This window comes from Pongo abelii, chromosome 16 (genome assembly GCF_028885655.2).
Source record: "Pongo abelii isolate AG06213 chromosome 16, NHGRI_mPonAbe1-v2.0_pri, whole genome shotgun sequence".
Taxonomy (NCBI): Eukaryota; Metazoa; Chordata; class Mammalia; order Primates; family Hominidae; genus Pongo; species Pongo abelii.
The window spans coordinates 14,008,771-14,151,096 of record NC_072001.2 but is presented as its reverse complement, the minus strand read 5'-3'; the positions used below and the strand labels follow the sequence as shown (position 1 = coordinate 14,151,096).

Here is a 142,326-nt window from a genome sequence, read left to right as displayed (position 1 = left end):
AAATTCATTCATTCATCATGCATAGGCACAATCACATAAATACTGCACAAAATATGTCCCTAACTGAAACCAAGAGGTACAAAAACATATTTCGCTCTTCGTAGTTTGTGAAGAAATATAACTCTGTGATTGTGTGGACGCATTTCCTAATACACTGACATTCACAAATAGTAGATTGCACTGCAGTTTGTAAACGTTTTAAATTGCATAAACTTCTCCTTGATTTTCAAATATAGAATAATACTGTTTACTAAAACTCCTTTTTGTTTCAACTAAGTACTCTCACATATATTAGTTTGTAATAATGTTTATTATTATTTTTTAAAGTGTTTTCCATTCCTTCTTTCTTATATCCATTAAGTCCAAATGAGCTCTCATTTTATTTCAATGGAAAAGAGAATGGAAAAGAGGGGAAGGTAACTTGGATAAAGTATGAGCACTTACTACCATATGTATTCTAGTTCTGTAGTTTTCAAACTTCAGGGAGAATCTCAAGGATTATTAAAGCACAGATAGCTGTCCCTCTTTTGCACTTTCTGATTCAGGAGGTGTGGGGCTGGCCCAGGAATTTGCATGTCTAACAAGTTCCCACGTGTTGCTGATGCTGAGGGTCTAAGGACTACGATGTGAGCATCAGTGGTTTAGTGGATATCTACCTAATGAATACATGTTTTATTTCCTTTAGCACCTGTGATTATAGAGGAAACATCTTTCAACTGGAAGATGTCATTAAACAGAGGATAAGAGATCAGGTCAGTAAGAATTAAATTTAAATTAATTGAAATGTCACTGAAATGTTTAGAAATAATATGACAGGCCAGGCACAGTGGCTCATGCCTGTAACCCCAGCATTTTGGGAGGTCAAGGCAGATGGATCAGTTGAGGTCAGGAGTTCAAGACAAGCCTGTCCAAGATGGTAAAACTCCCTCTCTACTAAAAATAAAAAAATTAGCTGGGCATGGTGGTGCACACCTGTAGCCCCAGCTACTCGGGAGGCTGAGGCAGGGGAATTGCTTGAACTCGGGAGATGGAGGTTGCAGTGAGCTGAGATGCACCACTGCACTCCAGCCTGGGCAACAGAGCGAGACTCCATCTCAACATAAATAAGTAAATCAGTAAAGTAAAAATAAAAAATAAAGGGAAGATGGGACAGCTTTTTGTACTTCACGTCCTGAAAATGGGCTGATTTCCCTCAAGAGGCAGCAATTTAAGCTCTCTAGCCTACATGGGATACATACAGGAGAAAAAAGAAGAAAAAGAAAAGAAATATAAATATAAATAAATGAAAATAACACTTCTCGCTGATTATAAAGGAAATCACATTTTTTTCTAATAATTTGGAGGACAAAATATAAAGAAAAATCTTTAATTTTGCCACTCAAAACATTCCAGTTCATTGCTTTTTACACTTTTTATGCATATAAACATTTTAAAAAGTAGAATCATAACATATGGTCTTTTGTCAATTCCTATATTTTAAGCATGTTTCTATGGCAGAAATATATCTTGGCATCACCATTTTTAATAGTTGGATGTATTTTTTTTTTTTTTTGACACAGAGTCTAACTGTGTCACCCATGCTGAAGTGCAGTGGTGCCATCTTGGCTCACTGGAAGCTCCTCCTCCCAGGTTCATGCCATTCTCCTGCCTCAGCCTCCCGAGTAGCTGGGACTACAGGTGCCCATCACCACGCCTGGCTAATTTTTTGTCTTTTATTAGTAGAGACGGGGTTTCACCTGTTAGCCAGGATGGTCTCGATCTCCTGACCTCGTGATCTGCCCGCCTTGACCTCCCAAAGTGCTGGGATTACAGGCGTGAGGCCCCACACCCAGCCTGTAGCTGGATGTATGTTAAGAGAATAGTTGCCACCCTAGCGGTGAATTTCCTGGTATATACATTTTAATGGACTCGAGTGAGGATTTTTGCACTGAATTCATAGAAGTAGAATTCCTAGAGGAAAATAATATAAAACTGTTTTAGGATTTTTAAAAGAAATGTTCCAATTATCCTGTAGAAAAATTAGTTCAGTTTACACTCCCACCAGCAGGGACAGAGCTCCAGGTTCCCCCTTCCATTTGTCATCTTTGCAGATCTTTAAGCAGAAAATCTCATTGTTTTCATTACATTTCTTTGATTTCTAGTGCTTTTGAATCCTTTTCATTTGCTCATTGGCCATCTTTATTCTTGTGGGAAGTGCTGGTTTCTCCATTGCCCATTTTCTGCTGGAAATCATTTTTTTTTCTGAGTAATTTTAAAGATTTCCTTATAGGCTAAGGATACAAACCTTTTATCTGTCAATGAGGTTACAAAGACCTTCTCCCAGTAAGTAATTTGTCATTTCACTTTATTTATTTATTTTTTGCTAGCAAAGCACCAAAATCAAATTTCACTTATTTTCTATCCTGCTGAATGAACATATTTTAACAGTGATTTTAGTGGAAACAGGAGCAGGACAGAATGCAATACCTAGATCACACTCTGTCACCCCAACTGGAATACAGTGGCATGATCATAGCTACTGCAGCCTCAAACTCCTGGGCTCAAGCGATTTTCCCACCTCAGCCTCCCAAGTAGCTCTAGGCCTACAGGTGCGTGCCGCCATGCCCAGCTAATTTTTAAATTTTTTTGTAGAGAAGTGAATTTGCTATGCTGCCCAGGCTGGTCTTGAACTCCTGACTTACCCCACCTTGGCTTGCCAATATGCTGGGAGTAGAGGCGTGAACTACTGCTCCCGGCCAAGAGCTTACTTGTGTTTGCTAGCGAGGTTCTTGGTATCTTTTTATATTTGAGGCTTTCGTGCTAGTGCTGAAGTATTACACTCACCATCTGAGGTTTACAGGACTTTTGTTTTAATATTCAATAGAGGGAACTGTTTAGTTTTGCACCTTTGCAAGTATACAAAATGTGCCTACCAGGACTTTGCTTTATATCCATTGAAAAGCAAGAAGTAACACAGTAAAAGTATGCCTGGCTACAGGCTGTGGAAGAATGGAGTATTCTGGTTTAATTCTATTAACTTGGAAGGATGAAGGTGAAAAAAATTCAAAACTTTAATTTCCTGTTGAATGCAATTTGAAAATATAGCCAATGACTCCACTTTTCTTCTCTAGTAAGTTTGGACATTCGGATGTACGTTGTCTTTTATCATAGAATTCCTAGTGTGCCTGAGTCTTATAATGTGAAGATCCTTTTCTAAAACTTTAGATGTAAGAGGCTAGAAATGATATTGGATGAGATCAGGCTGGATGAGAACTGATACCTGTAAATATATTTTTTAGATGAAATCTCTGATTGCCACGCGTTTTCTTATTGAACTCATAAAAATAAAACACACTGGCTGGAGGGTGGAAATAGGAAGGAGATTTATGTCTTTTAATTGCATGTCATTGTTTCATATTGAGACAGAACATATAGTATCCCTGGCTTTGGACCTATAGAAGGAAACACATTTTTCTACCTGCTGTATGGCAGAGGTTCCTGAACACCTGGACAGCTTATTGCAGCACGGATTGCTGGGCCCTACTCCAGAGTTTCTGATTCATCAGGTCTAGGGTGGGGCCTGAGAATTTACATTTATAAGAAGTTCCCAGGTGCTCCTGGTCCAGAGACTATATGTTTGAGAGCCACTCTTACATACTAACTGTAAATTGTAGAACTCTATAAAAAAGCTTAGTTTGGTCTGAGATAAGAAGCACACAGGTAATGGAGCAAATCATGAAAAAGTCAACCCTTGATCCCAGGTAACAATCAATACACAGTGACATGACACAATTCTTGGTTTTCATGATTGCAAGTCATAGCCAAGTATCCAGTGAGAAATTCAGTTTCATTTTCAGGGCTTAGAGGCCAGGTGATTGTAGAAAAATAGGATTTAGTGATTAACCTCATGAGAGTGGGAGTTATTTATGTCCTTTTTCTCTCCCCCATCACTTAGGATTTAGCCCTACTTTAGAAGGGTCCTGTATTTGCTTTAACCTTGTAAAGAACTTTGAGTGCTTATTAAATGGAAAGCTTTGTGTGTGTGTGTGTGTGTGTGTGTGTGTGTGTGTGTACGTATATATTTAGAGACAGAGTCTCATTCTGTAACCCAGGCTGAAGTGCAGTGGCATGATTTTGGCTCACTGCAACCTCTGCCTCAGAGGTTCAAGGGATTCTCCTGCCTCAGCCTCCCAAGTAGCTGGCATTACAGGCACCTGCCACCATGCCCAGCTACTTTTGTATTTTTAGTAGAGACAGGGTTTCATCATGTTGGCCAGTCTGGTCTTGAACTCCTGAATTCGTGTGATCCACCCACCCCAGCCTCCCAAAGTGCTGGGATTACAGGCATGAGCCATCACGCCGGGCTCAAAAGCTTTGTGTTTTTAAAGATATTAGACATGTTTCTTGTTTTTTGTTTTTTTTTTTAACTTAACACTAATGTAGGAGAATAAGAGAAAGTTTTTCCAAAAAAGAGAAAACATTGTGATTACTTTATCTTATTGGAATGTTGGATACTAAAGTCTGCTTTATCAATCATCAAGCACACTATAAAATTTCCATTTTAATAGGATTTGTACCTCAACTGAGGTAATAAAGTTTTAAAGTTTTTCAAGTGAAAGCCAGCCCCGCCCCTCTCCTGGAGTGGATGGGGACAGCAGTTGCATGGGCAGCTTTCCTTGTGACCACACAGGTCCTTCATGACACGCTGCTGTCTGGCCACACCTCCTTTTCCTTTCATCTTTCTCATTGGCCAATGGGCTTCAAGCATTAAGGCCACGCCCCTATTCTGCATTCTAGTGCAGCCCTGGTTACGCCTCCTCTGGCTCAGTCACACAGCGACGTAGAGGTGACTGGAGGTGTATAGTTGTCCTCACCTGGATCATGCTGATGTGGCCCCAACCCCACCTCCCTGACCATCCCCACCTCCCTACCCATCCCCACCTCCCTACACACCCCCACCTCCCTACCCACCCCCACCTCCCTACCCACCCCCACCTCCCTACCCACCCCCACCTCCCTACACACCCCCACCTCCCTACCCACCCCCACCTCCCTACACACCCCCACCCCCCTACCCACCCCCACCTCCCTACCCATCCCCACCTCCCTACCCACCCCCACCTCCCTACACATCCCCACCTCCCTACCCATCCCCACCTCCCTACCCACCCCCACCTCCCTACCCATCCCCACCTCCCTACCCACCCCCACCTCCCTACACATCCCCACCTCCCTACCCATCCCCACCTCCCTACCCACCCCCACCTCCCTACACATCCCCACCTCCCTACCCACCCCCACCTCCCTACACACCCCCACCTCCCTACACACCCCCACCTCCCTACACACCCCCACCTCCCTACACACCCCCACCTCCCTACACACCCCCACCTCCCTACCCACCCCCACCTCCCTACACACCCCCACCTCCCTACCCACCCCCACCTCCCTACCCACCCCCACCTCCCTACACACCCCCACCTCCCTACCCACCCCGACCTCCCTACACACCCCCACCTCCCTACACACCCCCACCTCCCTACCCACCCCCACCTCCCTACACACCCCCACCTCCCTACACACCCCCACCTCCCTACACACCCCCACCTCCCTACACACCCCCACCTCCCTACACACCCCCACCTCCCTACCCACCCCCACCCCCCTACCCACCCCCACCTCCCTACACACCCCCACCTCCCTACCCATCCCCACCTCCCTACACACCCCCACCTCCCTACCCATCCCCACCTCCCTACACACCCCCACCTCCCTACCCACCCCCACCTCCCTACACACCCCCACCTCCCTACACACCCCCACCTCCCTACACACCCCCACCTCCCTACCCACCCCCACCCCCCTACCCATCCCCACCCCCCTACCCACCCCCACCCCCCTACACACCCCCACCTCCCTACCCACCCCCACCTCCCTACCCACCCCCACCCCCCTACCCACCCCCACCTCCCTACACACCCCCACCTCCCTACACACCCCCACCTCCCTACACACCCCCACTCATCTACCCATCCCCACCCCCCTACCCACCCCCACCTCCCTACCCAACCCACGATGTCCAAAGAAACCCGACAGAACAAATTGGCCGAGGCTAAGGAAAAGGTAAACGCACAAGCACCCTAACCCAAGCTGAGGCCCCCTCTGACAGCTGAGCTGATGCCAGTCTGTGCCACTCCCGAGGCACACCGGGCTGGGCCCCCCCAGTACCTCTGGGATCCCCACACCAAAATCTTGTCAGTCAGCCCAACCCCCACATGAGTCCTGCCCCTGCCCTGCCTGGCACCCCAGGGTGACTTTGAGCAGGTGACTCCCGGGGCTTCCAACTCCATACTCTGCCCTTACCCCCTGCTACCCCAAACCTGACCTCCCTGGGCTCTTTGGGCTCACATCTCCAAGGACCTGGGTGCCCCAGAACCTGCCCTCACCAGTTGCCACAGGGTGACTTTGGGGATGTGACTCCTGGGGCTCCTTGCTCCTTACTTGGCCCTCACCTCCTGCCGCCCCAAGCCTGACCTCCCGGGGCTCTTTGGGGTCATGTCTCCAAGGACATGGGTCCCAATTTTGTGACCCCCCCTCCCCAGTCTCAATGCGGCCACTTGGGCATTGCACTCATGTGTCCCCCCCACCCCCGCCACTCCACCGAGGAGTGGAATGTAGTGATGTCACAGTCCCTCTACAAACTGTCATTACTACCACAAGACTGCCCTTTGGTCTTAGGACCCAGTCCCCTAAGTGTTCTTGCCCACTTCTGTTTCCTCTGGTTGCAGCACAGGTTTCCAGCTGGAAGGGGAATGGGGACCGTGGGACCTAGAAGAGAGAGGTTTCAGGCTGCCTGACTTCCTTACCACAGACGTTGACAGTGTGAAAAGCCTACACCTCCCCCATGAGCTCCACATGTTGACAGTGTCTCTGGGTGGCAATGGGAGAACGGGTTGGGTTGGGTTTTCTCCCAGGCTTCTACTCTCCAGAGACACTTTAACATTTTTTCTGAGTTCTGCACCTCAGATTTGAATTCTCCATTGTTCTGGGACCAGAGTGCCCCTCAGTCACTGGTTTCTGGAGTGAGATCTGCTTATCTTCTGTGGAACAGATCTTGGGAAACTGGACTTGACAGCTTGAGTCTTCCTCATCTCATCTCAACCTGGGGTACTTTGAGTGCCACAGGATAAATATGGGGCATCTTTCTGAAGCATCAGTTTCCCTTGATTCTATTGAGAGATGAAACATTAATGTACTTAGGGATGAAAGTCACATAGATTTATAAGAGTATACAAGACTTCTCTCTGAAATGAGGCTTGGGTTGTCCTCTTTCTGCTAAATTCCCGGATTTAACAGAAAGGCTGCCTTCTGCCATGAGGATACATTGATGTAAAGATTTGAGAGGTACTGGTGTACTTCTTAACACTGACAGACGTGTGAGGGTGAATAACTCTAAACCACAGAGTGTACAGTTCCTGCCTGCTTAATATTTGCTTTTCTACCTCTGCCTCTGGTTTTGGTCCCTGGCAGCTGCTGATTTGTGGCAAAATCCCAGAGCTCAGAGTCAGAAAACTGAGTTTAAGTTCCATTACTGCCTTTTTTTTCAGCCATGGTATCAATCTCTCTCAGTCACTAAGTGATTGTGACAACATTTCCTACAGTTGGTGGCATTAAATCAGATGGTCTATAAGAGTATTTAGTATAAACTGTAAAGCAAGATGTGACTGTAGGATCTTGTAGTTCTCATGAGTATCATTGCTCTTCCTTTCCACAGTTGAGAGACCATCATGCCCAGACCAGCCCTAGTGTTGGTGCAGGAGCAAGCGACGCCAAAAAGAAGAAAATAAATAATGGCACTAACCCTGAGACAACCACTTCTGATGGTTGCCACTCACCTGAGGAAGTGAGTCTTGGTTGGCCAGGCTCCTTGGGGACAGAGGGCCCAAGGGGTGGTGGAGGGTAATTGTTAAGATTGTGGAAGAACTGCCAGGTACTGGTTAAGAGTTCTGGGTTTGAATCCTACCTCTCCATCTCCTAGGGATATGATTTAGGGCAAATAGCTTGATCTCTTTGGGCCTCTCTTTTCACATCTGTAAAACAGGAGTGGTATTGTTTTACTTGTATTTGTGAAGTTTAAATGAGATTTATCATTGTGTTTTTATGTTAATCCCTAGTCCAGGGCCTGCTGTAAACTCTCCTTCTTGGGCTTGCATTTCCTGAGGTAGAGTTAGAGAGTATCAGAGGTTTCTGTTAGCTCTGAGAGCCCGACAGTTAAAGGCCCACTAGAATGGAAACCTCGGGGCCAAGGGCTCCTCTCTGCCTTTTCTGACCTCTATCCCTGCTGTGAGGAGCTGTCCCTGGCCCGTATGTGCTCAACGTTTGCTGAATGAATGCACCTTTCTAAATCACAAGCTGGCAGAAGGGTGGGCTTTTCTCACACTCCATCTCCGAAGGTTTCTGTTACTGTCTTTTCAAGAGAATCTAGTTTCAGACTTTGAGTTCCGCGGCTGTGGGCAAAAACCAACAAAGACCCAAATCCTTCTTCTTTGGGAGTTGAGGAGAGTTGACCAGTTCATGTTCCTATTGGGTCTGAGAACTTTGCCCTTAAAATCCATTCCTGACCCCTGCCGACTGCTTCCTGGCCTGAGGAATAGAGTCGAGGGGGCCACCCTCAGTCACCTTCCTTTGACTCTCCCCACAGAAACAACAGAACCGAGCTCAGCTGAAAGAAGTAACATGGTTTCTTTCTTTGCTCATGACATGACTGCTGGGTTTGGGGGGCACTCAGATGTAGAGGCCCCAGTCTCATCTTGCCTACTCCCAGCCTGGGGAGGAAGGCTCACCTCCCAGATTCCACCCCATCTCCACAGGGTCCCTGATAACCTGGTCCCATGGGTGGGCCTGTCCTGGGGCAGGGGGCCATTCTGGGGGCATGTCTCTTGCTCTGGATCTCTGCCTCCCCCTAGTAGGAGCTCTTTCTTCCTCTTCCTATAGGAAAAGAAGGCGAGCCATCAACACCAGCCAGCCCTAAGGAGGCAGCTAGAGGTGAGTGGAGGGGGTGAAGTTCCCTCCTGTCCTCTGGATGAGGTTTCTTTGCTTCTCTTTCAGCACTTGCTTGTCTTTTCTCCCAAAGGCCCAGGATCACACCATAGAAATCCTTATGTGTCAGAAAATTGAACTGGAGACAGTGCTCTACTACAGCCAGGATGCTGCCGGGAAATTTGAAGGTGGGAATCTGGGCACCCCATCATCCCTCAACCTCGCACTTTCACAGGCCTTTGGGGGAGTCCTTTGGGCCGCATCTCAACCTCTCTCATTCCAGGAGAGTCCCAGGATCTGGCAGGCCACCTGCATCATTCCTGGCACTTTGAAGGAGAGTTACAGCCGGCTCTCTCCTCTGTGTCCATACAGCACAAGAAGGCAGACAGGGTGAGTCCAATCACCTGCACGGTCCCATGGGAGCCCAGCTTTGCAGATAGAGGAATGAGCCTAAAGGTCCCTTCTGCAGGATGCAGTGTCCTGCCCAGAAGACAGCATGGGCCATTTCTTGCTGCTTTTGTGTGTGGTTGTTAGAGGCAGGTTAGGGCTGGGTCAGCTGCTGTGGGTGAGTTGTGGGGTGCTGTGGGGAGCAAGCACTGGACACAGAGCTCCGAGGCCAAGTGCCCACCCTGCCCATACTTGGCTGCACCCTTGGTCAAATCCTAGGTGGGGGTTAGGGTACTTGTACCATGAAAGTACAGAAGAGTATCTTTAGTATGTTACCATTTGTGTAGAGAGAGGGAACACACATACGTGTGTGTGTATGTATTATGGTAATATACATAAAACATGTTTGTAAGGATTCGTAAAAACTCAGGAGATAGGAACAGTGTTGGGGGGAGATATTTCCCTTCTGTACCTTCTGAGGTTTGGACTATGCCAATGTATCGTTCTTTCAAAAATCAACAAAGGATTAATTTCCTTCTCCTTATCTGTGTCCCTACCCCCAGTGAAAGAATGGGCTTAGAGAATCAGATATACCTGGGTTTTGAAATCCCAGCTCTAAGTGATCTTAGGCAGCACTTAACCTTTAATACCCCATGTTTTTCATCTACACAATAGAGATAATAATGGTAACCATCTCCTATGGAGGTTGTGAGGATTAAATGGGATTGTTAGCATCGTGCCTGGTGAAGCACTCAATAAAGGTTCCAACAGTGGTAGTAATAAGAGTAATAGGAATAGCAATATTATCTGATCTCTCTGGGCCCCTGTTAGCCAGCTATCAATTCAATCTCTTTCCGTGTCCCTTCCACCCTTACTGAGTTCTTTGAAAAACAAGTGAGAGCCAGGTGCGGTGGTGCATGCCTGTAATCCCAGCTACTTAGGAGGCTGAGGCAGAAGAATCACTTGAACCCAGGAGGCGGAGGTTGCGATGAGGTGAGATCATGCCTGTGCACTCCAGCATGGGCAACAAGAGAGAAACTCCATCTCAAAAAAAAAAAAAAAGAAAGAAAGAAAGGAAAACAAATGAGACCATGGGCTTGGAAATGTCTTGAGAACATGTCGGGTGTGATTGAGAGGGAGCAAGAGTTACTGTGGAGTAGTCACTGTAGCTGTCATTACTGGTCGGCCAGCTGCTCCTCTGCCTGCTCTATCCTGACTTGACCTTTCTCTATTTGCAGTACATCGAGGAGTTAACAAATGAGAGGGACACCATGAGTCTGGAGCTGTATAGGAACATGTAGGATGGGGGAAGTTGGGATGGGAGGTCTGGGAGCCCTTAGTGGGGGTGGTGTGCTGGGAGGTGGGGGGTACAGGTAAGCATGGTGAGTGGCTCATACAGGTTTTCATGTGTGTGCAGGGAAGCTCTAGTGCCGCCTGTGCCACTGACTCATGGGGTAGCCTCAGGCAACTCATGTCCTCTCTCTGGCCTGCCACCTGGGACTTTTAATTCCTGGGGTCCCTTCCAGTGCCATGATTCTGTGGTTGTGGGGTGAGGGTAGAGGGTCGATCACCAAAGTGGTCCTTTCTGTTCTTCATTCATTCCTTTCTCTACTGCCTCTGGCTATAGCATAACCAATGAGGAGCTGAAGGAGAAAAATGCCAAACTACAAGAAAAACTTCGACTCGTAGAATCTGAAAAGTCTGAGATCCAGCTCCACATCAAGGGGCTAAAAAGGAAGCTGGAGAAGGACAAAATCCTGCTGCCACAGGTGAGAGACTGCAGCCCTCAGGGTTGTGGGAGCCCCATCCAGCTGGGACCATGGTCTAGGGATCATGCAGGGTATGGGGAGGGTCCAGCCAAGAGTTGGAAAATTTGGGTCCTTGTTCTGGTCCCACCATAGAATCCTCTAGAGTGTGCTAAAAATCTACAAAGTGGGGACCTGTCTGGGAAATCAGAACCTCAGGGTTAGGGCTTAAAATTTATTTTTAAAGAATCATAGATGAAAACTGTTATTTTATAGATTACATTTATATAGCTAGCTTATGAGTCTATTTCCTTTTCAGGTTCAAACCAACACTTTGCAGGAGGAGAAGATGTGGAGGCAGGAGGAGAAGCTACAGGATCAGAAGGAGAAGATACGGAAGCAGGAGGAGAAGCTACAGGATCAGGAGGAGAAGATACGGAAGCAGGAGGAAAAGATGCGGAGACAGGAGAGAAGCTGTGGGCACAAGAAAAGGAGCTGTGGGAGCAGCAGGAGCAGATGTGGGAGCAGGAAAAGGAGCTGCAGGATCAGGAAAAGAAGATGAAGGAGCAGGAGCAGCAGATGAGGGAGCAGGAGGAGAAGATGTGGGAGCAGGCAGAGAAGATTTGGGAGCAGGAGGAGAAGATGTGGAGACAGGAGGAGAGGCTGTGGCAGCAGGAGAAGCAGATGTGGGAGGAGGAGGAGAAGATGTGGGAGCAGGAGAAGAAGATGTGGAGACAGGAGGAGAAGCTGCAGAAGCAGGAGAAGGAGGTGCATGAGCTGGAGGAACAGATGCGGAAGCAGGAGGTGCAGATGCGGAAGCAGGAGGAGCAGATGAGGAAGCAGGAGGAGCAGATGAGGAAGCAGGAGGAGCAGAGCGGAAGCAGGAGGAGCAGATGAGGAAGCAGGAGGTGCAGCTGTGGAAGCAGGAGAAGGAGCTGCGTGAGCTGGAGAAGCAGATGCGGAAGCAGGAGGAGCAGATGAGGAAGCAGGAGGAGCAGATGCAGAAGCAGGAGGAGCAGGCGTGGAAGCAGGAAGAGCAGAGGCCCGAGCTGGAGGAGCAGATGCGGAAGAAGGAGGAGAAGATTTGGAAGCAGGAGGAGCAGATGCAGAAGCAGGAAGAGCAGATGAGGAAGCAGGAGGAGCAGATGCGGAAGCAGGAGAAGGAGCTGCGTGAGCTGGAGAAGCAGATGTGGAAGAAGGAGAAGCAGATGGGAGAGGTGGAGGAGCAGATGTGGAAGCAGGAGGAGCAGATGCACGAGCTGGAGGAGCAGATGCGGGAGCAGGATGAGAGGCTGCGATTGAAGGAGGAGAGGCTGTGGGATCAGGATGAGAAGATGCGCGAGGAGGAGGAGAAGATGTGGATACAGTAGGAAAGGCTTCGGGAGCAGGAAAAGGAGCTGCGGGAGAAGGAAGAGGAGATGCAGAAGCAGGAGAAGATGTGGGGGCAGGAGGAGAAGATGCGGGAGGAGGAGAAGAAGATGCGGGGGCAGGAGGAGAAGATGCGGGAGAAGGAGAGGATGGGAGAGCAGGAGGAGAAGATGCGGGAGAAGGAGAGGATGGGAGAGCAGGAGGAGAAGATGCAGGAGGAGCGGTGCTCAGAGCCCTGCCTCCCTCCCTCCAAAGACCTTTCTGATAGGAGCCACCCTGGCAGCGTGAAGCCTGCACGAGAGGCCGGGAAGGGTTATTCCCATGACAACCGCACTGCACAGCAGATCATGCAGCTGCTTGGTGGAAGGAAGAATGCCCAGGAGCGCCCAGTCTTAGGCAGCACCTCCTGCATCCCATTCTTCTACCGAGGAGATAAGAAAAAGATGAAGATCATCAGTATCTAAAAGCCGGCACTGTCAACAAGGCCTACAGAAGTGTAAGCTGCCGTGGAACTTTGTGAATATAGTCTGAGAACAAACTTGAAAAAAAGAAAAAAAAAAAAGAAAATTTATTTTAAATTGTGGCAAAATACTCACCTGGCATGGTCGCCCACACTTGTAATCGCAGCACTTTGGGAGGCCTAGGTGGGTGGATCACCTTAAGTCAGGAGTTCAAGACCAGCCTGGCCAACATGATGAAACCCCGTTAAAAAAGTTAGCTGGGCATGGTTGCACATACCTGTAATCCCGGCTACATGGGAGGCTGAGGTTGTAGTGAGCCTACATCACACCACTGCACTCCAGTCTGGGTGACAGAGTGAGACTACACCTCAAAAAAAAAAAAAAGTTTCTACCTGAGGACTATAATATCTATGTACGTTTCTATTGTTTTTTTCTTGGTCTTTCTCATTTAGTCTTGTGTTGTCTTGTCTTATGGCATGCCTAGTAAACTTTTATCTGCCTCCAGAGAGTAGTGACTTTGACTTTATGGCACACAATTGGAGTAAGAGCAGACCGCCTTCATCTGGTTTGGGACTAAGCTAGTTCAAAGCAGGTTTTAGGTTTCATGACAGCTGGTCTATGTTTTATTCATTTGGACTCCTAGGGGTGGCCCTTCCAGGGTCCCCACCAAGGTCCCATCTCCTTCCTGGGACCCAAATTCTCATTAGGTCATTTCAGCCCTGTGAGAGTGCCAAACAGTCAGCTAGGCTCTCCAGCCTCTTAACTATCACTTCACACTCAGTTTCTTAGCCTCTTAGACCTCTACTGTTGAACAATCATCAAATGTGGGAAAAGCACTACAGACTGTCAGGGTCACTTCCTAGGCCTGATCACTCAAGTCCTGGCTGAGGTCTTCAATTACCTTCCAACAACTGTTTTTGATGGTGGGGGGTGGGACACATTTTTTTGTGAGAGTCTAAATAGTTTCTGTGGCATAAATGCATGGTTTAATGGTGCCTGGGTTGTAACAGAAAAGTGTATGGGCAAAAATCATAAGGGAAAAATGATTCATATTTTATGTCTGTCTACATTAGACCTGCTCAGGGAATAGAATTTGGGAATCACATAATAAATAAGAAACTGCATGCTTGATTGAACATTTGCTTTCTTCACTATCAGGACATGGGGACATATATTTTAAGGCTTTTAAAGGCATTTGGGAGAGATTTTATATAGGCCATAAAATGCATTACCCCTCAAAAATAAGAATCACTGAAGAATATAGTTGACTCACAGAAAAAAAAAATCCTCTCTAATTTTAAGCCGCTATTAGTTCTCTTTACAAAAAACTTGGGAAAGTTATTATTTTTATTTTTTTGCAAACTTTAACCATGACCTCACTTTACTTCCATGTATTTAATTTCACTGAAATGATATTTCAAAGAAAAGCCTTTCTGGAAATTGTTTTTCTTTTAATACCCAAAATTGGAACAACAGCACTCACAGGAGTGAGGCTCCAACCAGTGGATCAGCTGTTTGGCGTGGATGTAGAAGAAGGTGCATTGAAACTCAGTACAGCTGTGTTTAGCCTTAGGCAGGAAGTGTGTTTCTTCAAGTAAACCTAATATACTAAAGATACTCCTGGCAGATGTCTCGTTTCCAGCCCACGGCAAGGTAGACAATCACACAGTTTTAAAGGCAAAGCCATCTTGTCTGTCTCATGGGGACATAAGAACAATCGATTGTTGAAGGAATCCTAGGGCTTTTGGCTTCCAGTACAGACAGACAGATGTGCCTCTCTCGACCTTGCTGAAGCAGGCCCCAAATGTTCACACCTAGAACATGGAGACAAAGAGAGAAATTGAACTTTCCAATATATTCCAGTTTCTTCTAGATTCACATATAGCTCTAAAATGAAGATGAGATTGTTTGCATTGTTGCATTGTTTTGAAATTTTATTATTAAACCCCACAATTCGAAGGCACGGAAATGTTTGCCTAGCATTCAGCACACCCCAAACATTTCCAGATGGGTTGCAAGAAGTCAACCTCATCCAGATTTTGTTTCTGTTGGAGAGGTCATCCCTTGCCATATGTCCTTGCATATTTTTCCTGCCAGCTGTGGGAAGTGACAGGACATGGTTTAATTTGGGCTGCTGTTCTGTTTCTTTAAGCCTGCAGCAGACAGCCCTTTTGAAACTCACCCTTTGCCTCTCCTCCCTCCTATAATTCATTTTTTTCTCACTTTTTTTTTCTGATAGTGCATATTACTTGAGATTTTCCTGGAAAGATTATGATTATCTGGAATTGGATCTTCCGCCACCTTCAAAAGCTTGAATCCTTGTAGGCTAGCAGCTAACCTAGAGCTGGCAGACTCAAATGGAATCTTGATCTCTTCATATTTAAGGCTCAGAAAACTCAAAAGGGGTGCTTTGTAAAATACTTCTGTTTATATTATATGTATGATAATTAGCATGAGTACAAAATGGTTAGGCAAAATTTAGCTGGGCTCAGGTAGACTTTCCTGTGGATCAGATAAATGGAAATGAAAAAAAGTATGAGGACACAGATTTGCTGATTGTTCTCCATCTTTTATATTTATTTCTTAACTTGTCTTGGTTTACTGTAGAATGTTCCAGAAATATCATTGGGTATAATGTCTGATTTAGCACTGACTTATTTGTGGGTTTGCTTGGAGTGTATTTTCCTTGGGCTTTGAGTATATGACTGCCACAAATTTTAATTACACTAATTAGACGTAGGTGGATGCTTAAGCCCAGTTGGAGTCCTAGCCCTGTTCAGCTGCCTCTGTCATTAGTTTTTCTGGTGACATGGTTTGGCACCATCTTCCAACACATTTTCCGGAAATTAGTTTTAAGTTTGAAAATAACTTGTCTAATAAAGCTACTGACATTCAACTAGTGTCTTTACCTTGTTGAAGTGGACTTGAGTAAAATGCATACATTTAAACTGTAACTTGTGTACCCATTTCTTTCCTTAACTGTGGGCTTTCAGATTCGTTTGGTGGCTAGAGAAGGAGTCATGCCCGATCCTCATGAGTCCCTGTCCTCGTGTCTAGTTTAGGTGGAGCCTGACTTGGCTCAGGGCTGGGTGGCAGGTTTTAATGTGTGTGGCAATGCTAGTCAATTGGGGATGTCCACATTGCTCATAGTGTAGAGAAGGCTTCTGAGGTCTAGACCCAGCAGGTGGGAAGCCAGCCTTGATTAGTGCCATGGACCGCGGGCACAGGAGGAGTCAGTCTCAGGAGCACCTCTGCCTTGCATCTCCCTCGGAGGATATAGGGCCATGTGTGCCTGCCACTTCCCTGTTCTCACAGCTCTTTGTGATCTCAGAGAAGCCTTTGGATTTTGTTTTTGGGAGAGTATTCCAAACTATGGCCTCCACAGCATGGGGTTCAGGTTGAGTTTGCCATTCCTAGTTTCTCCCTGGAAACATATCCCTCCTCTTTAACCCTACTTAAAGGGCTTAAAACATTCTACTCTTACTTTTAAAGGATGCTTTAAAAATACAGGCCACATCTGTTTCACTTAATCTGCATTCAACAGCACCTCATGACACAAAAAGTAATGCAGTCTGTTTGCCAAGCAAGCATTTGGAAATTTCGAGGCATGGAAACTGATAGGAGCCTCTGTTTTTCCACCTTGAGGATTGTTGTGCTTTGCATCCACCCAGGTCATCTCTCAGCAGCATCCACACTCACAGGGCTGCCTCTCATCCTCTCACATATTTTCAGGCGTGTTTGTTCACTGTTCAATACACTCAGCTTTTGTCAAGTGCCCACTTGCTCTCTGCAAGGTGTTTTGAATTCATGTATGGCCAGGGGCTCTGGCACAGGAAGGAGCACACAGAACCAAAAGACATGGAGCATGGGGCTTCGAAGGTCTTCCCTTCAGGAGGCCAGATGATGAGTGCATTTCTCCTTTGTTACTTTGCTAAAGTGGCTGACAGTGGTTAGACACAGCTGAGGAGGCGGGAGGCTGGCAGCACTTCTGGGGGTCCAGCATGCTGTTTAGCTACTGATGAGGGTGGGCAGAAGAAACAAGCAGACTCCCTCCTGCTCTGGGACAGTTTCATATAGGAAACCAGGAGTCTGAGCCGCCCAGAGTATGGGCATGTTGAGGGCTGCTGGCCTTTTTGTCAGGTCTTCGGAACAGGCACGATGGGGTTATTGTCATCTCGAATCTCAGGCTAAGGGAGCTTCAGGAAAAGATTTCTGCACCATTTTTTTAGGACATTGTTTCCAAATCCTTTAAAGTGTAAGGGTCACTTGGTGCAATCATTTCACTACTTATTTGGCAAAGGGAGTTTACAGAATCAGTGTGGAACGTGGAGACGATGTGAAGATGGCGTTTTCAGTCCGCTGATGTCCTTGTTTCCTCCCTGTCTCTCTTGCAAAGTCACCAACATCCAGCAGCAGCTGGCCCAGCTTGACAATGAGTCCCGGCCAGGCATGGCCGAGGCTGACAAGGACCAGCTGCAGCTCATCAAGGAGAAGGAGGCCCTGCGGCAGGAGCTTCAGCTCATCATTGCACAGCGCCGCTCCGCGGGAGATGTGGCCCTGCTGGAGGAGGAGCGGGAGCACCTGCAGGAGGAGCTGCGATGTGCACGGGCCACCTCCGCACAAAGCGCCATGGAGAGATGGGTCAGCGGGGACAGGACCTCCAGCGGAAAGCCTGCTGGAAAAACTCCACGGGGTGGCTTGTGTGTGGCTGAAGGGTGTTCCTGATGATCGCTCAGGGCTTCTCCTGCCTGGATGTTCCCTGGTCTAGGAGGGGCATGCGGTGGGGGACACTGCCTTCTGCTCCCTGGGTCTCTGGAGCCTCTGCTCTGACGCAGGAGGTGATAAGGGGGAAGGAGTGAGGGAAGATGGGTGACCTCCACCTCCCACCATGCCCCACCCTTCCCAAAGTTTGTGCTTGGTGCTTTCACCTGCCTTTGTGGGACAGTGCCCTGAGCAGGCTGTGGTCCCACTCCGGCCCGGGCAGCTCTGTTGCATGGGGGGAAGAATTCCCTGTTCCTGACATGGTGAGCATGGTGGGTATCCACCTACTGCTTTCCTCTCCAACTTTGATTTCTAACCAGGAGAGCCTGCTATTCTCTGGCATTGGGAAGCTGGCCACCTGTCGTGCATCTGTCCCAAGGCTCCTTCACCACGCAGGACAAGCAAAGCCAGCATGGCGGCTTTGGTATTCGGTGCCACTGGGTTGTTCAGCCTTTCCTCGTGTGCTGTGTGTCCTGGTTTCCACTTGCTGTGTGAGATTGCAGATTGTGTCAAAGGCTGGGCCTGCCTTCCACACTTAACAGCAGTTTCTCTGTGGCTATCAGCTGGGCTTTGGAGAGCAGCCCCTCCCCCACGTGTTAAAGTCTCGCCCCCGGAGCTCACATGAGCAGCTCCACAGAGACTCTAATAGACGCTTGGATGATTGGATCTGTTCAGATGCTCTTACTCCTACTGTTTCACAATGGGTGTCTGTATTGTTGGCGTCCTTTATGCTTGGATGTTCATGGGTCATCTTCATAGGAGACAAGTCTGTGGCTTGGCACGAGGGGCTCACGGCAGCCTCAGGGAAGCAGTGGTGTCTGGAGAGTTGAGCTCAGAGCCCTGGGCAGGTGAATTTCATTTTGCCTGAGATGGTGGCATGCCCTGTCACTTCACCTGGAATCAACCACGAGGAGAATCTGAATGTAAAAGGGACTGTGCAGCTGAAGTTTTCTACTGTGCTCTTGCACGGCTGCATTTGTTTTCAGCTAAACATTTCCTTCTGTTCCACCCCTGATATTCTTGTATGTGTGTTCTGCATAGGAGGACCTGGGAGTTGCTGTTGCTTCTCTGTGAAGGGGGGAGGACTTGGCCCCACAAATGTCGCCTGCATCTCAGGGCCCCACACCCATGCTCCTTTGACTGTGGCTGCTGTCAACATGTGGAAATCCAGCACACACACGTGCTGTGGCCCCTGAGTACAAGTCTGCAGCCCTCCATGGAGCCAGTGTTAGCCCCGATGCCTGGGTTCAAGGGTGGGGACAGCAAAGCCAGACCAGCTTTGACACATGGGGGCCTCACATGAGACCAGCCCAGGTGCTGAGTCCTGGGACTCAGAGCCCTCGACCAGGACCTAATCGCCCCAAGCGTGTTTCCTGAATCTGCTGCTAAATGACCTTGGTGGGAGAAGCACATCCACATGTGCTAAGCACTGGCACGCACATCTCATGGGGGTGGGGCGCTTGTAGCTCTGGGCCTTCTGTGCCGGTACACACAGGGCCCATTTCTCCACGCCACCTCCCTTCAATGGAGGGGTGCTTGCAGTGTGCAAGTATGGGGCCACATGGTAGGAGGCTTCCCCCAGCACAGGCTGGCAGCATTAGGAGACTGGCGTGGGCCAGGTGCAGAGAGAGTGAGGTTGGCGCCTTAAGGCTGAGCTGTGCCAGCTGTAGAGCAGGGCCCAGTCTTCCTGTCTCACCTGCAGTGTTATCAGCAGCAAATGGGAGGCGTTTGCTGGGCTGGGGTGTCATCCGGGGGGAGAAAGAGAGAGATGCTCACCTCCTTCAAGCCTCCCGCCCTGGCAGATGATACGTGCAGCGGCCTCCCAGCTGCTCAGAGCCGGCATCTCTGGAGGGAGCTGGTGCACATCTCCTGGGCTGAGGGAGCAGGCTTGAGGTGAAGGACACATACCTAGATAATCTCTCGGAAGGCTTGTGTCAATGCTTGTGATATCCTTTGTTATTTTAGCTTGCTCATGTTAGTGTGTGGCAGGCATTTATACAAGATGCTGATGTTCAACAGAGAACCCCACGTCTCTATTGCAAGATGCCTGTCATCCTGAGAAATCCTCTTTCCAAGGATGACTGCTTTTATTATAGGGGTGATTATAAAATGAAAGATCTATCAAAAAGCAAAAATTTGGTTCTGCGGAACCTGAAGTCACGTTTTCCTTTGTCATAATTTAATGGCATCTTTACAATAAAGTACTTTATGTAAAGTAAATGAAGACAGTAAATTAGACTTTATATTTTCTTAATCTGTTAGCTTACTTTTCTACTCCTTTTCATAGCAGTGGTAAATATTCTTTGAAGTTAGTTTCCTTTGAATTGGAGACACAAGGCTATGTGCTTTAGGAGTTGGGCCCTGGCCAGTTTTCTGCCAGGAAACTGTAACCCCTTTTCTTTTTGTTGAAAATATAAGTACAGAAGTCAGGCAAATGTCTAAGACTCTTATTCTAGCAGTTTATGTTCCAGCCAGTTTTTAGATGTCTCAGTTATTGCCAGCGTGGCCCCTGTTTGGTAAGGAAGTTACATTTTTAGTCATCTGCAACTTTCAGAATAACCAGCATAAAATTAGACTGCACATGTGGCACTCATGGGCACTTGTGTGTGATCTTGTATCCAGATGCACTGTCTCTTGCACACTCCAAAATGCACCTATTTGTATAATGACAAGTGTGTTGTATTGGATAGAAGGGGGGAATTTGATCTAAAACTTTTTTCACTACAGATAAAACAATCTGAAAATAAGTCATGACTAAAGGCAGTCTAAAACCGAGCCATACATATGAGTGTATCTGTATGTCATCTGTGTGAAAACAGAGCTGGAATGTGCTGACGGATTTAGCGATGGGTTGGAAATTCTACCTGGTCACTCAAGAGTGGAGCCAGTTTTCAGTAGGAACTCAATTTAGATTCTATTAATTTGGGATTTGAGCTAATAGAATTCAGGTTGGGTTAGAATTTCTGAAAAGCATTAAGAAAAAAGTTAATAGCCTTGGACCAGGCTTGGGTAAATTCCCTACAACAAATCGCTTCCTGGGGCTGGTCACTGTTTGCCACTGGATACGCTCTGCTGGTGTCATCTCTGCCCCTGGGGTCCTCTGTGACTTAATAGTGTCCTGGTGCTTGTGAGAGTGGGTTCCAAGTTACAGCTCCAAAGCCCAATGAGGGATGTATTTTGAACTCACTTTTAAACTCCCTTTGAAAACTCTCAGCTCCCCATCTTCTGAAAAAGATGGGGTTTTTGAGGATATCGCCCTTGATAAGCATCAGATAGGATGTGAGTATCACAGAAAATTGGGGAAATGTTTTTCAGTAGTAAAGGAAATGCCTGTTTGTTGGTAATGTGCCTTGGCTTTAGGGTCAAGCCAGCCTGACCGAACTTTGAACTTGTGTAGCAGAGGCAAGCTACTTTATGTGAGTTTCTTCATCTGAAAAGCAGGGATACAACCCAAAGACCGGTAAGGAATGAGGCAGTGCATACAAAGCAGTGTGCCTTTCTGTAAGCCCCTCAGTGGAACTTCAGAATTGCTTTTTCTTTTTTTTTTTTTTTTTTTGAGATGGAGTCTCGCTCTGTCACCCAGGCTGGAGTGCAGTGGCATGATCTCGGTTCACTGCAAGCTCCGACTCCCAGGTTCATGCCTTTCTCCTGCCTCAGCCTCCCAAGTAGCTGGGACTACAGGCACCCATGACCACGTCCAGCTAATTTTTTGTATTTTTGGTAGAGACAGGTTTCACTGTGTTAACCAGGATGGTCTCGATCTCCTGACCTCGTGATCCGCCCACCTCAGCCTCCCAAAGTGTTGGGATAACAGGTGTGAGCCACCACGCCTGGCCCCAGAATTGCTTTTTAAACATTACTTTTATCTGTACAAGCTATCAAAACATTTTCCTTAAAAATTAAAATATCATAGGTAAGTGGAATCTTAGAACATTCTACTCAAGAGTTTATTACACGTGTTCTCAAATATTTTGGTCTCAGAACCTCCTTCCAATGTTAAAATGCAGTGGATTCCAAAGAGCTTTTGTTTGTGTTGGTTTTTTTAAAGTTCTTTTTTCTAACTGTTTTGTTTTGTTTTTCATTTTTCCCCACCCAGGGACCTGTCAGTGTTTACGTGGATTTTTATCTGTCAGTATTTACTAATTTAGAAGTTAGCCCTGGGGAATTTTTTAAATATTTATTTATTAAAGATAACAATAGGCCAGGCACAGTGGCTCACGCCTGTAATCCCAGCACTTTGGGAGGCCAAGGCAGGAGGATTACTTTAGTTCAGGAGTTCGAGACCAGCCTAGGCAACACGACAAAACCTCTTCTTTACAAAAAATACAAAAGTTAGCTGGGTGTGGTGGCACGTGCCTGTGGTCCCAGCTACTTGGGAGCCTGAGGTGGGAAGATGGCTTGAGCCCGGGAGGTGGAGGTTGCAGTGAGCTCTGATCACACCACTGCACTTCAGCCTGCACAACAGAGCAAGGCCCCATCTCCACAAATAAAAAAAGACAATAAAAACCCTATTATGTGTTAATATTAGTAACATTTCTATGACTGATAACTTTTTTGAAACAAAAAACTATAGTGAGAAGAGTGGTATTATTTGCCCTTGCTGTCCATCTCTTTAGCATCTGGCTTGCTAGAAGGCAGCTGCTTTGGCCCTTGGTGCATTTGGCCTGTTGAGATGGGGTCATTTTGAGTGAACACATGAAGACCATCTAGCTGCCTACTGAATGCCATTGGGAAGGAGGAGAACTCATGGGACCCTTGAAGGCGTTTTAGGGATCCGCAGGGGTCTTTGGATCACGCTTTGGAAAGCATTGGTTTCAATATATGATATTGAACTTGAAAGTGGGTTGTGTCATGGCTCCATGTAGGACGATGCTTGTACTCTCTCACCAGCTGACCTCTGCATGGCACCATTTGGAATTTTGTTTGCATCAAGAGAAACAAAGGCTCATCAGAATTTCTGGCATGTGGTTGAAACTCATAAACAAACTCAGACTGGTTTGTCTTCCTTATCCTAAGTTGGTGGCACATCTGTTTCCTTTATGGGTGATAGCAGCTCTTTGTCGATCACGTGTCATTTGCAGTACATTATTTTATCTATGCAGCATCAGTTCCCTGAGCTGGAGATTGTGGACTCCATTTTTACAGGTAATGAAACTAAGGGCTCAGAGAGGGTGAGACATTTGCCTAAGGCCACACAGCTTGTGAGTGACCGGCCAGGTGGGATTCTCTGAATCCCAGGCTGCTGTCGGACACTGTGTCTGGTTTCCTCTCACTCCCACCTAGCCAAGCTCTTCAAACCCCTTCAGCATGTTCCGTTCCCTGTTGGTGGAAAGAGGAAGGTATTAAAGGGGCCTACTGTGGCCACACGTCACAGTGTCATTTCCATTTGTAAACCAGGAGTGTTTCCTTCTAGAGGTGAACATATTTATTCATGGAGTTGTCCAACAACTGTTTATTGAGTGCCTATCCATGGTAGGCTCGATTCTAGGCGGTGGGCTTTATTGCAGTAGGAACAAATTTTATTCTAGAAAATTACTAAGTAGAAAAAAGTAGAAGGAAGGAAAACAAAAATACCTCCAACCCCGTAACCTGGAGATGGCAATGGCTGCTATTTTGTTTCATTTGCTTCTAATGTTTTAACTGTATACATTTAGAATGATATTTGTTCTTGTCTAGAAGGTGGCCTAGTATGAGGGAATCTGATTTGTTCCAAGGAATTTGAACAGATGACTGCGTGCTCTGCATTTGAGCTCATCTGCTAGTTATCTGTCCTTCTGCTCACTTACCCCTCTTCCCATCCATCCAAGCAGCCATCCCCAGACACCCGTCCAACCACCCACGAAGCCACCCACCAAGCCACCTACCCAGTCAGCCATCCACCCACCCAGCCACCCACCCACCCACCCAGCCACACATCCAGCCACCCACCCACCCAGCCACACATCCAGCCACCCATCCACCCACCCAGCTACCCATCCACCCATCCACCCACCCAGCCACCCACCCACCCAGCCACCGATCTAGCCACCCAGCCACCCATCCAGCCACCCACCCACCCATCCACCCATCTAACCACACATCCAGCCACCCACCCATCCAGCCACCCACCCACCCAGCCACCCATCCAGCCACCCAGCCACCCAGCCACCCATCCAGCCACCCACCCACCCATCCACCCATCTAGCCACCCATCCAGCCACCCACCCATCTAGCTGCCCGCCCATCTGTCCACCTGTAGCTCACCCACCCAGCCACCCACCCACACATTGACCCATCCCCGTGCCCACTCCTCTTCTCACGCATCCCCTCCCCCGTGCACTGTGCCTGGCGCTTTCACAGAGTAGCAGGCCCTGCTCAGGGTGCCAGGGATGTGTGATCTTAGCCCTTGTGACCTGGGTGCTTTGAGAATGGGGGGTCATTGCAACCTGATTCAGCTAGAGGGAATTCATAGTGGAATGTCTTGTTATGAAAATATTCTCCCTGTCTTTGAAATGTACTAATCGACTGTTTTCTTACCTACAGGATTCTGCTTCAGGAAAAAAGGAATTGTCTACTTATGCAGCTGGAAGAAGGCACCCACTTAACATCCTCCCTCCAGTCCCAGTTAAAAAGGTAGGTTACTTTCAAAGAGAAAACTGTATTTGTTCATAGCATTCCAATGACTGGTTCGTGAACTCGTTTCTTGTAGCTTGTTTTTCTCCTGCTGGAGCTCGACCTGAAATGTTGTTAACACAGAATGGATACATTATATGTGTAACATGCTACTGCTGTATGACTCAAGGAGTATGGAGAGAACCACATTTGGCTTCAGGGTAAGTAAGAGGCCTAAAGTCAAATGTATTCAAGGATTTTGTAACCTAATTAACAGTTTCAGAAGTGTACATCTATACACATGCACATTTTTCTTTTGAGTTTTTTTTAAAAAGCATATGAATTTTTTAAGCTAGTAAGATTTGGCTGCTCAAGAATGGCCCTGCGCACATTCTTCAGCCCTGACCATATGGTAGAGTGCAATGTCAAGGGCCTTACATGTGTCATTTTCTCAGATATTCCTCCTAACAATGCCCGAGGTGGGAACTATTCTCACCCCAGCCCCAGTGAGCCCGTGGGAGCCCAGAGGGGATGAATGGCTTGAGCAAGTGTACCTGGCTAGTAAGTGTTCCAGCCAGGACTGGGACCAGGACTTGGGCACGGGTCTCTGCTATTGCCCACTGCTCTCTGTCACCCTTTCCATGCTCACAGGGTGAGCAGGGCTGGCTGCCCTGCTATCTCAGATGGCCATGCTCTCTCATTCCAGCCTGTGTGCCAGCACCCTGACGGTGTCCTCAGGGAGCAGCCATGGGTCTCTGGCCTCCAGCCAGGGCTCCCTGAGCTTGGTCAGCTTCACGGACATCTATGGCCTCCCTCAGTAGGAGAAGCCCGATGCTGAGGGTGGCCAGCTTCTTCACTTCGACCTCATTCCCTTTGACTCGCTGGGGCAAGATGCCCCCTTTTCAGAGCCCCCAGGACCCTCGGGCTTCCACAAGCAGAGGCGGTCCCTGGACACACCCCAGTCCCTGGCATCACTGTCCTCCTGCTCCTCCCTGTCCTCGCTGTCACCCCCAAGCTCGCCCCTGGACACACCCTTCCTCCCTGCCTGGAGGGACTCACTGCTGGCACAGCTGGCGGACAGCTGGGAGGACCAGGCCTGGGTGCCCTGGACAGACTGTGGGCACATGCCTCGGCTTTGGGGGACGAAGACTTAACAGGCGTGGCGGCCCTTCAGCCACACGGGGTCCCCAGGGATGGGGAAGGGCTGCACGAGCGAGGACCCCCACCAGCCGGCACTCCTGTGTGTGGAAGTAAGTGCGGATGCGGCCTCCTGCGGGGCGAGGGTTATGTTCAGGGAGGAAACTGTGGGGTCCAGACTGAGGACAGCTGGCTTTCCAGGTCCATGGTGAGCTCTACATTTAGGAATATTGATGTGATCGGGAAGAGCACACACCTGCTCTTTCTGATCTGTGTTGGGGAAAGATCATTGCAATAGACAAAGATGTCTTTCCTAGGTATTTGGCTTGTTTTTAAAAAATACTTAATTGTTGAAAACTAGGGCAAGAACCACACAGTCTTCCACATTCAGAGGCTGCTAGAGATGGATCAGGGCGTTCGTGACCTTTACAGCGTGCATGCGGAGATGGAACCGTCAGTGTGTGCCCATCTGAGACCATTATGCCAACAGGTGTCTGCTTGTAGCTAGTGGAAATCTCGACTTCTTTTGTTGCTTTGACATCTCTTTATCTTTTATAGTTTTCAAGAACATAATTCTATCAAATGTGGAAGTGAAAATAATTGTGTAATTTCAAAAGACATGCCTGTAAGTATCAGTCATTTCTACTGAATTGGTTTCTCTGGTGGTTCTTCAAATGGAAAAACATGGAGCTCTGTGGAGCCTCATCCATTCAGATGGTGTTGGTTCAGCTCCTCCTTGGAGCTGGGGTCTTTCTGCTTGTAGCCTGCTTGGAAGACCAAACTGCTATGGAAGGGAATATTGATCCCATGTGCTTTTGTGAGCCACCCATGGCAACTTTATCTTCCTTTGGTTTTAAAGAGGATCAAGAACAAGGTCTCCCGTTCCTGAAGTTCAGCCCATTTAATTGACTTTTATTTGCACAGCAAAAATGTTTTAAATGTTCCATTGAGGCAAACACTAGATAATTTGTGTAGCATAGTGGATCTCAGCCAGGGGTGTTTTTGCCTCCTGCCCCTGGGGAACACTTGGCGATGTCTGGAAACATTTTTGGTTGTCACAACTAGGGGATGGGAGATGCTCCTGGCATCTGGCGAGTGTAGGCCAGGGATGCTGCTAAGCACCCTACCATGCACAAGGCAGCACCCCCTCCCCCTCGAGAATGGTCCAGCCCCAAATGTCAAGAGGGCTGAGGCTGAGAAACCCTAGTCATGTACTATGGAGTATTTATGCGGCAAAGGGTAGAAATAAAACTAGAGAGCAGAACCAGTGTGGTGTAGTGGAAACAGCTTCAAACTAGCACCTGGGAGACCAAGCTTTTGTTCCCTGCCCTGCCCACTTCTAGCTGTGTGACGTTGAACACATTCCTGGACTGAGTCTCACCTTTTCCACCCTTGAATGCAGTCATCTCTGTGACCCCCTCCATTCACCACCGTTCTGTTACCCAAGAGATAGATGGATTGGTGGATCAATAGATAGGTTCATCACTCTATAAAATAGTAGTCTGTTGGCACTTATGTGCGTAACCAGAGGCCATCATGTCCTCAGACTGTCCCATGGCTTTTTGGCATCTCTATTTTGGTGTCTGCCCCTGTGTTTGCAAACACACTTTGGTATCCCCAGATACATTATTTCTGAAGTCCATACATGCAGGTATCCTTCATTAGCTTTGTTCCTCTTTATAACCACACGTTGATTGCTCCATGTTTATTCTGTTCAGTCAAAAAAGAAATATCCAATTAGGACTTTTTTCTTAGTCTCCCTCCTCTCTCCCACCACCTTCTCCTTAAGGGATTGAGATTCCAGAATGTCGGTCTAGTTAGGCATAAAATCTGCACAAGGCCCAGGGGCCACTTTGGGACAGAGGAGAGACAGAGTGGGAGAGAGAAGCGCTGACTTAATTTCACATCCTGATTTCTTTATTTTTTCCTTTGCTTTCCGTGGCAGGTGCTATAATGGTTGAAACTTCTTAGACTGGGAAGTATTTGCTTACGTGTGTAGACACTGCCATCTCCTGGTGGAGTCATAAGTCATTCGTGATTATTTCTTGTATGGCACTGCCATCTTGTGGCGGATTCGTATATGACATTGGTGATGAATTCTTGTATGGCACTGCCATCTGGTGGCAGATTCTTATATGACACTGCCAATAAATTCCTGAGTGACACTGCCATCTGGTGGTAGACTGGTATATGACATCGGTGGCGGTTTATTGGGTGACACCGCCGCCTAGCTGTAGCTTTTTTTTATGATACTGCCATCTGGTGGTGGTTTTATATGTTACATCTATTACATTGTTTCAAGGACACAAGAACAAAATTTATTTGTGTCCTTAGAAACTTGAAATAGTTGACCCTGCTGGGTGTCCCCAGAGGGCTGGGTTGGGTAGCCAGCTTCAGGCATGGACACAAGGGGGCTCCTCGCCTCCCCTGCCCCATCATGTATCAGCTGTGCTGGGAAAATTGCGGTCTAAGTTTGGCCCCCAGCAAGTCTTAGTAAGACAAAATTTTTGTAAGATAAAAATCAAAGCTGTCCAAACTTGCAAACCAGCCTCTGAATGATTTTTTCCTTGTGTTTTCAATCAATTGGAGGAAACAGAAGGCAGGTAAGAGGAGTGGGGCAATACACTGTGATCTTTTGTGCTATTTACGTTTTTGTTACCGTTTTGTCTTCCCTGGATTTTAAAAGTCAAATGTGTTATGATTATGAAATACTTAGCTATTTTCATCTACCCATTAGTATTTGCTAATCAAAACCCATAAAAATCTTGACTTTGCTCATATCGATGTTTTTATGATATTGATACTCCGTTTAATGTTGTTGGCTTAAATTCTGCAGTGTTTTCACTTTGTGCCTTTTTTTTTAAAATCTGTTCTCATGCGGCTCGACAGAAGTGCTCACTGTAAGTGGCCTTGGGAGTCCCTTTGCTCAGTGTTGTTGCTCAGGCCCCAGGCATACCTTTGTGCTGTGGATGGATGTGTTCAGGATGGCTGGGGTGTGGCCATTGAGGGTTATCTTATAGCTGCGCTTCAACACAACTTAGCAATTGGCCGTATCGTTATCTCATTGTTAATATTCATGGCGGCTACAAAAGCTGTTTAAGAACTTTCCTAGAAGCTTTCACTGTTCATTCCCTGTATGTGTTTTTTCTGGAACGTAATGGCGTTCATTACTGTCCTATGCCACCTGGCAGATTTGCTATGCTGTGGTTTTCACTATATTTTCTTCCTTTTTACCAAGCAGTGTTCACGTCCTTGGCTTTTAGTGTCTGTCTGTCTTGAATGATGAAAAGGGAGTAAAGAGATTTTCTCATGAACATGGGGAAGATTTGACCCTTGTCTCCCTGACACTGCTCGTGAGGGTCCACTTCTGTGCCTTGAAGCCTCAGGGCAGGCGTCCTGGGTGTGGAGCGTGGAGTCTGTGCTTTTTCTCAGCCGGGGCAGTTGCCGATGGGCCTTCCTCCTGGCAATTCCTACTTCCACCCACCCTGTGGGTCCAGTGACTCAGCCTGGGCTTCGAGGATTAGCTCCTTCATTTCTTTCCTCTCTGCATTGACTTCTATGGCGATGATGAGAGAGAAATGTGGCCAGACTTGTGCCTTGGGCTGGGGTGGTTGCAGTGCTTAGCCTCGTTACCTGGTGATGTTTCCTTGCAGGCATCTACAGCTGAGTCTAGGGACCACGCGTGTCAGGGCTGGGAATGCAAATGGTAGTGGTGGTTTCCTTTGCTGGGGGTTGATGCAGTGGATGGGGGTGCTTCCATTTGCAGTTTAGGGCCAGGTGTTTGGGTCCTTCCACGTGGCGGGGATAAAGAGAAGAGCTGGCGTCTGGAGTCCTGATCTGTCTGAGAGGCAGTGACTCCGGCCACCCCAGGATGGAGGCCAGCTTCCAGCCCTGGCTGATGGGGGAGAAGCAGCGAATTCCCCGGATGTGGCATGGCGGATCTTTGGAAGATTCACTCGGCCTCCACTTGACCTCGCGAGGCCAAAGGCCACAGCCCCATGTGCTCCGTGTGCTGTTAAACATGTTCGTATTTCATTGGCGTGGATGATAGTTTGGTTGAAAGGAGAGATGGTCGCCAGTGGAGTCAGTTTAGGAAGGCACAAAGGTCAACCCTTTCCGTTTCTAGAACTCAGCCAAAGAAAAGTGCAGAGACGGAAGTGGTAGCTGGCTTTGAGTGACAGTGGAGTGCCCAGCTGGGGCTTCCAATTTGATTCCGTGTTCCAGCTGAGTGCGCCCCTCCAGAAAGCAGACTCCTGGGCTCACAGGTGCATTTAGCGTGGGAAGATTACATACACGTTTGTATTGGTTTTGTTAAAAGGAACTTATTGCTATGAGGAAATGGGTAGAAACAGCTGATGAAATGTTAAAAGGAAATGTTTCAATGGCTATTTTTGGCTCTTGAATAAAATTGATGTGAAAGATAAAAATAAGCGTGCCAGGAATAGCAGCGTGCTAACCCAGAAGGGCGGCTGGAAGGCTCCTGCCTGCTGTCACTGAGACGACCAGGCTTGAGCCCCAGCTTCCTCCCCCCGGGGCCGCAGGCCTCCCAGGTGGTGTTTTCAGAGGATGAGTGTGGGTTCAACTGTGTCCTCTGCTTTGAAGGTTGCTAATTTTTCCAGCGTTTATTTGGATAACTAAAATGTTTTTTTCTTGAGTATAAAAGCAGTATTTGTTGTATAAAACATGGGAAATATCCGACAGCATAAAGAAGGCAGTGAAAACCATGACCTCTTGGCGAGCGCCACTGCTGTTCCCATCAGGCTAATGCTGCTTTCGTGTCTCGTGGGTGTGCGCGGCTTTCAGAAAGTGCCATTTGAGGGGCTTCTCACCATCATCTTATGTTCTGTGTGTTCATTAAGGGGGTGGAAATAGATTTATGAATCCAAGAGGTAGCCAGAAGTTCATTTCTTCAATTTTCCAATGTGAAAAACAACTAGAGCGCAGCATGTCACCGTGTGTGTGTCCCAGTGAGTCTCTGGAACACTCAGTGATGAAGTGTGTGCTCCAGCGTCAAGGACCCCGGTCCCCGGTGCTGTCATTTCCTGACCCTGTGTGTGTCCCTTACTTGCAGCAGTGACTCTTTGAGAAGACAGTGCCAAGAGGTTGGAGAGGAGGGTACGCTGCATCTCCACATGCCTGTCGGATTATTCACTAGCCAGCGACAGTGGGGTGTTTGAACCTCTAACCAAAAGGTCTGAAGCCAGTCTTACTATTTTGTTCTCCGTATGCAGAATCACCTGTGTTACTGGAAATCACAAAAAGATTCTGTACTGAACCTTTCATGCATTGACACTTTGTTCATTTTTTGAGCGGTAAGATATTTTTCTAGCTTCTTTCACCTTTGGGTGATTGGGTTTTAGAAAGAAGTCTTTCTCCCTGGCCCTGGGGGCCTAAGGCTTGAGTCTGATGGAGCTCAAAAAGGAGAATCAATGTATGCATCTTTTTATATATTTTTTATTTTTTTGAGATGGAGTCTTGCTCTGTCACCCAGGCTGGAGTGCAGTGGAGCTGCCTCGGCTCACTACAACCTCCGCCTCCTGGGTTCAAGTGATTCTCGTGCCTCAGCCTCAGTATGTTACTCTATTTTTTATTTAGGAAAAGAGTTGGTAAACTTTTCTTAAAGTGCCAGATAGTAAATATTTTAGGTTTTATGAGCCATAAGGTCTCTGTCACCTAATAGATGCACCCAGTACGGAATTTCTCACTTTAATTTCCAGTCTTTTGTGCTATCTGCTGGTTTCATTGTGAGCTGCAAGGAAATAGAGAGCTGGAGGATTGAAACCTAGTCTGAGAAGTTACTCTGTGAGAGAAGCAAACCCCAAAGGTAGAGTGGAAACAGCAATTATAAGAGGAAACGCGGCCAGTTGTGGTGGCTTAAGCCTATAATCTCAGCACTTTGGGAGGCTGAGGCGAGCAGATCACCTGAGGTCAGGAGTTTGAGACCAGCTGGGCCAACATGGTGAAACCCCGTCTCTACTAAAAATACAAAAAATTAGCCAGGTGTGGTGGCATGTGCCTGTAGTCCCAGCTACTTGGGAGACTGAGGCACAAGAATCACTTGAACCCAGGAGGTGGATGTTGCAGTGAGCCAAGATCATGCCATTACACTCCAGCCTGGGCGACAGAGCGAGACTCCGTCTCAAAAAAAAAAAAAAAAGAGAAAACGCAATAAGACACAGCCTGTGGAACCTGCCAAGAAGAAGACAAAAGAAGGAGACTGTCTAGGATTGAGATCCAATTTGTGTGAGGAGGGTAGTGATGGAGGGGGCTAAGGGGCATGATGTGACAGCATAGGGACCTGTTTTAATGAACAGTGTTCATGGGGAGTTTTGAGAGACGTTGGGATGGAATTATGACCTTGCCACCTCAATAATTAACTAATTTGTCGGGCGCGGTGGCTCACGCCTGTAATCCCAGCACTTTGGAAGGCTGAGACGGGCAGATCGCGAGGTCAGGAGATCAAGACCATCCTGGCTAACACAGTGAAACCCCGTCTCTACTAAAAATACAAAAAGATTAGCCAGGCAAAGTGGCGGGCACCTGTAGTCCCAGCTACTCGGGAGGCTGAGGCAGGAGAATGGCGTGAACCCGGGAGGCGGAGCTTGCGGTGAGCCGAGATCGCACCACTGCACTCCAGCCTGGGCGACAGAGTGAGACTCCATCTCCAAAAAAAAAAAAGAAAACTTAACTAATTTGATGGGTTTGTGTAAGTCACCACCCTGCTCCCACTTTGAGACAGGGTTTTGTTCTGTTGTCCAGGCTGGAGTGCAGTGGCACAATCCTAGCTCATTGCAGCCTCGTACTCCTGGGCTCAAGTGATCCTCCCGCCTCAGCCTCCCAAATAGCTGGGTGGGACTACAGGCGCTTCCCACCACACCTGGCTAATTTTTTAAGTTTTTGTAGGGACAGCATCTCGCCATGTTCCCCAGGCTTGTGTTGAACTCCTGGACTCAAGTAATCCTCCGGCCTGTGCCTCCGAAAGTACTTGGATTACAGGCGTGGGCCACTTTGCCTAGCTGTTTTCATCATTACTTTGAAGAAAAATATATACTTTGATATTTTGATCATAAAACATGATAAGATTTTGCTATTTTTTTTTTTGAGATGGAGGCTAAAGTTCAGTGGTGTGATCTCGAGGGGTTCAAGCAATTCTCCTACCTCACCCTCCTGAGTAGCTGGGCCTACAGGTGTGCACCACTACACAATTTTTGTATTTTTAGTAGAGATGGGGTTTTTCCATATTGGCCAGGCTGGTCTCGAACTCCTGGCCTCAGGTGATCCGCCCACCTTGGCATCCCAAAGTGCTGAGATTTCAGGCATGAGCCACTGTGCCCGACCTGTAACAAGATTTTTTAAAGGACATACCCAAAATTCCATTTTTAATCTTTCAATTTTTTTCTTTTCTTTTGATCCATAAAGCAATTGCATATATATTAAATCTTATTCTCCTGCATTTTGCCTACATGACATATACTTTTATCTTATAGAGATAATGACATATAATCAATTATATATATTATTATTATTTTGTTTTTACAGATAGGGTTTCGCTGTGTCATTCAGGCTTGAGTGCAGTGGCACTGTCTTGGCTCACTGCAGCCCCTATCTCCTGGGCTGAAGCCATCCTCCTGCTTCAGTCTCCCATGTAGCTGGGACCACAGGTGTGTGCCACCACAGGCAGCTATTTATTTATGTTCAGTAGAGGCACGGGCTCACTTTGTTGCCCAGGCTGTTCTTGAACTTCTGGGCTCAAACCATCTGCTCACCTTGGCCTCCCATGTCTGTTATATTTTTTGATAATTCTGTTTAGATGTACAGTTCTCAGTTTTTTAGCATGAGACAATAACACAACCATATGACACTAAATTGATGAAGTGCTTATAAAGTGGTTTTGAAATTCACATGGTAGTGCCAATTATATAATATTCTGTTGAAATGTCATTCTGATATTCTACATAATCCACAGAGATGTTGTTTAAAATGCAGGTTGAGCATTCCTAATCTGAAAATCCAAAATGCTCCAAAATCAAAATCTTTTTGAATATTGACATAATGCCACAAGTGGAAAATTCCACAGTTGACCTCATGCAATGGGTCAGTCAGAACACAGGAACACAGCACAGTTTATTCAACATCCCCCAGGGAAAAACTATCCTTCCAGCTCCCTTCAGCTTAGATGTATCTTTTACGTGCATGGCCAGATTTTCCCATGCAATTATAGCCATAAAAGGTGATAAAATGGCACACGTGCAGGCTGGATGCATCAACAGAAAGTTTTCCAAAATAACCCACATGGGGCAAAAGCCTCCTTGCATTATTCATTGTGTTTTGAAATTAAAAACAATTTTTTTCCTGCTTTGTGGTATAAATCTTTTGTTGAACTTTTCAGAAAGCCTGCAGATATCCCCATGGATAAGAGTAATAAGAAAAGAGGAAGAATTTATGTTTATGTATAGTGCAGAAAGTAAGTCAGGCTCTTGGAGAAACTAGACAGTGGTGTAAGTGTGAAATATCTTACAGAAGAGTATGGTGTTAGAATGACCACCGTGTATGATATGAAGAAACAGGAGGGTAACTGTTGATGTTCTGTGCTGAAGGTGATTAACAGAAGTTAATGAAATATAGAAAAACACCACATGAAGCTAATAATGAAGATCTCCATTGTGTATTGAGAGTGGCTCCATCAGCAATGCAGTGAACACATGCAACTTACTGTGCACTAATCATGAAATAAAGATATATCATGATGAACTGAAAATTGAAAGGAACTGTGAATATTCAACAGGCTGGTTGCAGAAATTTCTGAAAAATCATGATATTAACATTTTAAACATTTGTGGTGCTAGGGCCGGGCATGGTGGCCCATGCCTGCAATCCCAGCACTTTGGGACGCCAAGGCAGGCAGATCACCTGAGGTCCGGAGTTTGAGACCAGCTTGGCCAACGTGGTGAAACCCCGTCTCTACTAAAAATACAAAAATTAGCTGGGCATGGTGGCGCGTGCCCGTGATCCCAGTTACTCGGGAGGGTGAGGCAGGAGAATCAGTTGAACCCGGCAAACAGAGGTTGCAGTGAGCTGAGATCATGTCATTGTACTCTAGCCTGGGCAACAAGAGTGAAAAAATCTCTCAAAAAAAATGAAAAATAAAAAATAAAAATAAAAAAGATTTGTGGTGATAAAGCATCTCCTGATTTTTTTTTTTTTTTTTTTTTTTTTGAGACAGGCTTTCACCATATTGGCCAGGCTGGTCTCGAACTCCTGAGCCACCGCACCTGCCCCAAAGGCATGAATTTCTTACCAGTTAATTATTATGCTAACAGAAAGGCATGGATATCTAGGGACATCTTTTCTGGTTGGTTTCACAAATATTTTGTAGCAGTAGTTGGTGCTTATTTCAGGGAAGCTGGACTGGATGATGACTGTTCCTCCTTAAAACTCTTCAGCTCATCCTGCAGCTGCAATTTTCTCAAAAATAATGTTTATGCTGTGTGCTTTCCCTGAAGTGTGACTTCACTGCCATGTGACCAGGGAATCCCTAGATTGATGAAGAGTAAACATAAAAACACTTTCTTGAACAATACGCTGGCAGCTGTGAATAGATGTATGGGTGTGAAAGGGTTTCAAAAGGAGTGAAGGATGCCATATGTGCAGTTGTCAGGGCCTGCAACACAGTGACTAAAGGTACAGCTCTGCATACCTGGCACAACTTCTGACCTTCAACTGTATTCACTGATGATAATGAACAAGGTGGTGATTTTGATGGTTTCTTCAGGAAAGTGAGAAAAATATGTAACATCCTTACATATGCAAAAAATATACCTTCAGTTTGTCAGTAAGCTGGAAGAAGCGGATAACAAGAAAGCTTTTAATATCGACAGAGGCTCCGGTTTCTTCGTTCACCCATGGTGATAGAGCTGACATTGATCTGAATCAGGGTGATTGTGATAATGAAGACGACATTAACACTGCAGAAAAAATACCTATAGATGACATGGTTAATGTATGTGACGGGTTTACTGAAGGACCAGAACAGTGTTCATTCATAACAGAAAAAGAAATCATGTCAGTTTATAAAATGAGAGCCTTGGGCTGGGCACAGTGTCTCACGCCTGTAATCCCAGCACTTTGGGAGGCCAAGGCGGGCAGATCACTTGAGGTCAGGAGTTCAAGAACAGCCTGGCCAACACAGTGAAACCCTGACACTACTGAAAATACAAAATTAGCTGGGCCTGGTGGCAGGCGCCTGTAATCTCAGCTACTCGGGAGGCTGAGGCAGGAGAATCATTTGATCCTGGGAGGCGAAGGTTGCAGTGAGCCGAGATCACACCACCGCACCCCAGCCTGGGTGACAGAGCGACACCCCATCTCAGAAAATAAATAAATAAATAAAACGAGATCCTTCTAGACAATACTCATTGTTAATGAGACAGATGACTTTAGAGGAAACATTTTAAAAAGCCATCCCTCAGAATGCCTCTTTATTCCTAGAGGACTCCCTGGAATTCTTCTCAACTGCTTCTGATGATGTTTCTGCTTACTTTTTTTTTTTTTTTTTTTTGAGAAGGAGTCTCGCTCTGTCGCCCAGGCTGGAGTGCAGTGGCACGATCTCGGCTCACTGCAAGCTCCGCCTCCCGGGTTCACACCATTCTCCTGCCTCAGCCTCCTGAGTAGCTGAGACTACAGGTGCCTGCCACCATGCCCGGCTAATTTTTTGTGTTTTTAGTAGAGACGGGGTTTCACCGTGTTAGCCAGGATGGTCTCGATCTCCTGACCTCACGATCTGCCCACCTCGGCCTCCCAAAGTATTAATTTTTTTTTTTTTTTTTTTGAGATGGAGTCTTGCTGTGTCACCCAGGCTGGAGTGCAGTGGCCTGATGTCTGCTCACTGCAAGCTCCGCCTCCCAGGTTCACGCCATTCTCCTGCCTCAGCCTCCCAAGTAGCTGGGACTACAGGCACCTGCCACGATGCCCGGCTAATTTTTTGTAATTTTTTAGTAGAGATGGGGTTTCACCGTGTTAGACAGGATGGTCTTGATCTCCTGACTTTGTGATCCATCTGCCTCGGCCTCCCAAAGTGCTGAGATTACAGGGGTGAGCCACAACGCCCAGCCAAGTATTAAATTTTTTATTTGAAAAATCTCCTCTCTCCAAAGATCTCCCAGTGTTTCTGCAGAGGTCTTTACTTAGGTAAAGAGAAGAAGCAATTCTTGGCTGGGTACAGTGGCTCACGCCTGTAATGCCAGCACTTTGGAAAGCAAGGTTGGTGGATTCCTTGATCCCAGAAGTTCCAAGATCAGCCTGGCCAACATGGTGAAACCCCATCTTTGCCAAAAATACAAAAATTAGGCGTGTGTGGTGGAGTGCACCTGTAGTCCCAGCTACTCGGGAGACTGGGATAGAAGGACCGCTTGGGCCTGGGAGGTCAAGGCTGCAATGAACCAAGGTGGTGCCACTGCACTCCAGCCTGGGGAACAGAGTGAGACCCTGTTTAAAAAAAAAAAAAAAATTATTTGTGAGGGTGAAAATTAAATGCCTTTGATTGTGCATAGCTATCAGTTATTCCTTGTTTTAATATTTAGTTTATTGTGAAATATAACACATATAGAAATGTACATAAAACAAAACACAGGGCCAGGCCCGGTGGGTCAGGCCTATAATCTCAGCACTTTTGGAGGCCGAGGCGGGCGGATTACTTGAGGTCAGGAGTTTGAGACCAGCCTGGCCAACATGGTGAAACCCCATCTCTACTAAAAATACAAAAATTAGTCGGATGTGATGGTGCATGCCTGTAATCCCAGATACTTGGGAGGCTGAGGCAGGAGAATCGCTTGAACCTGAGAGGCAGAGGTTACAGTGAACCAAGATCGCGCTACTGCACTCCAGCCTGGGCAACGGAGTCAGACGCTGTCTAAAAAAAAAAAAAAAATAGTCTGGGTGTGGTGGCTCATGCCCGTAATCCCAGCACTTTGGGAGGCCGAGGCAGGCAGATCACCTGAGGTCAGGAGTTCGAGACCAGCCTGACCAACATGGAGAAACCCCGTCCCTACTCAAAGTACAAAATTAGCTGGGCGTAGTGTTGCATGACTGAAATCCCAGCTACTTGGGAGGCTGAGGCAGGAGAATCGCTTGATCTGGGAGGCGGAGGTTGTTGTGAGCTGAGATCATGCCATTGTACTCCAGCCTGGGCAGCAAGAGCGAAACTCCGTCTCAAAAAAAAAAAAAAAACAAAACAAAAACAAAAAACACAGTGTAACATGTTATTATAAAGTCACTGCTCAGGGACCAACTTGCCCACTCCTGTGCCTCTAGAGGGAAGCTCCCTCCTCCCACTGTTCTTTAGAGTTTTATATCTTAAGCACAGGAGTCAACAAACTAGGCCTATGCATCACATCTGGCACCCAGCCTTTATTTTTTTGAGATGGCATCTCACTCTGTCACCCAGGCTGCAGTGTGGTAGCACAATCTCAGTTCACTGCAATCTCCGCCTCCCAGATTCAAGCAATTCTCCTGCCTCAGCCTCCTGAGTAGCTGTGATTACAGGTACGGGCCATCATACCCGGCTAATTTTTGTATTTTTGGTAGAGACGGGGTTTCGCCATGTTGGTCAGTCTGGTCTCGAACTCCTCATGTCAGGTGATCCACCTGCATTGGCCTCTCAAAGTGCTGGGATTACAGGCATGAGCCATGATGCCTGACCCAGCCTTTTTTAAAATGAAGGTTTTGGCTGGCGTGGTGGCTCACGTCTCTAATCCCAGCACTTTGGGAGGCCAAGGCAGGTGGATCAGCTGAGGTCAGGAGTTTGAGACCAGCCTGGCCAACATGGTGAAACCCCATCTGTACCAAAATACAAAAATTAGCTGGGCGTGATGGCAGGCACATGTAATGCCAGCTACTCAGGAGCCTGAGGCACGAGAATCACTTGAACCCGGGAGGCGGAGGTTGCAGTGAGCTAAGATCACACGATTGCACTCCAGCCTGGGCAACAAGAGCAAAACTCCATCTCAAAAAAAAAAAAAAAAAAGGATGTCCTTTTTTGTCTCTCAACCCTGTGTTTTATTTTTTTTTATTTTCAGACAGGTTCTCGCTCTGTTGCCCAGGGTGGAGTGCAGGGGCCCGGTCTTAGCTCACTGCGGCCTCAACTTCTCCGGCTCACATGATCCTCCCACCTCAGCCTCCCAAATAGCTGGGACCACAGGTGGGTACCACCATGCCCGCCTAATTTTTGTATTTTTTGTAGAGATGGGATTATGCCATGTTGCTCAGGCTGATCTCTACCTTCTGGGCTCAAGTATCTCTCTGCCTCCACCTTCCAAAGTGCTGGGATTATAGGCGTGAGCTACCATGCCCAGCCCTGCTTTAATTTAAAGTGTATTACATTTGATATTAGTACAGCCCCTTCAGCTCTTTTTTGGTTACTATTTTAATTGTATCTTTGTATACTTTGACTTTCAATCCGTTTCTGTATTTAAAATATTTATCTTGTAGATAGCACATTAGTGGATCATATTTTGTTTTTTAATCCTTTCAGCCAGTCTGCTTTTCTTTCTTTCTTTCTTTTTTTTTTTTTTTTGAGACAGAGTTTTGCTTTTGTTACCCAGGCTAGAGTGCTATGGTGCGATCTCAGCTCACTGCAACCTCTGCCTCCTTGGTTCAAGCGATTCTCCAGCCTCAGCTTCCTGAGTAGCTGGGATTACAGGTGCGTGCCACCAGGCCTGGCTAATTTTGTAATTTTAGTAGAGACACGGGTTTCTTCATGTTGGTCAGGCTGGTCTTGAACTCCTGACCTCAGGTGATCCACTGCCTCGGCCTCCCAAAGTGCTGGGATTACAGGCGTAAACCACCACACCCGGCCAAAGTGGTGTATTTTTTTTCTCAGGAAATCTATTCCATTCTTTTTCCAGAAACCAAATTTGTACAAGTTAACTAAAATAAATATTTATACTCTAATTTTTTTGTTCTGAGGTCTTATTGAGTTTTTAGAATTTTATCTTTACATGTTTAGAAAAATTAGAAAATATAGATAAAACATAACCAACAAAATAATAACATCTTTCCTTCTGTGCAAAGTTCATTACTATTAGCCAAGTGCAGTGACTCACACCTGTAATCCCAGCATTTTGGGAGACTGAGGCGGGCGGATCACTTGAGCCCAGGAATTTGAGACCAGCTTCGGCAACATGGCAAAACCCTGTCTACAAAAAATACAAAATTAGCCAGGCGTGGTTGCACGTGCGTGCAGTCCCAGCTAGTGGCAAGGCTGAGGTGGAGAACCACCTGAACTCAGTAAGTCAAGGCTGCAGTGGTGCAGCCTCTGTCCCCCAGGCTGGAGTGCAGTGGTGCAATCTCGGCTCACTGCAACCTCCGTCTCCTGGGTTCAAGCGATTCTCCTGCCTCAGCCTCCCGAGTAGCTGGGATTACAGGCATGTGCCACTACACCCAGCTAATCTTTGTATTTTTAGTAGAGAAGCGGGTCTCATCACGTTGGCCAGGCTGGTTTTGAACTCCTGACCTCAAATTATCCACCTGCCGCGGCCTCCCAAAGTGCTGGGATTACAGGCATAAGAAACCACACCCGGCCGGTATTTTTCTTTCTTAGAGGCAGGATCTCACTCCCAGGCTGGAGTGCGGTGGCACGATCTCAGCTCACTGTAGCATTATTGACCTCCCAGGCTCCGGCGATTCTCCTCTCTCAGCCTCCCGAGCAGCTGGGATCACAGGTGTGTGCCACCACACCTGGCCAATTGTTAAATTTTTTTATTTTTATTTTTTAGAGATGGGGTCTTGCTATGTTGCCCAGTCTGGCAACATGGGATCCTCCAACTCCCGGCTTCGAGGGATCCTCCCTCTTCGGCCTCCCAAAGGCTGAAAATTACAGACATGAGCCAGCATGCCCAGCCTATATTGTTTTATATTTCTTCAATTTTGTTTTGTGGTCGCTGGAGGTCTGTTTCCTTCTTGGATTCCCTGCACAGTGCTTCCACAGCTGCTCCGTGTAATCTGCCCAAGACTTTTGCTGTGTTCAGTTGAACACACAGGAGGAAGCTCTGCAGGCCCAAGCGGGCCGACCGCACAAAGATCTGTTCTCATACCCAGGGCAGCTGGTCTCCCCACTCGACCCGCGCCCTGGATAGCTCCAGTTTGTGTGAGCGCAACCACCTGCCAGCGCGTGATTAAGAGCGCTCTGGGCCAAGCAGTCTCCCGTGGGAGTGCTGGCGTGCGGAAATCCCGACTTCCGGCGCCCGCTGTTGGCCTTGGCGCGGCCAGGGCGCTCCAAATAGGAAGATAAGCGGGATTGCAGGAGCGGGAGAGTCGGGAGGAGCGGCGAAGGGCTCCTCTTCCCCATTGGCTGCGCCCGCGGAGCAGCGTCGTTGCGATTGGCCGTACGCAGGGGGGCGGCAGTCCCGCGTCGGCCCGCCCCTCGGGCCGCCAGAAGCGCCGGGATCGCGGGCGCCGGCTGAGCCAGCGGCTCCTGGGAGGCTGCGTCCGCACGTCGGCGGGGCGAGGCCACTGGGCCCTGCGCGTCAGGTCCTGGCCTGGGGCACCTGGGCGGCCGGTGGCGGGGGCGGTGCGGGCGCGGGGCTGGCGGGCGGCGGAGCACGGGAGGCGGGCGTGGACGCGGCGGCCGCACCGCGGCCTGCGCTGACCGCCCGCGGCGCAGCCTCGGGCCTCTCTCCATCTCTCAAGTGGTGGCGGCTGTGGGTTTTTCTGCAGGCGATCCTTTTGAGTGATTTGTTTCACGCACGCGCCCTGCTGTGGGGTAAAGCGGCAGATTCATGCTGCTGTCATTTGTCGTTAAAACGATGGGCTTGTGTGTACCTTTTGGATTTGAGGGCAGGGAGATGACATTGTGACTTGGCTTGCTGTGACCGTCCATTCTCAAGGTCTTGTCAGCGTGGTGCAGAAACTCGGCACACCCTGCCTACCTTGGAAGGAGGCTTTCCCTTCCCCACCTCCCTCTCCCTCCATCTCTTCCCTCTTTCCCTCTCTCCCTTTCACTCCCCTCCCCAGCTCTTCTCTCCCCCCTTTCTGTTCTGTCTCTCTCTCTTTCCTTTTCTGCATTAAACCTTTCGGGAGTGTCTTTGTAAACTATTAAAAAGCGTTAGGTCTTCAACATGTATGTTTACTTTGCAGGCCTGAGACCTGGGAGGAAGCTGGAGAAAAGATGCCCTCTGAATCTTTCTGTTTGGCTGCCCAGGCTCGCCTTGACTCCAGATGGTTGAAAACAGATATACAGGTGGGGTTTGACATGTGTTTTTGTTGGTGTGTTTCTGCTTCCATGTTTAAATTTCTCGTGTAAGGCTTTTTTTAGGGTATGTAAGGGGAAGTCAGTTGTATCTTGCTATATTGAGGAGCAGGTTTGTTTCCTTTAACTTAAAATGTTAACAGTCTTTATGGCTGTTTTTGTAGATCGTGCAAGGCTGCCTTTTAATTAGTTTCTTGCAAGTGCACGAAACTTGAGATCTATTAATAGGCAAAATTTTGTTCCTATTATTACTGGTTAAGAAATCTGCCACACTCCTAACCATATCATGGTGACTGTTGTTTGTTACTGACAGTTTTTGAGCTGTTGAGTTAACTGTGGAGGGGAAAATTGGAGAAGTAAGTTGCAGTAATTATGGCTGCTAGGAACTCACTCATTATGAGGCCTTGTGTTTGTGTTTCTGGAGAGAGGAGTTAGTTCATTTGAGCTGTTTGTTTTGTATTTGTAACTCCTTATTAAGAGGAGTGCTCAGATTTTCACATCAAGAATATGAGGAAACAGTGTTGGCCTTAGGTCCTAATTTTTTGATTTAATGAGGTAATTGCAAGCTTGTCAGGACGTTATTAAATAAATAACAGTAATATTTCGATAGACAATTCTTTACACCTAATCTACTTTTATTTGGAAATAGCTTGGAAAAACTACTTTTGGAACTCCTTATCAGCAGCAAAAAGAAGTGTTTGAAATATTTTGTGTGTGTCTGTGTATTTTCCTACTCCCTAAGGTTAACCATTTTAAGTATTAAGTAATCTGCCTTGACTGTTCATCAAAAGTGGTGTAGGCTGTTAAGCAGTAGTTGATCATGGATACTTACACTGAAGTGTTATTGCCCCTTCCTAATTTTTCCTTTTGTTTTTAAACAGGTATTGAGTGTTGGTAGATATGAGAGTCCAGTGTTTAGAACTGTGTTGTGTGGCCGGGCGCAGTGGCTCACGCCTGTAATCCCAGCAGTTTGGGAGGCCAAGGTGGGTGGATCCCCTGAGGTCAGGAGTTGGAGACCAGCCTGACCAACATGGTGAAACCCCGTCTCTACTAAAAATACAAAATTAGCCAGGCACGGTGGTGTATGCCTGTAATCCCAGCTACTCGGGAGGCTGAGGCAGGAAAATCGCTTGAACCTGGGAGGCGGAGGTTGCAGTGAGTCAAGATCACGCCATTGCACTCCAGCCTGGGCAATGAGAGCAAACCTGTTTCAAAAAAAAAAAAAACTGTTGTGGATGATGGGATTGTTATTCATAGTGTAATGTTACATAAGACAGAGCACAGAGAATTGGGTCAAGAATTGGTGTAGTTACTCTTTGGGTTTGCTTCTCTTTAAACATGTCCTTTGATTTAGCTATAATGGTCTGTTTTTGTCATTTTAAGTGGATGGGAGAGGTGAGAGATGAGTACTTTCATATTTCTGAAATCCTGAGATTCAGGCAAAGTTGTTTTAATAATTGTTTTTATATTAGTGTCTATGTATTTTGAGAAACATTTTAGAGTAAAGGACTTTACCTAATAAAATTTTTTTCTTAATAATTGTAATTTAATAACTGCTAAATATGAGTTCTAGTGTCTTGACCTAAAACCAGTTTAATGCTGAATTGAGTTCCTATGATGGGTTAGGCAGATAACCCAGGGAGGCACATTTATGTCTTAGAGGGCCTGTTGTTTTGATTTATTAAGTTTAATACACAGTACTTGGTCCTTGTTACACATTTCCAATATGATTAGAAAGTCTTTTTTTTTGAGACGCAGTCTTGCTCTGTCGCCCAGGCTGGTTGCAGTGGTGCAATCTTGGCTCACTGCAAGCTCCGCCTCCCGAATTCAAGTGATTCTCTCCACCTCAGCCTTCTGAGTAGCTGGGATTACAAGTGTGAGCCACCATGCATGCCCGACTAATTTTTGTATTTTTAGTAAAGATGGGGTTTCACCGTGTTGGCCTTAGAGGGCCTGTTGTTTTGATTTATTAAGTTTAATACACAGTACTTGGCCCTTGTTACACATTTCCAATATGATTAGAAAGTCTTTTTTTTTTTTTTTTTTTTTTTGAGACGCAGTCTCGCTCCATCACCCAGGCTGGAGTGCAGTGGCATGATCTCGGCTCACTGCAAGCTCGGCCTCCCGGGTTCACACCATTCTCCTGCCTCAGCCCCCAGAGTAGCTGGGACTCCAGGTACCCGTCACCATGGCCGGCTAATTTTTTGTGTTTTTAGTAGAGATGGGGTTTCACCGTGTTAGGCAGGATGGTCTCGATCTCCTGACCTTGTGATCTGCCCACCTCGGCCTCCCAAAGTGCTGGGATTACAGGCGTGAGCCACTGCGCCCAGCCTCTGCTTACCTTATAAAATAAAACAGGATACAGTAACCTTTTAATCAAAACACAGCATCATAGATGGAGACACAAAGCCCGACGTTGTTATTACTGTTTTTTTATCAGCCGGTACAAGTATTCTAGTGATGGTACTGTGCTGCGTAGCTACCCTGAACACACTACTTTCTCACTGTGTTAAGGGTATGTCATATTTTTACTGTTAAGGACTTATGTGTGAATAAGTGTAAGGAAATGTTTGCCTATCAGTAGCATATAAATTCAGAGGCAGGAATGATGGTAATGCCAAACAACCACAGATATTCCACGTGGGTGGCTGAGATAATGACACTTTTGCTTTCTTACGGTTCACTGTACACAAACTTTGTGTAATGTAGAAAATAAATATTTTGTAAAATTACCTTCAGGCTACGTGTATAAAAGATGTATATAATACATAAATGAGTCTGGTGTTTCAACTTGGGTCCCATCCCCAAGATAACTTATTATGTAGATGCAAATATTCCAAAATATGAAAAATTCTGAATCACTTCTGATCCCAAGCATTTCAGATAAGGCATACTTAACCTGTAACTCAAGATGTATTTTACCCGTTTACCTGATCTAGATGCTATATTTTTGTTAGGTGTATATTAGCTTTATATGTACAGGCGTCAGTGACTATAAGACCTGGCTTTAAATTTAACCTTTTCCTTAATATTGGATGGGCCCCATATATTCTGTTGTATGTGTATATAAGGTAACACAAGTCCTTTTGTCTCCCCCAGTTCCTTTTGCATATGAGAAAACATAAGCCATTTTGTGCCTCTTGCATCATAAGCCATAGTCTATTTTACTATGTGGTTTCCCATCTGGTTACTTTTGGGAGTACCAGATGGTCTCATAAAAACAGTGGGTTTTCCTGAAACTTTTGGATTAATATTGAACTTGTTTATCATCTTTTAGCTGTGCAGTCAGAGAAGAAATGCCTTAGAAAGGCAAGCAAGTGGCTTTTGGAATATACAGAAGAATACGATCAGATATTTACTCCTAAGAAAAAACAAAAGAAGGTACAGGAGCAGGTGCACAAGGTGTGTTGCAAAATTTCGGCAAACTTTCACTGGTCCTTAGGAAACTGCAATTTTATCTTCAGTGTCATACTTTAGCTTCATGAAACAGTAATTTCCTTAACTGGGATCTTGTTTTTTATTCTCAGCTTCTAGCACAGTACTTAGGATTTAGTGGTTATTCAGGAAATATATAAATGAGTCTACATATTATATTTCTTTATGTATATATTTTTTCCTCTTTGTCTTCAAAGAGTATTTAATGACTTAGGAATATTGTTATGATTTTATCTTAAGTAAAAATATAGGATATAAAGTGAAATATATATAGTCTGATCCTAATTTCAAAAATAAATACATCTTATTTGTCTTATTTTTTAATTCGGTTTTTTTAAAATGAAGTATTTAGAGACATTTTGACATTCTACGCCTACATAGGTTAATATGTAGTTAAAAAATGGAACATTTTCCTTTATAATCAGTTTAACAGATTTACATCTTATATAAGATCTGTTTATCTGACATCAGCTGTCTTTCAGATTTCACCAGTTATCCCCTAACCTTTACCTTTGGATTATTCATACCAGGTCTCAGTCTAGGACTACTCATTGTAACTGGTTGTTATGGTTCTCAAATCACTTTGAATTCAGAACAATCCCTTTTTTCATGATCAGGATCATGTCTATAAGAGAGTGACATGTAAAGTTATCTACTTCTCTATATTTGTGTAATTGCTTTCTCATAGGTGTCACTTAGATTTTCTCTATCTCCTGTTCTCTGTGAAGTGGAAGATAGAACCTATCAGTTTGATAGATTGAAGTTGAACATTTTTAGCTAGACTATATCAGAGATGATAATGTGTAATACATTGCATATTGAGGGTTTAAAAAAAAAGGAATATTTTATTCCCATCAGCCATTCCCTGACAGTTTGTTTTTTCTTTTTTAAAATTGAGACAGGGTCTTGCCCAAGCTGGAGTGCAGAGATGCATGAACACAGTTCACTGCAGCCTTGACCTCCTGGGTTTAAGCAATCCTTCCATCTCAGCCTCCTGAGTAGTTGGGACCACAGGTGCACACTACCACACCTGGCTAATTTTTAACAACAAGTATTTTGTAGAGGTGATATCCCACTATGTTGCCCTTGCTAGTCTGGAATTCCTGGGCTCCAGTGATCTTTCTGCCTGAGCCTCCCAGAGTGTTGGGATTACAGGTGTGAGCTACCACGCCCAGCTTCCCTGATGGTTTTTTGAAAACCCCAGTTGAAGATCTTTACCTATATTAATAATTTTATTAGAGGTTACAAAATGAAGACTTTCAGATTTTATTGTTTTCTCTATTTTTATTAAGTGATAGTCTCTTTCATTAACTGGACTCTGTTATTGTCCTGAAATACTTGAAAGGCAGAATAAGTGCTTCTTTCTTTCCCATTAATTACCAATTGTAACATTAAGGAGTTCATTAGTAGTTGTTTTAATTGGAGACATTAGAGCAGTCTTTTTCCCCTGCCTTTGAATTATTGTTGTGGACTTATCAATATTATAGCTTCAGTGTATCTCAGTCAACTTCAGTTTTTTCTTTATTTAATTTTGGTTAAATATACACATATATAAAACATTTTATTATATTATCTTTTTTTTTTTTTTTGAGAGAGAGTCTCACTCTCGCCCAGGCTGGAGTGCAGTGGTATGATCTCGGCTCACTGCAAGCTCCATCTCCCGGATTCACACCTCCTTCTGCCTCAGCCTCCCATGTAGCTGGGACTACAGGTGCCCGCCAGCACGCCTGGCTAATTTTTTGCATTTTTAGTAGAGACGGGGTTTCACCGTGTTAGCCAGGATGGTCTCGATCTCTTGACCTCGTGATCTGCCCGCCTCGGCCTCCCAAAGTGCTCGGATTATAGGCATGAGCCACAGCGCTGGGCCTGTTTTATCCATTTGTAAGTGTCCAGTTCAGTGGCATGAAGCACAGTTACATTGTTGTGCAACCATCTCCACCATCCATCTCCATAATTTTTTTCATCTTTCCAAACTAAAAGTCAATACCCATTAACCAATAACTCCCTTTTCTGCTCAACCCCTGGCAATTGCCATTCTATGTTCTGTCTTAAGAATTTTCTTATTCTGGATACCGCATATACTTGAAATCATATGATATTTGTTCTTTGTGTCTAAGTAATTTCCCTTAGCATACATAATGTCTTCAAGGTTCATCCACTTTTTGTAGCCTTTGTCAGAATTTCATTCCTTTTAAAGTGCGTTATTCTTTTTGACACTTAAATTACAACAATTTTGGCCTGTGGACTCTAATTTTATTTTTTGTTCTTAGGTAAGTTCCCGCTGTGAAGAGGAAAGCCTTCTAGCCCGAGGTCAATCTAGTGCTCAGAACAAGCAGGTGGACGAGAATTCTTTGATTTCAACCAAGGAAGAGCTTCCAGTTCTTGAAAGGGAGGCTCTGTAGACCAGGCGCAGTGGCTCACGCCTGTAATCCCAGCACTTTGGGAGGCCGAGGCGGGTGGATCACGAGGTGAGGAGATGGAGACCATCCTGGCTAACATGGTGAAACCCTGTCTCTACTATAAATACAAAAAATTAGCCGGGCATGGTGGCGGGAGCCTGTAGTCCCTGCTACTAGGGAGGCTGAGGCAGGAGAATGGCGTGAACCCAGAAGACTGAGCGTGCAGTGAGTGGGGATCCCATGACTGCACTCCAGCCTGGGTGACACAGCAAGACTCTGTCTCAAAAAAAAAAAAGGAGGTTCCATTTTTGGAGGGCCCCTTGGCTCAGTCAGAACTTGGAGGTGGACATGCTGAGTTGCCACAGCTGACCTTGTCTGTACCTGTGGCTCCGGGAGTCTCTCCACGGCCTGCCCTTGAGTCTGAGGAATTGCTAGTTAAAACGCCAGGTAAGGTGTGGTTGGGGTCTCAGTATTTGAGCAGATATGATTAGAGGAAGCAGGAGATTTTAGTATGTTTTGATGTAAAGCCAACATTGTATCTATATACAATAAACGACCCTCTTTTGTCCTGGGAAATAGTTACAATGATGGCTAATTAGATATAGTTACTATGAATTGTAGCACGCTATCAAGGAGACGTATTTTTGATAACTATGCTCCTTGCTCCAGTGTTGCTCTTCATGATTGTTGATCAGCCACTGTGTAAATTACAACCAGGATAACAGGGCTTCAAGAGGGGCACCGCACATTAGTGGAATAAGCACTGTGCTTCAAGTGCTGGCTCCACCAGTCCTTGTGTTACTTGGGAAGTTGTTTAGTCTCTGAACTTGTTTCCTCATCTATAAAATGGAGATCATAATGTATTAATCTATGATGTTATATACCTGACCACATAGTAATTACCAGTTCATTCGAAGTTAATTGCCAGTTACTTCTCACTTGATCATTCTTTATAAATCACCTGGGGAGAGTTGGATCTAAACATATTGTCTCTAATTCACCTTGTAACTATTGAATATTATAGTCAGTCAAGGAATGGGAAGAATCCTCTTTTCTGTACCCCTTTAAATTTTGGATGTAACTTTTTTACATCATCAACAGGAGCTTTTGATGTTATTCCTTAAAGAAATGATTCCAATTGTGCTTAAACTAGTTGGGTATAATTAAAAAGATTTTTGAGAGAATAGTAAAGATAGTTGTTGTTGTTTCAGTACCTATTATGTGCCAAACTCGATTTATTAAGTCAGCTCTTTTATATAATTCTTGAGTGATCCTATGAATTATCTTTTACCTATTGAATTTTATTTTCTTAGGGGCAGAGCAGAAACTGTAATCGTGGTCCATTTATGACCATTATCCAAGCTCTATTTCACTCCTCCTTATTTTGTCCTCACCAACAATCAGTGGTCATAAAGATAGTTCTGTCCTTTTGATTTCTCCCTTAGTTATTTTGTGATTTAAAGTCAACACACACACATCCCTCACATTAGTTTGTGTTTGCATTGAGAACTGTTTACTTGTTTTGTTTACTAATATTTTATAATCAAATTACCATCCTGCCTCTTCCCATAAGATGATGGAGAAAACATCAAAAACATTGAGATTCACTTTGTGTGGTATACAGATTTTTAAAAAATTAACTTGTGCCCAGTTTCTAAATCATTTAATATAAAGATACATGCATTTCAGGACTTTATGAAAGTAAACATCAAAGAAAACCAACTAAGAAACTTCTTGAATCCAATGATTTAGACCCTGGATTTATGCCCAAGAAGGGGGACCTTGGCCTTTCTAAAAAGGTATGTTATTTTTGTAAGTTCTAAAAGAAATAAACTCAGGAAATGAGGAATTTTAAAAATGACATTTTGAGTAGTAGTTATAACATTGATGTACATACATATAGAAATTAGCGTGTGTGTCAGCAGGCATACATGATCTGAGATTTCCTACAGGAAAGGCTGTTTTGCAGTTGTGTGACCATGTATGTGTATAAACTGGTTTCAGGTGTCCTTTCCAAGTGAAAAAAATTTTAAAATGCTTTTAAGATTAAGTTTGTGTTTGTTATAATTTCTTTTCTGGGTTCAAATCCTCTTAACTGTTTTCTACTAAACTACTATCTCAAACATCACTAGTCGGCTCTATCCTATTGCCATGTCGTTGTAGCCCTTTTGTTTTTTTTTTTTTTTTTGAGACAGGGTCTGATTCTGTCACCCAGGCTGGAGTGCAGTGGCATAATTTGGGCTCACTGTAATCTCTGCCTCCCAGGCTCCCCAGATAATTTTTTGTATTTTTTTGGTAGAGACGGGGTATCAATTTTTTTGTGTGATTCATACTTTTTGTGTTTTATTCAAGAAATCTAGTGTGATGGCTTAAGCCTATCATCCGGGGACTTAGGGAACCTGAGGCGGTAGGATTGCTTAAGCTCAGGAGTTTGAGACCAGCCTGAGCAATAAAGGAGACCTTGTCTCTACAAAACAAAACACAATGCCAAAAACACCAGAAAACGGCTGTGGTGTTACGTGTCTGGTCCCAGCTACTCAGAAGGCTGAAGTGGTAGGATGTCTTGAGCCCTGGAGGTCAAGGCTGCAGTGAGCTATGATTGCACTATTGCACTCCACCCTGGGTGACAGAGCAAGACCCTGTCTCAGTCAGTCAATCAATCAGTGAAATCTTTGTGTACCCCATGGACACAAATGTGTTCTTCCTGTGTTTTCTTTTAGGAGCTTTTTGGTTCTGGTTTCACATACAGATCTTTGTTCCATCTTGAATTTTTGAGACGGAGTTTTGTTCTCCCCCATATTGATGTCCAGTTGTTTTACCACCATTTACCAAAAAATCCCTGATATTGGCTGGGTGCGGTGGCTCACACCTGTAATCCCAGCAGTTTGGGAGGCCGAGGCGGGCAGATCACTTGAGGTCAGGAGTTGGAGACCAGCCTGGCCAACATGGTGAAATCCCATCTCTACTAATAATACAAAAAAAAAAAAAAAATAGCTGGGTGTCGTGGTGTCTGCCTGTAATCCCAGCTACTCGGGAGGCTGAGACAGGAGAATTGCTGGAACCTGGGAGGCAGAGGTTGTAGTGAGCCGAGGTCGTGCCACTGCACTCCAGCCTAGGTGACAGAGCCAGACTCTCTCTCACAAAAAAAAAAAAAAAAATTCCCTGCTATTTATCCTCACCATCTCTCAGACTCCTAATCTCTTTTAAGTATTAATTATGCTTAATAACTCTTTGTCACTGTTGAATTTTTACTTTTGGGGAGAGGGAATTGCCATTAAATTTGGGATCAGAGCAAGAGAAAATCAGAATTATTGGTTATGGCTAGCACCAAACTCTGGAGAAAAGTGCCTTCTTGTCTCTTTGGGAGTGTGTCCTGCCATCTGACCTGGTCTACTTCATTGTTGAAGTCCTGGTTACCCTGAGGTATATTTTGTCATAAGGCTAAAGCCATGATTCAGTTCCATTTTAGTTTACCAGGCACACCACCACCCTGTCTGCAGGTGGAATAATCAGTAACAGAATGAGAGATGATCTGTTCTGGTAGTGCTTTAAGGGTACTCCGGCTGAATGTATATCCACACTAGACTTTATCTACACAGTAAGTCACTGGCATCTTAGTCACATCCTCTAAGAAGTTCTTTGGTCTTTTTCATTCTAAACAGAACAGTTTGATTTTTATTCATATGGTATGATTCTTGTGTGTGTGCATGGGTGGGTGGGTGTGTGTGTGTGTGTGTGTGTGTGAATTTTTATTTTAATTTATAAAATTGATCAGAATAGAAATGAGAATATTTCCTGCATTATTCTCTGACTGTAGTTTGGGGAGCATTGTAATTATTTTATTCCACAGCTTTTGGGTAACTGTTAAACAATGAACTAATTTGTTATCTAAATGAAATGATTGGTATTTAAAAAAAAATGCGGAAATGTATTTTGTGGATTTGTCTAGGAGTCTCGTTTTGTTGAATTGGATACCTAACATTTGCCCATTCATTTTACTTCACTTGGTTAGACTTCTGATATATACTGAACATGAGGAGAATTGCAGTCTTATGATTTATTAATATGATAAAATGAGCATTGAGAAATTCACAGCTGTATTTTATCTTGTTTTAGTCCCAAGCATTAGAAACTCTACAGCAAGAATGGCCTTTATTTTTTATTTATTGATTTATTTGAAATGGAGTTTTGCTCTTGTTGCCCAGGCAGGATGCAATGGCGTGATCTTGGCTCACCACAACCTCCGCCTCCCAGGTTCAAGCGATTCTCCTACCCCAGTCTCCCGAGTAGCTGGGATTACAGGGATGTGCCACCATGCCCGGCTAATTTTTTGTATTTTTAGTAGAGGCGGGGTTTCTCCATGGTAGTCAGGCTGGTCTCGAACTCCTGACCTCAGGTGATCCACCCGCCTCACCCTCCCAACATACTGGGATTACAGTCGTGAGCCACCATGCCCGGACAGAAGGGCCTTTATTGTATTGACTTTTTGTGACCACTAAATGTTGTTTTACAGTTATGATGAGGAATATTATCATTCTTGTAGGAAAAGACAGTTGCTTGGGGTGAACTAATTCATACAAGTATTAGTAGTGGGTGAATCAAATGTTTGGCCCTTGATTAGACTCCTGATGTTGAGTATTTGTTTTGAGTTTTAATGTTGCTTTAATTTGGATTAATCTGAAGTCATTTTAAGTTGGAATGCCATTCAGTATTTCAGAACTGTTTAATGTACGGTTCACCAAGTAAACAGGTCTGTGTCAAATCTAATAGCTGTGAACACAATTGTAGGAAGATGGATTATTTTTCTTTTTTTTTTTTTGAGACTTGCTCTGTCTCCAGGCTGGAGCTCAGTGGTGCGATCTTGGCTCAATGCAACCTCCACCTCCTGGGCTTAAACAATTCTGCCTCAGCCTCCCGAGTAGCTGGGATTACAGGCATGTGCTCCCGCACCTAGCTAATTTTTGTATTTTTAGTAGAAACGGGGTTTCACCATGTTGGCCATGGTTGGCCAAGCTGGATTCAAACTCCTGACCTCAGATGATCTGTCCCCCTTGGCCTCCCAAAGTGCTGAGATTACAGGCATGAGCCACCGTGCCTGGCCAGGAAGATGGATTTTAAGTACAGGGTGCAGTGCAATAACATTGAACCTGTGGGTCTCTGGGTACATACCCCTTCTCTTTCTCCACTTCAGTCACAGAAAGCATAGTGTATTCACAGAAAGCATTGTGTACCTAGTCTATATAGTCTATATGTTGGAAATCTCTGGCCAGTCTTTATTGTGGTATTCACAGGTCTGTTGGAGTTTTTTTTGTTGTTGCTCTTTTTAAATTTTTGTTTTTGTTTCTGTTTTTTTGAGATGGATTCTCTCTCCTTGCCCAGGCTGGAGTGCAATGGTGCGATCTCGGCTCACTACAACCTCCTCCCTCCGGGTTCAAGCAATTCTCCTGCCTGAGTCTCCCAAGTAGCTGGGATTACAGGCATGTGCCATCATGCCCGGTTAATTTTGCATTTTTAGTAATGACGGGGTTTCTCCATGTTGGTCAGGCTGGTCTTGAACTCCCAACCTCAGATGATCCACCCGCCTCAGCCTCCCAAAGTGCTAGGATTACAGATGTGAGCCACCGTGCCCAGTCTGTTGGAGCATTTTTAAATCTGATTCCTTTTCCCCCTGAAGTTTCTGTTTAACCCTTTACTGTGGTCATGTTGATTTTTTTAATTGCTAAAACAAGTCAAAAGTGTATATCCATAGCAGCTGACAATTTAGACTTTGGCATATAAGGTAAAGGGTTTATTTTTTTCATTCATCTGTAAATGGTGTTGTTTTCACTTATTTGTAGTGCTTAAGAAGCTGGTCACCTGGAGAATGGAATAACTGAATCTTCTGCCGCATCTTTTTCAAAAGATTTTGGTGGAGGTGAGTATTTTTGGGATTTAAAGAATGTAATACAGTAGTAAGTTTGAAGCACTTTGTCCATTAACCACAAAAAATGTTTCATGTGTAAGCCAGACCAGTGAGGTACAAGTTTTCAAACTGGTTTGCCCAAAATCTGCTTCCTGAAACAGATAAAATATTCATAAATTGAACATCTACTCTACCAGAACTTTTAGTAGGAATGCTACCTGTAATCTCTCTAAAGCATTACAGAGAGTTCGGTTATTATCTATAGTATTCCTGTTTTATAGAAGAAAAGTGAAGATGAACAAGGCAAGGTCAGGGAACTAAATCCACACCTGACCAATTTCATGGTCATACTCCTGTCTTCTTATCCACCCCAGGTTTCCTCCTTGCCACTTCTGTCTTCCACTCTTCATTTGTCTGCCAATGCCATTTATTGATTAGTGTCATTTTTGAAATATCATTCCAAATTTGAGCACACTGCAGCAGACATGATCTGCCAGCAAAGAGTGTCATGGAGGCAAGATTATATTTCATGTGACCTACGATTATTAAACTTTCTAACAAGTAAATCTAGCAATATGTTAGCTTATTTAGCCGTGTGGCAATTGTAATCCCATAGGTTGGTCAATTTTCTTGTAAGATTTAAAAATAGGCTGCTTTCAAAATAATATCAGGCCGATCATGGTGGCCCACAACTGCAATGCCAGCGCTTTGGGAGGCTGAGATAAGAGGATCACTTGAGGCCAGGTGTTCCACCCAGACCAGGCTTGGCACTTAGTGAGACCCTGTCTCTATCTACAATTTAAAAAACATTAGCTAGGGATGGTGGTGTATGTCTGTAGTCACAGATGCTTGTTAAGCTGATGTGGGAGGATCCCTTGAGTCCTAGAGGTTAAGGCTACAGTGAGCTGTTGCTCACAGCAGGCACTGTAGCCTGGGCAACAGTGAGAGACCATGTCTCTTAAAATAATAGTAGTAATAATAATAACATCAGCTCTTTTCCTATACTTTTATATTTCATTTTTAAAATAAAACCTAAAACATGAACTTTATCCATTATAAATTTTGTGTAAGTGTTCCAGCTTATGAGAATTTCAAACCTTTCTGTTATGCTCATATTAAGTTGTCTTATAGTGTTAGGCTGCGAGCAGTTTTGACGGCAGAGCTTCTCCAGCTCAAATCAGGCAGTCAAAAAAAGAGCTCACTGAGGCAGTCTTCAAAACTCCAGCTTTCATATTGTTAACTAGCAGAAATATCCTGGAATGTCTTATGAAATACCTCTTATATTCCTCTTTGTGTTTCTATAACACAGTTGAAATGTGTTTAATGGAAAGTGCAGGAGGGACTAGAAGAATTTCTTTTTTTTTTTTTTTGGTTTGAGACAGAGTCTGGCTCTGTCGACCAGGCTGCAGTACAGTGGCGCGATCTCAGCTCACTGTAGCCTCCGCCTTCTGGGTTCAAGCGATTCTCCTGCCTCAGCCCCCTCAGTAGCTGGGACTACCGGTGTACTCCACCACGCCCGGCTAATTTGTTTTGTATTTTTAGTAGAGACAGGGTTTCACCATGTTGGCCAGATGGTCTCAATCTCCTGACCTCGTGATCTGCCTGCCTCAGCCCCACAAAGTGATGGGATTACAGGCGTGAGCCACTGTGCCCGGCCTCAACTCTCCATCTTAATCCTTTTTTTCTTTTTTTTCTTCTTGAGATGGAGTTTCGCTCTTGTTACCCAGGCTGAGTGTGGTGGCGTGATCTTGGCTCACTGCAACCTCTACCTCCTGGTTTCAAGTGATTCTCCTGCCTCAGCCTCCTGAGTAGCTGGGATTACAGGCATGCACCACCATGCCTGGCTAATTTTGTATTTTTAGTAGAGATGGGGTTTCACTATGTTGGTCAGGCTGGTCTTGAATTCCTGGCCTCATGTGATCTGCTGGCCTCAGCCTCCCAAAGTGCTGGGATTACAGGCTTGAGCCACGGTGCCCAGCCCTTAATCCTTAAATCATATAGTGATTGATATTATTGTCTCCAATCTTGAAGCCTAGGGAGTGCTATCTTTTCATGACTAGTAAAATGCATTTCCCCTTCATCTATAGGATTTAATTCCTTTGAGGAACTACAAGATTTGTCATTTCAATCACATAAATTAAAATTTCTGTAATAACCTATACACTTACTATTTAATCTGTATGAGGGAGAAGTTACATATATGTAGCCATTTCCCAACTAGTTATGTCATGATGAGTTAGTCTCAATTCTTATTTCCCCCATTTTCTAATCCATAAAGCTGGAGAATTAAATGAGTTTTAAGGTTGGTTTTTATTCTAATAATAGGATAAGAGATTTTGGACATGTGTGTTATTAGCCAGCAGATAGCACCTATTTTCCTGTCATAGGCACTATCAAGATATTTGACAAACCAAGGACGCGAAAACGACAGAGGCATGCTGCAGCCAAGATGCAATGCAAAAAAGTGAAAAATGATGACTCATCAAAAGAGATTCCATGCTCAGAGGTATTACTCAGTTCCTGGTCTCTTCAACTTCTAAAGAGAAGCTACTTTTCACACCAGAGGCCACATCCCTGTTTCCCTTGAGTTTTCTTAAGAACACTATTCTACCGAAGTGGCTCATGGCCACAAGGCATCCTGGAGGAAAAGTAGAGCCTTATCCTAATAATAAGGCAAGGCACGTATTGCAACTGTCAATATGGTCTTTTTAAAAGATCATCACATCCTGTGCTGTAGGTGTCCAATCAAGTATATGTGTTTCATCGTTAAGTAAACTTGTAAAACCAGAGAGCACAATATCAACTCAACATGTGACCTGAAGGAACTTAGATACCGCCCTATAAAAGTTGAGACTGGCCAGGCACTGTGGCTCATGCCTGTAATCCCAACACTTTGGGAGGTCGAGGCGGGTAAATAACTTGAGGTTGAGAGTTTAAGACCAGCCTTGCCAACGTGGTGAAACCTCATCTCTACTAGCAATACAAAAATTAGCTGACTGGTGGTGTGCACCTGTAATTCCAGCTAATCAGGCAGAGGCACAAGAATCGCTTGAACCCATGAGGCAGAGGTTGCAGTGAGCCGAAATCATGCCACTGCACTCCAGCCTGGGTGACAGAGTGAGACTCTGTTTCAAAAGAAAAAAGTTGAGACTGCTGGCTGGGTGTTGTGGCTCATGCCACTCAGCTCTTTGGGAGGCTGAGGTGGGATGATCATTTGAGAACAGGGTTTCAAGACCAACCTGGGAAATACAATGAGACCTTGTCTCTATTTAAATAAAAAAAAAGTTGAGACTGCTGTGATCAGCGGGAAGATTTACTTGCTTATTTTTTGAGACCATCAGCTACTTAATCTTAGGACAATTTTTGTGAATATCGACCTTCAGGAAACAAAAGATTTAAAACCATTTCCTTGTAAAGCATCAGTGCAATCATGGATATGACCTTTGGGTTTCCAACTCAGGTTAAAAGAGAGTTAGAAGTCAGGTCAGCATCACACATTATGATGCAGAATGTTTCTTTCCAGGACGATTTGAATAGAATGCCCAAGAGGGGCATTATTTAGGAAACACTGACCTTGGAAGGACAAATAAGTAATCAAATAAACTTAAGAATGTTTTCTCTCCCTTAGTGAAACCTTAAAATGGAACAGCTCAGAAAGTTCCAGTGGAACAAACAGCCTCAGAGCAGTTAGTGGCAGGGCATGAGGCGCCCACTACCCGCCCAATCACAGCAGGGTTAGAACTAACGTTGCATGCAGTCCCCCGAGTGATTGGCTGAACATCTGTAAGTGCTTAATGGCTAGACAAATAGCCCAGAGGGAGGGGGTCAAATGGAAGAGACATCAATAATACAGATGTGGGACATTGTTTTTTCTTTGCAAGGGAGAACTAATGCCTCACAGGACGGCCACAAGCCCCAAGGAGACTGTTGAGGAAGGTGTAGAACACGATCCTGGGATGGCTGCCTCTAACACAATGCAGGGTGAACGTGGTGGAGGAGCTGCACTCAAGGAGAATGTTTGACAGGTAGAGAAATATTTGCCCACTTGTGTTTTCATTGCATGTTCATCTTTAAAGGGAAACCCACTCCATCTCTTTATGATGGTTTCTTGGTAGAATAACAGTGCTTTTGGATGATTCCAGTAGAGTCACTTTCTTTAAGGATTTGACCCTTTTTTCTTCCCACAAAGAAAGATACTTGGAGAAATAGTTTAGTGTTGGTGAACCACCTGCCCTTAAGGCCCATGAAGGAATATATGCTGTGAAGCAAGTCTGAGATGGAATATGTGAATCTCTGGTGGCTTATTCAAATATAATTCTCCAGTACTTCTCATGGTGTCAGAATCTTTGGGTTTGTAAGGAACTTTTCAAGGGTAATTTTAGTTTTGAGATATTTTTCCTTTAACGTGGTGACTTTAGAAAGCCTATCATCTATATTTTATTTATTTAATAAATATTTATCCAGTATTTCCTATGTATGAAGTATTGTTCCAAGCACTTTATAAATATTACATTATTTAGTCATTGTAATAATCTCATAAGTAGAGTTCTGTGATTATCCCCATTTTGCAGACGAGGAAACTAAATTACAGACAGGATAAATAGCTTGCTTATATTCATGAGAGAAGCCTGGCCGTCTGGATATGGAGTCTCCCTCTCCTTTTTTTAACCTTTAAGCTCCGTTGGACTTGGTTGGTTTAGAGTCTTAACCATTGTGCTGGATTGCCTCTCTGTGAGATAGGGGATTCCACTTTATTGTTAAAGAGGCTTTAAGTCTTTGTGAGTAGAGTCAATGACCATTTGAATTTTTTTTTTAATGGTCTTGATGTACCTATGTAATTCTTAAAATTTGGTGTATAAAAACTTGAAGATAGGCAATGCGCAGTGGCTCATACCTACAATCACAGTGCTTTTGGAAGCTGAGGCAGCAGGATTGCTTGAGGCCAGGAGTTCTAAACCAGCCTGGGCAACACAGTGAGACCCCTGTCTCTATTTTTAAAAAGTTTGTCTTTTTTTTAAAATTAGCCAGCTGCATTGGCTCATACCTGTAGCCCAAGAGGTCAAGATTACAGACTTTTAAATAAACAAAAAACTTGAGGATATTAGTTCTTTTTTAAGTTGAAACCATAGGCCGAGCACAGCACTAATCTCAGCACTTTGGGAGGCTGAGGTGGGTGGATCATTCGAGCCCAGGAATTTGAGACCAGCCTGGGCAACATGGTAAAACCCTGTCTCTGCCAAAAATATAAAAATTAGCCAGGCATTGGCTGGGGTTGGCGGGGGTCCTCTCTCCTTTCCCAGCTTCCACTCAGCCACCACAGTTGCCCCACCATGGGGTGGAGACATGGGTCACCACGGGCTTGGGAGCAAGCGCCTTCTGCAGCACAGGAAGGCGAAGCTGGGGTCAGATGAGGTTGCTACCCCTGGAGGTCTGGCATAAGGGCCCCACCCTCAGGCCTCCTACACTGGCCCCATTTTACTTTGGGGTCAAAGGACAGGATGGTCAACAGGGCAGGGTGGACAGTGTGCCAGCGTCGCGCAGGGCCACCTCCCTGGGTGGATGCATCACACTAAGGAAGCAAGTGCCAAGGGGATCTTGTGGTGTGGTTCTTTCAAAGGGAGGTCAGGGTCAATGGGAATCTGCTCGGACACTCAGCATTGGAGTGGATACACTCCTTGGAGGTGGAGGAACGTGTTAAGGGGATCGTGAGGTCTTGCACAAGCCACGTGGAGCACCTTGGCCTCCCGGCAGGAGGTGAACACCCAGCCAGAGGCCTGGCTCGAGGTGGCCTCACCTTCACCATGGGCTTCCTGAGTGCGCAGGCCCGAGCGCAGGTTGTTTTGTACATATTGGAATATGTGTTAACTTATGCCCCGCATCCCGACTCACACGGAAGCACGGGTCTTGTCTCGGTCTCTTCACTGCATTTGGAAAGCAGTCTCCTCTCGGGCCAGCACCGGGCTGAGGTGTCCAGAGGCGGCGGCAGCTGGCAGTGCCCTCAGCCCCCGAGTGTCCAGCCTGGCACTTCCCATTCAGGCCACCTGCTTTGGGTCAATGGTTCCTTTGCCAGCAGCATCTCCTAAATTGTAAGGACTCTGTCCACTCGGGGCCCTCCCAGGGCTGCAAGGATGGAAGCAGGCAGGCAGTGGAGCTAACAGCTTAGTCACCAGGACCCCCAGACCTGCAAACGTCCCCTCCTGGAGGGGGAAGCCAGGAACAGCAGAACTGCCCACAAAACAAGGCTGTGAACTTTTCGGGAACTGGAGCTGTTTAACTTGAACCCAGGATCGTTTAAAGCTTTATTTATTTATAGCTTCTTCTTAAAAAAAAGTGTTGAAGAAATTTTTTGGTTATTCATACAAAAAAAAATGAGTTGATGATGGAAAAGCAAGTCATAATTATCTAATTGTTTTTGTCTAGGTCGAGAATGAATGTTAGCCGATGAAATAAACCCTGACAAGGAAAAAAAAAAAAAAAATTAGCCAGGCATGACAGTGCATGCCTGTAGTTCCCCTACTGGGAGACTGAGGTCATTGGATCACCTGAAGCTGGGGAGGTAGAGGCTTTAGTGAGCCATGGTCATGCCACTGCACTCCCACCTGGGTGACCGAGTGAGACCCTATCTCATAAATTATAAATAGTAATAGATAAATAAGTTGAGATCTCTAAAAAAGTAAACTCAGACCAGAAAATGTTATCGTGGCCAATATAATTTCAATTGAATTTCTTTGCCTGTTATCTTCACTATTACATACTTGGACCAGATCCCAAACAACAGTGTTAATCATCAAAAACAGTTATGCCCATTATTTACTTAGTGAGACAGGTCAGAGTGTAAATACATTTTGCAAAGATCATTTAATAAAAAGATTAAAGGTAAGGTGACCCTGTGGTCCTGGCTTGTCTGGATCGGTCTTTGTGTAGGTCCCTTGTTCTGTCATAATTTATTAATAGCACTTCCTTTCACTCAAGTGTCCCAGTTTGAAAGATAAATTACATGGTTATCCCAGTTGAAGAATTAGTCTATAACATTTAGTTAATGCAAAAATGTTGTTTCTAATTCACATTGTAATGAACATTTTCCTATTTAAGTGCTGAAGGTCAGTTTTTTTTCACTATATATAAAAACTTATGTTATTGGCACTCTGAATATGCGAAGTACAATGTATAATGCTATTTTTCAATTTTTACATGTGAATAGTAGATAATGGGGAGTCAGACATTTGAGGATAGCTCAGACTATAGGTTGATAAAGTCCCTGGGGTCCCCTATCAATTCTAGCCTACCTCTCTAACCTTTCTCCCTAAAGCTGTCCTAGTTAGTTTTTTATTTAAGCTTTAATTCTTAAGTGATCAAGACCTATTCTGTTTCTATGAGTTCTTGAAGCTAAAACTTATTTAGTCACCTTTCCCCTTGTTTGCCTTTCATAGTAGTACAAGGCTTTAAAAAATATTTGGGCTGGGTGCAGTGGCTCACACCTGTAATTCCAGCACTTTTGGAGGCTGAGGTGGGTAGATCATGAGGTCAGGAGTTCGAGACCAGCCTGGCCAACATGGTGAAACCCCTCTCTACTAGAAATACAAAAATTAGCCAGGCGTGGTGGCACGTGCCTGTAATCCCAGCTACTCGGGAGGCTGAGGCAGGAGAATCACTTGAACCTGGTCAGCAGAGGTTGCAGTGAGCCGAGATTGCACCATTGCAGTCCAGCCTGGGCGATAGAGCAAGACTCTCTCAGAAAAAAAAAAAACATACATAAATCTTACAGTGTTTTATAATGACAGATGCCTGTTGTTATTTCCTAAGCCCCTGTCTTAAGTGAGGCCCTATCTTAGCTGAGATTATTTCAGAAAAGTGATCTCTCTCTGGGATGGTTCTAGATGTGTCCCAAAAGGGCTGTTCAGACCTTGGTGGGAGCTCTTTTGGAACTTTACGGCCCAAGTCTAGCTAGCCAGTGTCTGTTGCTTGAACCATTCAGTAGCTTTCTGGTTTATCTCTATGCTCTTTTCTGACCTTTCTACTCTTGAACTTGTTTTCCATGTAGCAGTCAGAACAATCTTTTTAAAAATGAATACCTGATTTTAGCTTTCCTTTGGCAAAGCTCTCCAGTGGTACACCTTTGTAACTAGAATAAAATCTACAACTACAGGCCCTTGCCTCTTTCTCACCTCATTTTCTGCCACTTTTAACCTTTGTTTATTTTAACCCACTGACACTGGTTTTACTCTTCATTCTCAAACATAGAAAAACAGATAGATGTTTTCTTTCTCTTAACAGAATTGTGAAAAATCAGGTGAGCTGCTGTTATGTGAGGCTCAGTGCTGTGGGGCTTTCCACCTGGAGTGCCTTGGATTGACTGAGATGCCAAGAGGAAAATTTATCTGCAATGAATGTCACACACAGGTAAAGTAGATATCAAATGGTCTTCCTCCAAAGAAAGTTTGAATTTTAAGTTTTCCTTTTTTTTTCTTTTTTTTTAATTATACTTTAAGTTTTAGGGTACATGTGCACAACGTGTAGGTTTGTTACATATGTATACATGTGCCATGTTGGTGTGCTGCACCCATTAACTCTTCATTTAACATTAGGTATATCTCCTAATGCTATCCCTCTCCCCTCCCCTCTGAATTTTATTGGAGACACTTTCCTGTGGCAACACTGGGCTAGTTGTTACACATATAGAAATGGTGCTGTGGGGTCACTGCTTTCAGAAAAGTTACCAAGTGAATAATAAGTGGGTGGCATAATACAGTGCAAAAAGCATTGTGTTGGTGATACATTTAGAGTGTAATGTAAGCAAAGATGAGCTAATGCCATAGAGGAAGAGATCTGTGTTTACCTTTAAGAGAGAAAGAGAAAATGGTGTCGGGAGGGGAAGGGCAGAAGGTCCAGTAAAGAAAGTGTGTAAAACATTTGGGGAATATAGAATACAGGCCAATGTGTTTAGAGTTTAGGATATTTTAGTTAAGAGGCATAGGCAGTAACTAAGAGGGCTTCTTGGTTACTGGTAATGTTTTATATTTCTTAATCTGCATAGTGATTACATGAGCATGTTTACTTCATCAACTATACTCTTAGGATGTGTGTGCTTCATGGTGTGTACATCATACATCAATAAAAATATGTACCAAAAAAGTAAAAAGATAATAGATTGGGTTAGAAAATAGGAATAGTCAGCTGAGACCTGCTGGTAAAGCCCTTCATAAAGCTGTGCTAAGTAAAATGTTCCTTTTTTTTTTTTTTTTTTTTTTTAAGAGATGAGGTCTTGTTGTCCAGGTTGGAGTGCAGTGGCGTGATCAGAGCTCATTGCAGTCTTGAGCTCCTGGGCCCAAGCAGTCCTCCTAACTCAGCTTCCCAAGTAGCTGGGACTACAGCCACTTGCCACCATGCCTGGGTAATTTTTTTTACTTTTATTGAGAAGGGGGTCTTACTATGTTGCCCAGGCTGGAAAGTGTTCTCTCTCTCTCTCTTTTTTTTTTTTAGCATGATATGTAGACATTACAGCATGTAAACTGAAGAAATCAGGGCTGAGGTATGGATCTTATGCCTGTAAGTCATTGAAGCCGCACATATGGATCATACTTCCCAAAGAAAAAGTGTCATTAGGGTAAGATAATGGTCAGTGACACTACCTGGGCATATAGGCTCTTATAATGAGTTACTGGAAGGAGAGGAGGAGCTAGTGAATATCTCTGAAGCCACAGGAGTCAGGTGTTATCTGTAGGGGCAGATGCAGCAAAGACACTAAGGAAGTTCCGGAGTGAAGAGAGGCTTTTGTATGTGGCAGTGAGAAAATGCTTCAGTTTTTGCCAGAGGATGTCTCATTACACTAGATTGAAGGGTGAGTGAATAGCCGTATACATAACTTCTTGAAGAAACTTGACTTCAACAGAAAGGAAGACAGTACCTAAAGGGAGGATATTACATGGTCAAGAGAAAAATCATTTTGAGTGTGTAAAACAGCTCTATTAAGGTAGAATTGAAGTGCAAAAAATTGCACATATTTCAGGTGCATGATTTGATAAATTTTGGTATGTATATATGCATGCACCTGTGAAATCATCACTCAGCATTATTATTTTGAGATTCAGTAAGGTTGTTGTATGTATCGATAGTTCATTTCTTTTTATCGCTGAGTAGTAGTTTGTTGTATGGATTTAATTGGTTGTTGATCCATTCATCTGTTGATAGACATTTGGGTTGTTTCCCATTTTGGTTATTATAAATAAAGCTGCTAAGAACATTCAAGTTTTTGGACACTTTGTACCCTCCCTGCCCCTCCCCTCCCCCTCCCATTTTTCTTTTTTTTTCCTTGAGACAGGGTCTCTCTCTGTCGCCTAGGCTGGAGTACGGTGGTACAACTCTGACTCACTGCTGCCTCAACCTCGCAGGCTCAAGCGATCCTTCTGGCTCAGCCTCCTTAGTAGCTGGGACTACAGGTGCCTGCCACATGCCTGGCTAATTTTTAAATTTCTTTGTAGAGACAGGGTTTTATTACTTTATTACCAGACTGGTTTTGAACTCCTGGGATGAAGCAGTCTTCCTTGTTCAGCCCCTGAAAGTGTTGGGATTATAGGTACAACACACAACTTCTGGCCACATTTTCTTTTTCCTTTTTTCTTTTTTTTTTTTTGAGATGGAGTCTCGCACTGTTGCCCAGGCTGGAGTGCAATGGCGCAATCTTGGCTCACTGCAACCTCCGCCTCCTGGGTTCAAGTGATTCTCCTGCCTCAGCCTCCCAAGTAGCTGGGATTACAGGCGCCCACCACCATGCCCAGCTAATTTTTTATTTTTAGTAGAGACAGGGTTTCACCATGTTAGCCAGGCTGGTCTCGAAGTCCTGACCTCAGGTGATCTGCCCTCCTTGGCCTCCCAAAGTGCTGGGATTACAGGTAGGAGCCACCGTGGCCGGCCTGTCATACGAGTCTTTAACAAACACTGTTTTTATATTTCTACTGGATACCATGCTTGGCATCGGGTTCCAACTGAACAAAAAGTCATGGAGGTGTTAGGTGTTGGAATTCTCTCTTCCTTATTTTATAAAGTACCTGGAAGGTGAAACTGGCCTGATGCTGTGATGGTCTAAATTTGGATATTGAATTTCCTTTGCTAATAAGAAAAAACACCAAGAAGAAGGGCATTCCTGTTTGTTCCCATCCTCCCCAGGGTCTCTGGAGGAGCCTAAGGTGATCTCCGCCTTCTCTGGAAAGCAGGCCGGGAAGCACGTGGTGCACATCGCTTGCGGGAGCACTTACAGCGCGGCCATCACTGCCAAGGGGGAGCTGTACACCTGGGGCCACGGGAACTGCGGCCGGCTGGGCCACGGTATGTCTGCTCTGCATGAGTGGGAGCGTGCAGCAGGAGGTGGCCTCTTACAGGACTTAGTAACCTCTGTCCTATCTGTTTGAAGGCTCCAGTGAAGATGAGGCCACTCCGATGCTGGTAGCTGGGCTTAAATAAGGACTGAAGGTCACCGATGTGGCGTGTGGGAGTGGGGACGCTCAAACCCTGGCTGTCACTGAGAATGGTACGTAGAGCTCTGGCCACCCTGGATAGGCCCTCAAGGACACACATGGCAGCTTCCCTGGAGGAAGAGATGAGGAGTACAGTGGGCCTCATGAGGCCGCCCACCCTGTCATCCAGTGGGTGTAGGGCTCAGTGGCATTGGGGAAGAGGCCCTGGTGGTTACTGGACTTGTTTGCCTGGGGGCTGTCAGCTGGTTAGCAGCTGCCGCCATTCCTGTGTGGGCATTTTATTTATTAAGAATGAGAGTTGAAATGGAATGATTGATACTCTGAATTGTCTCTGGTTAGTAGTATTACATTTCTTAACATTTGGCCACTCTAGATTCCCTGTGGTAAGTCTTTCTGTATTCTATAGTCTGACGTTACGGTATCTACTTGCTTTTAATTTTGGTTTTCTGTTTGTGTTCCTAACCAGACAGTGGTAACCCTGGCCAGGAGCGCGGACGTGCTGAGCATCGTGCAGTCGGCTGCCCAGGCCGTGCTGCAGAGCGGCTGTCCGTGCTGCTGCCCACCATGGAGGAGCAGGCCCGGGCACTCTCTGCTCTCCTGCCCTGCACAGGTGGGCTCGGGGAAGGAACAGGAGAGGGCATGGGTCAGGGTGCTGGGAGGGGATGGCGTTTCACTCCAATTGCCACACACTTTCTATTTCAGTTTCAGGCAATGAAGTGAACATAAGTCCAGGTCGTCAATTCATGATTGATCTTCTGGTGGGCAGCTTGATGGCTGCTGGAGGGTTGGAGTCAGCCTTACACGCAGCCATTACTGCGGAGATCCAAGTATGGCCTTGGAGGCACACGTGACCTGGTGGTGCACTGAGATCGGAAATACCACACTCACACATGTGAAGAATAACAGAACACAGTAAAACACTCAACTTTTATCATATCCAAGTATTTTTTAAATTAAAATTATTTTATGTGCTTATTTATTTATTTATTTATTTATTTTTGAGACGGAGTCTCACTCTGTCACCCAGCCTGGAGCGCAGTGGCACGATCTCGGCTCTCCGCAAGGTCCGCCTCCTGGGTTCACGCCATTCTCCTGCCTCAGCCTCCCAAGTAGCTGGGACTACAGGCGCCCATCACCACGCCTGCTTAAGTTTTTGTATTTTTAGTAGAGACGGGGTTTCACCGTGTTAGCCACGATGGTCTCGATCTCTTGACCTTGTGATTGGCCTGCCTCAACCTCCCAAAGTGCTGGGATTACAGGCGTGAGCCACTGCGACTGACCTTATGTGCTAATTTAAAATTTTTTTGAGTTATGATTTAATTGTGATGAAATACTGCAGGTTGTCTGTTTCAGTGAAGTTAACAGGTAACCTGTTCCTCATGTAGACCATTCCCGTCACCCGGAAAGATCCCTGTGCCCTTGGCACTTGCAGCCAGGATACTCCCCTGCCCTGAGATTAGATTCATTTTGCCTGCTCTGAGTGTTGCAGCAATATAACTGTATAGTATGCACTCTTTCCTGTTTTGCCTTGGAGAATGATTTTCAGATTCACTCCACACTGTTATGTGTATTGTGACTTCGTTTTTCTTATTGGGAAGTGTTCCATTTTATAGGTGTAGTACTGTTAGTTCATTCCCCTATTGAAGAGCATTTAATTGCTTTTGGTTTTTGTTTTCTTTTTTTTTTTTTGAGACAGGGACTTGCTCTGTCACCCAGGCTGGATGCAGTGACCTGATGTTGGCTCACTGCAGCCTTGTCCTCCTAGGCTCGAATGATCCTCCCATCTCAGCCTCCTGTGTTGCAGGGACCACAGACATGTTTCCATGCCCAGCTAGTTTTTTGATTTTTTTGTAGACACAAGGTTTCGCTGTATTGCAGAGGCTGGTCTCGAACTCCTGGGCTCAAGTGATCCCCCCACCTTGGCCTCCCAAAGTGTTGGGATTACAAGCGTGAGCCACCACGCCCAGGCTTTCTGGTTTTTGGCCGTGTAGAGCTGCCACGATTGTGCTATGTACAAGTACTTTAGTGGACATATGTTCTCCCTTTGGGTAAACACTTGGAGTGGAATTTGTTAGGTCCTGGGGTCAGTGTGTGTTCATAGTTTCCCCAAGTGGCTTTGCCATTTACATTTGAACCAGTGTGTGTGAGAATTCCAGCTTCTTCTTGTCCTTACAAAGCAGCTGGATGCTGCGTGTGTGGGGCAGATCACATTGGGTTTTGTGAGAGCCAGTAGCAGGGTTAAGGATTTTAGGGACTTCACAGAAGGAGGTCGGAAAGCATCAGCAGAGGCAGCCTGGACCTTGGATCTGTAAAAAGAAGACACTGTTTGGAACCGCACAACTGAGTTAGAGTTTCCAACAGGGCAGGTGGGGGCCTGTGGGTAGGTGTGTGCGTTAGCCACAGAGGCTGGGATAGCTTGGCATTGGGGTCAGGGCTCAGCCAGCCTGTGTGCCTTCACACCTGCTAATGAGATCACTTGTAAACAATTTCTGTTTATGAATTACAGGATACTGAGGCCAAAAAAGAAGCACAGAAGGAAAAAGAAATTGATGAACAGGAAGCGAATGCCTCAACATTTCATAGAAGCAGGACTCCATTGGATAAAGACCTTATTAATACGGGGATCTGTGAGCCTTCTGGCAAACAGTGTTTGCCTCTGGTTCAGCTCATACAACAGCTTCTTAGGTAAATCGTAGTAGCTGTACTGTATTGTATTTATTTACTTTTTTTGTTTTTTTGTTTGTTTTTTTGAGACAGTTTCACTCTTGTTGCCCAGGCTGGAGTGCAATGATGTGATCTTGGCTCACTGCAACCTCCACCTCCCAGGTTCAAGTGATTCTCCTGCCTCAGCCTCTCGAGCTGCTGGGATTACAGGTGTGTGCCACCACGCCTGGCTAATTTTGTAGTTTCAGTAGAGATGGGGTTTCTTCATGTTGGTCAGCTTGGTCTTGAACTGCTGATCTCAGGTCATCTGCCCACCTTGTCCTCCCAAAGTGTTGGGATTACAGGCCTGAGCCACCATGCCCAGCCTATTTATTTACGTAATAATTTTTTCTTTTTTTTTTTTTTTTTTTTTTTTTGAGACGGAGTCTTGCTGTATTGCCCAGACTGGACTGCAATGTCACGATCTTGGCTCACAGCACCCACCGTCTCCTGGGTTCAAGCAATTCTCCTTCCTCAGCCTCCCAAGTAGCTGGGACTATAGGTGTCCACAACCACACCTGGCTGATTTTTGTATTTTTAGTAGAGATGGGATTTCACCATATTGGGTCAGGATGCTCTCAAACTCCTGACCTCAGGTGATCCACCTGCCTTGGCCTCTGAAAGTATTGGGATTACAGGCGTTAGCCACTGTGCCTGGCCTGTATTGTATTTTAATGGGTGATGATTGGATTTCATATTAAGATAGTGAAATCTAGCACAAGAATCTCAAAAATGTGTTTGGTGATTGAAGGAATATTCTGAAAATTACCTAGTATAGATGTTAGGATAAAGAGCAGACCCTTTTAAATATAGGTGAGAGGAGAAGTTGGAGGGTATGATGATACTCAGAAGTTTTTCACAGGCTGCGTGCAGTGGCTCACGCCTATAATCCCAGCACTTTGGGAGGCCAAGGCAGGTGGATCACGAGATCAGGAGATCGAGAGCATCCTGGATAACACGATGAAATCCCATTTCTACTAAAAATACAAAAGTTAGCTTGGCGTGGTGATGGGCGCCTGTAGTCCCAGCTACTTGGGAGGCTGAGGCAGGAGAATGGCGGGAACCCAGAAGGCGGAGCTTGCTGTGAGCAGAGATTGTGCCACTGCACTCCAGCCTGGGTGACAGAGCCAGACTCCGTCACAAAAAAGAAAAAAAAAAACAAAAAACCTCAAGAAGAGCAAAAAAGCAGGTGATTTGTGAAAGAGATTTATTAGAAAATGAAACACGTTTGTACCTCTATTTAATAAAAATGTGCTTTTTGTAAACTTGGGCTCTTGGCTTTAGTTTCTACACTTAGAGAAAGCAAAGCACTGGCAGGTTGGATCAGGAAGCCGAGGACAGAGCAGGGAGCCCTGGGCAGTGGCTGCAGCTCTCAGCTGGCCTGTTCATGGGGCCATGGTGGGTCTCTGGCATGGGGTGGGTTTGTGGCGTGGTGTGGGCCTGCTGTCCACAGCCAGAAAAATGAACTTGGTGGACACACAGTAAAATTTTGAAACAGGAAGTTTTAGAGCAAGTTTCTCTCATAGATTTTAGCAAATGCTATTTTGAAAAACGTTTTTCTGATATTTGTTTTGTTTTTCTAATCTGATAATGCATATTTTACACATTCTGGTCTTTAACCAATGGAAATAAGAGAACTAAATAAGAGAAGTGATCTCGGCTCATAGCAAGCTCCGCCTTCCAGGTTCATGCCATTCTCCTGCTTCAGCCTCCCGAGTAGCTGGGACTACAGGCGCCCACCACCACGCCTGGCTAATTTATTGTATTTTTTAGTAGAGATGGGATTTCACCATGTTAGCCAGGTTGGTCTCGATCTCCTGACCTCATGATCCACCCGCCTCAGCCTCCCAAAGTGCTGGGATTACAGGTGTGAGCCACCGCACCCAGACTTGTGAGGTTTTAATATGAATTATTAAAGCTATGCTGGTTAGACAATTTGGAAAATGTTTCTTCTCCTGTTTCTGACAGAGTTTATGTAAGATGTGTGCTATTTCTTCCTTAAGCATTTGGAAAGAATTCACTTATTAAGCCATGTGAGACTGTATAGTTTTCTTTATAAGGTGTTTAATTACAGGTTCAATTACATATATATGAATATTCATTTTGGTAACCTGTGTTTGCTGAATCAATTTGTTCATTATCTAAAATTTCAAAGTTGTTCTATTATTTATCTTTTTAATACTTATAAGGTCTGTGGTTGGAGTTTGTGCTTTTTGTCTGTTTTCTTAATCAATCTTGCTAGGGGCCATCAGTTTTATTAGTGTTTCAAAAAAGCAGACTTTGATTTTATTCATCCCTTTAACATACTGAAAATGTTTTGCTTAATTTCCAAACTTATACTTCCACTGCGATTAAATATTTGTATAACTAAAACTCTTTGTATTTGTGTCCTCTCAATGATCGTAAATATGATTAATTGTTATAAATATTGCTTCTCCATTTGAAAAGGATATGTATTCTGCATGTTGAGTGTAGTGTACCACGTATCCCAATTAGGTCCAGCATGTTAAATGCATCCTTTAACGATTCTATTTCCTTACTGATGTTTGTCTGTTTATTTTTCAGTGGCTGAGACACAGATATTAAAGTTTCCTACAATGATCGTCAACTTATTTCTTTTTTTCGTTTGTTAAGCTTTGTTCTGCGTGTTTTAAGGTTACCAGGCATAAACAAATTTAGAATTCCTTTTTCTCCCTGCTGGTTGCAGCCTTTTATCATTAGGAAATACCCTCTATCTCTCACATAGCTCTTTCATTAGAGTTTTTTTTAATATGTAAAAGAAAATAAAGTCTTGGAACTGCCAAACCTGTTATGCTAAGGGAGACGTAAGTTTGGGAGCTGAGTCATCCAACACTACCATTCTTTCTCCCCAAAGAGAGAGCTGCCATTTCACAACCCTGTGTGATGGCATTAGACATAAGCCAGGTCCCCACTGCCACAAAAGGCCACATACCTCTCCATATGGCCCCCCTCACAAATTGCTCACAGGGATGTTCCTTGCTGGCCCCTAAACCTTTCAGGATCCATGTCCCCCTATAAAGTAAGCATATGCCCATTTTAACCCTGGCTCTGCAACCTCAGTTGAAGATGTAAAACTGAGTTCTTTTCAATCTGGTACTGACATTGTTGATTACAGGCTTACCTTCCCAGGTACAGAACAAGAACATGAGATCAATCACTCTTCCACCTACCCTGAGATGGCTGCATAATTGATCTTTCCTCCCTCTTTTCAGATGTTTACCTTATCTTATGTAAAATGAAGATTTACTGAGCACTAATTAGAGCTTCCTAAGAATGTAACCACCCCTTCACTGCCTGCTCCCCCTCCCTTTCTTCTCTCCTGCCTGCTTTCTCCCTTTACATGCTGAGTTCCCAAAACCCTCTTTGGAAAGCACAGGTCACAGGCGTTTCTGTGGCTTGTGTGTTTTTTCCGGGGGTGTCGTCAAATTGTGGCTCCACAAAGCTCTATTGATGGAGGCACTTGCCTCAGTCGGTCACTCATTTTTTGACTAACAGATATAAATACAGTTACCCCTGTTTTTATTTACTTAGTCTTTGCTTTGTCAGTCTTTGACTGTCAATTTTTCTTTTTTAAAAATGAATTTTCTTGTGTATAGTTAAGGCTTACAACATGATGTTACAGGTTATATATAGATTGTAAAAAGATTCCTATACTGAAAGAAATTAACACACCAGTCATTTCACATAGTTCTCCATTTCCTTGTTGCTTTTGTGGCAAGAGCAGTTGAAATCTACTCACTGAGCATGAATTTCACATACAGAACAATTTTGTTCCCTGCAGTCCTCATGTCATACATTACATCTCTAGACTTGTTCATCCTTCATACCTGCTACTTTGTATCCTTTGTCCTCCATGTCCCCAATTCCTCCCCTCCCCTACCTCCCCTGGTAGACAATGTTTTACTCTCTATCCCTGTAGGTTTATTTATTTACATTTTTACATCCCACATATAAATGAGTTTATACAATATTTGATTTTCTGTGTATGCTTTATTTCACTAAGCATGACGTCCTCCAGCCTCATCCATCTTGCAGCAAACGGCAAGACCTTGTTTGTTTTCCTGGCTGAATAATATTCCATTGTGTATGTGTGCCACAGACTCTTTATCCATTTATCCATTGATGGACACTTAGATTGTTTCCATATCTTGGCTATTGTGATTAAGGCTGCAGTGAACATGAGAATACAGGTATCTTTACAAAGTAATGATTTCATTTCCTTTAGCTGTATGCCCAGAAGAGGGATTGCTGAGTCATATGGTAGTTCTATTTTTAATTTCTGTAGAAATCTTCATACTCTTTTCCAGAATGGCTGTATCAATCTACATTCTCATCCATAGTATGCAAAAGTTCCGATTTCTCCGCACTCTTGCCAACATTTATCTTTTGACTTTTTGATAATGGTCATAAGGGGTGTGAGGGGGTATCTCAGTGGGTTTGATTTGCATTTCCCTAATGATCTGCAATGCGGAACACCTTTCAGATACCCACTTCCTATTTTCATGTCTTCTTTAAAGAAAGGTCTCTTCAAGTTTTTTTTTTAAACATTTTAAAAATTGGGTTGTTTTGAGTTGTATCAATTATTTATATATTTTGGATTTTTTTTGAGACAGGGTCTTGCTCTGTTATGCAGACTGGAGTACAGTGGCACAGTCACAGCTTACTTGACCTTCTGGGCTGAAACACTCTCCCATCTCAGCCTCCCAAGTAGCTGTGACTACAGACGCACACCACCATGCCTGGCTAATTTTTAAATGTTGTGTTGAGACGGTCTCACTATGTTGCCAGGCCTGGACTCAAACTCCTGGGCTCAAGTGATCCTCCCACCTCAGCTTCTGAAAGTGCTGGGATTAAGGAGTGAGCCACTGCACCTGGCTAAATGTTGGATATTTCCTCCTAATTGGCTGAGTGCAGTGGCTCACACTTGTAATCCCAGCACTTTGGGAGGCCGAGGCGCTTGGATCACTTGCAGTCAGGCGTTGGAGACAAGCCTGGCTAATATGGTGAAACCCCATAATGGAGTTTTGGTTTCTTTAACTGGGAAATGAGGATCATGACCATCCCTGCCAAGCAGGAGAGGTGATAGGCTGATGTGTATTGTGAGTCCCAAGATGGTGAAACCCGGTTTCTACTAAAAATACAAAAATTAGCCAGGCATGGTGGTGGGCATCTATAATCCCAGCTACTTGGGAGGCTGAGGCAGGAGAATTGCTTGAACCTGGGAGGTGGAGATTGCAGTGAGCCGAGATTGCACCATTGTACTCCAGCCTAGGCAACAGAGCAAGACTTCATCTCAAAAAAAAAAAAAAAATTCACTTCAATAAATGGTGAGACCAGCTTTGCAAAGATGATAACGGTGAGAGAAGTCTAGCATGGCTGACTCCATCTTTCTTCCAGTCTCACGGGCCTGCTGTCTTTGCTCATTCCTGGGCATAGGCCAAATCAACCATGGGAGAAATTTAGTTCATAGTCTAACGTTGCCATTTCCAGTCCTCGGTGGTCCCTTCTTTCCAATCTACGCTTAGTTATCAATTTTTTTACTCTGCTTTAAAATGTATGTATTTTTTTTGAATCCCAGCTACTCGGGAGACTGAGGCAGGAGAATCGCTTGAACCTGGGAGCTGGAGGTTGCAGTGAGCCAAGATCGCGCCATTGCACTCCAGCCTGGGCAACAGAATGAAACTCTGTCTCAAAATACTGTTTTTTTTTTACTATGTCTAATGATGTTCTATAGAAGAAAGAGATGTAGCATGTGGTCACGTTGCTGTCTTGACAGTGGAATTTTTGTTGTTGCTGTTTTCTGTTTTGAGACGGAGTCTTGCTTTTGTGGCCTAGGCTGGAGTGCGGTGGCGCCTTCTTGGCTCACTGCAACTTCCACCTGGGTTCAAGTGATTCTCCCACCTCAGTCTCCTGAGTACCTGGGATTACAGGTGCACGCCAGCACACCCGGCTAATTTTTGAATTTTTAGTAGAGATGAGGTTTCACCATGTTGGTCAGGCTGGTCTCGAACTCCTGACCTCGTGATCCACCCACCTCAGTCTCCCAAAGTGCTGGGATTATAGGCATGAGCCACATTTTTAGTAGAGATGGGGTATCACTGTGTTGGCCAGGCTGCTCTGGAACTCCTGACCTCAAGTGATCCTCTCACCTCGGCCTCCCAAAGTGCTAGGATTACAGATGTGAGCTACCACGCCTAGCCGTATTTTGTATTTTTAGTAGAGATGGGGTTTTGCTGTGTAGGCCAGGCTGGTCTTGATCTCCTGGGTGCAAGTGATCCTCCCACATTGGCCTCTCAAAGTGCTGGGATTACAGGCGTGAGCCACCACACCTGGCCAATGGGAGGTCTCGCTTCCCTTCTCTCCAGCATTCCATAAGCAATGTGTCTGGGCAGTATGTGTTCGATTTTCTCTGTGTCTACTTTGAAGTGTACAGTAGTGAAAGGAAGAGTGGACAACTTTGAAGCTGATGTGGTGTGGTCTTGGAGCTGGTGGTGCTAATTACTCTTGGTTGTTTTCATACCCTCCAGTGACTTCATCCTGCTTTTGCTGTTGTAAAATGTTGTAATTTATGCTCCTGAGAATAACTCTTCAGGTGTACTTAGGGTTCTTGTCTGCTTCCTGGTGACTGTCGAAGCTTTTCATCTTGAAGAAGGGAGATGAGCAGTGTTCCAGTGTACTGAGTTTAAAATTAAGAATGTTGCATTTTTTTAACGTGTAAAATTTATAGCCAGATGTAGGGTAGGGGTGGCCTACTTTCTTTAAAGGGTGAGATAGTAAATATTTTAAGGTCTCAATGGACCCTATGGTCTCTGTCATAGCCATGGGACCTTGCAGCTGTAGTGCCAAAGTAGCCACAGACAATACTGCGTCAGCGGGCAGGGGACGTTCATTCTGTAAAGTTTACTTATGGACACCAAAAGATGAAGTCCTCAGAATGTTTGCAAGTCACAAAATACTGTTTTTCTTTTGATTATTTTTCAATTATTAAAAAATATAAAATACAGTGGCCGGGCGTGGTGGCTCACACCTGTAATCCCAGCACTTTTAGAGGCCAAGGCAGGCGGATCACCTGAGGTCAGGAGTTCAAGACCAGCCCGGCCAACATGCTGAAACCCCATCTCCACTCAAAACAAAAAATTAGTCGGCCATGGTGATGCACGCCTGTAATCGCAGCTCCTCGGAGGCTGAGGCACGAGAATCACTTGAACCTGGGAGAATCGCTTGAACCTGGAAGGCACAGGTTGTGGTGAGCCAAGACTGTCTCAAAAGAACAACAAAAGTAAAATACTTTCTCTGCTTTCAGACCATACACAAAGAGGCTGTGGGCTGGGTTTGGCCCCTGGGCTGTGGTTTGTGACCACACACACACACACACACACACGTAGGGCAGAGTGTGGCATTTAGAGCCAGCACCTGTGTTCTCACCTGAGCTGTGTTTCTGGCTGGGTTCTACTCTGTATTCTGTGATCCGAGGTGTCTACCTTGGTAAACTGGAGACAACAAAGCCTGCCTCCTTCAAGGTTGTTTGTAAAGATTTAAAAGGGTAATGTATTGTTGTTAGGCCAGAGGCTTTGCATAGTACATGTTGGGTTATTTTCACTTTTTGTTTTGTTTTTTTTTTTTTTGAGATGGAGTCTTGCTCTGTTGTATAGGCTGGAGTCCAGTGGCAAGATGCCAGCTCACTGCAACCTCTGACTCCCAGGTTCAAGCAATTCTCCTGCCTCAGCCTCTCGAACTGCTGGGATTACAGGTGGCTGCCACCATGCCGGGCCAATTTTGATATTTTTAGTAGAGATCAGGTTTCACCATGTTGGCCAGGCCGGTCTCAAACTCCTGACCTCAAGTGATGCGCCCACCTCGGCCTCCCAACGTGGTGGAATTACAGGCATGAGCCACCGCATCTGGCCCATTTTCACTTTCCATTAGCTGCTTTTTTCCCCCATTTATTTCCTACCTTCCTGTGTATGATTTCTGAATTAAATGTATTTCATGTCTTAACCTTCTGAATTGTTTGTTCTCTCATTTTCCATGTTGTTAAGGAAAATAAGAGGCTAAGTGAGACTTATTAAATGTGCATGTAGTTTCTCAGATCAAGATAAATGCTCACCTGTTGCAGAACGGGACTCTGCTCTTGCTTCACCCAGGATGCGTTTCCTAGTTCCTTCCTAGAGTGGGGCCACACCCTACTCCAGCCCTCCAGACCCAGCTCCCTGCTCTGACATGATTCCACCAGACTATTCCAGCTGTCCTCCCTGGACCTAGATATTTTCCTTTTTTTTTTTTTTTTTTTCTGAAAGGCAGTCTCACTCGGTGGTCCAGGCTGGAGTGCAATGGCCTGATCTCAGCTCACTGCAACCTCCGCCTTCCAGGTTCAAGCCATTCTCATGCCTCAGCCTCCCAAGTACCTGGGATTACAGGCATGTGCCACCAAGCCTGAGTAATTTTTGTGTTTTTAGTAGAGACAGGGTTTCACCATGTTGGCCAGGCTGGTCTCGAACTCCTGACCTTGTGAATTGCCCGCCTCGGCCTCCCAAAGTGCTGGGATTACAGGTGTGAGCCACTGCACCCAGCCAACATTTTTTTAACTAAAAAACTTATATGAAATTTATTTTATTGTGGTATGTAGTTCAGTAAATTTTGACTTCTATAGATTCATGTAACCCCCATCATCATCAGGATGGAGAAGTTTCATCACCCTGAAAGCTCTCTTGTGCTGCTCCTTTTTATCACGTGTTCCCTGGCCTCGTACCCTGGCAACCACTGATCTGTTCTCCATCAGTATAGAGTATTCTTTTTGAGAATGTCATGTGAGTGGAACCATATTTTAAGTAACGTTTTGAAACCATCTTCATTTACTCCCAGTTATATGTTTGAGGTTTATCTGCTGTTCTGTGTATTGATAGTTCTTTTTATTGCTGACTAGTATCTGGTCATGTGCATGTACAACATGGTGTTTATCCATTCTGCTACTGTGGGACCTTGTGGTTGTTTCCATTTTTCTTTCCCAATTGTAATCCTGCTGTGAGCATTTGTGTACAGATTTTGTGTGAATATAGTTTCCATTTCCCTAGGATAAAGACCTAGTAGTGTGAAAGTTGGGTCATGTGCTGAACTGTTTTCCAAAGTGGCTGTTTTAGTTTGCCTTCCCACTGGCAATCTGTCACGTTTCTGTTGCTCTGTGTCTTTGTTAGCACTTGGTGTTCTCAGTGTTTTTTAGTTGAGCCATTCTAACAAGTCTAGTGGGATCTCGTTGTGGTTTTAATTGCACTTCCATAATGGCTAACGATGCTGAATATCATGTTCTTCTTTGCCACTCTTGTATCCTCTGTGAAGTTTCTGTTCAGATCTTTTGCACAGAAAAACTTGTATCATGGAACCAGTAAAATAACCAAGGAGAGGTTGATTAAAGTTCTGTTTATAACCCTAGAAGATTCCTGCCCTAGGGATATGGGATGGCTGAACATAGGACGCTGACACTGGACAGATGAAGTAGCAGTTTATTAGTCACACATGCTCACAGCCCTGGGGGTGGGGGACACCGCATGCCATTCAGTTAACGATGTGTGTTGTAACTTTTCGGGGAGGGACATTTGCAGAGACTAACGGTATGACATTCTGAAAAGCAGTTACAGATTAAAAAATCTTTAATTCTGCAGATGATAGTGTCGAACCAAGTGGAACAAAGAAAGAAGATCTGAATGACAAAAAGAAAAAAGATGAAGAAGAAACTCCTGCACCTGTATATAGGGCCAAGTCAATTCTGGACAGCTGGGTATGGGGCAAGCAACCAGGTAATCTTCTGAGTTTTGGCACTTTGAAAAGCTTGATCTGATGCTCCTTTTCTAAATGACTTGGATGGATTATTTGTATTTTTTCATAACAATTTAAAAAATGTAATTAAAAAAATTTACATATTGTGGTAAAATATACATACCATAAAACTTGCCGTTTTAATCATTTTTATGTGTACAGTTCATTGGCATTAAGTATATTCACATTATTGCCCAGCCATCACCACCATCCATCTCTACAACTTTTGCCTTTTCTCTGACTGAAACTCCGTATCCATGAAACACTAACTCCTTGTGTCCCCAAGCAACCACCATTCTACTTTTGTCTCAGAATTTGACTATTCAAGGTGTCTCCTATAAGGGGAGTCATGCGGTATTTGTCCTTTTGTGACTGGGTTATTGAACTTCTTAGGTGTTTGGGGTTCATCCACATGCATCAGAATTTTCTTTTAAAGGCTCAATACTAGTCCATTATATATGTAAGCCACATGTTATCCCTTCATCAGTGGGCAATCAGGTTGCTTTCGTCTCTTGACTGTTGTAATGCTGCTATGAACATTGGTTTACAAGTGTCTTGAGTGTCTGCTTTTCATTCTTTGTGTCTATACCTAGGAGTGGAATTGGTCAATAATGTGGAATGCTTACATGTTTATTTATTTTTTTTGAGACAGCGTCTCGCTCTGTTGCCCAGGCTTGAGTGCAGTGGCGCCATCTCAGCTCACAGCAAGCTCCGCCTCTCAGGTTCATGCCATTTTCCTGTCTCAGCCTCCAGAGTAGCTGGGACTACAGGCGCCCCCCACCATGCCTGGCTAACTTTTTTGTATTTTTAGTAGAGACGGTTTCACCGTGTTAGCCAGGATGGTCTCGATCTCCTGACCTCGTGATCCACCCACCTCAGCCTCCCAAATTGCTGGGATTACAGGTGTGAGCCACCATGCCTGGCCAATAATGTGGTAGTTTTATGTTTAACTTATTATTGTTGTTTTTGAGGTTGGGTCTCACTCTGTTGCTCAGGCTGGAATGCATTGACGTAATCATAGCTCATTGCAGCCTTGAACTCCTGGGCTCAAGTGACCTTCTTCCCTCAGCCTCTCAAGTAGCTAGGACTAGAGGTGCAGGGAATTTCTCATCTTCTCTCTACTGCCTCTGAGTTGGAGATATCAGAGGGAGCCATGGCCCACTGTAAAGTAACACAATGTCCCCACCCACAGGGTTAGAACCCCTCTTCTGGAGGCAGCTCTGAGGGGAGCAGTCACATGTGGAGAGTGCAGGGCTCTGTGTCCAGATGGGGGAAGGGGGTTACCAAGGGGGTTGACCCCCCTCTGGCCAGGTGGCTGCCTTCTGACACACCAGTCTGTCTCTCTAGCACAGTGGCCCCCACACACCCAGCCTGTCAAACCTACAGCCCTCAAGAAGACTTTGGCCAAATCCATGAGCTGCTCCCTCTGTTAAGAAGGAAGCACAGCTGAAGCATGAGGAGGGCGGTAGAGCGTGTATGCTCTGGCCCATCTCCCCACAGTCTGACCAGAAGGAAGGGTCCTTTCAGCCAGGCTTGCCCAGGCTGGGGTTGGAGTGTCAGTATCAAGCCAACGTCTTCTTGCTTAATGGGTGAGCCCAGCTGCTCCCGTGCAGCTGCCACCATAGTGAGGGTGAACCAGCAGGAGGCTCCGCAGCACTTTCAGGCTCAAGCTGCCTGGTGAGATCTACTCTGTGGGCTCTGTAGGCTGGTAGAGGCTTCCAGGAGGAGGAGGGGATGCAGCCATCAGTCCCCACTCCTGGGAGCCGTATTTCTGAAAGCTTGGGTATACAGTAAATATTAGGCTGTGGGCTGGTTTATCTATGGATTTCATGTGGGAGGGTTATAGGTACAAGCAGTTTAAAGATGGAGATTTTGAGAGAGCAGGCAGGGATTTAGTGCTGGGTAAGGCAAGCAGTCTTGTCAAAGTAGCTCTTTTGGGGAGGCCAGAATCCTGTACCAATGTCCTCAGCAGGTTCATCAGCTGCTGGGGGAGTGCCGGACAGGATGAAAGCACAGGAGAACTTTCTGGATGATAGAAATGTTCCATATCTTCAAAGGAGGTGGGTTACATGGGTAATACATTTGTTAAAAGTCATCAAAATGTAAACCAGATCTGTGCATTTCACGGAATATAAATTATACCTCAAATCAGAAACATTTTTAAAAAGACAGATGGGCTGGATGCAGTGGCACACGCCTGTAATCCCAGCACTTGGGGAGGCTGAGGTGGGTAGATCACCTGAGTCAGGAGCTCGAGACCAGCCTGGACAACATAGTGAAATCCCGTCTCTACTAAAAATATAAAAATTAGCCAGGGGTGGTGGCACATGTGCGTAATCCCAGCTACTTGGGAGGCTGAGGCAGGAGAATTGCTTGAACCCAGGAGGCGGAGGTTACAGTAAGCAGAGATTACACCACTGCACTAGAGCCTGGGCAACAGAGCGAGACCCCATCTCAAAAAAAAAAAAAAAAGGTTTTCAACATTCATTAAAGGCAGAATAGCTTGTTATAGATTAGCCTCCCCACAGGAACAGTTAGAAAAACTGGACAAAAATGTGTCCCCCCTCACCATCAAAAACAATTGTTGGAAGATAATTGGAGACCTCAGCCAGGACTTGAGTGACCAGGCCTAGGAGGTGACCCTGACAGTCTGTAGTGCTTTCCCCCATTTGGTGATTGGTCAACAGTGGAGGGCTAAGAGGCTAAGAAACTGAGTATGAAGTGATAGTTAAGAGGCTGGAGAGCCTAGCTGAATGTTTGGCACTCTCACAGGGCTGAAATGACATAATGAGAATTTGGGTCCCAGTAAGGAGATGGGACCTTGGTGGGGATCCTGGAAGGGCCACCCCTAAGAATCCAAAAGAATAAAAAATAGACCAGCTGTCACAAAAACTAAAACCTGCTTTGAGCCAGCTTAGTCCCAAACTAGATGAAGGTGATCTGCTTGAACGCCAATTGTGTGCCATAAAGTCAAAGTCAATACTCTCTGGAGGCAGATAAAAGTTTACTAGGCATGCCATAAGACAAGACAACACAAGACTAAATGAGAAAGACCAAGAAAAAAAAAATAGAAACATACATAGATATTAGAGTCCTCAAGTAGATTTTTTTTTTTTTTTTTTTTTTTTTTTGAGGTGGGAGTTTCACTCTGTCAGCCAGAGAGGAGTGCAGTGGTGTGATCTCGGCTCACTGCAACCTCAGCCTCCCACGTAGCTGGGATTGGTGATCCCCCCGCCTAGGCCTCCCAAAGTGCTGTGATTACAGGTGCAGGCCACCGTGCCCGGCCAGTATTTTGCCACAATTTAAAATAAATTTTCTTTTTTCAAGTTTGTTCTCAGACGATATTCACAAGGTCACGTGGCGGCTTACACTTCTGTAGGCCTTGTTGACAGTGCCGGCTTTTAGATACTGATGATCTTCATCTTTCTCTTGTCTCCTCGGTAGAAGAATGGGATGCAGGAGGTGCTGCCTAAGACTGGGCGCTCCTGGGCATTCTTCCTTCCACCAAGCAGCTGCATGATCTGCTCTGCAGTGCAGTTGTCATCAGGAGAACCCTCCGTGGCCTCTCGTGCAGGCTTCACGCTGCCAGGGTGGCTCGTATCATACAGATCTTCGGAGGGAGGGAGGCAGGGCTCTGAGCACCGCTCCTCCTGCATCTTCTGCTCTCCTGTCCTCTCCTTCTCCCACATCTTCTCCACCTGCCCCCGCGTCTTCTCCTCCACCTGCCCCCTCATCTTCTCCTCCTCCTCCTGCATCTTCTCATCCTGATCCCACAGCCTCTCCTCCTTAAATCGCAGCCTCTCGTCCTGCTCCCTCATCTGCTCCTCCTGCATCCGCATTTGCTCCTCCAGCTCACACATCTGCTCCTCCTGCTTCCGCATCTGCTCCTGCTTCCGCATCTGCTCCTCCTTCTCCTGCATCTGCTCCTCCTGCTTCCGCATCTGCTCCTCCTGCTCCTGCATCTGTTCCTCCTGCTTCTGCATCTGCTTATCCTGCTCCCGCATCTGCTCCTCCTGCTTCCGCATCCGCTCCTCCTGCTTCCGCATCTGCTCCTCCTGCTTCCGCATCTGCTCCTCCTGCTTCCGCATCTCCTCCTCCTGCTTCCGCATCTGCCCCTCCAGGTCGCGCATATGCTCCTCCTGCTTCATCATCTGCTCCTCCTGCTTCCGCATCTCCTCCTCCTGCTTCCGCATCTGCCCCTCCAGGTCACACATATGCTCCTCCTGCTTCATCATCTGCTTCTCCTGCTCCCACATCTGTTCCTCCTGCTTCATCATCTGCTCCTCCTTCTTCTGCATCTCCTCCACCTGCTTCCGCATCTGCCCCTCCAGGTCGCACATATGCTCCTCCTGCTTCCGCATCTGCTTATCCTGCTCCCACATCTGCTCCTCCTGCTTCCGCATCTGCTCCTTCAGCTCGCGCAGCTCCTTCTCCTGCTTCCGCAGCCTCTGCTCCTGTCTCCACATCTTCTCCTCCTGCTTCCGTAGCTTCTCCTTCTGATCCCGTAGCTCCTCCTCCTGATTCCGCATCTTCTCCTCCTGCAAAGTGTTGGTTTGAACCTCAAAAGGAAATAGACTCATAAGCTAGGTATATAAATGTAATCTATAAAATAACGGTTTTAGTCTATGATTCTTTAAAAAGAAATTTTAAGCCCTAACCCTGAGGTTTTCTGATTTCCCAGGCATGGTCCCAATTTGTAGATTTTTAGCACACTCTAGAGGATTCTATGGCGGGACCAGAACAAGGACCCAAATTTTCCAGCTCTTGGCTGGAGCCTCCCCATACCCTGCATGATCCCTAGACCATGGTCCCAGCTGGATGGGGCTCCCACACCCCCCGGGGCTGCCGCTGGTCACCTGTGGCAGCAGGATTTTGCCCGTCTCCAGTTTCCTTTTTAGCTCCTTGATGTGGAGCTGGATCTCAGACTTTTCAGTTTCTACGAGTCGAAGTTTTTCTTGTAGTTCGGCATTTTTCTCCTTCAGCTCCTCATTGGTTATGCTATGGCAGGAGGCAATAGAGAAAGGAATGAACGAAGAACAGAAAGGACCGCTTTGGTGATCGACCCTCTACCCTCACCCCACAACCACAGAACCGTGGCACTAGAAGGGACCCAGGAATTAAAAGTCCCAGGTGGCAGGCCAGAGAGAAGACATGAGTTGCCTGAGGCTACCCCATGAGTCAGTGGCACAGCCGGCACTGGAGCTTCCCTGTGCACACATGCAAACCTGTATGACCCCCTGCCATGCTCACCTGTACCCCCCACCTCCCAGCACACCACCCATGCTAAGGGCTCTCAGACCTCCCATCCCCCCTTCCCCTATCCTACGTGTTCCTGTACAGCTCCAGACTCAAAGCGTCCCTCTCCTTTGTTAACTCCTTGATATACTGCAAATAGAGAAAGGTCAAGTCAGGATACAGCAGGCAGAGGAGCAGCTGACCGACCAGTGATGACAGCTACAGTGACTACTCCACAGTAACACTTGCTCCCTCTCAATCCCACCTGACATGTTCTCAAGGCATTTCCAAGTCCATGGTATAATTTTTTTTTCTTTTTCTTTTTTTTTTTTTTTGAGATGGAGTTTCGTTCTTGTTGCCCAGGCTGGAGTGCAATGGCGCAATCTCACCGCACGGCAACCTCTGCCTCCTGGGTTCAAGTGATTCTTCTCCTCAGCCTTCTATGTAGCTGGGATTACAGGCATGTGCCACCACACCTGGCTCTCACTTGTTTTTCAAAGAACTCAGTAAGGGTGGAAGGGACAGGGAAAAAGACTGAATTGTTAGCTGGCTAACAGGGGCCCAGAGAGATGAGAAAATTTTACTATTACTGTATACAGCATTATTACAGTAATGCTGCTATTGCTATTATTACTACCACTGTTGGAAACTTTATTGAGTGCTTCACCAGGCCCTAAGCTAACAATCCCATTTAATCCTCACCACCACCATAGGAGACAGTTATCATTATCACCTCTATTGTGTAGATGAAAAACATGGGGTATTAAAGGTTAAGTGCTTGCCTAAGATCACTTAGAGCTGGGATTTCAACACCCAGGTATATCTGATTCTCTAAACCCATTCTTTTGGTGGGGGTAGGGGCACAGATAAGGAGGAGGAAATTAATCCTTTGTTGATTTTTGAAAGAACGATACATTGGCATAGTCCAAACCTCAGAAGGTACAGAAGGGAAATATCTCCCCCCAATACTGTTCCTCTCGCCTGAGTTTTTTATGAATCCTTACAAACATGTTTTATGTATATTACCATAATACGTACACACACAGAGACACACACACACATGTACATGTGTTCCCTCTCTCTACACAAATGGTAACATACTAAAGATACTCTTCTGTACCTTCATGGTACAAGTACCCTAATCCCCACCAAGGATTTGACCAAGGGCACAGCCAAGTATGGGCAGGGTGGGCACTTGGCCTCGGAGCTCTGTGTCCAGTGCTCGCTCCCCACAGTGCCCCGCAACTCACTCACAGCAGCTGACCCAGCCCCAACCTGCCTCTAACAACCACATACAAAAGCAGCAAGAAATGGCCCATGCTGTCTTCTGGGCAGGACACTGCATCCTGCAGAAGGGACCTTTAGGCTCATTCCTCCATCTGTGAAGCTGGGCTCCCAGGGGACCGGGTAGATGGTTGGACTCACACTGTCCGCCTTCTTGTGCTGTGTGGACACAGCAGAGAGAGCCCGCTGTAACTCTCTTGCAAAGTTCCAGGAATGATGCAGGCATCCTGCCAGATCCTTGGATTCTTCTGGAATGAGAGAGTTTGAGATGCAGCCCAAAGGCCTGTGAAAATGCCAGGTTGAAGGAAGATGGGGTGCCCAGATTCCCACCTTCAAATTTCCTAGCAGCATCCTGGCTGTAATAGAGCGCTGTCTCCAGTTCAGTTTTCTGACACATAAGGATTCGTATGGTATGATCCTGGGCCTTTGGGAGAAAAGACAAGCAAGTGCTGAAAGAGAAGCAAAGAAACCTTCTCCAGATGACAGGAGGGAACTTCACACCCTCCACTCACCTCTAGCTGCCTCCTTAGGGCTTGCTGATATTGGTGGCTTTCCTGCTTTTCCTATAGGAAGAGGAAGACAGAGCTCTTACTAGAGGGCGGCAGAGATGGCACAGCAAGAGACATGCCCCCAGAATGGCACCACTGCCCCAGGACAGGCCCACCCATGGGACCAGGTTATCAGGGACCCTGTGGGGATGGGGTGGAATCTGGGAGGTGAGCCTTCCTCCCCGTACTGGGAGTAGGCAAGACGAGACTGGGGCCTCTACATCTGAGTGCCCCCGAAACCCAGCAGTCATGTCGTGAGCAAAGAAAGAAACCATGTTACTTCTTTCAGCTGAGCTCGGTTCTGTTGTTTCTGTGGGGAGAGTCAAAGGAAGGTGACTGAGGGTAGCCCCTCGATTCTATTCCCCAGGCCAGGAAGCGGTAGGCAGGGGTCAGGAATGGATTTTAAGGGCAAAGTTCTTAGACCCAATGGGAACACGAACTGATCAACTCTCCTTAATGCCCAAAGAAAAAGGATTTGAGTCTTTATTGGTTTTTGCCCACAGCCACAATACTGAAAGTCTGAAACTAGATTCTCCAGAAAAGACAGTAACAGAAACCTTCAGACATGGAATGTGAGAAAAGCCCACCCTTCTGCTAGCTTGTGATTTAGAAAGATGTGTTCATTCAACAAGCATTGAGCAAGCACATAGGGGCCAGGGACAGTTCTTCCCAGCTGGGATATAGGACGGAAAAGCCAGACAGGAGCCCTTGGCCCCAAGGTTTCCATTCTAGTGAATCTTTAAATCCCAGAGTCTCAGAGCAAACAGAAACCTCTAATACTCTAACTCTACCTCCTCAGGAAATGGAAGCCCAAAGAGGAGAGGAGTTTACAGCAGGCCCTGGACTAGAGATTAACACAACAACAACAACAACAACAACAAATCTGATTTAAGCTTCACACATGTAAGTAAAACATTATCACCCCTATTTTACAGATGTGAAAAGAGAGGTCCAAAGAACTCAAGCAATTTGCCATAAATCGTGTCCCTCGCAGATGGAGAGAGAGGTAGGATTCAAACCCAGAATTCTTAACCAGTACCCAGCAGTTCTTCCTTCCACAATCTCAACAGTTACCCTCAACTTCCCCTTGTGCCCCTTGTCCTCAGGAGACCAGCCAGCCACGACTCACATCCTCAGGTGAATGGTAACCACCAGAAGTGGTTTTCTCAGGGTTAGTGCCATTATTTATTTTCTTCTGTTTGCTGTCGGTTGCTCCGGTACCAGCACCAGCACTGTTCCACTGATGATCATCTGTAAACTGTGGAAAAGAGGAGCAGTGATACTCATGAGAACTACAAGCTCCTACAGTCACTTTACAGTTTATACAAAATACTCTTATAGACTATCTGATTTAATGCCACCGACAACTGTACAAGGTGTTGTTGCAATCACTTAGTGACTGAGAGAGATTGATACCATGGCTAAAAGAAAGGCAATAATGGAACCGAAACTCATTCTTCTGCCTCCGAGCTCTGGGATTTTGCCACAAATCCGCAGCTGCCAGGGACCAAAACCAGAGGCAGAGGTAGAAAAGTAAAAGTCACGTATCCTCAGGGCAGAAGGCAGCCTTTCTGTTAAATCTGGGAATTGAACAGAAAGAGGACAACCCAAGCTTCATTTTGGAGAGAAGTCTGCTAGTCTCTTAGAAATATATGTGTGACTGTCATCCCTAAGAACATTAATGTTTTGTCTCTCTCAAGAGAATCAAGGGAAAGTGATGCTTCAGAAAGCTGCCCCATATGTATCCTGTGGCACTGAAAGTACCCCAGGTTGAGATGAGATGAGGAAGATTCAAGTTGTCAAGTTCAGTTTCCCAAGGTCTCTTCCACAGAAGATGAGCAAATCTCACTTCAAAGATCACTGACTGATGGGCACTCTGGTGCCAGAACCATGGAGAATTCAAATATGAGGTGGAGAACTTAGGAAAAACTGTTGAAGTCTCTCTGGAGAGTAGAAGCCTGGGAGAAAACCAAACCAAACCCGTCCTCCCATTGCCACCCAGAGACACTGTCAACATTTTGAGTTCACAAGGGAGGTGTAGGCTTTTCAAACAGTCAACTTCTGTGTTAAGGGAGTAAGGCAGCCTGAAACTTCTTGATCCTAGGTCACATGGTCCCCACTCCCCTTCCAGATGGAAATTTGTGCTGCAACCAGCGTAACCAGAAACGGGGTGAGAACACTTAGGGGATGGGTCCTAAGATCAAAGGCCAGTCTTGCAGCAGTAATGACAGTTCCTAGAGGGACTGTGCCATCAGTACATTCCACTCCTCCGTGGGGTGGTGGGGGACGGGTGACATCAGTGCTATGCCCAAGTTGCCTCTTTGAGATTGGGTTGGGGTTCGCAGGGTTGGGACCCAGGTACTTGGAGACATGAGCCCAAACAGCCCAAGGAGGTCAGCCATGGGGCAGCGGTAGGCAAGGGCAGAGTATGGAGCGGGGAGCCCCAGGAGTCACCTGCCCAAAGTCACCCTGGGGTGACTGGTGAGGGCAGGTGCTGGGGCATCCAGTTCCTTGGAAACATGAACCTGAAGGACCCAGGGAGGTCAGTTTTCAGGCAAGAGGAGGTGAGGGCAGAGTACAGAGCAGGGAGTCCCTTGAGTCACCCGCTCAAAGTCAGGTGAGGGCAGGGGTTGGGGCTGACACAAGATTTTGGTTGAGGGAGCCCAGAGGCATTGGGGGGGCCCAGCCTGGTGTACCTCTGGAGTGACACGGACTCTGACAGCTGTTCTGCCATCAGAGGGGGCCTGGGGTTGGGTTGGGGTTGGGGTCCCGCAATCCTATGCATTTTACCTTTTCCTTGGCCTCAGGCAATTTGCTCTGTTGGTTTTTTTCTGACATCATGGGGAGGGGAGGGAGGTGGGGTTGGGGCCACATTGGCGTGATCCAGGCAAAGGCAGTGATATGCCTCCAGTCACGTACCACGCAGCTATGTGACTGAGCCACAGGAGGCGTCACCAGGGTCACACTAGAATGCAGAATAGGGGTGTGGCCTTAATGCTCCAAGCCCATTGGTCAATGAGAAAGATGAAAGGGAAAGGAGGCGGGGTCAAGCAGCCACGTGTCACGAAGGTCCTGTGATGTCACAAGGAAAGGCGCCCATGCAACTGCTGTCCCCACCCACTCTAGGAGAGGGGTGGGGCTGGCTTTCACTTTCTGAGCTTTAAAACTTTATCACCTTAATTGAGGTACAAATCCTATTATAATGGAAAATTTACAGCATGCTTGATGATTAATAAAGCTGACTATATTATCCAACATTCCAATAAGGTAAAATAATCACAATAATTTCTCTTTTTTGGAAAAAGTTTCTCTTATTCTCCTACATTATTAAGGGTTTTTTTTTTTTTTTTTTTGAAACTAGAGACATGTCTAATATATTTAAAAACACGGTGGTGTGATCTCGGCTCGCTGCAACCTCCACCTACCAGCCTCCTGCCTTGGCCTCTTAAAGTGCTAAGATTACAGCCTCTGCCCCGCCGCCACCCTGTCTAGGAAGTGAGGAGCATCTCTGCCTGGCCGCCCATCGTCTGGGATGTGAGGAGCCCCTCTGCCCGGCCGCCCTATCTGGGAAGTGAGGAGCGCCTCTGCCCGGCCGCCCATCGTCTGGGATGTGAGGAGTGCCTCTGCCCGGCTGCCACCCCGTCTGTGAGGAAGTGAGGAGCGCCTCTGCCCGGCTGCCCCGTCTGGGAGATGAGGAGCACCTCTGCCCGGCCGCCCCGTCTGGGAGGTGAGGAGCGCCTCTGCCTGGCCGCCACCCCGTCTGGGAGGAAGTGAGGAGCGCCTCTGCCCGGTTGCCCCATCTGGGAAGTGAGAAGCGCCTCTGCCTGGCCGCCACCCCGTCTGGGAAGTGAGGAGCGCCTCTGCCCGGCTGCCACCCCATATGGGAAGTGAGGAGCGCCTCTGCCCAGCCGCCCCTTCTGGGAGGTGAGGAGCGCCTCTGCCCAGCCGCCCCGTCTGGGAGGTGAGGAGTGCCTCTGCCCGGCCGCCCCGTCTGGGAGGTGAGGAGCGCCTCTGCCTGGCCGCCGCCCCGTCTGGGAGGTGAGGAGCGCCTCTGCCTGGTCGCCATCCCGTCTGGGAGGAAGTGAGGAGCACCTCTGCCCAGCTGCCCCATCTGGGAAGTGAGGAGCGCCTCTACCCGGCTGCCACCCCGTATGGGAAGTGAGGAGCGCCTCTGCCAGGCCGCCCACTCTGGGAAGTGAGGAGCGCCTCTGCCTGGCCACCCACTCTGGGAGGTGAGGAGCGCCTCTGCCCGGCCGCCACCCCGTCTGGGAGGAAGTGAGGAGCACCTCTGCCCGGCCGCCCCGTCTGGGAAGTGAGGAGCGCCTCTGCCCGGCCGCCACCCCGTCTGGGAGGAAGTGAGGAGCGCCTCTGCCCGGCTGCCCCATCTGGGAAGTGAGGAGCGCCTCTGCCTGGCTGCCACCCCGTATGGGAAGTGAGGAGCGCCTCTGCCCGGCCGCCCCGTCTGGGAGGTGAGGAGTGCCTCTGCCCGGCCACCCTGTCTGGGAAGTGAGGAGCGCCTCTGCCCGGCCACCCCGTCTGGGAAGTGAGGAGCGCCTCTGCCTGGCCACCACCCCGTCTGGGAGGAAGTGAGGAGCGCCTCTGCCCGGCCGCCACCCCGTATGGGAAGTGAGGAGCGCCTCTGCCCGGCCGCCCCGTCTGGGAAGTGAGGAGCGCCTCTGCCCGGCTGCCACCCCGTCTGGGAGGAAGTGAGGAGCACCTATGCCCGGCTGCCCCATCTGGGAGATGAGGACCACCTCTGCCCGGCCGCCCCGTCTGGGAGGTGAGGAGTGCTTCTGCCTGGCCGCCACCCCATCTGGGAGGAAGTGAGGAGCGCCTCTGCCTGGCTGCCCCATCTGGGAAGTGAGGAGCGCCTCTGCCCGGCCGCCACCCCATATGGGAAGTGGGGAGCGCCTCTGCCTGACCACTCCGTCTGGGAGGTGAGGAGCGCCTCTGCCCGGCCGTCACCCCGTCTGGGAGGAAGTGAGGAGCACCTCTGCCCGGCTGCCCCATCTGGGAGATGAGGAGCACCTCTGCCCGGCCGCCCCGTCTGGGAGATGAGGAGCACCTCTGCCCGGCCACTCCGTCTGGGAGGTGAGGAGCGCCTCTGCCCGGCCGCCCCGTCTGGGAGGTGAGGAGTGCCTTTGCCCGGCCGTCACCCCGTCTGAGAGGAAGTGAGGAGCACCTCTGCCCGGCTGCCCCGTCTGGGAGATGAGGAGCACCTCTGCCTGGCCGCCCCGTCTGGGAGGTGAGGAGTGCCTCTGCCCGGCCGCCACCCCATCTGGGAGGAAGTGAGGAGCACCTCTGCCCGGCCGCCCCCTCTGGGAAGTGAGGAGCGCCTCTGCCTGGCCGCCACCCCGTCTGGGAGGAAGTGAGGAGCGCCTCTGCCTGGCTGCCCCATCTGGGAAGGGAGGAGCGCCTCTGCCCAGGCACCACACCGTCTGGGAAGTGAGGAGCGCCTCTGCCTGGCCACCCCGTCTAGGAGGTGAGGAGCGCCTCTGCCCGGCCGCCCAGTCTGGGAAGTGAGGAGCGCCTCTGCCCGGCCGCCCAGTCTGGGAAGTGAGGAGCGCCTCTGCCCGGCCGCCCTGTCTGGGAGGTGAGGAGCGCCTCTGCCTGGCCGCCACCCAGTCTGGGAGGAAGTGAGGAGCGTCTCTGCCCGGCCGCCCGGTCTGGGAAGTGAGGAGCGCCTCTGCCCGGCCGCCCCCTCTGGGAAGTGAGGAGCGCCTCTGCTCAGCCGCCCGGTCTGGGAAGTGAGGAGCGCCTCTGCCCGGCCGCCCCGTCTGGGAGGTGAGGAGCGCCTCTGCCCGGCTGCCACCCGGTATGGGAGGAAGTGAGGAGCGCCTCTGCCTGGGCGGCCCCGTCTGGGAAGTGAGGAGCGCCTCTGCCCGGGCGGCCCCGTCTGGGAAGCGAGGAGCGCCTCTGCCCGGCCGCCCTGTCTGGGAGGTGAGGAGCGCCTCTGCCCGGCCGCCCTGTCTGGGAGGTGTACCCAACAGCTCCGAAGAGACAGCGACCATTGGGAGCGGGCCATGAGGACGATGGCGGTTTTGTTGAAGAGAAGGGGGGGAAGTGTGGGGAAAGGAAGGAGAGATCAGATTGTTGCTGTGTCTGTGTAGAAAGAGGTGGGCATAGGAGACTCCATTTTGTTCTGACTAGGAGAAATTCTTCTGCCTTGGGATGCTGTTGATCTATGGCCTTTCCCCCAGCCCCATGCTCTCTGAAACATATGCTGTGTCAACTCAGGGTTAAATGGATTAAGGGCGGTGCAAGATGTGCTTTGTTAAACAGATGCTTGAAGGCAGCATGCTCTTTAAGAGTCATCACCACTCCCTAATCTCAAGTACCCAGGGGCAGAAACACTGCAGAAGGCCGCAGGGTCCTCTGCCTAGGAAAACCAGAGACCTTTATTCATGTGTTTATCTCCTGACCTTCTCTCCACTATTATCCTATGACCCTCCCATATCCCCCTCTCCGAGAAACACCCAAGAATGATCAATAAATACTTCATAAATTAAAAAAAAAAAAAAAAAAAAAAGTCACCACAACCACTGAACTTTCTTGCTTTAAATCAGGGCCTCTCAATAGAAAAGATGGTGTTTTATATCCACATGTCATGCAGAAACCAGCAGACTGTTATGATGTTATCATGGCATAACTGCATCTTCTCTGAACTTGGAAATGGCATTCTTCAGAGACTGCCTGTTGATTCATTTCAACTTCAAAATGAATATTTGACCTTGCTTCTTTAAGAAGGGCTCCTTCCACCTTTACTGTAATGTTTGGGATGTTTAAAGTTTCTATTACCATAAATTCCAAACTTACAGTCACACAGCAGCCATTACTCTGCTATAAGAAACACACACCACAGGCCTACAAATGAGAGGATTTTAATAGGCCTCCAGTTCTGTAACTAAATGTTTCCTGTGATCCATGCAGCAGGCAAAACCCAAAACAAAACTAACACCAAATCCTATATTGTCCTTCATATCTCTTTGCCTTCCAAATGTGCCCTCAGTTTTGTTGTTGCTTTGTTGCTATTCATGTTTATTACTATCACCAAAAAGCTAGCCACACATTTATCAATACAGTACTAAGAAAAGAATGTTTTCGACTTCATTAATGCCTGTATGTTCTTAGCATTTAGACATAAAGCACATTCTATATTTAAAAAAAATAAATAAATAAAATAAAAACACAAAGCTTTTGAGGTGGGTGTGGTGGCTCATGCCTGTAAACCCAGCACCTTGGTAGGCTGAAATGGGTGTATCACCTGAGATCAGCAGTTCAAGACCAAAATGTTAGTATTTTAGTGTGTATTTTAGTATTTATTTTAGTATTTAATACATCATTTAGGGCTACTTGTAGCTGCAGAAAGAATAAATCTGATTCAGTGACTTAAAGAAATATAGATTTCATTTTTGTCACTTAAAACGTGCAGAGGAAGGCAGTCCAGGGTTCTTTTCAGTTTCCTGATACTTCCTTAGCCATGTTTTTATTCTTGTGGTTACAATGTGGCTGCTGTTTTTCCAAGCCTTGGATTGCCTTCCAAGGAGGGAAAGAAGAAAGGTCAAAAGGCTGAGTCTGTCTCTTTTTAGCTGAAAAATGTAGATTTCTCAAAAATTTTAAGATTATACTGCAATTCAATTTTCATTCTTTTTTTTTTTTTTTTTTTTTGAAACGCAGTCTTGCTCTGTTGCCAGGCTGGAGTGCAGTGGCACAATCTCGGCTCACTGTCACAACATCTGCCTCCACGGTTCAAGCGATTCTTCTGCCTCAGCCTCCCTAATAGCTGGGAATACAGGCATGTGCCACCACGCCCAGCTCATTTTTTTTTATTTTTAGTAGAGACAGGGTTTCACCATGTTGGCCAGGCTGGTTTTGAACTCCTCCAGAACTTGTGATTTGCCCACCTCTGCCTCCCAAAGTGCTGGGATTAGAGGCGTGAGCCACCGTGCCCGGCCTGCAATTTTCATCTTTTGGCTGCAAATAAGTTATGTCACTATTCTCAGCTTGGGGAGTGTTTAGCTCACATATTGCTTCCTCTCTGTTGACAGGTTTTAAGATTTATGAATAGGTACTGAATTTTATCAACTGCTTTTTTCTTTCTTGATTGAGCAATGTTTTTTCTTATCTTTTTATGTTGATAAGGTAACTTAACAGTGATTGGCTTTTGAATGTTTAACATTGCACTTCTGGAATTAAATCAACTTTGTTGTGATATGTGATTAATACCATATTATGTGTGGTTGAGATGGGCTTGCTCATATTTCATTTGGTAATTTTGTACTTAACGTTCACAAGAGAAAGTGGAGTCTAAGATTTTCTTCTGTTTTTTTTTTTTTTTTGCCATGGAGTCTCGTCCTGTTGTCCAGGCTGGAATGCAGTGGCATGATCTTGGCTCATTGCAAGCTCCGCCTTCCGGGTTCACACCATTCTCCTGCTTCAGCCTCCTGAGCAGCTGGGACTATAGACGCCCACCACCACGCCTGGCTAATTTATTGTATTTTTTAGTAGAGACGGGGTTTCATCCTGTTAGCCAGGATGGTCTCAATCTCCTGACCTCGTGATCCACCCTCCTTGGCCTCCCAAAGTGCTGGGATTACAGGCATGAGCCACTGCGCCCAGACTTGTGAGGTTTTAATATGAAGTATTAAAGCTATGCTGTTTAGACAATTTGAGAAATGTTTCTTGTCCTATTTCTGACAGAGTTGAGTAAGATGTGTGCTATTTCTTCCTTAAGCATTTGGAAAGAATTCACTTATTAAGCCATGTGAGACTGTAGTTTTCTTTATAAGGTGTTTAATTACAGGTTCAATTGCATATATTTGAATATTCATTTTGGTAACCTGTGTTTGCCGAATCAATTTGTTCATTTTATATAAAATTTCAAAGTTGTTCTATTATTCATTTATCTTTTTTAATATTTATAAGGTCTGCAGTTAGAGTTTCTGCCTTTTGTCTGTTTTCTTAATCAGTCTTGCTGGGGACCATCAATTTTATTAGTGTTTCAGAAAAGCAAACTTTGATTTTATTCATCCCTTTACCATACTGAAAATGTTTTGCTTAATTTCCAAACTTATAGTTCCACTGTGATTAAATGTTTGTATAACTAAAACTCTTTGGAATTTGTGTCTTCTCAATGATCAAAAATATGGTTAATTTCTATAAATATTGCTTCTGCACTTGAAAAGGATATGTATTCTGCATGTTGAGTGTAGTGTACCACGTCTCTCAATTAGATCGAGTGTGTTAAATGCATCCTTTAATGATTCTATTTCCTTACTGATGTTTGTTTATTTTTCAGTGGCTGAGACACAGATATTAAAGTTTCCCACAATGATCGTCAACTTATTTCTTTTTTTCATTTGTTAAGCTTTGTTCTGTGTGTTTTAAGGTTAAGTTACCAAGCATAAACACATTTAGAATTCCTTTTTCTCCCTGCTGGTTGCACCCTTTTTTCATTGGAAATACCCTCTTTATATCTCTCACATAGCTCTTTCATTAGAGTTTTTTTAATATGTAAAAGAAAATAAAGTCTTGGAACTGCCAAACCTGTTATGCTAAGGGAGACATAAGTTTGGGATCTTAGTCATGCAACACTGCCATTCTTTCTCCCCAAAGAGATAGCTGCCATTTCACAATCCTGTGTGATGGCATTAGACATAAGCCAGGTCCCCAATACCACAAAGGCCACGTACCTCTCCATATGGCCCCCCTTACAAACTGTTCACAGGGACATTCCTTGCTAGCCCCTAAATATTTCAGGATCCATGTCCCCCTATAAAATAAGCATATGCCAGTTGTAACCCTGGCTCTGCAACCTCAGTTTAAGACGTAAAACTGAGTTCTATTCAATCTGACACTGACAATGTTGATTATAGGCTTATCTTCCCAGGTACAGAACAAGAAAATGAGATCAGTCACTCTTCAGGCTACCCTGAGATGGCTGCATAATTGACTCTTTCCTCCCTCTTTTCAAATGTTTACCTTATCTTTGTAAAAGAAGATTTACTGAGCACTAATTAGAGCTTCCTAAGAATGTAACCACCCCTTCACTGCCTGCTCCCCCTCCCTTTCTTCTCTCCTGCCTGCTTTCTCCCTTTACATGCTGAGTTCCCAAAACCCTCTTTGGAAAGCATGGTTACAGTAGTTTCTGTGGCTTGTGTTTTTTCTGGGGTTGTTGTCAAATTGTGCCTCCACAAAGCTCTATTGATGCAGGCACTTGCCTCAGTGGGTGGCTCATTTTTTGTTTTGTTTTGTTTTGTTTAACAGATATAAATACAGTTACCCCTGTTTTTATTTACTTAGTCTTTGCTTTGTCAGTCTTTGACTGTCAATTTTTCTTTTTTAAAAATAAATTTTCTTGTGTATAGTTAAGGCTTACAACATGATGTTAAAGGTTATATATAGATTGTAAAAGATTCCTATACTGAAAGAAATTAACACACCAATCATTTCACATAGTTCCCCATTTCCTTATTGCTTTTGTGGCAAGAGCAGTTGAAATCTACTCATTGAGCATGAATTTCACATACAGAACAATTTTGTTCCCTGCAGTCCTCATGTCATACATCTCTAGGCTTGTTCATCCTTCATACCTGTTACTTTGTATCCTTTGGCCTCCATGTCCCCAATTCCTCCCCTCTCCTACCTCTCCTGGTAGACAATGTTTTACTCTCTATCTCTGTAGATTTATTTATTTACATTTTTACATCCCACATATAAATGGGTTTATGCAATATTTGATTTTTTGTGTATGCTTTATTTCACTAAGCATGACGTCCTCCAGCCTCATCCATCTTGCGGCAAATGGCAAGACCTTGTTTGTTTTAGGGCTGAATAATATTCCATTGTCTATGTGTGCCACAGTCTCTTTATCCATTTATCCATTGATGGACACTTAGATTGTTTCCATATCTTGGCTATTGTGATTAAGGCTGCAATGAACATGAGAATACAGATATCTTTACAAAGTAATGATTTCATTTCCTTTGAGTGTATGCCCAGAAGAGGGATTGCCGAGTCATATGGTGGTTCTATTTTTAATTTCTCTAGAAATCTTCATACACTTTTCCAGAATGGCTGTATCAATCTGTATTCTCATCCATAGTATGCAAAAGTTCCCATTTCTCCGCACTCTTGCCAATATTTATCTTTTGACTTTTTGATAATGGTCATAAGGGGTGTGAGGGGGTATCTCAGTGGGTTTGATTTGCATTTCCCTAATGATCTATAATGCGGAACACCTTTCAGATACCCACTTGCTATTTTTATATCTTCTTTAAGGAAAGGTCTATTCAAGTTCTTTTTTTAAAACATTTAAAAAATTGGGTTATTTGTTTTGAGTTGTATCAATTATTTATATATTTTGGATTTTTTTTTTTTTTGAGACAGGGTCTTGCTCTGTTATGCAGACTGGAGTACAGTGGCACAATCACAGCTTACTTGACCTTCTGGGCTGAAACACTCTCCCATCTCAGCCTCCCAAGTAGCTGTGACTACAGGCGCACACCACCATGCCTGGCTAATTTTTAAATGTTTTGTTGAGACAGGGTCTCACTATGTTGGCCGGCCTGGACTCAAACTCCTGGGCTCAAGTGATCCTCCCACCTCAGCTTCTGAAAGTGCTGGGATTAAGGAGTGAGCCACTGCACCTGGCTAAATGTTGGATATTTCTTCCTAATTGGCTGGGTGCAGTGGCTCACACTTGTAATCCCAGCACTTTGGGAGGCCGAGGCACTTGGATCACTTGTGGTCAGGCATTTGAGACCAGCCTGGCCAATATGGTGAAACCCTATAATGGAGTTTTGGTTTCTTTAACTGGGAAATGAGGATCGTGACCATCCCTGCCAAGAAGGAGAGGAGATGGGCTGATGTGTGTTGTGAGTCCCAAGATGGTGAAACCCCATTTCTACTAAAAATACAAAAATTAGCCAGGCAGAGTGAGGCTGAGGCAGGAGAATTTCTTGAACCTGGGATGCAGAAGTTGTAGTGAGCTGAGATCGCACCATTGTTCTCCAGCCTAGGCAACAGAGCAAGACTTTGTCTCAAAAAAAGAAAAAAAAAAATTCACTTCAACAAATGGTGAGACCAGCTTTGCAAAGATGACGACGGTGAGAGAAGTCTAGCATGGCTGACTCCATCTTGCTTCCAGTCTCACAGGCCTGCTGTCTTTGCTCATTCCTGGGCATAGGCCAAATCAACCATGGGAGAAATTTAGTTCATAGTCTATTGTTGCCATTTCCAGTCCTGGGGGGTCCCCTCTTTCCACTCCATGCTTAGTTATCAATTTGTTACTCTGCTTTAAAATGTACTTTTTTTTGTAATCCCAACTACTCGGGAGACTGAGGCAGGAGAATCGGTTGAACCTGGGATGTGGAGGTTGCAGTGAGCTGAGATGGCACCATTGCTCTCCAGCCTGGGTGACAGAATGAAACTCTGTCTCATAAAACAAATATAACATGAAATGGTAATGTCTTTCTTTAAAACCAAAGAAAATATGTGCAGTGGATGTCTTCCTGTCACTTCGCACAGCCTACTGCCATAGCGCCTGAGCCCCAAACCCCAAACTCACTGTCCTGCTCGGGGACCCCAGACCACACTGGCCATTGAGGGCACCCCAAGTACTCTCCTATCCTCACCTCGCTCCTGCAGTAAATGGCTAAATGAATAAATCAGAAGTGAAGCCAAAAACAAAAATAAAATCCACATGTGGAACAGGAGAGGCGAGCAGAGGCCACAGTCTGGAGGCCTGGGCTGATACGCTTGCGAAGAGATGTCTCTGGGTGCTGCCTGCGGGGCGCAGTCTGCCATTCAGAACACACTTAGAGAAGCCCTAACCATTAAAGAGCACCCATTCCTGAGTCCCCTCCCTGCCCACAAAACTTGCCTTGAAACACCCTAACCTCAGCCTTTGGGGAGGCGGATTTCAGTGATAACTCCAGTCCTTCCATGTGGCTGGCATTGAGTTAATTCAACTCCTTACTGCAATACCATGGCCTCAGTGAACTGGTTTTGTCTGTGCAGCAAGCAGGAAGAACCCACCAGGGAATTACAATGGTATTGGGAAAACTGGATTTCCACGTGCAAAAGAATAAATGATGTTATCCCAAGTGGTTGGGGATGCAATCATAGGGGTGTGGAAATGGTCCTCATGCACTGAGTCCATGTCTGGATGAGGCCACAGGTTGAGTCCAGGTGGGGTGAGTCTGAAAAACATCCCAAAAGGCCAATCTTAGACAAGAGTGATGTTATCTACAGGAGTCATTGGGGAAGACACAAATCTTGTGACCTCTGGCCACATGACTCCTGAGCAGTAAGGGATTACAGAAACTATGCCTGTATTTTCACAGAATTCAGGATCCCCACCCCAAATCCTAATCTTGTGGCCTTTCATTCATCTTACAAAAGTGGGTTCAGCTCCTGGACAAGGACAGGATCAGTTTTAGGGAGGTTCTATTATCATCCTTGCTTCAATGTTAGCATAGCAGACAAGCGCAGAACCAGAAATTAACATGTGGGAAATTATACACCACAAAAAGACAGTACAATCCATGGAAGAACCAAGGGAATGGTGATAGCAGAATGTCAGGAAAGGACTTTATAATGTGTAGACCTTAGAGAAATTAGGAACTGAGACAAGAATCCATTTGAATTCTTGGAAATAAAAAACGTAATTACTGTGTCAGCCAGGCTGGTCTCAAACTCCTGACCTCAGGTGATCCACCTGCCTCGGCCCCCCAAACTGCTGGGATTGTAGGCATGAGCCACTGCACCCAGCCAAGAAGTGACTATTCTTTCTCCATTGTGTCCTCTTGATGCCCTTGTCAAAAGTCAGTTGACCAGATATGTTTGGATTTATTTCTGAGCTCTCTGTTGTATTACTGTCAATTTTTCCATATCCTATTTTTCTTTGTTTTTGTTTTTGTTTTTTTTTTTTTGCTTTAAAAACTTTCTTCCCCTTTGGTCCAAGGCTTGGGAGCAGGCTGGAGGGTGGTTAAAAAGCTGCCTACTGGCTGGAGGGAGAGGGTCAGGCAGAAGCCTTGATACCAGGAGGTGCAGAGGAGCCCCTCAAAGGGCTGCTGGGCTCTGGAGGCCCTGGTTGTGCTTGCGGGTAGGCTTTTGGAAAAGAGGAGACTGGTGCAGGTGGGCCTGGGGGCTGGCCAGCCAGCAAAGGTAACTGCAGTGGTTGCCCGTCATCTTGAAGAGTTTCATCTTCCCATTTAGGAAATGGCTGTCCTGAAAGTCACAGAGATGAAGGTCTGTGTGGGCAGAACCCAGGGCATGCAGATCCATAAGGGCCTGATTCAGATTCTTCTCCAGGCAATGGTGGCTTTGATGGCATCCATGGTTTTCCCCACTCATCTAGAGATGGCTTCTGTGCATGTTGGAAGATGGTGCAGCTGGTTTTGCACTTCCAAGAGACACACTGTGCCCTTGTGCTTCTATCGAACCAACTCATGGAAGAAGCAGCCAAAGCCCTCCAGAGCCACTCATTGTGGTTGAAATAGAAGCCCAGGGAATTGTAAGTTCTGGAGACCCACCGATACACATGGACCAGGCAGCTGACCACAGTTTCCTTCTTGGTGGAATCATTCTGACGAATCTGGGAGGTCGTGGTTGTTCTGCAATAAGGAGCTAACCTTATTTCTAACAACAATGGGGTTGGCTGGTCCTGGAGGCAGGAGATGGCTGAGAAGATGGTCCTGGAGGTTGTAACTGGAGAGGAGATTGGAGGTTAGGAGAGGCTGGAAGAGAGGGAGGGCTCAGGTCTGTCCTAACACTGTTGAAACAAGGGACAGATGTGTGGGACCACTGGGAGTGCTACCTGGACCTGCATTTTATTTATTTGTTTGTTTGTTTGTTTATTTATTTATTTATTATTGAGACAGTCTCACTCTGTCGCCCAGGCTGGAGTTCAGTGGTGCAATCTTGGCTCACTGCAACCTCTGCTTCCCGGGTTCAAGCAATTCTCCTGCCTTAGCCACCTGAGTAGCTGGGATTACAAGCTCCCACCACCATGCCCAGCTAATTTTCATATTTTTAGTGGAGACGAGGTTTCACCATGTTGGCCAGGGTAGTCTCCCACTCCTGACATCAGGTGATCCACCTCCCTCAGCCTCCCAAAGTGCTGGGATTACAGGCGTGAGCCCCCACGCCTGGCCTGGACCTGCAATTTTAATGTGTGTCTTTCATATGCAGAATACAGCTAAGAAATGAAAAAGAAATCTGATATATTTTCATTTTTGTGATTTTATTTTGTTGTTTGGTTTTGGGGTCTTTTTTGAAACACGGTCTCACTCTGTTGCCTAGGCTGGAGTACAGTGGCATGATCATAGCTCACTACAACCTCAAACTCCTGAGCTCAAGCGATTGTCCCACCTCAGCCTGGAGCTTCATGTACACACCACCATATTTGGCTAATTTTTTAATTTTATTTTTATTTTTTATTTTTATGTATTTTTTGAGATGGAGTCTTGCTCTGTTACCTAGGCCGGAGTGCAGTGACACCATCTCGGCTCACTGCAAGCTCCACCTCCCTGGTTCTCACCATTCTCCTGCCTCAGCCTCCTGAGTAGCTGGGAATACAGGCACTTGCCACCCTGCCCAGCTAATTTTTTTGTGTGTGTGTATTTTTAGTAGAGATGGGGTTTCACCGTGTAAGCCTCCTGACCTTGTGATCTGCCTGCCTTGGCCTCCCAAAGTGCTGGGATTACAGGCATGAGCCACCGTGCCTGGCCTAATTTTTTTATTTTTATTAGAGATGAAGTCTCACCATGTTGCCAAGGCTGGTCTTGAACTCCTGAGCTCAAGCGATAGACCTGCCTCGGCCTCCCAAAGTGCTGGCATAAGCCACTGAGACTGGCCTGATTTCCACTTTTTTATGCATCATTCATAATCTCTTCTCCTGGCCCCTTTTTTCTCTTTTTTTTTTTGTCCTTGATATTCTGAAGTTTCATTCTGTATGTGTGCGTGAGCATGTGCATACAGACACACACACACAACTCTTTACAAGTTCTGTTCAGCTCTCAGTTCAGTAATTGCTGAATTGTTAATTTCAGTCATGACATTTTTTATTTCCAAGGATTCAAATTGATTTTTGTCTCAGTTCCTTCTCTATTTCTGTAAGGTGTAAGCATTATAAAGTCCTTTCCTGACATTCTGCTTCACCATTCCCTTGGTTCTTCCACGGATTTTACTGTCTATTTGTGATGTATATCTTCCCCCACATGTGTTAATTTCTGGTTCTGCCCTTGTCTGCTATGAGAGGCTTGTCTATGTGTGTTTTGAATGGCAGACTGCTCCCCGCAGGCAGCCCCCAGAGACATGTCTTCGCAGCGTATCAGCCCAGGCCTCCAGGCTGTGGCCTCTGCTCGCCTCTCCTGTTCCCCATGTGCATTTTCTTTTTGGCTTCTCTTCTGAGTTATTCATTTAGCCATTTCCTGCATGAATGAGGTGAGGATAGGAGAGTAGGTGGTGTGCCCTCAATGTTCAGTGTGTTCTGGGGGTCCCCGAGCAGGACAGTGAGTTTGGGGTCTGGGGTGAAGCGCTATGTCAGAAGGCTGTGCGAAGTGACCAGAAGACATCCATCTTGCAGACTTTCTGTGTTTTTTTTTAAAGAAAGACGTTACCATTTCAAGTCCATGGGGGTCCCCTCTTTCATTCCATGCTTAGTTATGAATTTGTTATTCTGCTTTAAAATATATGTATTTTTTGTAATCCCAGCTACTCGGCCGACTGAGACAGGAGAATCGCTTGAACCTGTGAGGTGGAGGTTGCAGTGAGCCAAGATCGCGCCATTGCACTCCAGCCTGGAGAACAGAACGAAACTCTGTCTCAAAATACATTTTTTTTTTTTACTATGTCTAATGATGTTCTATAGAAGAAAGAGATGTAGCATGTGGTCACGCTGCTGTCTTGACAGTGGAATTTTTGTTGTTGCTGTTTTTTGTTTTGAGACGGAGTCTCGCTCTTGTGGCCTAGGCTGGAGTGCGGTGGCGCCTTCTTGACTCACTGCAACTTCCACCCGGGTTCAGGTGATTCTCCCACCTCAGCCTCCCGAGTAGCTGGGATTACAGGCACCCACCACCACGCCCAGCTAATTTTTGTATTTTTAGAGGGCCAGGATTTTGCCATATTGGATAGGCTAGTCTTGACCTCCTGACCTCAGGTGATCTGCCTGCCTCAGCCTACCAAAGTGCTGGGATTACAGGCACAAGCCACCGCGCCCGGCCAACAGTGGACTGCTTTTGTCTGTCTACTCCGAGAAATAGTAACACCTCACAGGCCAGGAGCTCAATATGGATCTAGACCAGAATGAGGATGGAAGAGGCGGAGCGGTGTTGGAGCCTGAGTCCCAGTCCTCCAGCTCACTCTGACCACACTGTGTGGGGTCTTCTCTTGTGCCTACTCAGCCCTGGATGCTGGTGTTGGCTGAGATGTCCACTCCTTCAAGGGTTCTGGATCTCTGGTGCAAGTTCCATTGTCTCAGCATCAACTTGTCCTGGGCCCAGCCCACCCAGCTGACTGTGTCCTGTCTTGCAGTGGCCAAGCCGCTCTTAAGAGGGCTGCAGGCAGTTCTGTGAGGCCACTGCCTGAAGCCACTCTGCTCAGTAGCCTCACTGTCTCTCTCTTTTTTTTCTTTTTTCTCTCTTTCTCGGATTTTATTTCTTTAAAATAATTCATACAGATGGTTACAATCACAAACATGATTTTAACCAAAATCTTGCTAGCCTACCACATCAGCAGGACGGCACTGGTGCAGGCGGGGACACTGCCACCCTCTGTGTCCCCAGGACAGAAGTCGATGGGCAGCAGGCAAGCTGGGCAGCGCCCAAGCTTTTCGTCTTGGAGCTGCTTCGTGATGCTGTCTTCATTTGGAACAAGGGGGGATTCATGCCAAAATTAAGAAAAACAGCCTTTGTTTTGTTTCTCTAAATTATTCTAAAAATAAGACAAGCAGGTAGAAAAAACAATGCACTGTGTGGCATGAAAAGAAAAACGGGAAGGATTCATTGTCCTGAGAAGTTTGCCAACTGCCTCATTCCGGGGCACGTTCCAACATAAAAAAAAAAAAAAAAAAACCCTCAAATTGACCTCTGAATGTTCCTTCAGGTTTTCTTTTTGTTGACAGCTAAGCAAACAGATCTTTGTAATGTTCTAAAAACTGTACACAGACAAGAACGTTCGTGGGAGAATAACTACTGACTTCTGCTTAATGAGGAAGGCGAAGGACACAGGGCAGAGTGCCCATAAGAGGGACGACGACAACCGACACGAGGCCCAGCACTGCCCTCACCCGCCTCCTGACAGCCCAGACCAGTCTCTGCAGTGCCAGGGCTGCCACACAGGTGCCTCCTCCACACACTCTGGTCCGAGGGTTTCCGGGCCCTCCTCCCAGGCGCCGGGGCTGGAGAGCTCCTCCGGGGCTACAACTGGTCACTGGCGTGGTCTCTATCTGCCTGGGGCTTGACGGTTTGGCCAGGAGAAGGGGCCCCTGTGGGGCGGGTGGGCCACAGGGGACAGGCCGTGGGACAGGGACGCGGAGCTGGGGACGATACCTTCCACAGCAGCTGGGATGCCAGTGGCGGCCACGCCCACCACGCCCGGAGGGTACCTGTAGATAGCCCCGTTGAGCTCAGGGTGCACGTCAGCGGGGTCCAGGCTGGCGCAGTGGCTGGCGGCCGTCAGATGGTCCCTGTTCACACAGTTCTTCAGGGTGTCTGGGATCCGGCCTGTGATGGCTCTGCGGATCTCCCGCGCTGCCTCCTCTCGCATCTCCATGGATGCCAGCTCGCCATACCGCGCAGCATGGGGGGTGCAGAAGAGATTGGGTGCATCCTTCGGGGGCCCTGGCTAAAGCTAAAGGGTTCCGACTCGTGCACGACCAGGGCCTCGCGGCGGATCCGACCCTCCTTCAGGGCCTTGGCCAACAACGCCTTCTTGTCCACCAGGCCGCCCCCGGCGGTGTTCACCAGGAAGGCCCCCTTGTCTCTTGTGCTTGACGGTGAAGTCTTTGATGAGGCTCCTTGAGGCGGCAGTGCAGGGTCACGCAGTCCCTGTGGAAGAGCAGGTCCTGCAGGGTGCTGATGGGCTGCAGCCCCAGCGCCCGCTGGACATAGGTAAGAGTCATAGAAGAGCAGGTGGAAGCCGAAGGCCTTGGCCCGCAGCGCCACCGCCTGCCTCACGCCACCGAGTCCGATGATGCCCAAGGTCTCCCGGCGGATCCTGGTGGCGCTGGACGCCACCTCACGGTTCTGCTGGACGCTCTGGACTTGCGTGCCCTCCTGCAACGCCAGGTGCAGCCAGGTGGCCCGCCGGTACAGGTTCAGGATGTGGCACAGCATCCAGTCGGCGGCTCCTCCACGGACACCGCAGGCACGTTGCAGACGGCGACGCCTAAATCCCCGGAGGACTTGTCCATATTGTCAAAAACTACTGCCGATCCGGACGGTGATGTGGAGGGCTTTGAGCTTCTCCAGGTCAGGACCTTCTCGTGGATCTCCTGCGTGGACTGCGCTTCGCAGAAGGCCACCGTGGCCACGTCCTTCAGGATGGGCATCTCCACTGTGTAGACCCGTCCGTCCAGCAGCGCCACCAGGGGCCCCTTGATGATCGGAGGTCGGACGCCTGACATCTCCTAATAGGGTCTCGGCTTCCACGGCCATGAATTCGACTTTTCAAAGCTTCTTATCTTCAGGATCCCCAGGCAGAACCGCGTCCTGTCTCGGAGCCTCACCCCACGTCCTTAATTGCCTGGAGTCAAAGCGCTCAGGCTTCTGATCCGCGCAATCACTGAAGCCTGCATCGGGGTCAAAGTCTTAGGAGCTGCAGGCCTTTGTTGAGCAAGTGCCAGCTGCCCATCAAGAGGCGCGGGCTGCCGCGGGCCCCGACCACTCCGGCGCGCTTGGCCCCCGCCATCCCGGCGCGTGGGGCGGCCTCAGCGCGGTCCGCTGCTCCGCCAGCCCGCCTAGGGCCGCCGCGGTGGGGGGCCTCTGCCGCGCCTCTGAGCCGCGCTCCGACCAGCCTCACTGTCTTTACTGCCCCCACGTGGTGGCCTGGGGATTTCTCTCAGCCCTTGGATGTCAAAATTCAGTGGTTCTAATAAGGTCGGTTGTGCATCCCAACCACCGGCAGAGTTTGTTAAATTATAGATTTCTTGGCACTGCCCCCCAGAATGTCTCATTCTGTAAGTCTGGAGTGAGGCCTGAGAATTTCCATGTCTCTCTTTCTTTCCTTCCTCCCTCCCTCCCTTTCTTTCTCTCTTTTTTCTTTCTTTCTTTCTTTCTTTTTTTTTTTTTTTTTTTGACAGGCTGTTTTCTCTGTTGCCCAGACTAGAGTGGAGTGGTACGAACATAGCTGGCTCAGCCTCAACCTCCTGGGCTCAAGAGCTCCTCCCGCCTCAGCCTCCCAAGTAGCGGGGACAACAGGAGCACAACACCACACCCCGCTAATTCAAAAACTTTTTTTTTTTTTTTTTTTTTTTTTTGAGACGGAGTCTCACTCTTTCACCCAGGCTGGAGTGCAGTGGCGCAATCTCGGATCACTGCAATCTCTGCTGCCCGGGTTCAAGCGATTCTCCTGCCTCAGCCTCCCCAGTAGCTGGGATTACAGGAGCCTGCCACCACGCCCAGCTAATTTTTGTAGTTTTAGTTGAGACAGGGTTTCACCATCTTGGCCAGCCCTGTCGTGAACTCCTGACCTCGTGATCCACCCACCTCGGCCTCCCGAAGTGCTGGGATTACAGGCATGAGCCACTGCACCCAGCCTATGTTCTTATTAAGCATTTGTGTCAGGAGTCCCCAAGACACCTCCAAGCTTTGATAATTCACTAGGAGAATCCACAGAACTCAGTCTATAGTCAGACTCACAGCTATGATTTTTTACAATGAAAGGAAACAAAATCAGCGAAGGAAAAAGGTCCGTGGGGCAAAGTCTGGAGAAAAGCAGGAGCGAGCATCCAAAAGTTCTTTCCCAATGGAGTCATATAGTATGTTCTAAATTACTCCAACAATTAGTTAAGATTACAAGTGCAAAGTGTCCTGTACCAGGGAAGCTTGCCTGAGTCTAGGAGTCCAGGGAATTTTTATCAGTGGTCAGTCACATGCTGTGGAAAGTAAAAAGGTTTCTGGTTCAAAGTTTCCCTTCTTGTTAAAGAATAAATCATAAGTATTAGAAATAATAGTTTCTTTTAAAGACTAACTTCCTTCAAGCCTCCTCTGCTCTGTGCTAATAACTCTTTGTTCAGCCCTATCCTTTGTAGCTGTTAGATATAAAGGAATGAGTACATTCTATGTCCTTGTACTTCAACCGAAGTATTTGTTCTAGATATGCTCAGGTATGTCCCAGATCACAGCTTATGCCCCTTCCTTATCTGGAAATGTTATTACTTCTCTAAGTCTTTTCATAAGCAACTTCCTCTCCTCCTTTGTTCTCCCTTGCCTTTACCTATTTAGGAAAGTTTTAAATTATTAGCCAGTTGGGTTTAGCTTAGATTGTGTGTTCAGGCTCCAGCCAATGGAGACAGGACACAGTAGCAGGGAGAAGCTGCCTAAGAGATAAAAATTGCTTCCCTCCTTTGTTTGGGTATGCTCTTGCCATTGTTCTGTCTGCGAGGAGCACACTTTCTGCGGAAAGTAGCTTGCTGAGAAATTTTTTTGTCTGAATGCTAATTTTTCCTTATGGCACTGAGGAATAAGCATTTTACTTATAACACACACCAACAATTTCAGACACTCTAAAGGAAAGCGGCAGCCAGGTGTAGTGGTTCACACCTGTAATCCCAGCACTTTGGGAGGCCAAGGCAGGCAGATCACTTGAGGTCAGGAGTTTGACATCAGCCTAGCCAACATGGTGAAACCCTGTCTCTACTAAAAATACAAAAGTTAGCTGGGTGTGGTGGTGTATGCCTGTAATCCCAGCTACTCAGGAGGCTGAGGCAGGAGAGTCACTTGAATCTGGGATGCAGAGGTTGCAGTGAGCAGAGGTCATGCCCCTGCATTCCAGCCTGGGTGACAGAAGGAGACTCTGTCTCAATAAGTAGATAAATAAATAAAATAAAGGAAAGCAACATAAACTGCGTTGTGTGTACAAACAGTTTAGGCACAGTGAGCCACTCTTATTAGGTAGGGAATGGTGACAGGCCTCTCTAAACCCAAGTTCCCAGATGCCAACTTTGCAAGCAGCCCTCTCTAAGGACAGTAGTCTCAGACCTGCTATTCTAACTCTTCTGAACAGCATCTTAGACAAAAGTCCTAATTTTTTTTTTTTTTCCAATATGGAGTCTTGCTGGAGGCTGGAGTGCAGTGGTGAGATCTCAGCTCACTGCACCTCTGCCTCCTGGGATCAAGCAAATCTCCTTTCACAGCCTTCCAAGTAGCTGGGATTACAGGCATGCACCACCACGCCCCATTAATTTTTGCATTTTTAGTAGAGAAGTGGTTTCACCATATTGGCCAGGCTGGTCTCGAACTCCTGACCTCAAGTGATCTGCCCACCTCGGCTTCCCAAAGTGCTGGCATTACAGGCATGAGTCACTGCACCCAGCCCAAAAGTCTTAATCCTTATCACGGAATTTTCTCTTATTGCTTGAGTAATATTATCTCCCATTTTCTTTCTTTCTTTTCTTTCTTTCTTTTCCTTCCTTCCTTAATTCCTTCCTTCCTTCCTCTCTCTCTCTTTTCCTACCTTCCCTCCTTCCCTCCCTTCCCTCCCGTCCCTTCCCTCCCTCTCCCCCCCTCCTCTCCTCTTCCCTCATCTCCCCTTCTCTCCCCTTCCTTCCCCTCCCCTCCTCTCCCCTCCCCTCCTCTTTCTTGCTTCCTTCATTTCTTTCTCTCTCTCTCTCTCTTTCTTTCTCTCATGTCACTCTGTCACCCAGGCTAGAATGCAGTGACACAATCCCAGCTCACTGTAATGTCTGCCTCTTGGGTTCCAGTGATTCTCCTGCCTCAGCCTCCCAAGTAGCTGGGATTATAGGCATGTACCACCATGCCCGGCTAATTTTTGTATTTTTAGTAGAGATGTGGTTTCACCATGTTGGCCCGGCTGGTCCCAAACCCCTGACCTCTATCTACCAGCCTCGGCCTTCCAAATTGCTAGGATTACAGGCATGAGCCACCACACCTGGTCTTTATTTCTTTATTTTCTATTGTTTGTTTGCAGTGATAGGATCCCCAATTCAGAAATCAAGTAAAGTAAAGGAAGTATGCCTCCAAAAGGTATTGGAGTAGATAAACTAGATATTACGAAGCCTACAGATTGCGTCTATTAATTTTTAAAAATAAATTATTATTTAAGATAATTTATTTAAACAATTTTTTGCATGTGTGTGTGATGGAGTCTCGCTCTGTCGCGAAGGATGGAGTGCAGTGGTGCAATCTCGGCTCACTGTAACCTCCGCCTACCGGGTTCAAGCGATTCCCCTGCCTCAGCCTCCCGAGTAGCTGGGATTACAGGCACCTGCCACCACGCCCGGTTAATTTTGTATTTTTAGTAGAGAGAGAGTTTCACCATATTAGCCAGGATGGTTTCAATCTCCTGACCTCGTGATTCACCCACCTCGGCCCCCCAAAGTGCTGGGATTATAGATGTGAGCCACTGTGCCCAGCCTATTTAAACAAATTTTTAAAATAAATTATTTTATTTTAACTTAGCATATTCCTTTATTCAGGGAGATTAGTTACTGAGATGTTAACTTGTTGTAGGCAAAGAGAAGAAACATGGTGAAGTCAGGTTTGTTGGTGGAGGAAAAATGGTACTAAAGACTCTGCCCAACAAATATTCAGAATCAGAAATGTTCATATGTCTCCATGGTTCAATTTCTCATGAGTCACTTTCCATTAGAAGAATTCTGGGGAGCAAATAAGACAGGATTCTTTCAGGTATCAACCCAGAGTGGTTTTTTTTTTTTTTTTTGAGACAGTCTCACTCTGTCGCCCAGGCTGGAGTGCAGTGGCACGATCTTGGCTCACTGCAACCTCTGCCTCCCGGGTTCAAAAGATTCTCCTACCTCAGCCTCCCAGCTGGGATTACAGGCCCACACCACCATGCCTTTCTAATTTTTGTATTTTTAGTAAAGACAGCATTTCACCATATTGCTCAGGCTGGTCTTGAACTCCTGACCTCAGGTGATCCATCTGCCTCGGCTTCCCAAAGTGTTGGGATTACAGGCGTGAGCCATGGTGCCCAGCCCAACCTATAGTTTTTCGGTCTTCTCTCAGCCAAGGCATCCAGTGAAAATACAATTTATTTTTCAGATTCCTCTGAAGAATTAAAAAGTCTCTTTTGCCGCCGGGCACAGTGGCTCACACCTGTAATCCCAGCACTTTGGGAGGCTGAGGCAGGCAGATCACAAGGTCAAGAAATCGAGACAATCCTGGCCATGGCCAACGTGGTGAAACCCTGTCTCTACTAAAAATACAAAAATTAGCTAGGTGTGGTGGCACACGCCTGTTGTCCCAGCTACATGGGAGGCTGAGGCAGGAGAATGGCGTGAAACTGGGAGGCGGAGCTTGCAGTGAGCGGAGATGGCGCCACTGTACTCCAGCCTGGGCGACAGAGCGAGACTCCGGCTCAAAAAAAAAAAAAAAAAAAAAAAAAAACTCCGTCTCAGAAAAAAAAGTCTCTTTTGCATCAAATTGCCATACTCTCTGCTCTTGGTCCCCTTTTCCATGTACTCATTCTTCAAGCATTTATTTTCTCATCGCCTGATCAAGATCATTGCAATGACCAAAAAATTTTCGAATGCTGTGGTTTATGTGATATTCCTTTAGCAAGTTAATCACGATGTTGCATTCTTGAGTGTGCGAGTGTGGAGGAAAGTCAGGATGCATCTTTAAGACAAGATGATGGGTCACGGCAGTGCCACACCACTCACGGCCACACCAGGAAAGCTGAAGGGGCAGTCACCAAGGAAGATGCCTGACCCAGAAGCTGGCTGCCAGGGAGCCAAGAGCCATGTCACTCCACAGGTGGCCACTGCCCGGGGGGGCCCCTCTACTGCCCAAGCTTATTATTACTAATTTTTTATTTTTTATTTTATTTTATTTATTTATTTATTTTGAGATGGAGTCTCGCTTTGTCGCCCAGGCTGGAGTACAGTGATGCAATCTCGGCTCACTGCAACCTCAGCCTTCTGGGTTCAAGCGATTCTCCTGTCTCAGCCTCCCGAATAGCTGGGACTACAGGCGCATGCCACCACACCTGGCTAATTTTTTCTATTTTTAGTAGAGACGGGTTTTCACCATGTTAGTTTGGATGGTCTCCATCTCCTGACCTCGTGATCCGCCCGCCTCGGCCTCCCAAAGTGCTGGGATTACAGGTGTGAGCCACCGCGCCCGGCCTCTTATTATTAGTATTTTTTTTTTTTTTTTTGAGACAAAGTCTGGCTCTGTCTCCCAGGCTGGAGTGCAGTGGCACGATCTCCGCTCACTGCGACCTCCGCCTCCCGAGTTCAAGAGATTCTCCTGCCTCAGCCTCCCGAGTAGCTGGGACCACAGGCACGTGCTACCTCACCTGGCTAATTTTATTTTTTGAATAGACAGGGTCTTGTCATGTTGCCCAGGCTGGTCTTGAACTCCCGGGCTCAAGCGATCCTCTCACTGCAGCCTCCTAAAGTGCTAGGACTACAGGTGTGAGCCACCACACCTGGCCAAGTTCTACTTTTTAATATTTAAAATATGAAATAGGCCGGGCACGGTGGCTCACATCTGTAATCCCAGAACTTTGGGAGGCTGAGGCAGGCAGATCACCAGAGGTGAGGAGTTCGTGACCAGCCTGGCCAACATGATGAAACCCCGTCTCTACTAAAAATACAAAAATTAGCCGGGTGTGGTGGCAGATGCCTGTAATCCCAGCTACTCGGAAGGCTGAGGCACCTAAACCCGGGAGGTGGAGGTTGCAGTGAGCAGATATCATGCCACTGCACTCCAGCCTGGGCGATGCAATGAGACTGTCTCAAAAAAAAAGATGATGTCAGTGATTTCTATTGCATCAGGTCTGGAGGCACTCTGTACCTAATTGCTCCACTTTTTGTGGTGCTAAGTTCAAATAATTCAGGCGGTGAGAAACTGACTCCCCTGGGAGTGCAGGTATGCGTGCCTGCCGCGGAAATTCCGCCTTCGGGCGCCTGCGGTTGGCCCTGGCAGCAGCCAGGGCGCTCCAAGTAGGAAGATAAACGGGATTGCTGGAAGCCGGAGAGTCGGGAGAGGCGGGGAAGGGCTCCCTCTTCCCCATTGGCTGCGCCCGCGGAGCCGCCTTGCGATTGGCCGCAAGAGGGGTCCCGCGTCGGCCCGCCCTTCCGGCCGCGAGTGACGCCGGGATCGCGAGCGATGGCTGAGCTACAGGCTGCTGGGAGGCTGTGTCCGCCGGCCGGCGGGGCGAGGCTGCCGGGCCCTACATGTCAGGTCCTGGCCAGGGACACCGGGGAGGCCGGCGGCGGGGGCGGTGCGGGCGCGGGGTTGGCGGGCGGCCGAGCGGGAGAGGCGGGCATGGGCATGGCGGCCGCACCGGGGCTTGCGCGGACCGCCGTAGGCCTAGCCTTGGGCCTCTCTCCCTCTCTTAAGTGGTGGTGGCTGTGGGTTTTTCTGCGGGCGATCCTTTAGAGTAATTTGTTCAACGCCCGCGCGCCCTGCTGTGGGGTAAAGCGGCAGATTCATGCTGCTGTCATTTGTAGTTAAAACGATGGGCTGCCTGGCTGGGCGCGGTGACTCACGCCTGTAATCCCAGCAGTTTGGGAGGCCGAGACGGGCGGATCAGGAGGTCAGGAGATCCAGATCATCCTGGCTAACACGGTGAAACCCCGTCTCTACTAAAAATAGAAAAAAAAAATTAGCCGGACGTGGTGGCGAGCGCCGGTACTCCCAGCTACGCGGGAGGCTGAGGCAGGAGAATAGCGTGAACCTGGGAGACAGAGGTTGCAGTGATCCGAGATCGCGCCACTGCACTCCAGCCTGGGCAACAGAGCGAGACTCCATCTCAAACAAAACAAAACAAACGATGAGCTTCTGTCGTGTGTGTGTGTGTGTGTACCATTTGGATTTGAAGGCAGGGGGATGACATTGTGATTTGGCCTCCTGTGACCGTCCATTCTCAAGGTCTCGCCAGCGTGGTGCAGAAACTCGGCACACCCTGCCTACCTTGGAAAAAGGCTTTCCCTTCCCCACCTCCCTCTTCCTCCATCTCTTCCCTCTTTCCCTCTCTCCACTTCACTCCCGTCCCCCAGCTCTTCTCTCCCATCTTTCTGTTCTTTGTCTCTCTCTTTTTTTTTCTGCATTAAACCTTTCAGGAGTGTCTTTGTAAACTATTAAAAAGCGTTAGGTCTTCAACATGTACGTTTACTTGCAGGCCTGAGAACTGGGAGGAAGCTGGAGAAAAGATGCCCTCTCAATCTTTCTGTTTGGTTGCCCAGGCTCGCCTTGACTCCAAATGGTTGAAAACAGATATACAGGTGGGGTTTGACATGTGTTTTTGTTGGTGTGTTTCTGCTTCCATGTTTAAATTTCTCGTGTAAGGCTTTTCTTAGGGTATGTAAGGGGAAGTCAGTTGTATTTTGCTATATTAGAGGAGCAGGTTTGTTTCCTTTAACTTAAAATGTAACAGTCTTTATGGCTGTTTTTGTAGATCGTGCACGGCTGCCTTTTAATTAGTTTCTTGCAAGTGCACGAAACTTGAGATCTATTAATAGGCAAAAATTTTTTCCTATTATTACTGGTTAAGAAATCTGCCACACTCCTAACCATATCATGGTGACTGTTGTTTGTTACTGATAGTTTTTGAGCTGTTTAGTTAGCTGTGGAGGGGAAAATTGGAGAAGTAAGTTGCTGTAATTACGATCTATAGAAACTCACTCGTTTTATGAGGTTTTGTGTTTGTGTTTATGGAGAGACAAGAGTTAGTTCAGTTGAGCTGTTTGTTTTGTATTTGTAACCAATACAAGGTCTAAGGACAATTGTGTTGAAACTGAGGTCATGATGTTGGGATCTTAAGGGCTGAAGGTTCCAAATAAATGATATGTATAGAATTCTCTCTGACTTGAAATTTTCCCTTTCTGGACCTCCAGATGCTGAGGCTAAGAGTGTCCATATGACAGTGCCTTCCATGACAGGAGTCAGCAACCCTTTTTTTTTTTTTTTTTTTGCACGTATCAGTAATTCATTCTGTATATTTTGAAAAGTTTTAACCTCTTCTTCCTAGCCCTCCGGTATTTGTTAATAAATTAAAACGTTTCCCAAAGTGTTTTTTGTGAAACAATAATTCTAAAAGATGCTCTAAGAAAAAAATCCAAAGTATTTATTTTATTTATTATATTTCATGAATTTTTTTTTGTTTTTTCCTCTCGAGAGGGAGTCTTGCTCTGTCACTCAGGCTGGAGTGCAGTGGCATGATCTTGGCTCACTGCAACCTCTGCCTCCTGGATTCAAGCAGTTATCTGCATTAGCCTCCTGAGTAGCTAGGATTACAGGCGCCCTCCACCACGGCCAGCTAATTTTTGTATTTTTGGTAGAGTCGGAGTTTCACCATATTGGCCAGGCTGGTCTTGAACTCCTGACCTCATGATCCACCCGCCATGGCCTCCCAAAGTGCTGGGACTACAGGTGTGAGCCACTGTGCCCGGACCATATTTGATGAATTTTTTTGTCCTTTGTTCTTTTAAAAATCATGGTTGGAAAGCAGAGCATAATTGTTCTTTATGTAGATCCCAACTGATTGGGGTTGTTAGGCAGATGTTTTGGTGTTCAGTAAGTGTTTTTGTTTTCCATTATTAAGACTATGAATATTTTATTCTATTTTCTGAGACAGGGTCTTGCTCTGTTGCCCAGGCTGGAGTGCAGTGGTGTGATCTTGGCTCACTGCAACCTCTGCCTCCCAGGTTCAAGCAGTTCTCCTGCCTCAGCCTCCCGAGTAGCTGGCGTTACAGGTGCCCGCCACCACTAACCTCCGCCTTTCAGGTTCAAGCGACCCTCTGCCTCAGCCTCCTGAGTAGCTGGGATTACAGGTGCATGCCAGCATGCCCGGCTAATTTTTGAATTTTTAATAGAGACCAGGTTTTCACCATGTTGGTCAGGCTGGCCTCAAACTCCTGACCTTGTGATCCACCTGCCTCGGCCTCCCAAAGTGCTGGGATTACAGGCGTGAGCCATATTTTTAGTAGAGATGGGGTATCACTATGTTGGCCAGTCTGCTGTCGAACTCCTGACCTCAAGTGATGCTTCCACATTGGCCTCTCAAAGTGCTGGGATTACAGGTGTGAGCCACTACACCTGGCCAATGGGAGGTCTTGCTTCCCTTCTCTCCAGCATTCCATAAGCAATGTGTTTGGGCAGTATGTGTTCGATTTTCTCTATGTATACTTCGAACCCTACAGTAGTGAAAGGAAGAGTAGACAACTTTGAAGCTGATGTGGTGTGGTCTTTGAGCTGGTGGTGCTAATTACTCTTGGTTGTTTTCATGGCCTCCAGTGACTTCATCCTGCTTTTGCTGTTGTAAAGTGTTGTAATTTATGCTCCTGAGAATAACACTTGAGGTGTACTTAGGGTTCTTGTCGGATTCCTGGTGACTGTCAAAGCTTTTCATCTTGAAGAAGGGAGATGAGCAGTGTTCCAGTGTACTGAGTTTAAAATTAAGAATATTGCATTTTTTTAATGTGTAAAATTTATAGCCAGATGTAGGGTAGGGGTGGCCTACTTTCTTTAAAGGGCCAGATAGTAAATATTTTAAGGTCTCTGTCATAGCCATGGGACCTTGCAGCTGTAGTGCCAAAGTAGCCACAGACAATACTGCGTCAGCGGGCAGGGGACGTTCATTCTGTAAAGTTTATTTATGGACACAAAAGATGAAGTCCTCAGAATGTTTGCAAGTCACAAAACACTGTTTTTCTTTTGATTGTTTTTCAATCATTAAAAAATATAAAATACGATGGCCAGGCGTGGTGGCTTACACCTGTAATCCCAGCACTTTTAGAGGCCGAGGCAGGCTATCACCTGAGGTCAGGAGTTTGAGACCAGCCTGGCCAACATGGTGAAACCCCATCTCTACTAAAAACAAAAAATTAGCCGGGCATGGTGATGCACGCCGGTAATCCCAGCTCCTCGGAGGCTGAGGCATGAGAATCACTTGAACCTGGGAGAATCGCTTGAACCTGGGAGGCAGAGGTTGTGGTGAGCCAAGACTCTGTCTCAAAAGAACAACAAAAGTAAAATACTTTCTCTGCTTTCAGACCATACAGGCTGTGGGCTGGGTTTGGCCCCTGGGCTGTGGTTAGTGACCACACACACACAACACACACACACACGTACGGCAGAGTCTGGCATTTAGAGCCAGCACCTGTGTTCTCACCTGAGCTGTGTTTCTGGCTGGGTTCTACTCTGTATTCTGTGATCCAAGGTGTCTACCTTGGTAAACTGGAGACAACAAAGCCTGCCTCCTTCAAGGTTGTTTGTAAAGATTTAAAAGGGTAATGTATTGTTGTTAGGCCAGATGCTTTGCATAGTACATGTTAGGTTATTTTCACTTTTTGTTTTTTGAGACAGAGTCTTGCTCTGTTGTACACGCTGGAGTCCAGTGGCAAGATTCCAGCTCACTGCAACCTCTGACTCCCAGGTTCAAGCAATTCTCCTGCCTCAGTCTCTCTAGTTGCTTGGATTACAGGTGGCTGCCAACCATGCCAGGCCAATTTTTGTATTTTTAGTAGAGATGTGGTTTGACCATGTTGGCCAGGCCGGTCTCAAACTCCTGACCTCAAGTGATCTGCCTGCCTCGGCCTCCCAACGTGCTGGGATTACAGGCGTGAGCCACCGCATCTGGCCCATTTTCACTTTCCATTAGCTGCTTTTTTCCCCCATTCATTTCCTCCCTTCCTGTGTATGATTTCTGAATTAAATGTATTTCATGTCTTAACCTTCTGAATTGTTTGTTCTCTCATTTTCCATGTTGTTCAGGAAAATAAGAGGCTGAGACATATAAATGTGCATGTAGTTCTCAGATCAGGTTAAATGCTCACCTGTTGCAGAACGGGACTCTGCTCTTGCTTCACCCAGGATGCGTTTCCTAGTTCCTTCCTAGAGTGGGGCCACACCCTACTCCAGCCCTCCAGACCCAGCTCCCTGCTCTGACATGATTCCAGCAGACTGTATTCCAGCTGTCCTCCCTGGACTTAGGTATTTTCTTTGTTTTTTTTTTTTTGTTTGTTTGTTTTTTTGTTTTGTTTTTGAGATGAAGTCTCACTTGGTGGTCCAGGCTGGAGTGCAGTGGCATGATTTTGGCTCACTGCAACCTCCATCTTCCAGGTTCAAGCGATTCTCCTGGCTCAGCCTCCCAAGTAGCTGGGATTATAGGCGCGTGCCACCAAGCCTGGCTAATTTTTGTATTTTTAGTAGAGACAGGGTTTCACCATGTTGGCCAGGCTGGTCTCGAACTCCTGACCTTGTGGTCCACCCACCTCAGCCTCTCAAAGTGCTGGGATTACAGGTGTGAACCACCGCACCCAGCCAACATTTTTTTTTTTTTAAACTTATATGAAATTTATTTTATTGTGGTATCTAGTTCAGTAAATTTTGACTTCTGTAGATTCATGTAACCCCCATCATCATCAGGATGTAGAAGTTTCATCACCCCAAAAGCTCCCTTGTGTTTCTCCTTTTTATCACATGTTCTCTGGCCTCATACCCTGGCAACCACTGATCTGTTCTCCATCAGTATAGGGTATTCTTTTTGAGAATGTCATGTAAGTGGAACCATATTTTAAGTAATGTTTTGAAACCATCTTCATTTACTCCCAGTTATATGTCTGAGATTTATCTGCTGTTCTGTGTATTAATAGTTGTTTTTATTGCTGATTAGTATTTCATCATTTGGATGTACCACACTGTGTTTATCCATTCTGCTATTGTAGGACCTGGTGGTTGTTTCCATTTTTCTTTCACAATTGTAATCCTGCTGTGAACATTTCTGTACAGATTTTGTGTGAATATAGTTTCCATTTCCCTAGGTAAAGACCTAGTGGTGTGAAAGTTGGGTCATGTGCTGAACTGTTTTCCTAAGTGGCTGTTTTAGTTTGCATTCCCGCTGGCAATCTGTCACGTTTCTGTTGCTCTGTGTCTTTGTTAGCACTTGGTGTTCTCAGTGTTTTTTAGTTGAGCCATTCTAACAAGTCTAGTGGGATCTCATTGCGGTTTTAATTGCACTTCCGTAATGGCTAACGATGCTGAATATCATGTTCTTGTTTGCCACTCTTGTATCCTCTGTGAAGTTTCTGTTCAGATCTTTTGCACAGAAAAAGCTGTATCATGGAACCAGTAAAATAACCAAGGAGAGGTTGATTAAAGTTCTGTTTATAACCCTAGAAAATTCCTGCCCTAAGGATATGGGATGGCTGAACATAGGACACCGACACTGCACAGATGAAATAGCAGTTTATTAGTCACACATGCTCACAGCCCTGGGGGTGGGGGACACTGCATGCCACACGGGGTCTGCACTTGGGAACAGAGTGAACCACCAGGGGCTGTGGGAGGCACATTTTGTAGTAAGAAGAGGGTGAGGTGACCTTGCTTCCATGGGAAGTTGTGATTGGCTTGTTTGAATAACTCTGGGCTGGCAGGGATGAGCAGGCTGGGGTCGGGTCTCTGCGATAAGGAGAGTTGTTTGGCTTTGGGATCTTATCCGTGGGAGCAGAGCTCGGGGGAGACCTTGTGGTTAGGCTATTTGAGGCTTTCTTGATTTTACCAACGTAAAAGGAGCACGTAATATTTAGCCTTAATTTCAGGCCACACAAGACATTCTTCTATATCTACTTTCTGTGGCACTTTTCAAAAGGTTTTGTCCTTAGTGTTTAGCAGTTGATTATGATGTGCCTCGTCATGGCTTCCTTTGGATTTATCTTGTGTGGGCTTTATGCAGATTCTTCAGTCTGGCTAAGTTTATGTCATTTGCTGAACCTAGGAAGTTTTCAGCCACTAGTTCTTTAGATATTTTTTTCAGCATTGTACCTTTTCTCTCCTGTTATTAACCTGTGGGGTCTGTGCTAATTCTAGGTAGTTAGTTTCAGAATTGAATTGCACTGTAGGACACACAGCTGAGTGTCGCAGAGAACTGGAGAATTGCTTGGTGCAAAAGTCCATGCATTTGGTGTCAGAAGTGTTGTAAACAGAGGAACTGTTTCCTTCGAGATTTTTAGATACTCATTATTTGTAATCTGGATGGGATATCGTGTCTTTCACCGATTGAGATACATTTTTCTAATTATGTTATTTAGACGTTTAGTCACAGCCTTCTGTGATGGAAGGTGTTTAGACTTCAAGGGTAAGGTTAGTTCTCTTTTCTCCTCGCTTACTATGTAAGGAGTTTTATGACAGTTTTTGACTGAAACTTGACATTGTCAGTGGCCTAAAGTCATTTTTCTCAGCTTTTCCTTTGTGTCCCAGTGCTCTTGAATTATGCTATCAGTGACAGTGCCCCTGCATAGCAGTGCTTCCCAGTTGGCAGTGGAGTAGGGCCTTGTAAAGAGTTAAAAGATTTTTGAATCATACTCCTGTTCTACACCCTCCCTTTTCCCATGGGTACACAAGCACTGGGACTCTTGTGTACCCATGGGAACAGTGCTTTTAACCACTGGATAAAAGCAATTGGTGTGAAATTGAAGTAGGTAAATATCAGATTTAAGTTTCTCAGTTGTGAAATTTGCTAGGAAGTTAATGAAATATCATTTTGGAAGACATGCTTTAAATAATTTGATAAATTGGTTTCTTTTTTTTTTTTCCAGATGGGATCTTGGTCTGTCACCCAGGCTGGAGTACAGCGGTGTGATCTCAGCTCACTGCAAGCTCTGCCTCCCGGGTTTACGCCATTGTCCTGCCTCAGCCTCCCGAGTAGCTGGGACTACAGGTGTCCACCATCATACCTGGCCAATTTTTTGTATTTTTAGTAGGGACGGGGTTTCCCCGTGTTAGCCAAGATGGTCTCGATCTTCTGACCTCATGATCCACCCACCTTGGCTTCCCAAAGTGCTGGGATCACAGGCGTAAGCCCCCACTCCCGGCCAATATATTGGTTTGTTTATGAAAATTATACTGGATCTGTTACAGGTATGATTGATGTATTTTATTTTTAAGTTGTCAAACATTCAGTTAATGATGTGTGTTGTAACTTTTCGGGGAGGGACATTTGCAGAGACTGACTAATGGTATGGCATTCTGAAAAGCGGTTACAGATTAAAAAAATTTTAATTCTGCAGATGATAGTGTCGAATCAAGTGGAACAAAGAAAGAAGATCTGGATGACAAAGAGAAAAAAGATGAAACTCCTGCACCTGTATATAGGGCCAAGTCAATTCTGGACAGCTGGGTATGGAGTAAGCAACCAGGTAATCTTTGATCAGAGATAGAAATTAGTGTAGACATTTTGCCTCCAGATCCTCAGGTGGTTTTAGCAATTGGTTCTCTAATTCTGTAGGAGGAGGTAGATACTGGCATAGTCTTACACGTCATTGAAACTGGAAAAGATAGCTAGATATTCTTCTACTCATGTTTTAGATAATGAAATAAATTATTTTATGCTTCACACACTTGGAATATGTCATCTACTGTAATATAGTATCTGAATGAATACTTTAAATAAAATATATTTCTGTAAACTAATTGTATACTTTAAAAATCTGTGAATAAATTTGAGTAGCAAGTCTCAGAAACTTGATTCTGAATATTAAAAATATATCCTTCCTTTGGAGGGAGCGTGTAGTAAACGTGTTAGTGTGATTGTAAGCATGCTGTCTTTCTGGAGGTCGCTTTGTTCCTGCATCCACTGCTTTCATTTCAGGGATGTTCATGGAACGCAAGGCACCAAAGGACCAGAAGCATCCCCCTGCAGGACCAGCACTTGGCCCTGGCCATCCTGCTGGAGCTGGCTGTGCAGAGAGGCACGTTGAGGTGAGGGCTGCTGCAGACGGGAGCACTTTGGGGAAGCGCCTCTGTATCCAAATACCTGTTGCGTTGTGTGCATTTCGCTGAATCGTTTGTGACCGCAGCAGATGTGGTACTCTGTACAGAGAACCAGGTCTCAGGGCTCACTCTCTCTTTATCTTTTCTTCACTTCCTTTTTTATGCTCAGTTTTCTAGCCTGGGAACTGTTCCTTTCTTTTTTTTTTTTTCTTTTTTTCTGTCACTTTTCCTCATTTAATTATTTTTGTTCCATGAATTTAAGATCCTAGATCTTTCACGTAACGTGCTCTTTCATCTTCTTAACTGTTCTTTCTTATCAGCAGAAGGCGATGTCTTGTGCTAAAATCTTGGTGTCAATTCATTGATTTAATTACCACAGCTTTACTTTAGTTTCCTCTCAAATCCCAAGTATTTGTTCACTTCTACCTAGTTGTTTGCTTTTACTTTTGTTTAACCATGACAAAAAAAAGTTAATCTGTTTTTACTAGGAATAAATATCTTTTCTCCTTTAGCCAAATGTTGTCTGCCATCCTGTTGGTGCTTCAGCTGTGGGACAGCAGGGCACAGGATACTGACAATGAGCATTCCGCCCAGGGCACCAGCGCCCCGCTTTTGCCCTTGCTGCAAAGGTTCCAGAGCATCATTTGCAGTTCATTCTCCTATTGAAGGACGTTTAATTGCTTTTGGTTTTTGTTTTCTTTTTTTTTTTTGAGAAAGGGACTTGCTCTGTCACCCAGGCTGGATGCAGTGACCTGATGTTGGCTCACTGCAGCGTTGTCCTCCTAGGCTCCAATGATCCTCCGCCTCAGCCTCCTGTGTTGCAGGGACCACAGCCATGTCACAATGCCCGGCTACTTTTTTGATTTTTTTGTAGAGACAAGGTTTCACTGTATTGCACAGGCTGGTCTCGAACTCCTGGGCTCAAGTGATCCCCACACCTTGGCCTCCCAAAGTGTTGGGATTACAAGCGTGAGCCACTGCGCCCAGGCTTTCTGGTTTTTGGCCGTGTAGAGCTGCCACGATTGTGCTGTGTGCAAGTACTTTAGTGAACCTACGTTCTCCCTTTGGGTAAACACTTGGAGTGGAATTTGTTAGGTCCTGGGGTCAGTGTGTGTTCATAGTTTCCCCAAGTAGCTTTGCCATTTACATTTGAACCAGTGTGTGTGAGAATTCCAGCTTTTTCTTGTCCTTACAAAGCAGCTGGATGCTGCGTGTGTGGGGCAGATCACATTGGGTTTTGTGAGAGCCAGTAGGAGGGTTAAGGATTTTAGGGACTTCGCAGAAGGAGGCTGGAAAGCATCAGCAGAGGCAGCCTGGACCTTGGATCTGTAAAAAGAAGACACTGTTTGAATCTGCACAATTAAGTTGGGGTTTCCACCAGGGCAGGTGAGGGTCCTGTGGGTAGGCGTGTGTGGCAGCCACAGAGGCTGGGATAGCTTGGCATTGGGGTCAGGGCTCAGCCAGCCTGTGTGTCTTCACACCTGCTAATGAGCTAACTTGTAAACAATTTCTGTTTATGAATTACAGGATATTGAAGCCAAAAAAGAAGCACAGAAGAAAAAAGAAATTGATGAACAGGAAGTGAATGCCTCAACATTTCATAGAAGCAGGACTCCACTGGATAAAGACCTTATTAATATGGGAATCTGTGAGTCTTCTGGCAAACAGTGTTTGCCTCTGGTTCAGCTCATACAACAGCTTCTTAGGTAAATCATAGTAGCTGTATTGTATTGTATTGTATTTATTTATTTATTTATTTATTTTTTTTTTTTGAGACAGAGTTTCACTCTTGTTGCCCAGGCTGGAGTGCAATGGCACAATCTCAGTTCACCAGAACTTCTGCCTCCTAGGTTCAAGTGATTCTCCTACCTCGGCTGGGATTACAGGTGTGTGTCACCATGCCTGGCCAATTTTGTAGTTTTAGTAGAGACGGGGTTTCTTTATGTTGGTCAGGCCGGTCTTGAACTCCTGACCTCAGGTGATCCACCCGCCTCAGCCTCCCAAGGTGTTGGGATTACAGGCATGAGCCACCACGCCCGGCCTATTTATTTACTTACTAATTTTTTTTTTTTTTTTGAGACGGAGTCTCGCTCTATTGCCCAGGCTGGAGTGTGGTGTCAGGACCTTGGCTCACTGCAACCACTGCCTCCTGGGTTCAAGCAATTCTCATGCCTCAGCCTCCCGAGTGGCTGGGACTATAGGCATCTGCAACCACACTTGGCTGATTTTTGTGTTTTTAGTAGAGACGGAGTTTCATCATATTTGTCAGGCTGGTCTCAAACTCCTGACCTCAGGTGATCCATCTGCCTTGGCCTCTGAAAGTGTTGGGATTGCAGGTGTGAGCCACTGTACCTGGCCTGTATTGTATTTTAATGGGTGATGATTGGTTTTCTTATTAAGACAGTGAAATCTAGCACAAGGATCTCAAAAATTTGTTTGGTGATTGAAGGAATATTTTGAAAATTACCTAATGTAGATTTTAGGATAAAGAGCAGGCCCTTTTCAATATAGGTGAGAGGAGAAGTTGGAGGGTATGATGATACTCAAAAGTTTTTCACAGAAGATAAATTGGGGTGTGAAGTAAACATGTAAAAAGATTCTTAGTAATAAGCAGGTGGATGTAAAAATCATCATGGAAGGTTATTTTTAAAACTGGTTCTATCATTGCCTCACTTTACATATTACAGAGTTATACATACTACTGTGTAAGATAACTTTTCTTTTCAAAACTAAAGTCAGTGTTAAAGAATGGTGAGCATTGTTTTGGAAGACCAGACTAGGAGGAGATTGGAAGAAGAAGTCACACTCAGCCTGTGAACAGAAGCTAACCTTGGCAGAAGCCAAAATGGTCAGACAGTGTTGTGTAAAAATGATCACTCAAGAGGGGCAAAAAAGCAAGGTGATTTGTGAAAGAGATTTATTAGAAAATGAAACGCATTTGTACCTGTACTTAATAAAAATCTGCTTTCTGTAAACTCGGGCTCCTGGTTTTTGTTTCTACACATAGAGAAAGCAGAGCCCTGGCAGGTTGGATCAGGCAGCCGAGCACAGAGCAAGGAGCCCTGGGCAGTGGCTGCAGCTATCAGCTGGCCTGTTCATGGGGCCATGATGCGTCTGCGGCGTGCGGTGGGCCTGTGGCGTGGGGTGGGTTTGCGGCGTGGGGTGGGCCTGCTGTCCACAGCCAGAAAAATGAACTTAGTGGACACACAGTGAAATTTTGAAACAGGAAGTTTTAGAGCTAGTTTCTCTCATAGATTTTAGTAAATGCTATTTTGAAAAACATTTTTCCGATGTTTGTTTTGTTTTTCTAATCTGATAATGCATATTTCACACATTCTGGTCTTTAACCAATGGAAATTAAAGAACTAAACTTCATATAGTTTGTGTTAATGGAAAGAGCTTGGGATTTGTTCTCAGAAAATTTCAGTTGCAACAACTTGTTCGCATAGGTGAACTTCCAACACAGTAACTAGGAGTAAGAATAAAAGCTGTGTTTACTTTCACAGAGTTAATTAAGAATAAACAAGAAAATGGATGTTAACAACTTTGTAATTAAAATATAAAGTTCCATGCAAAGTTTTAAAGTGAGCATTTTCCAGGAAGAGGTGATTTTCTAAGTTCTTGAATGCCTCTCCTTTTTCTGAGGAGGCTGCGTCATGGGCTGTTGGTGTCTTTGGCAGGGGGTGAGTGCAGGCTTCCTGTTGTGGGTCCTTTGTTCTCACAAGGGCAGTGCCCGTTTTCCCCATCTCCTGCTTGCTCAGACTGTGCACAGAGAGACTGTCCTGTTTGACCTGCAGCTGTGCTGTTTGAGCTGCAGCTGTGTAGCCTGTGCTGGCCAGTCTGGCTACACTCACACAGTTTGCTGATCCGCACTTGAAGTGTGTCCATCATAGCTGAGACACTGAATATTTTATGTTTAATTTTTATTAAAATGCAGATTTAAAAACTTGATTCCGTTATTAGAAAGCATTTAAGTATGTTTAGAATCACTTGGCTGTGTGAGTCTACTTCGTCAACTGTATATTCTATGAGTCTAAGTGCAGATCAGATATTTTCAATGCAAATTTCACTGTCCAAATTGAAATGTGCTACATATGTAAGCTACCCTGATGGTTTTTGAGGACTTAATATGAAATAACCTATGTAAAATATCTCAACAATTTTTCTTCTATTAATTTCATGTTGAAATGGTAATATTTTCAATCTGTTGGGATAAGTATGATACATTATTAAAATTATTTTTATTTTTTGAGATGGAGTCTTGCTCTGTTGCCCAGGCTGGAGTGCAGTGGCACAATCTTGTCTAGGACAGCATCCTGAACGGCACCATTTCCCACCTCGGCAGGGCAGTCTCCTTACAGGGAAGTTAATGAGGCACTAGGGAAGGCTCAGGGGACAGGGAGGGCTTCTGTTGGGAAGAGGCTCGTAGACCCAATTCTGCCTCTGACTTGCTGGGGGTCCTTGAGAAAGTTGCTTCCCCTCTTTGGTCTCAGTTTCCTCAGGTGAGAAATGGGGGTTTGGGCCAAATGGTCTAAGGTTCTGGGAACCTCTAAGTCAGAGCCCGTAGCTGGTGCTCAAGATAAGGGAGAGGCTCTCGGGGTCAGCCGAAAGAGTAAGAGGCAGAACAGGCTCAAAGGTGAGCAAGCTGAGCACATCAGGTGGGCTCAGAGCTGGCACATGAGCCCCACAGCCTGCAGAGCAGCCCTGGACTTGGGAGCCCGCTCGCACCAGCCTGGTGGGACTTGAGAGATGTGGGGTCCAGCCTCTCCTACTGTTGTAGGGCTGGGGGCTGGGAGCTGCAGATTCTGACCCCACAGCTGCCTTAGACATGCCAGATGGGCTGGGGCAAGACACACCCCTCTCTATGAAATGAGCAGTCAGTCCAAATAGATACACTAAAGAAGGGCTGTGGGAGGGACCCAGTGTCACTGCACTAGATCCTGGACAACAGAGTGAGACTCCATCTCAAAAAAGAAAAATGAAGGTTTTCAGCATTCACTAAATGCAGAGTAGCTTGTTATAGATTAGCCTCCCCACCAGAACAGTTAGAGAAACCGGACAAAAATGTGCCCCACCACCAAAAACAATTGTTGGAAGGTAATTGGAGACCTCAGCCAGGACTTGAGTGACTAGGCCTAGGAGGTGACCCTGACAGTCTGTAGTACTTTTCCCACATTTGGTGATTGGTCAACAGTAGAGTGCTAAGAGGCTAAGAAACTGAGTATGAAGTGGTAGTTAAGAGGCTGGAGAGCCTGGCTGAATGGCACTCTCACAGGGCTGAAATGACATAATGAGAATTTGGGTCCCACTAAGGAGATGGAACCTTGGTGGGGATCCTGGAAGGGCCACCCCTAGGAGTCCAAAAGAATGAAAATAGACCAGCTGTCACAAAAACTAAAACCTCCTTTGAGCCAGCTTAGTCCCAAACTAGATGAAGGTGATCTGCTTGAACGCCAATTGTGTGCCGTAAAGTCAAAGTCAATACTCTCTGGAGGCAGATAAAAGTTTACTAGGCATGCCATAAGACAACACAAGACTAAACGAGAAAGACCAAGAAAAAAAACAATAGAAACGTACATAGATATTAGAGTCCTCAGGTAGAAATTTTTTTTTTTTTTTTTTTAGGTGGAGTCTCACTCTGTCACCCAGACTGGAGTGCAGTGGTGTGATGTAGACTCACTGCAACCTCAGCCTCCCGCGTAACTGGGATTACAGGTGTGCGCAACCATGCCTGGCTAACTTTTTTAACGGGGTTTCATCATGTTGGCCAGGCTGGTCTTGAACTCCTGACTTAAGGTGATCCACCCGCCTAGGCCTCCCAAAGTGCTGCGATTACAAGTGTGGGCGACCACGCCAGGCCAGTATTTTGCCACAATTTAAAATAAATTTTCTTTTTTTTCTTTTTTTCAAGTTTGTTCTCAGACTATATTCACAAAGTTCCATGGCGGCTTACACTTCTGTAGGCCTTGTTGACAGTGCCGGCTTTTAGATACTGATGATCTTCATCTTTTTCTTATCTCCTCGGTAGAAGAATGGGATGCAGGAGGTGCTGCCTAAGACTGGGCGCTCCTGGGCATTCCTCCTTCCACCAAGCAGCTGCATCATCTGCTGTGCAGTGTGGTTGTCATGGGAATAACCCTTCCCGGCCTCTGGTGCAGGCTCCACGCTGCCAGGGTGGCTCCTATCAGAAAGGTCTTTGGAGGGAGGGAGGCAGGGCTCTGAGCACCGCTCCTCCTGCATCTTCTCCTCCTGCTCTCGCATCCTCTCCTTCTCCCACATCTTCTTCTCCTCCCGCATCATCTCCTCCTGCTCCCGCATCTTCTCCTCCTGCTCTCCCATCCTCTCCTTCTCCCGCATCTTCTCCTCCTCCTGCATCTTCTCCTCCTGCTCTCGCATCCTCTCCTTCTCCCACATCTCCTCCTGCCCCCGCATCTTCTCCTCCTCCTCCCGCATCTTCTCCTCCTGCTCCCACATCTTCTCCTGCTTCAGCATCTCCTCTTCCTTCTCCCGCAGCTCCTTCTCCTGCTCCCGCAGCCTTTCCTCTTGTATCCACATCTTCTCCTCCTCCTCGCGCATCTTCTCATCCTGATCCCACAGCCTCTCCTCCTTCAATCGCAGCCTCTCCTGCTCCCTCATCTGCTTCTCCTGCTTCCCAATCTGCTCCTCCAGCTCGCGCATCTGCTCCTCCTGCTTCCACATCTGCTCCTCCTGCTCCCGCATCTGCTTCTCCAGCTCGCGCATCTGCTCCTCCTGCTTCCACATCTGCTCCTCCTGCTCCCGCATCTGCTCCTCCTGCTCCCGCATCTGCTCCTCCTGCTTCCACATCTGCTCCTCCAGCTCCCCCATCTGCTCCTCTTGCTTCTGCATCTGCTCCTCCAGCTTGCGCAGCTCCTTCTCCTGCTTCCGCATGTGCTCCTCCTGCTTCCGCATCTGCTCCTCCTGCTTCCGCATCTGCTCCTCCTGCTTCCGCATCTGCTCCTCCTGCTTCCGCATCTGCTCCTCCTGCTTCCTCATCTGCTCCTCCTGCTCCCGCATCTGCTCCTCCTGCTCCCGCATCTGCTCCTCCTGCTTCTGCGTCTGCTCCTCCAGCTCGCGCAGCTCCTTCTCCTGCATCCGCAGCTTCTCCTCCTCTCTCCACATCTTCTCCTCCTGCTCCCACATTTTCTCTGCCTGCTCCCTCATCTTCTTCTCCTGCTCCCCCATCTGCTGCTCCTGCTCCTGCATCTTCTCTTCCTGCTCCCGCAGCTCCTTCTCCTGCTCCCACATCTGCTCCTGCTGCTCCCGCAGCTCCTTCTCCTGTGCCCACAGCCTCTCTCCTGTCTCCACATCTTTTCCTCCAGCTTCCGTATCTTCTCCTCCTGATCTCGTAGCTTCTCCTCCTGCTTCCGTATCTTCTCCTCCTGATCTTGAAGCTTCTCCTCCTGCCTCCACATTTTCTCCTCCTGTGAAGTGTTGGTTTGAACCTGAAAAGGAAATAGACTCATGAGCTAGCCATATAAATGTAATCTATAAAATAATGGTTTTCATCTATGATTCTTTAAAAAGAAATTTTAAGCCCTAACCCTGAGGTTCTGATTTCCCAGGCAGGTCCCCACTTTGTAGATTTTTAGCACACTCTAGAGGATTCTATGGTGGGACCAGAACAAGGACCCAAATTTTCCAGCTCTTGGCTGGACCCTCCCCATACCCTGCATGATCCCTAGACCATGGTCCCAGCTGGATGGGGCTCCCACAACCCCGAGGGCTGCAGTCTCTCACCTGTGGCAGCAGGATTTTGTCCTTCTCCGGCTTCCTTTTTAGCTCCTTGATGTTGAGCTGGATCTCAGACTTTTCAGATTCTACGAGTCGAAGTTTTTCTTGTAGTTCGGCATTTTTCTCCTTCAGCTCCTCATTGGTTATGCTATGGCCAGAGGCAGTAGAGAAAGGAATGAACGAAGAACAGAAAGGACCTTTTTGGTGATTGACCCTCTACCGTCGCCCCACAACCACAGAACCGTGGCACTGGAAGGGACTCCAGGAATTAAAAGTCCCAGGTGGCAGGCCAGAGAGAGGACATGAATTGCCTGAGGCTACCCCATGAGTCAGTGGCACAGGCGGCACCAGAGCTTCCCTGCGCACACATGAAAACCTGTATGAGCCTCTCACCATGCTCACCTGTACCCCCCACCTCCCAGCACACCACCCCCACTAAGGGCTCCCAGACCTCCCATCCCACCTTCCCCCATCCTACGTGCTCCTATACAGCTCCAGATTCATGGTGTCCCTCTCGTTTGTTAACTCCTCGATGTACTACAAACAGAGAAAGGTCAAGTCAGGATAGAGCAGGCAGAGGAGCAGCTGGCCGACTAGTAACGACAGCTACAGTGACTACTCCACAGTAACACTTGCTCCCTCTCAATCACACCCGACATGTTCTCAAGACATTTCCAAGCCCATGGTCTCATTTGTTTTTCTCTTTCTTTCTTTCTTTTTTTTTGAGATGGAGTTTCGCTGTTGTTGCCCACGCTGGAGTGCAAAGTCACGATCTCACCCCATCGCAACCTCCGTCTCGTGGGTTCAAGTGATTCTCCTGCCTCAGCCTCCTAAGTAGCTGGGATTACAGGCATGCACCACCACACCTGGCTCTCACTTGTTTTTCAAAGAACTCAGTAAGGGTGGAAGGGACACGGAAAGAGATTGAATTGATAGCTGGCTAACAGGGTCCCAGAGAGATGAGATAATATTGCTATTGCTATTACTGTTATTACTACCACTGTTGGAACCTTTATTGAGTGCTTCACCAGGCCCTAAGCTAACAATCCCATTTAATCCTCGCAACCTCCATAGGAGACAGTTACCATGATCACCTCTATTGTGTAGATGAAAAACATGGGGTATTAAAGGTTAAGTGCTTGCCTAAGATCACTTAGAGCTGGGATTTCAAAATCCAGGTATATCTGATTCTCTAAGCCCATTCTTTCGCTGGGGGTAGGGACACAGATAAGGAGGAGGAAATTAATCCTTTGTTGATTTTTGAAAGAACGATACATTGATTGGCATAGTCCAAACCTCAGAAGATACAGAAGGGAAATACCTCCCCCCAACACTGTTCCTATCTCCTCAGTTTTTTATGAATCCTTACAAACATGTTTTATGTATATTACCATAATATGTACACACACACACGCACACACGTATGTGTGTTCCCTCTTTCTACACAAATGGTAACATACTAAAGATACTCTTCTGTACTTTCATGGTACAAGTACCTAACCCCCACCTAGGATTTGACCAAGGGCACAGCCAAGTATAGGCAGGGTGGGCACTTGGCCTTGGAGCCCTGTGTCCAGTGCTTGCTCCCCACAGCACCCCGTAACTCACCCACAGCAGCTGACTCAGCCCCAACCTGCCTCTAATAACCACACACAAAAGCAGCAAGAAATGGCCCATGCTGTCTTCTGGGCAGGACACTGCATCCTACAGAAGGGACCTTTAGGCTCATTTCTCTATCTGCGAAGCTGGGCTCCCAGGGAACCGGGCAGGTGGTTGGACTCACCTTGTCCGCCTTCTTGTGCTGTGTGGACACAGAGGAGAGAGCCTGCTGTAACTCTCCTTCAAAGTGCCAGGAATGATGCAGGTGGTCTGCCAGATCCTGGGACTCTCCTGGAATGAGAGAGGTTGAGATGTGGCCCAAAGGACTCCCCCAAAGGCCTGTGAAAGTGCGAGGTTGAGGGATGATGGGGTGCCCAGATTCCCACCTTCAAATTTCCCGGCAGCATCCTGGCTGTAATAGAGCGCTGTCTCCAGTTCAGTTTTCTGACACGTAAGGGTTCATATGGTATGATCCTGGGCCTTTGGGAGAAAAGACAAGCAAGTGCTGAAAGAGAAGCAAAGAAACCTCATCCAGAGGACAGGAGGGAACTTCACCCCCTCCACTCACCTCTAGCTGCCTCCTTAGGGCTGGCTGGTGTTGATGGCTTGCCTTCTTTTCCTATAGGAACAGGAAGAAAGAGCTCCTACTAGGGGGAGGCAGAGATCCACAGCAAGAGACATGCCCCCAGAATGGCCCCCTGCCCCAGGACAGGCCCACCCATGGGACCAGGTTATCAGGGACCCTGTGGGGATGCGGTGGAATCTGGGAGGTGAGCCTTCCTCCCCATACTGGGAGTAGGCAAGACGAGACTGGGGCCTCTACATCTGAGTGCCCCCCAAACCCAGTAGTCATGTCATGAGCAAACAAAGAAACCATGTTACTTCTTTCAGCTGAGCTTGGTTCTGTTGTTTCTGTGGGGAGAGTCAAAGGAAGCTTACTGAGGGTGGCCCCCTCGACTCTATTCCCCAGGCCAGGAAGCGGTAGGCAGGGGTCAGGAATGGATTTTAAGGGCAAAGTTCTTAGACCCAATGGGAACACGAACTGGTCAACACTCCTTAACTCCCAAAGAAAAAGGATTTGGTTCTTTGTTGGTTTTTGCCCACAGCCACAAAACTGAAAGTCTGAAACTAGATTCTCCAGAAAAGACAGTAACAGAAACCTTCAGACATGGAATGCGAGAAAAGCCCACCCTTCTGCTAGCTTGTGATTTAGAAAGATGTGTTCATTCAACAAGCATTGAGCAAGCACATAGGGGCCAGGAACAGTTCTTCACAGCTGGGATATAGGACGGAAAAGGCAGACAGGAGCCCTTGGCCCCAAGGTTTCCATTCTAGTGAATCTTTAAATCCCAGACTCTCAGAGCAAACAGAAACCTCTGATACTCTAACTCTACCTCCTCAGGAAACGGAAGCCCAAAGAGGAGAGGAGTTTACAGCAGGCCCTGGACTAGGGATTAACACAAAAACAATAACAATAACAAATCTGATTTAAACTTCACACATGTAAGTAAAACATTACCACCCCTATTTTACAGATGTGAAAAGAGAGGTCCAAAGAACTCAAGCAATTTGCTGTAAATCATGTCCCTCACAGATGGAGAGAGAGGTAGGATTCAAACCCAGAATTCTTAACCAGTACCCGGCAGTTCTTCCTTCTACAATCTTAACAGTTACCCTCAACCTCCCCTTGTGTCCCCTGTCCTCAGGAGACCAGCCAGCCAAGACTCACATCCTCAGGTGAATGGCAACCACCAGAAGTGGTTGTCTCAGGGTTAGTGCCATTATTTATTTTCTTCTGTTTGGTGTCGGTTGTTCCAGTACCAACACCAGCACTGTTGCACTGATGATAGTCTGTGAACTGTGGAAAAGAGGAGCAATGATACTTATGAGAACTACAAGCTCCTACAGTCACTTTACAGTTTATACAAAATACTCTCATAGACCATCTGATTTAATGCCACCAACAATTGTACGAGGTGTTGTCGCAATCACTTAGTGACTGAGAGGGATTGATACCATGGCTAAAAGAAAGGCAATAATGGAACTTAAACTCAGTCTTCTGACTCCGAGCTCTGGGGTGTTGCCACAAATCAGCAGCTGCCAGGGACCAAAACCAGAGGCAGAGATAGAAAAGTAAAAAGTAGGCAGGAAGGTGTACACTGTGTGGTTTACAGTCATACATCCGCTTAGAGTTATGTATCCTCAGGGCAGAAGGCAGCCTTTCTGTTAAATGTGGGAATTAAACAAAAGAGGACAACCCAAGCTGCATTTCAGAGAGAAGTCTTGTATACTCAGAAATCTATGTGACTATCATCCCTAAGAACATTAATGTATTGTCTCTCCCAAGAGAATCAAGGAAAACTGATGCTTCAGAAAGATGCCTCATATGTATCCTGTGGTACTCAAAGTACCCCAGGTTGAGATGAGATGAGGAAGACTCAAGTTGTCAAGTCCAGTTTCCCAAGATCTCTTGCACAGAAGATGAGCAAATCTCACTTCAAAGATCACTGACTGATGGGCACTCTGGTCCCAGAACCATGGAGAATTCAAATATGAGGTGGAGAACTTAGAAAAAACTGTCAAAGTCTCTCTGGAGAGTAGAAGCCTGGGAGAAAACCAAACCAAACCTGTTCTCCCATCAGTGCTATGCCCAAGTTGCCTCTTTGAGATTGGCATGGGGTCACAGGGTTGGGACCCAGGTACTTTGAGACGTGAGCCCAAAGAGCCCAGGGAAGTCAGGCTTGGGGCAGCGGTAGGTGAGGGCCGAGTATGGAGTGGGGAGCCCCAGGAGTCATCTGCCCAAAGTCACCCTGGGGTGACTGGTGAGGGCAGGTGCTGGGGCATCCAGTTCCTTGGAAATGTGAGCCCGAAGGGCCCAGGGAGGTCCGTTTTTGGACAATAGGAGGTGAGGGCAGAGTACGAAGCAGGGAGCCCACAAGTCACCAGCTGAAAGTCACCCTGGGGTGACCAGTGAGGGCAGGGTCAGGACTGCTGAGGTGTTGGGGCTGACACAAGATTTTGGTTGGGGGAGCCCAGAGGCACTGGGGGGCCCCAGCCCTGTGTGCCTCTGGAGTGACACGGATTCTGGCAGCTGTTCTGCCATCAGAGGGGACCTGGGGCTGGGTTGGGGTTGGGGTGCCGCAATCCGATGCGTTTTACCTTTCTCTTGGCCTCAGGCAATTTGCTCTGTTGGGTTTTTTCTGACATCATGGGGAGGGGAGGGAGGTGGGGTTGGGGCCACATTGGCGTGATCCAGGCAAAGGCAGTGATATGCCTCTAGTCACGTACCACGCAGCTGTGTGACTGAGCCAGAGGAGGCATCACCAGGGTCACACTAGAATGCAGAATAGGGGTGTGGCCTTAATGCTCCAAGCCCATTGGTCAATGAGAAAGATGAAAGGGAAAGGAGGCGGGGTCAAGCAGCCACGTGTCATGAAGGTCCTGTGATGTCACAAGGAAAGGCGCCCATGCAACTGCTGTCCCCGTGCACTCTGGGAGAGGGGTGGGGCTGGCTTTCACTTTCTAAACTTTAAAACTTTATCACCTTAATTGACGTACAAATCCTATTATAATGGAAAATTTACAGCATGCTTGATGATTAATAAAGCAGACTATATTATCCAACATTCCACTAAGATAAAATAATCACAATAATTTCTCTTTTTTGGAAAAAGTTTCTGTTATTCTCCTACACTATTGTTAAGGTTTTTTTTTTAAACTAGAGACATGTCTAATATATTTAAAAACACAAAGCTTTTGAGGTGGGTGTGGTGGCTCATGCCTGTAAACCCAGCATATTGGTAGGCTGAGATGGGTGTATCACCTGAGATCAGGAGTTCAAGACCAAAATGTTAGTATTTTAGTGTGTATTTTAGTATTGATTTTAGTATTTAATACATCATTTAGGGCTACTTATAGCCACAGAGAGAATAAATCTGATTCAGTGACTTAAAGAAATATAGATTTCATTTTTGTCACTTAAAACGTGCAGAGGAAGGCAGTCCAGGGTTCTTTTCAGTTTCCTGATACTTTCTTAGCCATGTTTTTATTCTTGTGGTTACAATGTGGCTGCTGTTTTTCCAGGCCTTGGATTGCCTTCCAAGGAGGGAAAGAAGAAAGGTCAAAAAGGCTGATTTTGTCTCTTTTTAACTGAAAAACATAGATTTCTCAAAAGTTGTAAGATTATACTGCAATTCAATTTTCACTCTTTTTTTTTTTTTTTTTTTTGAAATGCAGTCTTGCTGTGTTGCCAGGCTGCAGTGCAGTGGCGCAATTTTGGCTCACTGTCACAATGTCCGCCTCCATGGTTCAAGCGATTCACCTGCCTCAGCCTCCCTAATAGCTAGGAATACAGGCGCAGGACACCACGCCCGGCTCATTTTTTTTAGTATTCTTAGTAGAGACAGGATTTCACCATGTTGGCCAGGCTGGTTTTGAACTCCAGACCTTGTGATCCGCCCGCCTCTGCCTCCCAAAGTGCTGGGATTAGAGGCATAAGCCACCGCGCCTGGCCTGCAATTTTCATCTTTTGGCTGCAAATAAGTTATGTCACTATTCTCAGCTGGGGGAGTGTTTAACTCACATATTGCTTCTTCTCTGTTGACAGGTTTTAAGATTTATGAATAGGTACTGAATTTTATCAATTGCTTTTTTCCTTCTTGATTGAGCAATGTTTTTTCTTATCTTTTTATGTTGATAAGGTAACTTAACAGTGATTGGCTTTTGAATGTTTAACATTGCATTTCTGGAATTAAATCAACTTTGTTGTGATAAATGATTAATACCATATTATATATGGTTGAGATGGGCTTGCTCATAGTTCATTTGGTAGTTTTGTACTTATGTTCACAAGAGAAAGTAGAGTCTAATTTTTTTTTCTGGTGATGTCTTGGTTTTTTTTTTTTTTTTTTTTTTTTTTTTTTGCCATGGAGTCTCACTCTGTTGTCCAGGCTGGAATGCAGTGGCGTGATCTCGACTCATTGCAAGCTCCGCCTTCTGGGTTCATGCCATTCTCCAGCTTCAGCCTCCTGAGTAGCTGGAACTACAAGCGCCCACCACCACACCTCTCTAATTTATTGTATTTTTTAGTAGAGACGGGGTTTCACCGTGTTAGCCAGGATGGTCTTGATCTCCTGACCTCGTGATCCACCCACCTTGGCCTCCCAAAGTGCTGGGATTACAGGCTTGAGTCACCATGCCCAGACTTGTGAGGTTTTAATATGAAATATTAAAGCTATGCTGGTTAGACAATTTGGAAAATGTTTCTTCTCGTATTTCTGACAGAGTTTATGTAAGATGTGTGCTATTTCTTCCTTAAGCATTTGGAAAGAATTCACTTATTAAGCCATGTGAGACTGTAGTTTTCTTTTTAAGGTGTTTAATTACAGGTTCAATTACATATATTTGAATATTCATTTTGGTAACCTGTGTTTGCTGAATTAATTTGTTCATTTTATCTAAAATTTCAAAGTTGTTCTATTATTCATTTATCTTTTTAATACTTATAAGATCTGCGGTTAGAGTTTGTGCCTTTTGTCTGTTTTGTTAATCAATCTTGCAGGGGGCCATCAGTTTTATTAGTGTTTCAAAAAAGCAAACTTTGATTTTATTCATCCCTTTACCATACTGAAAATGTTTTGCTTAATTTCCAAACTTATAGTTCCACTGTGATTAAATATTTGTATAACTAAAACTCTGTGGAATTTGTGTCTTCTCAATGATTGAAAATATGATTAATTTTTATAAATATTGCTTCTGCACTTGCAAAGGATATGTATTCTGCATGTTGAGTGTAGTGTACCACGTATCTCAATTAGGTCCAGCGTGTTAAATGCATCTTTTAAAGGTTCTATTTGCTTACTGATGTTTGTCTGTTTATTTTTCAGTGGCTGACAGACAGATATTAAAGTTTCCCACAATGATCATCAACTTATTTCTTTTTTTCATTTGTTAAGCTTTGTTCTGTGTGTTTTAAGGTTAAGTTACCAGAATAAACAAATTTAGAATTCCTTTTTCTCCCTTCTGGTTGCACCCTTTTATCATTAGCAAATACCCTCTTTGTTAGAGTTTTTTTAATATGTAAAAGAAAATAAAGTCTTGGAACCACCAAACCTGTTATGCTAAGGGAGATGTAAGTTTGGGAGCTGAGTCATGCAACACTGCCGTTCTTTCTCCCCAAAGAGATAGCTGCCATTTCACAACCCTGTGTGATGGCATTAGACATAAGCCAGGTCCCCACTACCACAAAAGGCCACGTACCTCTCCATATGGCCCCCCTCACAAATTGCTCACAGGGATGTTCCTTGCTGGCCCCTAAACCTTTCAGGATCCATGTCTCCCTATAAAATAAGCATATGCCCATTGTAACCGTGTTTCTGCAACCTCAGTTGAAGATGTAAAACTGATTTCTATTCAATCTGACACTTACAATGTTGATTACAGGCTTATCTTCCCAGGTACAGAACAAGAACATGATGAGATCAATGACTCTTCCATTTACCCTGAGATGGCTGCATAATTGACTCTTTCTCCCTCTTTTCAGATGTTTACCTTATCTTATGTAAAATGAAGATTTACTGAGCACTAATTAGAGCTTCCTAAGAATGTAACCACCCCTTCACTGCCTGCTCCCCCTCCCTTTCTTCTCTCCTGCCTGCATTCTCCCCTTACATGCTGAGTTCCCAAAACGCTCTTTGGAAAGCACAGGTCACAGGCGTTTCTCTGGCTTGTGTTTTTTCTGGGGGTATCATCAAATTTTGGCTGAACAAAGCTCTGTTGATGGAGGCACTTGCCTCAGTCGGTCACTCATTTTTTGATTAACAGATATAAATACAGTTACCCCAGTTTTTATTTACTTAGTCTTTGCTTTGTCAGTTCTTTGACTCTCAATTTTTCCTTTTTAAAAATAAATCTTATGGTGTATATTTAAGGCTTACAACATGATGTTAAGGGTTATATATAGATTCTAAAAAGATTCCTATACTGAAAGAAATTAACACACCAATCATTTCACATAGTTCCCCATTTCCTTGTTGCTTTTGTGGCAAGAGCAGTTGAAATCTACTCATTGAGCATGAATTTCACATACAGAACAATTTTCTTCCCTGCAGTCCTCATGTCATACATTATTACATCTCTAGACTTGTTCATCCTTTATACCTGCTACTTTGTATCCTTTGGCCTCCATGTCCCCAATTCCTCCCCTCTCCCACCTCCCCTGGTAAAGAATGTTTTGCTCTCTATCTCTGTAGATTTATTTATTTACATTTTTACATCCCACATATAAATGGGTTTATGCAATATTTGATTTTCTGTGTATGCTTTATTTCACTTAGCATGACGTCCTCCAGCCTCATCCATCTTGCAGCAAATGGCAAGACCTTGTTTGTTTTAGGGCTGAATAATATTCCATTGTGTATGTGTGCTACAGTCTCTTTATCCATTTATCCATTGATGGACACTTAGATTGTTTCCATATCTTGGCTATTGTGATTAAGGCTGCAATGAACATGAGAATACAGGTAACTTTACAAAGTAATGATTTCATTTCCTTTGGGTATATGCCCAGAAGAGGGATTGCTGAGTCATATGGTAGTTCTATTTTTAATTTCTCTAGAAATCTTCATACTCTTTTCCAGAATGGCTGTATCAATGTACATTCTCATCAACAGTATGCAAAAGTTCCCATTTCTCTGCACTCTTGCCAACATTTATCTTTTGACTTTTTGATAATGGTCATACGGGGTGTGAGGGGGTATCTCAGTGGGTTTGATTTGCATTTCCCTAATGATCTACAATGTGGAACACCTTTCAGATACCCACTTGCTATTTTCATGTTTTGTTTAAAGAAATGTCTATTCAAGTTTTTTAAAAGCATTTTTAAAATTAGGTTATTTGTTTTGAGATGTATTAATTCTTTATACATTTTGGATTTTTTTTTTTTTTTTTTTTGAGACAGGCTCTTGCTCTGTTACACATACTGGAGTACAGTGGCACAATCACAGCTTACTTGACCTTCTGGGCTGAAACACTCTCCCATCTCAGCCTCCCAAGTAGCTGTGACTACAGGTGCACACCACCATGCCCGGCTAAGTTTTAAATTTTTTGTTAAGACAAGGTCTCACTATGTTGCCAGGCCTGGACTCAAACTCCTGGGCTCAAGTGATCCTCCCACCTCAGCTTCTGAAAGTGCTGGGATTAAGGAGTGAGCCATTGCACCTGGCTAAATGTTGGATATTTACCCCTAATTGGCTAGGTGTAGTGGCTCACACTTGTAATCCCAGCAATTTGGAGGCCGAGGTGCTTGGATCACTTGTGGTCAGGGGTTCAAGACCAGCCTGGCCAATATGGTGAAACCCCATAATGGAGTTTTGGCTTCTTTAACTGGGAAATGAGGATCGTGACCATCCCTGCCAAGCAGGAGAGGAGATGGGCTGATGTGTGTTGTGAGGCCCAACATGGTGAAACCCTATTTCTACTAAAAATACAAAAATTAGCCAGGCATGGTGGTGGGCACCTGATATCCCAGCTACTCGGGAGGCTGAGGCAGGAGAATTTCTTGAACCCAGGAGGCGGAGGCTGCAGTGAGCCAAGATCACATCATTGCACTCCAGTGTGGGCAACAGAGTAAGACTTTGTCTCATTAAAAAAAAAAAAGAATAGTCACTTCAATAAATGGTGAGACCAGCTTTGCAAAGGTGACAACGGTGAGAGAAGTCTAGCATGGCTGACTCCATCTTGCTTCCAGTCTCATGGGCCTGCTGTCTTTGCTCATTCCTGGGCATAGGCCAAATCAACCATGGGAGAAATTTAGTTCATAGTCTAACGTTGCCATTTCAAGTCCACGGGGGTCCCCTCTTTGCACTCCATGCTTAGTTAAGAGTTTGTTACTCTGCTTTAAAATATATGTATTTTTTTGTAATCCCAGCTACTTGGGAGAATGAGGCAGGAGAATTGCTTGAACCTGGGAGCTGGAGGTTGCAGTGAGCCGAGATCACACCATTGCACTCCAGCCTGGGCAACAGAATGAAACTGTGTCTCATAAAACAAATATAACATGAAATGGTAATGTCTTTCTTTAAAACCAAAGAAAATATGCAAGGCAGATGTCTTCCTGTCACTTCGCACAGTCTACTGCCATAGCGCCTGAGCCCCAGACCCCAAACTCATTGTCCTGCTCGGGGCCCCCCAGACCACAGTGAACATTGCAGGTACCCTGAGTACTCTCCTATCCTCACCTCACTCCTGCAGTAAATGGCTAAATGAATAACTCAGAAGTGAAGCCAAAAAGAAAAAGAAAATGCACATGTGGAACGGGAGAGGCGAGCAGAGACCACAGTGTGGAGGCCTGGGCTAATACACTGCAAAGAGATCTTTGGGGCTCCGAAGAGATCTTTGAGGCTCCAGGTCTCATGAGTGGGGGCCAGGCTCCCTAGAGAAACCCTTCTTGGCTAGGGCTGGGGAGCCCACCAGAGTGACCCAATCAGTTCTCAGGGCCTGTGGTGGGGCCAAGTGGTTTTGAGAAGCCGGTGTTCAGCTCCATCCTAAAGAGCACTCATGCAAGTTGGGGAGGAGGGCCGGGGTTCACAGCTCTGACCTGAGTCAGACCCACCTCAGGACTGAGCCCAGCAGAAGGAGGCCCAGAGTCACTGACCATAAAATGAGCAGATGCCTCCCCCGTGCTGGTTGAGATGAGTCTTGGGCATCAACTCTAATAACTTCTAACTGTACCCAGAAATACTGATTCACACGGCAACTAGTGAATAATAGCCTTTTAGAGCTAAAAAAAAGCCTTGTATGATTTATTATAAGTTGACATATGCATTTTACACAAACTAGAGGCACCGTGGTGGGCCAGCAGCAGCCTGTTCAGGGGCCACAACAAGGAGACTGGATTTCCTTAAGTGCAATGGGAGTTACTGGCTAGGCTTTAAGGTTTTAGCCACAGGAAAGATGAATGTATTTCGGAGTAATGTGGGTGGATTCAAAATGAGGTTTAGAACTATATCGATTAAATTTTTTTTTTTTCTTTAGACGGAGTCTGACTCTTATTGCCCAGGCTGGAGTGCAGTGGCGCTATCTTGGCTCACTGCAACCTCTGCCACCCAGGTTCAAGGGATTCTCCTGCCTCAGCCTCCCGAGTAGCTGGGATTACAGGCACCTGCCATTGTGTCCGGCTAATTTTTGTATTTTTAGTAGAGATGGGGTTTCACCATCTTGGCCAGGCTGGTCTTGAACTCCTGACCTCATGATCCACCCACCTTGGCCTCCCAAACTGCTGAATTTTTATCTGAAAAATCTCCTGCCAGGCGCGGTGGCTCACACCTGTAATCCCAGCACTTTGGGAGGCCGAAGCGGGCAGATCATGAGGTCAGGAGATCGAGACCATCCTGGCGAACGCAGTGAAACCTTGTCTCTACTAAAAACATAAAAAATTAGCCGGGCGTGGTGGTGGGCACCTGTAGTCCCAGCTACTTGGGAGGCTGAGGCAGGAGAATGGCGTGAATCCAGGAGGTGGAGCTTGCAGTGAGCCAAGATCGTGCCACTGCACTCCAGCCTGGGCAACAGAGCGAGACTCCGTCTCAAAAAAAAAAAAAAGAAAAAAAGAAAAGTCTCCCCTCTCCAAAAATCTCCCAGCATTTCTGCAGAAGTCTGTACCTAGGTAAGGAGAAGAAACAATTCTTGGCTGGGTACAGTGGCTCATGCCTGTAATCCCAGCTCTTTGGGAAGCCGAGGCTGGTGGATCACGAAGTCAGTAGTTCAAGACCAGCCTGGCCAAGATGGTGAAACCCTGTCTCTACTAAAAATACAAAAAAATTCGCCGGGTGTGGTGGCAGGCGTCTGTAATCCCAGCTACTTGGGAGGCTGAAGCAGAGAACTGGTTGAACCCATGAAGCGTAGGTTGCAGTGAGCCAAGATCACGCCACTGCACTCCAGCCTGGGTGACAGAACAAGACTCCATCTCAAAAAATAAGAAAAAGAAAAAAATTTTTAGGGAGCTGAAAAGTGAACTGATTTCCTCATTTCTCCTTGCAAGGAATCAATTGATAGCCCAAAATTGAACCCCAGAGTTAAAATAAACATAACTCCCACCCTCTTAGTGTTTCTTTTTTTTTTTTTTTTTTTTTTTTTTTTTTTTTTTGAGACAGGGTCTCACTTCTGTTGCCCAGGCTGGAGTGCAGTGGCATGATCATGGCTCACTGTAGCCTCAACTTCTGGGGTCAAGCGATCCTCCCATAGCCTCCTGAGTAGCTGGGACTACAAGCACATGTCACCATGCCTGGCTAATTTTTGTATTTTTTTGCAGAGATGGGGTTTCATCATGTTGCCCAGGCTGATCTCAAACTCCTGGGCTCAAGTGATCTGCTGGCCTTGGCCTCCCAAAGTACTGGGATTATAGGCATGAGCCACTGTACCTGGCCTACTAACTTTAATTTTAGGTGTTTCTTTTAGGAAGTAATATCTCATGGCAAAATAATGTTTGTCGTTCAGTAGTTACTGTAGTTTCATTTCAGTTTTTCTTTTGTTAATTTCAAGCAAAATATAGTTTTATGTTTTTAATTAAAATCCCATATGTGTTTCCCCATCAGATAAAATATGCCTGTCATTTAACCTATGTACTCACATGGAAAAATGTCTGGGGTGGAGTTCTTTTTTTTTTTTTTTTTGAGACGGAGTCTCACTCTGCTGCCCAGGCTGGAGTGCAGTGGTGCAATCTCAGCTCACTGCAAGCTCCGCCTCCCGGATTCACGCCATTCTCCTGCCTCAGCCTCCTGAGTAGCTGGGACTACAGGCGCCCGCCAGCAAGCCCGGCTAATTTTTTGTATTTTTAGTAGAGACGGGGTTTCACCGTGTTAGCCAGGATGGTCTCGATCTCTTGACCTCCTGATCCATCCACCTGACCTCCGGCTCCGTCCGCCTTTGCCTCCCAAAGTGCTGGGATTACAGGCATGAGCCACCGCGCCCGGCCCGATTTTATATTTCTTCACAAAATAATAATGCTGTATGCAAAGCCGATTTTATATTTCTTCACAAAATAATAATGCTGTATGCAAGGCTGCCAAAAGGTTTATACTTTTCGTTTGTTTTTGAGACAATCTTGCTCTGTTGCTCAGGCTGGAGTGCAGTGGTGTAATAACAGCTCACTGCAACCTCCACCTCAAGCCATCCTCCCACCTCTGCCTCCAGAGTACCTGCAGTTGGAGGCATAAGCCACCACGCCCCGCTAATTAATTTTTTTTTTTTTTTGGTAGAGACGGGTCTCGCTATGTTGCCCAGGCTGGTCTTGAACGTCTGAGCTCAAGCGAGCCTCCCACCTCGGCCCCCAAAGTGCTGGGATTATAGGTGTGAGCCACTGTGCCCAGTTTGTAGCATCGTTTATAGACAAGAAAACCTGGCAGCAACCGGCCAGGCGCGGTGGTTCACGCCTGTAATCCCAGCACTTTGGGAGGCAGAGCGGGCGGATCACCTGAGGTCAGGAGTTCAAGACCAGCCTGGCCAAGATGGTGAAACCGCGTCTCTACTCAAAATACAAAAATTAACCCGGGCGTGGTGGCGGACGCCTGTAATTCTAGCTACTCGGAGGCTGAGGCAGAGAATCGCTTGAATCCGGAAGGCGGAAGGTTGCAGTGAGCCGAGATCGCGCCATTGCACTCCAGCCTGGGCGACAGAGCGAGACTCTGCCTCAAAAAAACAAACCAACCAACCTGGTAGCTACCTAACACCCAACAATGGCTGAATGGTTAGACAAATTATTATACTGTCATTAGAATAATCATATTTATGTACCGATACAGAAACTGATATATATTAAATAAAAAGGAAATTTCGTATATTGTAATTGGAAACATGTAAAAGTATGTATACATTATGGGGAAACACCTAAACACCTAAAATACTAATAATTAGGTGAGGGTTGTGGAATTGAGTCACTTTAAAATAATTTTTTCCTATTTTTGAAGCTTTTCAAGCTTGTAATTTTGTTGTAGTTTCTTTTCTTTTTTGAGACGGAGTCTAGCTCGGTTGCCCAGGCTGGAGTGCAGTTGTGTGATCTCCGCTCACTGCAAGCTCCGCCTCCCGGGTTCACACCCTTCTCCTGCCTCAGCCTCCCGAGTAGCTGGGACTACAGGCGCCCGCCACCACGCCCAGCTAATTTTTTGTATTTTTAGTAGAGACGGGGTTTCACTGTGTTAGCCAGGATGGTCTCGATCTCCTGACCTCGTGATCCGCCCGCCTCGGCCCCCCAAAGTGCTGGGATTACAGGCGTGAGCCACCGCGCCCGGCTTGTGGTAGTTTATTAAAACGAGGATACTAGACTGTGGGAGCACAAGCCCAGAGCCCCGCGTAGCTGATTCTAGCGCCAAGAAGAGCGGAAGAGAAACGCCCAGCGCCAGGGCTCCCCTTCGATCTCTGCAGCGGCGCGCCGCGCTTCGCGCTCCAGCGAGTTGGGCCGGCCTCCGCTGGAGGCTCTTCGGGGACCGCTGCCCGCGGGTGCGTCCTGCCGCGCTCCGCTGCCCGGATATTGCAGAGGACA

At 46.1% G+C, this 142,326-nt stretch overlaps 2 protein-coding genes, 1 long non-coding RNA gene and 4 pseudogenes across 30 annotated transcripts; 4 read left to right on the top strand and 3 right to left on the bottom strand.

Moving 5' to 3' along the window:
* Nucleotides 1-9,204: 9,204 nt before the first annotated feature.
* Nucleotides 9,205-13,097, top strand: LOC100444255 (golgin subfamily A member 6-like protein 7; annotated as a pseudogene).
* A 7,470-nt stretch (nt 13,098-20,567) lies between these two features.
* LOC129050526 (protein WWC3-like) lies at nt 20,568-26,569 on the top strand (annotated as a pseudogene).
* A 4,164-nt stretch (nt 26,570-30,733) lies between these two features.
* Nucleotides 30,734-34,494, top strand: LOC129050232 (uncharacterized). Its single transcript, XR_008513840.2, has 3 exons — nt 30,734-30,780; nt 31,186-31,292; nt 34,066-34,494. It is a non-coding gene; the product is annotated as an uncharacterized LOC129050232 (long non-coding RNA).
* Nucleotides 34,495-40,866: 6,372 nt separating this feature from the next.
* On the top strand, nt 40,867-122,419 carry LOC103889753 (E3 ubiquitin-protein ligase HERC2-like). 28 transcript variants are annotated; one of them, XR_010137284.1, is made up of 23 exons: nt 40,897-40,993; nt 41,600-41,702; nt 44,989-45,113; nt 47,417-47,614; nt 49,235-49,344; nt 53,383-53,459; nt 55,835-55,953; nt 57,076-57,230; nt 57,329-57,472; nt 61,722-61,847; nt 62,700-62,838; nt 62,928-63,051; nt 63,786-63,883; nt 64,611-64,769; nt 64,855-64,971; nt 65,385-65,528; nt 65,621-65,830; nt 67,425-67,603; nt 67,695-67,792; nt 77,299-77,433; nt 119,323-119,432; nt 120,972-121,150; nt 122,180-122,419. XR_010137284.1 is itself a non-coding variant. In XM_063716342.1 (11 exons), the coding sequence occupies exons 6-11, from the start codon at nt 65,748-65,750 to the stop codon at nt 122,187-122,189; spliced, it is 696 nt and encodes a 231-aa protein (XP_063572412.1). In that variant the 5' UTR covers nt 62,891-63,051; nt 63,786-63,883; nt 64,611-64,769; nt 64,855-64,971; nt 65,385-65,528; nt 65,621-65,747; the 3' UTR covers nt 122,190-122,419. The 28 variants fall into 28 exon arrangements, 7 of the variants coding, with proteins under 7 accessions (XP_063572412.1, XP_063572413.1, XP_054387949.1 ...); XR_010137282.1 differs by lacking the exon at nt 67,695-67,792 and having other exon boundaries at nt 40,867-40,993; XR_010137281.1 differs by lacking the exon at nt 57,076-57,230.
* Nucleotides 80,440-87,449, bottom strand: LOC100432540 (golgin subfamily A member 6-like protein 7). The gene is made up of 8 exons (XM_054531969.2): nt 87,310-87,449; nt 85,649-85,777; nt 84,484-84,534; nt 84,302-84,395; nt 84,113-84,219; nt 82,779-82,837; nt 82,309-82,450; nt 80,440-82,011 (listed from the first exon to the last, which is right to left on the bottom strand). Exons 1-8 carry the CDS (start codon nt 87,391-87,393, stop codon nt 80,854-80,856), a joined length of 1,824 nt encoding a protein of 607 aa, XP_054387944.1. The 5' UTR covers nt 87,394-87,449; the 3' UTR covers nt 80,440-80,853.
* LOC100441089 (C-terminal-binding protein 1-like) lies at nt 102,942-104,295 on the bottom strand (annotated as a pseudogene).
* Nucleotides 122,420-122,851: 432 nt separating the features above from the next.
* Nucleotides 122,852-132,268, bottom strand: LOC100460813 (golgin subfamily A member 6-like protein 7; annotated as a pseudogene).
* Between the last annotated feature and the right edge of the window lie 10,058 nt (nt 132,269-142,326).

What these genes read in the sequence shown, in the direction of transcription:
- LOC100432540 (XM_054531969.2), bottom strand. Translation starts at nt 87,393, where the DNA reads ATGTGGCCCCAACCCCACCTCCCTCCCCTCCCCATGATGTCAGAAAAA. An exon ending in CTGGAGCTGTACAGGAACAC is followed by an intron (nt 82,451 to 82,778) that starts GTAGGATAGGGG and finishes CTCCTGCCATAG; the next exon opens with CATAACCAATGAGGAGCTGA. An exon ending in GCAAAATCCTGCTGCCACAG is followed by an intron (nt 82,012 to 82,308) that starts GTGACCAGCGGC and finishes TTTCCTTTTGAG; the next exon opens with GTTCAAACCAACACTTTGCA.
- LOC103889753 (XM_063716342.1), top strand. Translation starts at nt 65,748, where the DNA reads ATGGCCTTGGAGGCACACGTGACCTGGTGGTGCACTGAGATCGGAAAT. An exon ending in GTGAAGAATAACAGAACACA is followed by an intron (nt 65,831 to 67,424) that starts GTAAAACACTCA and finishes TATGAATTACAG; the next exon opens with GATACTGAGGCCAAAAAAGA. An exon ending in GGTATGGGGCAAGCAACCAG is followed by an intron (nt 77,434 to 119,322) that starts GTAATCTTCTGA and finishes CTTTCATTTCAG; the next exon opens with GGATGTTCATGGAACGCAAG.